Here is a 121,896-nt window from a genome sequence, read left to right on the forward strand (position 1 = left end):
AAGCTAGCCTAGGGCCTTTCTCTCTGAATTACTTGCTTTCAATGTCGAGGGATGAGGATGAGGATGATTTTGAATAGGAGAGCAGTACATCAACTGAGCCTCTCGCCACTACCAAGAAGGCCCTCTGCCTGGTTCCCTGTAACCTCACTTCTTGCAGTTCCCCTCCAACATTTCTCTGATGGAAATAGGGGTGGGAGCATCTTGCGGCTGTTTAAAAACGGCAATAGTAAATACCTCAGAGGGTATGCAAGGCACAGCATTCTTCCAGACATTGGTGAAATGCTTGTTTGTAATAGTAGTAGTTCCCGGAGCTCAAGGATCTCTAACCATCTTGGCTCAAGGTGCGAGAACTGCAGAAAATTCACAATGTATTGCTTATCCAGGGGTCAGCAAACTTTTTCAGTCCACTGTCCCTCAGACCTTGTGGGAGGCCGGACTATATTTTGAAAGAAAAAAAAAATGAACGAATTCCTATGCCCCACAAATAACCCAGAGATGCATTTTAAATAAAAGGACACATTCTACTCATGTAAAAACACGCTGATTCCTGGACTGTCCATGGGCCGGATTTAGAAGGCGATTGGGCCAGATCCGGGCCCCGGGCCTTAGTTTGCCTACCCATGACTTATACAATGCTGGATCCTTTGGGTTTAAAATGTTGTTGTTCTCTCTCTCTCTCTCTCTCTCTCTCTCTCTCTCTCATATGAGAAAGGGTGGGGGAATTAAACAAGCGTTTAATTCTAAATGTGTTTCTCCAAGGCAGAGGCTGGTACCGCCAGTCAAGACCTCAGACAGAGCTTGGCTGCTGGTTCCCATGCAAGCCACGTTAATCCTTCTCCTAGCTGCCTATCTGGGCCTGCGTAATAAAAATATCGAGGCCAGGAAAGGCAAAGGGTAAACTGAAGGGAATGTTGTATGTCAAACAGCATTAAAAAAAACCTATGTATGAGTATGATAATAGGTTTATAAGTTATTTTATCAGACAACTTGCATCAAATTCAATGAATATCCCTTGGCCCCAAGTGTCAGATGCCTGTCAGTCATCCTAGTTCTTGCACTCTTGTTGGCTAGAATCAAGCAGGAGTGTGTTTTATGCTGACTAAGCAACGGGGCAGAATGCTGCCTGCACACTGTTCCTTATCAGAGTACAGACTTAGAGGAAGTCCAGTCCTTCACCACATCCCTTCCCCTCCTGCAAAACGAAATCTTCTACATGTGACTTGTCTATTCCCCCCCCCCCCCACATTCCTTCCCCTCACAAACCAACACAGCCCACCACCAGAACATTGCTGTGCATGATTGTTGCCATGTGCAAGGAAAGGCACTGCTTGCCCTGATACCCAAATTTTTGCAAATTAAAAAACCTGAAAATTCAGGGAAGGAGCCTGTAATCCAAGCATCAGGTTATTCTCTGACTGGGCAGTTTGACAGGAAATATACAAGGGAGAGGAAAGCAGTCCATAGGTTTCGATCGCATAAAATGGTTGCTCACCTTAAGACTCGGGTCCAAATTGCCGCAACAAAGAGTTTGGCACATCTACCCACAGAGATTTGGGGATGATGCTTCTTGAACAGCAGCACACCTTGCCTTGTGGCAAACCTCTTTTGGAACTGGAGGAGAGCTTCCCAAGCAAACATGACTATGGCGATCACACAGGGTCCCCAGACGTTTCACTGTCTATTGATCCCTGTGCCACCACTTTATTTCTCGCTGCCACCACCCAGGCCCTACCTGGTACAATACTGAGTCCAGTCAGGGTTAAATTGGAACATAAACTTCTGTTTATTTATTGCAGTTTAACAAGCGTGTGGTTTCATAAACGGCATCGGTCAATTATAATCATGGGGTGCCTATCCAAACCTATAACTTCCGCTACCTGCTCTCACTCACTAAACCACCTCTCAGATATTTACTTGTCTTCCTAGCTTCTAACTGTTCCTGACTCAGCTTATTTCGCTACACTAACTCAACCTACCCACGACTCTATCCCAATTCACTCCCACTCCAGCCAACCACCCAACTCCCAATGAACTCCCCCCCTTCGTCCCTCCCAGAGCTGGTTTTATAGTCCCTCTGACTCCACCCCCCTGGTTTCTGATTGGGTAACCTGTTTAACTGTTTCACCTCCAGCACTCTCATATGGTAACATCACATAGACCAGGAGTGGTGGTGGAAGCAGTGGCAACAGTGAAGTGACCTCTCTGCCTGGGCAGTGCATATGGAGGTCTTGGGCTGCCCAGACGACAAAACACACACACACACACCCTCAGCCTCACTGATGTGGTCCAAAGGAAGGCAGAGCAAAATGCTAGGCACCAGCTTGGCTGCAGGAGTTGCTGGAAGGAGGCTTCAAGGCACCATTCAGCCACCTTAGGGACCCTTCTCCTGATTTGTGTAGGGTTTACTCCTTAGCCTTTTCTTCTTCTTTTTTTCATTTTTTTAAATTAGTTTTCCAATTTTATAACAAACATAAAAACAAAGCATAACAATATAAAAAAGACAAACATATATCCTGTCAAAATCCCAATTTTGTTATCATTTTTGGATGACTTCCTCGAGTTCCCCTGGCTGAGTTTCCATGTAGCTCATTGTAGCAGCTTTCCAATACTACTTTCAAATAGATTACACTTAGTCAGTAAACATCTTTCATTCTTTTCATATTATCTTCTATCCATAATGTTATACAATTTAACATATTTAACTCCTAGTGGCTAAATTTGGTACTTATAAGTAGTTCTTCTTACGTTATCTTAGAATATTGAACTAAATAGTCCTTGAATTTCTTCCATTCTTCTTGATAGTCCTCCTCTTTCTGTTTGCGGATTCTTCCAGTCAGGTCGGCCAGCTCCAAAAAGTCCATCATCTCCTTAGCCTTTTCTTCAGTGGCAAGGCAGTGGGTAGGGATTCTTCCTCAGGGTTTACTCCTGAAGCCTTTCTCACGAATGAGCAAGGCAGCAGACGTTTAAGATCAGCGTTTTCCTTCTAGCGTACAATAGTGAATGACTTGGGCCCAGGGATACCTTAAGGAACACCATATCTTGTACAAGCCAATTTGTTCACCAAGATCATCAGAGGAAGCACTGTTAGTGGTTTACTATGGTCCAGAAGCAGGACTTGTGTCAACAAGAGAACCAATAAGCTTTTCTTTTAGGTATTATAGGACCAGAGATCCCGAAGGACCAGATGAAACTATTTATGTATGTGACCAAGGCTGTGCAGACTCTCTAAGCCCAGAAATGGAAAACGAAACAATTCCAGCCAAAGAAGAGCGGCAGACAAAATTGATGAACTATGCTGAGATGGCAAAACTTACAGGAAGAATTAGAAACCAGGAAGAGTAGGTTCTTTAATAAATAATGGGGAAAGTTTCTAATTTATTTGAGAAGCAATTGTAAACAATTATATACATTGGTAGGATTGACAGAAAACTTGTAGTAAAAATTGCAGCTATGGATTGACAAAGAATTTATAAAAACAGAGTTATGATAGAGATGCCGAGGGGAAAATCATTACACTAAGATCCACAATGGGGGGAGGGAAGTCAGAAGGGATTATATGTTTATGTATTTAATTAATTTGTTTGTGCAAAATAGAAAATGCAAAAAAAAAAAAAATACATTATTTAAAAAAAGGACTCATGTCAGCGAGAAATCATGCTTTCGATATGGGCCCAGCTCTGTGGAATTTTCTCCTGCAAGAATTAGGTGGACACCATCTCTACTGAGTTTCAGAGATGTGATCCAAACTGTTTTATTTAAGGAGGGCTTTGCATACCTGAATGCTTCTCAGATGATTCACTTAAAAAAAAAAAATGGAGGTTTTGAATTTTGTATACCATTTATTTTACTCATGTCAGCTACTTTTAGATCTACAGGGTGAATAGTGGGATCTAAATTTTTCAACAAGTAAATAAAAACATTGCTGCTAGCAGTTATTTTTCAGCTGCCTGTCTCTGCAACTTCCCTGTGCGGCATATAACTATTAACCTCATATTAACAGCTGTTGGAAACCATTATCCCTTTCTTTGCAGATCTTAGCAGAAAGATAATGACTTGCTCAAAAGCAAATCCAGCCAAGCACAGAATTAAACCCAGGTGTAATGTTGCTGCTGCTGCTGCTGCTGCTGCTGCGTCTACTGTGGCCATTGCTTGCATCAAAGTGATCATCTCTGTTGGGGATCACCCAACACTAAGATTGCTCCAACAACAACAACAATGATTTATTTATACCCCACCCATCTGGCTGGGTTTCCCCAGCCACTCTGGACAGCTTCCAAGAAAATATTAAAAATACAATAAAACATCAAACATTAAAAACTTCTCTAAACAGGGCTGCCTTCAGATGTCTTCTAAAAGTCAGATAGTTGTTTATTTCCTTGACATCTGATAGAAGGGTTTTCCACAGGGAGGGCACCACTACCGAGAAGGCCCTCTGCCTGGTTCCCTGTAACTTTGCTTCTCGCAGTGAGGGAACCGCCAGAAGGCCCTCAGAGCTGGACCCTCAGGCTGAATGATGGGGGTGGAGACGCTCCTTCAGGTATACTGGACCGAGGCCATTTAGGGCTTTAAAGATCAGCACCAACACTTTGAATTGTGCTCGGAAACATACCGGGAGCCAATGTAGGTCTTTCAAGACTGGTGTTATGGTTATGTGGTCTCGGCTGTCTTCCAAGCATTCATCTTGATTCGTTTGCGCAATATTTGTGGGGAGGTTAGGCAATGCCGGCCACTTAATGGGTTTTCATTCTGATTTGTTTGCTGGGAGGTGAGATGCTGTCGCATCAGTGCCTTTTCCCACCCGTTTACCTATCACATAAAAGTTGGGGCGCTTGTGGGCAGGGGCTTGCTTCTTGCACAAGAGCTCAAAACCAACTTTAATTGCATGACCTGAATTTGCCAGTGCTGTATGTGATTAAATCCCACCCGAAAACAGACAGTCTGGAAGTGTCCTAATATGCAGTGAGAAGGTTGGTCCTGTTTTAAGGCATTTCCTGAGCTTGTGTTTTCATAATCCTTCTCTTAAGGAACTGGGAATTGGATGGCTGTGGAGGGTTCCCGTGTGAATGCCTCTCTCTCCCACTAGCTTTGTGAAGCCAAAGGAATTCTTCAAAGGCTGGAAATATTCTCAATATAATAAGATAAAAATACAGCTTATTTTTGTTGTTCTATTTTAACTCTGCAGCTGGCTTTTAAATCAAGTGGAATGTTTCTTTACTTGAGCATACTAGCCAAAATACTACCTTAACATTGAACGAGAATGACCAAAGCACGCTCAAGTCCCAAAATTGGGACTGAAGAGGGGTTGGAATGAGTCTAGATCATCTGTTTTGCCCAGTGGCTGAGTGGCCACTACATGTTCAAGCAACTTGTTCCCAAATGGAAGATTTTAGACAGGTTGGAAATCATCCAGCACAGTGGGGATAGAGAAAGAGGTTTCTATTGCCCTGCCCTGCAACAAAGGTCTCACCATAAGCCATCTTCAGGATTTATAGAAAGAACTATAAGGTAAAGGTAAAGGGACCCCAACCATTAGGTCCAGTCATGTCATGGCCGACTCTGGGGTTCCGGCGCTCATCTTGCTTTATTGGCCGAGGGAGCTGGAGTACAGCTTCCGGGTCATGTGGCCAGCATGACTAAGCTGCTTCTAGAGAACCAGAGCAGTGCACGGAAACACCGTTTACCTTCCCGCCGGAGTGGTACCTATTTATCTACTTGCACTTTGACGTGCTTTCGAACTACTAGGTTGGCAGGAGCTGGGACCAAGCAATGGGAGCTCACCCCGTTGCAGGGATTCGAACCGCCGACCTTCTGATCGGCAAGCCCTAGGCTCTGTGGTTTAACCCACAGCGCCACCCACGTCCCTTGAAGCAACTATGCCTTCCTTTAAAGAGCATATACTTTGCCCACTGGACCAAACCTTCTCTGACCGTTTTAATGAGCCAGAAAGGACATGAGGAAGTGAGGCTGACCTCCCACTTCCAAAAAACCTCTCTACAACTTCAGGCCACACAAAAGGAAAATTATCAATTTCAAAAAGGATCAACAGCTGTCAAAGGTTGCTCCCTAGGACCTGCTATAATCATGGTATCCAAGTCAGATCAGTTGTAGGCAACTTTATCCACAAGTGTTTAGCAAAGCTGTCACAGCAGGTCACGGACTCCTTTTCCAGCAATTTTTCCAGGCTCTTGGTGGTGATAGGCCTTTAACTTCTCAGAACAGCTCCACTGAATGACTCTGTGTGGATGTAATGATGGTGCAAAAATAAGATTTCTTGGCCACTATCATTGTCACAGATTGGACTCGCACACCAGAGCTTTCCACCATGGTTTCTCTTGTTTTCAGCTTTGTCACTAGTATCACCCCATGTTATGTAGTGAACATGGGGCCTTGGGAGCAAATGTGATTACATATAATAAAAGGTAAGTGCATCAGGAGGGCAAACAATAACAGCTTTTGGCCGGCATGTGAAATCAAAATAGATTTTGCTGGGTGTGGGCTTACCTTAAAAGACAAAGATACTGTGGTACCTTGGATTACAGATGCTTCAGGTTACAGACTCCGCTAAGCCAGAAATAATACCTTGGGTTAAGAACTTTACTTCAGGATGAGAACAGAAATCGTGTGGCGGCGGCACGGCAGCAGTGGGAGGCCTCATTAGCTAAAGTGGTACCTCAGGTTAAGAACAGTTTCAGGTTAAGAATGGACCTCCGGAACGAATTAAGTTCTTAACCTGAGGTACCACTGTACTGAAGGTTTTCTTTTCAAACATGAAAAAAAGCCTTGTCATGGATTCAAGTAGCAACTTGGCAGCCCAGGGGTGCTGCCTTTGAAATTTGAGATGGAATGCCGCATTGGAATGAAGCTACGTCATGCTATGCCCAGGAATATTTGGGGGTTGGCAGATGGCTGCTCGCATTGGCCTTCTTTGTCTAGCAGCAGCTAGACTAGTGACTGGGAATGGCCGCCAAGACCATATAACACCGGTCCTGAAAAGCCTACATTGGCTCTCAGTGCGCTTCTGAGCACAATTCAAAGTGTTGGTGCTGATCTTTAAAGCCCTAAACGGCCTCAGCCCAGTATACCTGAAGGAACGTCGCTACCCCCATCACTCAGCCCGGACACTGAGGTCCAGCTCCAAGGGCCTTCTGGTGGTTTCCTCACTGCGAGAAGTGAAACTACAGGGAACCAGGCAGAAGGCCTTCTCGGTAGTGGTGCCCACCCTGTGGAATGCCCTCCCATCAGATGTCAAGGAAATAAACAACTATCTGACTTTTAGAGGACATCTAAAAGAAGGCAGCCTTGTTTAAGGAAGTTTTTAATGTTTGATGCTTGATCCCTTTAGTAGTAGTAGTAATATTCTGCTGGGAGCCGCCCAGAGTGGCTGGGGAAACCCAGCCAGATGGGCGGGGTATAAATAAATGATGATGATGATGATGATAGAGGGCAGAGAAGAGTAACAGGGAGAGTTTCATTGCCAGGATCCCATTGACACAAGAATCTCAAGGAAGAAAATAATTCAGGAAATAATTTCACTCTTTCATCTGGAATGGAGGAATTTTGCCAGCTATGACAGCTAAGCTACCGACTCCAAAGACTGTCCAAAGGCGTCATGATTGGAGGAGCAACTGGCGATGCCTGAGGCGTTGACACGGCACTGAAACAAGTGAACATTACTGAAGACGTTTGGATGAATATTCATGGCGCACCCTTTGCAGCAAGCTACCCTTGCCGAAATATCACGCGCGCCTCGCTTGAACTTTTGCTCGCGGAGAAAAATCTCCAGTTTTGAATGGTTCCTTTGCGGTTCAATCTGTTTGTTTTAGTATTGCGGACACAAACCTCTAAGCGAGCCGTGAAGAGTGGAAGGCCTCTCATGTCAATGTATTCAACTCCAGGGCGTTCGTCGCTACAGGACAAGAGGCAATTAAAAGACCCGGTGGAAAAGGGAAAGGGAACTTAATGGCCAGCTGTCCTTGTGTTTTGGAGTGTGGGTCTGTAGCAACTAATAATAGATGAAGTTTGACATGTTTTTCTTGTGCTTCGACTGGACCTGCTGTGCCATTTAATTCAGCTTGTGTCGGGATACTTGCAGCAAGTGATCCCTTTGTGGCCAATTCTACATGTGACCACATGTAAATGTGTCTCTCTTTTTTAATGGCCCTGTAATCTAGGGCTTTTAAAATTCTCCATCGCTTGAAGGCATACAGCGAGCCGGAGCCACACAAGCTAGTTAGCTCAGTGTGGAGTGCTTGAATTTTCGAGCCTTGTTCAAATTCTTGCCCAGGTTTTCGCCTTCTTTTTCAGCGAATGTAATACAGCGAAGATAAGATCTTTGCACTCAATTAACCCTGCAGGGCCTGCGAGCAAGCCTCATTAAGAAAACAGTCAAACACATTTATATTTAAGTGCCTTATTTATTTGGAATTTAGATCATATTTCTGAAGAAGAGATTTGTGTTCTTCCCATTCATTCTTTTACCAATGCAAAACATAGCTATAAATATAAATGTATAGGGTTCTTCCATTTTTCAATCTATTGAATTATTTGGGGTCAACATTCCCTATAGTCCTTCTTTTGCTTAAGAACAGGACACTCTGTAGTTAAGTGTAAATATTGTTCTTTCATTTCAAATCAGCCCTAATAAAATCCATAAGCTCCACCCCTTTGCTCTCCTCAGGCAGGTTCTCTCCTTTCTGATTTATTTTTTCAAGTGCCTTGAGAATTTTCTGTCAAATATTTTTGACACCTTTAAACATTTATGATGGTAACTAGCAGAGCTGTTTCTCCTGAGCTCAATCCTGCAGGAAGATTCTACATTCACAGTCAATAAAGCCAGCCTGATACATTCTCACACTTTTATACAGCTTGCCTTCTTTAAAAATAAAACTACCCTACACTACACTAAAGGTAAAGGTAAAGGTACACTTGCCCATACGGGCCAGTCTTGACAGACTCTAGGGTTGTGCGCCCATCTCACTCAAGAGGCCGGGGGCCAGCGCTGTCCACAGACACTTCCGGGTCACGTGGCCAGCGTGACAAAGCCGCATCTGGCGAGCCAGTGCAGCCCACGGAAACGCCGTTTACCTTCCCGCCAGTAAGCGGTCCCTATTTATCTACTTGCACCCGGGGGTGCTTTCGAACTGCTAGGTTGGCAGACGCTGGGACCGAGCAATGGGAGCGCACCCCGCCACGGGGATTCGAACCGCCGACCTTTCGATCGGCAAGCCCTAGGCGCTGAGGCTTTTACCCACAGCACCACCCGCATCCCTACACTACACTAAAATAAAATAAAATGGGCTAACAAATAAGACTACCAGCATACTAAGTGGGAAGATTCTATATCTGACTAAAACAGGGTGAGTTGAGTTTCTCAGTGGATTGGCCACCCTCTCATTGTATGCATGTGTACACAAACTCCTAATGCCTCTTAACCTGCTAAATCAGAGATAAGTCTGAAAACAATCTGCCTGCAGCTGATATATTTTTTGAGGACTCTGCAGAGTTAATGTGTTTTGATTTTCAGCCTCAAAATGTGTTTACCTTCCTTTTAAAATAAGCTTGTTTCTGCATGCAATAAGCCACCAGCAGATACTGCTTGTAAGAAGTGCAATTTACTTTGGATATCTTTAATTACCTGTTCTGTTACCTCTGAAATACAGATATTTGCCTTGAATGTCAGGCTGGATCCAACACCTTTTACCTGACGTACTTGGCTAAAGGGACAGTTTTCCCCAACTATCGCTGGTGCCAGGCCACCCATTTCCACATGTCTGCAGCAGGGTTATTTGTTTATTCATTTTTGCTCACCGGCATGAATTGTTTCACGTTTTCCTTCTTCCTACCCTCCCCTCCCTTCCTGCAATTGCACCCTCCATTTTTATTTTATTTTATTTTGCATCCAAAGCCATCGCAACGAGGAAATCCGCACAGGACAGAAGCCTCTCTGTGAGATCAAGTCTCAACGTGATACCCAAATATTTCGCTTGCAAGTCTTGGCGGCCGGACAGTATGTAGCAAAGCAGGGCCAATTTCCCTAGCCCAGGATTAGTCAACAGCATGTCTAGCGTTTCAGAAAATATTTTCCCACATTTGTCCGCCTGCAGTTTGAAAGGTGGAGCTGACAACATAAATGTGCCCTAAGGTGAAAATCCTGATCCATTTCTCTCGGGGATTTTTCAGCCCGTCCATTACATATGCAGATGCTTGCAATCAAGAGATCTCTGTGGGCCCTGGTAATTATTCCCTATACTTTGCCACTAGCAATAAAAATCCCACTTGCCGTAGCTTGTTTGCAGCCCAGCTCTCATTTCCACTGCGGTGGCATTAATTAGCAAAAACTTGTGAAAATGCTCGCAATTTATGAGCTTGGAACAACAACAACAACACTCCACAGCATAGGAAGGGACTCCCTCGTACACAGTCCCCCGACAACTGAAGCCCCCCACAAACAAAACTCTCCAGGCTTCCAGCAATAAGCAGGAAATAATTGGAGCTGGGTGAGGGGCTAATCTCAGTTTCCCATTAGGGGAGCTGCTTCAATGAAGTTCCTATGCAGATGGATGGGAAGCTTCTCAGATAATAAATCAAATCCTCCTGACGGCCAAGTGGCATCACTTGTTTGGGGCCTGGAGAGGTATTGCCTGCCCCCTATTTGAAGGCAGCAAGCCTCAGCCCCCAAGGATGCTGACCGAACTAGTCTTCCGTGAAAGACCGGGAGCTATTACAGCAGCTATAAACTTTCCAGGCACTTTGGATTGCTGTCCTGCTGTGGAGAGAGCACTTTTCATCATCAATGACATCTGCCACCCACATAAAGAATAGAGACAGAGCAGGGTGGGGCGGGGTGGGGGGTGAGAGAAGCAACTCCTGTGAATTTTCTTACATCAGAAGCTAGCTTCGGACTTTGTTTCTAACAGAGCTTTGGGGGGTTCCGTGCCGCAGGCTTCAAAAAAGCTCTACACATTTCCATCCTCCTGTTCCTTTGCTGGGGTTGGGTGTCTGCTACAGATTTGTTTTTTGGCATCGAAAGCAAAACAAAACACATGTCAGCTTCCCGCTTTGCAACTTTGGTCCGTTTTCTTCAGCAACGTTTCCAGCAAGCAGGAACGGCACTTATTTTATTCTAGCAAATATTTATTTTAAGCAAACAGCCCTGCCTTTGCGTACCAGTGTGTGCGTGTGTTTGGATTTTTCTCGCCGTGCCCCTGAGAAAGATCGTATTATGAGTGCGGTGTACAGTTTAAAGCTTGCACATTCTGGTGTGTTTTGCATCAGTGTGAGCTTGCTTATTGAGCCATTTGTTACTGACCCATGCTTCGTCTTAGCATGGGAAAGGGTGTGTGGTTAAGGGCACTATGTGAATATCGCCTCAATCTGAATGCAGTGGTACCTCAGGTTACATACACTTCAGGTTACAGACGCTTCAGGTTACAGACTCTGCTAACCCAGAAATAGTACCTCGGGTTAAGAACTTTGCTTCAGGATGAGAACAGTAATCGTGGTCCGGTGGCGCGGCGGCAGCGGGAGGCCCCATTAGCTAAAGTGGTACCTCAGGTTAAGAACAGTTTCAGGTTAAGAACGGACCTCCAGAATGAATTAAGTTCTTAACCTGAGGTACCACTATAGTTTACATAGTACCGTATTGGCCTGACTATAAGCTGCACCTTTAAAATTCAAGGCTTATTTGCAGGTGCGGCCCACCTCCCAGTACTACCACCCTGAACAGTGGACAGGGGTGGCTGGCGCTCAGTGACCCCTCTCTCAAAGCCAGTGCCAGTGCTCAGCTCCAAATATAAGCCACACTTTAACTTTTCACAGTCGGAATTTGAAAAAAAAAGAGTGTAGCTTATATTCGGGCCAATGTTGTAAAACCAGTACTGTTCACTGTCTTTCTTGCTGAATGTCTTTGGCCAACTCTTAGGCTGCAATTCTGTAACCATTTACCTGGAAGGAATCCCCAGCCAGGGCATAGTGGGAGTGGCACAGGGGCCCATAGCCCCCAGGCACACAATTTTAAGGGGGCATGAACCAGGCACTCCTACGCAGGGATCCCCGTCCCACTCTGCCTACTGTCGGGGGTCTCTGCACCCCAGAGCCTGGCCTTTCTGCCACATCCCTGGCCCCCTCACTGAATGGCTGCTTGGCCAACATCAGGGGGATTTGCCCACCAAGGGCCGGGTCGGCCAGCTGGGAGCAGCTGGCTCCTCCTGCATGGGTGGGCAGGTGGCACAGCACAGCCCTGCTTGACTCCAATGGTGACGGCTGAGCTGGCGCAACAGGGTCTGTGAACCCACTGTGCCCCGCTCCCACCTAGTGAGCAGGTGAGCCTCAGGTGCCGACAAATGCCGCAATGCAGCTGATCCCCAGTGCAACGCTGGATCCAGGGTAGGTGGACCCTTGGCATAGTGCCCTCAATGGGCAGCCACCCCAATACACGCACGTGCCAATGGCGGACCTTGGGCTTTCAAAGTTCAGCAGACCCATTCTTCTTGCCTTCCAGTCTAAATCATTGTTGCTGTGCCCTCTCAGCTTGGTGGCCAGTGTGGGTGAACCAGTTGTGCTCCCCTAAATCCACCTCTGCACATACAGACACACAATGTGGCCACACACACATATATATTATGCCACAATCTATGTTGTTGTTGTTGTTTAGTTGTTTAGTCGTGTCCGACTCTTCGTGACCCCATGGACCAGAGCACGCCAGGCACTCCTGTCTTCCACTGCCTCCCGTAGTTTGGTCAAACTCACGTTAGTAGCTTCAAGAACACTGTCCAACCGTCTCGTCCTCTGTCGTCCCCTTCTCCCTGGGCCCTCAATCTTTCCCAGCATCAGGGTCTTTTCCAGGAAGTCTTCTCTTCTCATGATGTGGCCAAAGTACTGGAGCCTCAGCTTCAGGATCTGTCCTTCCAGTGAGCACTCCGGGCTGATTTCCTTCAGAATGCATAGGTTTGATCTTCTTGCAGTCCATGGGACTCTCAAGAGTCTCCTCTAGCCCATTCTGGGTAAATTGAAATGGGCAGCGACCATGGCTCCTGCTCAAAAGTAGTACCACCACCCTTCCACAGTAAAAGTGGCTGGGAGGATGATAATAAGCTTTCTTCAACACTGGTGATAAGATGGCATCTTCCACCACACCTGAGGGCAGCAGCCTTGCCAAGAGGGCTTAGACCACAGCACCACCCTCTTGGGCTTCCCAATCGGAAGGTTGGCAGTTCGAATCCACGTGACGGAGTGACCTCTCATTGCTCTGTCCCAGCTTCTGCCAACCTAGCAGTTTGAAAGGATGCCAGTCCAATAGATAAATAGATACTGCTGTGGCGGGAAGGTAAACAGTGTTTCCGTGCACTCTGTCTTCCGTCATGGTATCCTGTTGCGCCAGAAGCAGTTTAGTCATGCTGGCCACATGACCCAGAAAGCTGTCTGTGGACAATCGCCAACTCCCTCAACCTGAAAGTGAGATGAGCGCTGCACCCTATAGTCGCCTTTGACTGGACTTAACCATCCAGGGGTCCTTTACCTTTAAGAGGGCACACACAACTCTGTCCTCCAGCATCTTTCCACTGCTGCCTGCCCCCCTATATTTGTTGCCCAAGGCATCTGCCTGAGGCTTCATAATGGTAGGGCTGGCCCTGTCCCAGTTAGGACTGCTCTCCGAGACGATGCTAGCACCAAAAGCTTCAGTGGGCTGGGGTCAATATGGCTTGAAGTGAAGTTGGGAAGAATCAGGCCATGTTCACATGTTTCTGCCAATTAAAATTAATGAGAACCACCTTGGAGTTACAGGACAAGGTCTATGGCTGAAACCTTTGTACACTAATAACCTTGTCAACAGTTCAGGGTGAAATGCAGCTGAACTCAGTTATGCAGAGGCCCTTATTAGCTGGCTTTTCTATTTTCCTCTAAGCAAATTCTCCTTGGGTGCATTTTAACCTTCTATTATTGGTAGTGTCAAAGCAAGAGTAACCTCTTTAGAAAGAGGGGGCAGGCAGTGTATATGATCGCAAGCGTATTGAGGATTCCTTCATATGGAGCCACGATTGTTTCCCTGGAGCTAAGTGACTACAGTCTTACTTTCTCAATGCCTTGTAGTAGTAGCTTCATATATATATATTTATAAAATTTTCTGTTTTACAATTTAAAGTACTCATTTTTACATCCTTAAAATATCAATGGCTTCCCTTCTTCTCTTTCCATGGTTCATTTTACATATAATGAATCCCTGCATATTTTACAGAAACAATACCATTCGGTATTCCATTATCGCATCCATCAAAACTTATGCACACTGTTGAATTTATCTTAATGCTGCCAGCGTTTTCAGCTGTACACTGTTATTTCCCGTATATTCAATCAACGTTTTCCAAGCTTCTCCAAACTTATGTTCTTCTTATTCTGTATGTTAAGTCTGCAAGCTGTCCATATTCTGTCAACTTGAGTTGCCATTATTCTTTGGTTGGGACCTCACTCGTTTTCCATTTTGGGGCCGTAGTCGTAGCTTCAAGAACCTCCATAGACAAGCATTAAAATGATAGGGCTCTTTTCTAGGCCCAGTTCCTCCCAATCCGTATTTCCCCCTCAGTTTCACTTCCTATGCTACTTCCAGTAATTTCAGTATCCATCCATCAATATCATTTTATTCTTCTGAAACACATTAATCTGTGCTCCTGTAGGAGTTCTAGTTTCTTCACGGGTGAGATGTGGTCTAATTTTCTCCATTTTATATCTTTGCAATGTGTCAGTAACTGTCGTGGTCTTGTGGGAATCCCTTGCAGGCAACCATGGAGCCTGGAGAAAAACAGTCCAGTTGTGTATCCACAGCAGTGATCAGAGGAGAAATGATCGCCGGGAAAAGCAAAAAAATGGTGCATCTGCAGCAACACAACCAGACACCTTCATCTGCTGCTGCTGCAACAAAACATGTCTTTCCCATGTTGGTCTCTACACCCACAGGTGCTGCAACCTTCCAACAGTTTGACATCACCCCTTATTATATGTGGTGGTTTTGTATAAAGGTTAAAGCTTATTGTGAAATGATATATAATGAATTGGAAAAGTTGTTTAAAATAACCAGTGGTTTTTTTCTGGGGGTACTCAGAAATTTAAACTTTTGTCCATTTACTGTATTTATTTTCCCTGATTTGAACTATAAAATGGTGATTTTCTTGAGTCAAAATGTGAGTACCCCCAAACATTTGTTTAGAAAAAAACCACTGAAAATAATGTTTGTTTTAAAAAACACACACCCAGAAGCTTTCCTTTAGGGACAGAACTACCCAAACTGTATAGAAATTTATTCGTGTATACGACTACAGTGGCAAGAATGTTACTTGCCCAAAAATGGAAAGAAGAAGGTCCAGCAAAAGAAGAATGGATACAAAAACTTATGGAATATGCAGAAATGGCGAAACTTACCAGAAGAATAAAAAATCAGGTGAGCATTGCTACTTCTCTCCAAATTATCTTCTCTCTTCCTCTCCAAGTGCTGGGTGCTTCCTCCTATCCTTCTTCTGTACAGTGGTACCTCGGGTTAAGAACTTAATTCATTCTGGAGGTCCATTCTTAACATGAAACTGTTCTTAACCTGAGGTACCACTTTAGCTAATGTGGCCTCCTGCTGCTGCTGCACGATTTTTGTTCTCATCCTGAAGCAAAGTTCTTAACCCGAGGTACTATTTCTGGGTTAGCGGAGTCTGTAACCTGAAGTGTCTTTTTTTTATAAAAGAATGGAAATGGTTTGTTGAATATTTACAAGCAAACTGCAAACAGATAAGAACATTGGTAGGATTATTGTAATAACCTGCAGTTTCATAAGAGTATATATTTAAAGTAGATGAATAAATGAGCAAATTAAGTTAATGTGGATATGCAGAAAATATTAAAAATAAATTTAAGGAACTGCAAAAAGAGGGGGAAGAAAGTTAAGTTTTGAAATCTTAAAATGATTTAAAAATTATTGAAATGTATAAAATTGGAAATCATAAATGAAATTAAAAATTAAAGAAACAAAAACACAGTTTGACATCACCCCAAAGGTTTACTCCCCCATTGTCTCCCATGACAGAGAGATGCCAATCAGTAGTAGTAATTGTGTAAGTGACCATTGTAAGTATTACTATTTGACCTTATGGATCAGTATTTTATTCTTTATAGTCTAGTGCTGCAAGTTGCCTTTGTCCATGCAGTTTTCTTGGCAGGGATACTGCAGTGGCTTGCCAGTACCTGCCCCAGGTGGATCACATTTGGTCAAAACTCTCCACTATGACCTGTCCATCTTGGGTGACCCTGCACAGCATAACTCCTCTGAGTTATTCAAGCCCCTTCGCCATGGCAAGGCAGTGATCCATGAACGTGATCCATGAAATGGATCTTCTTGGGAGAAAAGCAATGACAAACCTAGACAGCATTTTAAAAAGCAGAGACATCACCTTGCCAACAAAGGTCCGTATAGTTAAAGCTATGGTTTTCCCAGTAGTGATGTATGGAAGTGAGAACTGGACCATAAAGAAGGCTGATCACCAAAGAATTGATGCTTTTGAATTATGGTGCTGGAGGAGACTCTTGAGAGTCCCATGGACTGCAAGAAGATCAAACCTATCCGTTCTTAAGGAAATCAGCCCTGAGTGCTCACTGGAGGGACAGATTCTGTAGCTGAGGCTCCAATACTTTGGCCACCTCATGAGAAGAGAAGACTCCCTGGAAAAGACCCTGATGTTGGGAAAGATGGAGGGCACAAGGAGAAGGGGACGACAGAGGACGAGATGGTTGGACAGTGTTCTCAAAGCTACCAGCATGAGTTTGACCAAACTGCGGGAGGCAGTGGAAGACAGGAGTGCCTGGCGTGCTCTGGTCCATGGGGTCACGAAGAGTCGGACACGACTAAACAACAACAACAAATTGGTGGGAAAAGGCACTGATGCAACGTCATCTCACCTCCCCACAAATCAGAATGAATACCCAATAAGTGGCTGGCATTGTCTAACCTCCCCCAAAATATTGCGCAAACGAATCAGGATAAATGCTTGGAAGACTAAACAACTAAACAACAAAAGTGCTGCAAGTTACCAGGGTCATTTTGTATTTTAATCCTGTCCTCTAGAGTAGTGGTAGCAAATCTGTGACCCTCCCAAATGCTTGCTAGACTGCAACCCCCCATCAGCCCTGATGATTTTCTATACTGGCTGGAGGATCATAGATCCTTCATCACTGCTTTATAACCTTCCCAGTTCTTTTTGGCTTTATATCATTCCCAAAGGCAGTGAGTATAGTTCCTGTATCTTCACCACATCATCAGGAAGATTATTGGACAGTACTTGAACCAGATGATAACAGATCATTATTTCACAACATTATTCCAGCTTGATCCATTACTACTGTCTGGATTTGAGGTTCAGCTCACAGTGCATTGCAATGCATGTTTCTCAACTTACTAATGGAAATGTCTTGTGGAACTCATTGAAATCAAAATATATTGCAGCTGCTCAATCTTCTTATTCACTAAGACAATCCCATTGTCCCCCCCAAAAAGCTGTAATCTGCTCATAATTACTTGGGAGGTAAAGTAAACATGTTTTAGTCTGATTTTCTCTCAGCATCCTTAGGGATATAAAAATTCCACTACATCCTTGAGAATGCTTGAACGAGCCCCGAGTTTTGTATTTAAACCTACTGGAAGTTCATGCTTAGTTCAGGTTCAGCTGTGTGAGAGAAGAGTCTGCTCACTGGCCGTTCTAAGTGATGATTAACTAAAACATATTTCTGGGTTAAACATTGATTTTTATTCATGTCTCAAATTGCCTTTTAAGTGGCATTGCTGCAACAGAAAAAGAGCACCTATCGCTAGCTTTAGCATTCCCAGAAAAGAATGGCAAGCATGCCAAGCAAATTGGCTCCTATGGTTATTAGAAGCTTTTTAAATAAATTGACAGTATAAATATATTCATTCTATGGTAGGTCTTTGGCTACAAATTTGTGCAACAACAAACAACAGAGCTATTTAAAATGAAAGGAATTATACAAAGGCCTTGACAAAATTTCTTCTTTACATATCAGAGGTGTTCTCTTCCATATATCCTGCCTCCCCTATCCATAATTTTGTTTTTACTATAAAATTATGAATCATGACTGCCACCTACATATTTTCCTCTCTGGTCCATCCTGTTTTAAAATAATATTTTACCAAATGCTTGTGATTCCTCTCCTCAGGCATGCATTAAGGGATACGGTGCGAGAGAAAGCCCAGGGTCTTCGGCTACCTCACCAAACCATGGTTCATGCCAAACCTACTCTAAAACCCAAACTATGGCTTCAGCTCCTAAACAATTTATTTATTTATTTGGTTTTCAGATTAAAGTTTTACAATCACATATCCAACATACAATATAAAAACAAGATTCCAAAGAATCTCCTGGACTTCCCTCCTCTCCTTTGTGGGTCCTATTATTAATCATTTCCTCCTGCATCTTTTAGGATAATCCAAATCTATTACATCTCCATTATATCCAAAATTCACCATTAAACTACTGGTGGTATTCCAATCCTACTAACAATTTCAGCTGTTTGCAATGGTTTTTAAGATAGATTATAAATTTCCCCCATTCCTTATTAAAATTTTGGTCTTGCTGATTTCTGATTCTTCTGGTCATTTTAGCCATTTCGACATAATCCATCAACTTAATCTGCCATTCTTCTCTGGTAGGGACTTTATCTTCTTTCCATCTCTGGGCCAATAACATCCACACAGCCGTGGTCGCATACATAAATAGTCTTTTCTACTCCCTTGGGATTTCGGCACCTAGAATTCCAAAAAGAAAGGCTTTGGAGTTTTTAAGAAAATGTTATTTAAAACATTTTTTTTAACTCATTATATATCATTTCCCAAAGTTCTTTTACTACCTTACATTTCCACCACATATGATGAAAGGTGCCTTTCATCTTGCTTTCTCACATTCCATGACTTCTGGCACTGCTGTCTTCTTACTGCCAGAATTGAAGCAAGGCTGGGAAAATGCTACATGAGAATGTGGTGAGTTGTCAGGTGGAGTCCAGTTTCCCTCACCCATACCCCCCAAAATGTGCTGGAGGAGACTCTTGAGAGTCCCATGGACTGCAAGAAGATCAAACCTATCCATTCGGAAGGAAATCAGCCCTGAGTGCTCACTGGAAGGACAGATCCTGAAGCTGAGGCTCCAATACTTTGGACACTTCATGAGCAGAGAAGTCTCCCTGGAAAAGACCCTGATGTTGGAAAACATTGAGGGCGCAAGGAGAAGGGGACGACAGAGGACGAGATGGTTGGACAGTGTTGTCGAAGCTACCAGCATGAGTTTGACCAAACTGCGGGAGGCAGTGGAAGACAGGAGTGCCTGGCGTGCTGTGGTCCATGGGGTCACGAAGAGTCGGACACGACTAAACAACTGAACAACAACAACAACAAATAGCAATAGCACAGTAGGAATTGCCCTCCCAATGCTGTTAGACCCCAGTTCATACGAGCCCTAGACATCCTGGCCAGTGATCAGGTGTTACGGGATTTGGAATCTTGCAATATTCAGTTGGATGAATAGTTGCATTTTCATTTACAGCATTCTCATCAACCATAGGGTTTTTTAAAAAAATAAAATAAAATGTTATAAGCCTTTTCTCCCCCAAATTTGTTCTGTGTACTAGTATGCTGAAATTGTCTTGCAGGCAATTTATGGCAACTGGTGTTTTGTAACTGCTACTGCAGTCAAGCGCAACTTTTGACCTGTAATACAGCGAGCCGACCGTTTTAAATACAAATCGAGATAGCCAACTTACAGCAATCTCCATTTCTCATTCAAGTCGAGGTTCTCAACAGGCCGCAAATGGACGGCAGATTTGCCAGTATTTCGTTTCTCTCTCCTTCCCTCTAGAAAACCTATAAAGCAACCGTGCAGATTTTGAGATTGATTGGGCTTTGCAACAACGGCCCTTGCGTTTCCCCGCTGTGGGTTTGGTTCCTGGATCCCAATGCTTATGCAATAGAAAAGTCCTCGCCTACAGAATACCTTCTCATTAGAGCCCTAATCTGCTCCTCTGCGTTCTTGTGAGATGGAATTATCCCACTTTAAGAGCATACCTCGGCCGTGAGCAGCAATAAGACCGATAAAAACAGCTTAAGTAATTGGATTGCTATATGGTATTGAGTTTCTGACAACAAACGATATCAATCTCTATTCCGCCGCCGCATCTTTGTTCCTGCAATGAATTCGTTTAGCAATGCACTTGCAGGGAGACAGTCTCTGTAGGGGGGGGGAGAGAGAGGGAGAGGTTGGGGGACACAAAGACAGAGCCATCTGATGAGTACAGAGAAAGCCACTGTGCCCTTCCAAGAAGTTAATTACAGGGAACAAAAGCAGCAGACTATGACTTGTTGATCATTACCATAATCACATTACTACACTCATTGCTCGTTCCCAGCAGCAGTGCGCCTTTTCTTCCTTTTGTTTGACACTTCTGCATGTCATTAATTGCATCGGAGAAGCATGGGGAGTGGGCGAGATTCCTGGTGGGAGAAACCATTGCAAAATATATGTGGGAATCCACTGGGCATTTTAACTAAATCAGTCTCTCTCCCTCCTTCCCCCACCTGTCTCTGCCCACCACACGCCTCCCTCTGCAAAATCGAGAAGAAAATACAGAGGAGCCCTTCGCTTTTACAGCTGGCCGTCATCGTTTTCACTCTTTCTGCCAAGAAAAGGGAGAGATTTATATGGAGAAAGGGAAACACCCATAAAATTGTCAGATCCTTTTATGGCGCAGACTTTCTAGGTTACAATAATAATATATGTAACCTTTGCTTTCATGAGAGCAATGTTCTTCAGAGGCAAGTTCTACCTTCAGCAATGGCAATCTCATGCCAGTAGATCTTTGATAGCTGAGGTGATCTCATGTCAAGAATCCGGTGCTGTCTTCTTTTATTGTTTTTACACTGCTGTACTTCAAAGAAAGGAGCTATGTTTCAGCTATGTTGATGTGGAGATGGTTGGTGCGTTCTTAGTCATATATTTCTACTTTCTTGGAGTGCCCGTGTGTTTCCTTAATCATACGTTTGCCCCACTTGCGGATTAAGCAGGAAGTGGGGTGTGACTTTTCTATGAAAGGGGGAGCTGAACCTCTTTGCTCATTTTTATTTATTAAAGTAATTTCTCACCCGCCCTTCCCCACGAGGTCCCAAGGCAAGTTACAACCATGTAATGCTATGACATTAAAATCCGATGAAACAATTTAAAACAAGCCAAATAATGTACATCAAACAACAGAGGGGGTCCCACATAAAAATGGGAAACATCATAAATGTCAACAGCCAGGTTAAAGAAGTGTGTTTTCGGGAGGGGGCGGGGAGGAAGCCATGTAATGAGGATCCTTGGTGCAACTTCATGGGAAAGGAGTTCCACATTTTGGGAGCTGCCTTCTCTATACCACAACATCTGAGACACTTTTTTCCTCCATATATGGGCTACTTATAGCATTTGAGCCAAGCTGGGAGGGGGGAGTGTCTTAACCAAGGGAATGAGAGGAGGTCAGGTAGAGGAGGGATCAATTCCCCTCACTCATGCTCCCTTTGAATGAAGTAGACATGCGAACGCTATATGTGATTCATCCTTGGAAGTCTCGCGTTCATGCCATAAACAGGCAGAGGGATGAATATTCGTATAAGCTTCACTTACAAAATTCGCAAGCAAAACTTGAGGTGCTCCCACATTATTTCCTCCCACCCTAACAAAGAGGTTGACCAATGGGTTGATCATTTTCTGATCTGAATGATGATTAAAGTGCCCAACATATATAGGAACCAAGAGGAAGCCTTTGTCTAACTACTCTGTAAGTGGCCAGAAAAATGAAGCTGTTAAACGAACGGGGATAAAACAGTTGGATAAAAAATAGTAAGAAACACACGCACATAAAGAGGCAGTAAGAATGGAGGGAAAAGTTGATTCAGTTTCCATTTAAAAGCAAACTCACTTTAGACTTAAAGAAACCAAAGGCGAACTGAAACCCAACCATTCTTGGAAATTTCCACTTCTCTGAATATTGCAGCGCAGTTCTCCAGCTAAACAACATGTAGAAAATTGCATATACTAGGGTAAGGTGTGAATAAAAATGCAAAGATTGGTGGAAACAAGATGCCCAAAATATATTTTATTAGGGGAAATTGCTGTGCAAAAAAAAAAAAAAGGGTACATTTTGCAAAATTGCAACTGAATATAAGCATATTAGGGATGCGGGTGGCGCTATGGTCCAAACCACAGAGCCTAGGGCTTGCCAATCAGAAGCTCAGCAGTTCGAATCCCAACAACGGGATGAGCTCCCATTGCTCAGTCCCTGCTTCTGCCAACCTAGCAGTTCGAAAGCACGTCAAATTGCAAGTAGATAAATAGGTACTGCTCCGGCGGAAGGTAACCGGCATTTCAGTGCGCTGCTCTGGTTCGCCAGAAGCAGCTTAGTCATGTTGGCCACATGACACGGAAGCTGTATGCCAGCTCCCTCGGCCAATAAAACAAGATGAGCGCCGCAACCCCAGAGTAGGCCACGACTGGACCTAACGGTCAGGGGTCCCTCTACCTTTGTAAGCATATTATGTTAGCAGAATTTTTGTACTAAAATGCTGAGAACATTTTTTAAGATTGCAAACTCATGGGGAAACATAATGAACTGAATTCAAGGTGGGGGGGGGAATTAAGAGAATTTGACATATCCGCCCTTCCCTAGGAGGTGCACGGTCTCTTGTACCCTCTGGGTCCCATGGAAAGTTTACACCAGCTGCGACCAGAAATGTGTGGCACTGTCCTGGAGAATGCCCCTGATTCAGAAGATCGATGTGGCATAGACTCTCTGTGTTACTGCCCCGCTTCCCATCCCACCACTTAAAGCTACAGCCACCAGAATTGCTTCCTGGCAGCGTCCATGTGGCTTCTGCAATGTGTAAGCCCATCCATGGTCAGAAGGTTTTAATCACTTGAGCAAGCTTTTGGGTTTGGGCAAGCCATGCTTAACATCCAGTGTTAGCCTGGGTGTCGACAAATCATTCCAAATGAATTGACACCACATGGGAAACCAACACAGAACAATTTATACAGCTCGCTTGGAGAGAAGATGCTGTTCTTGTGTACAGAGCCATTATTCAGTATTTCTGTCCCTTGTCTTTCCCCCCACTCCACTTATTTCTATTCTTCTCATTTTCAACTTTTGCTCTCACGTCCCGTTCAATTTTACAGCTCGGAGTCCACAAACAAAAAGATGGTTGTTCTGGACATACTGGAGACATTCCTGCTCTCTTCAGTATATAAAAAAAGGACTCCCTTGAAGCGATTCATTCACTATCCCTGTCAGAGGATGTCTGGCTGCTGGCACAGATTAATAAGGGCACAGCAAAATATATGAAGGGCAGAAAAATGGATTGCAGGATTTAAAAGACCAAAAAAAACACACACCCTTTCCTTAATGAGACACACTAGAGCTGTTGTCATGACTTTTTCTACAGATGGGGCTGCCTGTGAGAGACCCACAAAATACCTATGCCATTTGTACAAAGTATTGATATTAATTTTATTGTTCTCAGAATCCAGCCAAAGTCAAACAAGTTTAAGTTCCTTTGATCTAAGTTGGGGGATGTTAAAATCCCATCTTAACTCTAGTTTCCTAGAGATGAGTTCTAGGCCTCAAATAATTTACTAGCTCCTATGAGGTCACTATGGGACACGGGTGGCGCTGTGGGTTAAACCACAGAGCCTAGGGCTTGCCGATTGGAAGGTCGGCGGTTCAAATCCCCACAACAGGGTGAGCTCCCTTTGCTCGGTCCCTGCTCCTGCCAACCTAGCAGTTCAAAAGCACGTCAAAGTGCAAGTAGATAAATAGGTACTGCTCTGGTGGGAAGGTACAGTAAACGGCGTTTCCATGCGCTGCTCTGGTTCGCCAGAAGCAGCTTAGTCCTGCTGGCCACATGACCCGGAAGCTATACACCAGCTCCCTTGGCCAATAAAGTGAGATAAGCGCCGCAACCCGAGTCGGCCACGACTGGACCTAATGGTCAGGGGTCCCTTTACCTTTATGAGGTCACTGGTCACATAATCAAGGTTTTGAGAATGACTAGGTATTTGTCTACGTATTATTATTTCTGTAGATCAATGGAGACAATTTCCTTCATTCAATGACTGCAGCACTATAAACCTGCAGTGGAGAAACAACTTAAAATGGCGGAGTGGGCATTTCCAGTTGGAAATCAGTGATCAGGAGAAGGATTGTGTAGAATCTCTTTCTGCACATCAGTTGGTTAGCCCATACTCACGTGTAGTCCCACCTGAAGCCTACTATTTGACATTTGGAAGACATCTGAAGGCAGCCCTGTTTAGGGGAGCTTTTAATGTCTGATGTTTTATCGTGTTTTTAATATTCTGTTAGGGACGCGGGTGGTGCTGTGGGTAAAAGCCTCAGCGCCTAGGGCTTGCCGATCGAAAGGTTGGCAGTTCGAATCCCCGCGGCGGGGTGCGCTCCCATTGCTCGGTCCCAGCGCCTGCCAACCTAGCAGTTCGAAAGCACCCCCGGGTGCAAGTAGATAAATAGGGACCGCTTACTGGCGGGAAGGCAAACGGCGTTTCCGTGTGCTGCGCTGGCTCGCCAGATGCGGCTTTGTCACACTGGCCACGTGACCCGGAAGTGTCTCCGGACAGCGCTGGCCCCCGGCCTCTTGAGTGAGATGGGCGCACAACCCTAGAGTCTGTCAAGACTGGCCTGCAAGGGCAGGGGTACCTTTACCTTTACTAATATTCTGTTGGGAGCTGCCCAGAGTGGCTGGGGAGGCCTGACCAGATGGGCAGGGTATAAGCAATAAATTGTTGTTGTTAGGTAGCCCACAAGCTACCTAAGCATGTAAGCCTGCATGACGCCCAGCCAATCACATCAGGTTTTGTTTGTTATTATGGTATGTATTTTTGTGTTTTTATGTTGTAAACCACCCTGTGATCTTCAAATGCAGTATAGAAATGTTAATCATCATCATCACCATCCCCAAGAAGAAAATAGGCACAGAGCCATTATTTCAAAGGAATGTAATGCACATCTACCTACCTACCTCTCCAAATTCCAGCAAAGGCATTAAACTCTGCTACGGCTTTGCAGAGATCACCTCCTGAATCTTCAGCGAGCTGACCTTCGGTGTAATATGAAGACATGCCCGCTTATAGCATCTCTCCCTTTCCCGCTGGCCTTGTTTGTTGTTGTATGCATTTCTCCATCATTTAGAGTGTCCGCTTTGATGTACATTCCTCCTGGATATTCTGTTTCCTCTTCGACTAATCAAAAGAGAAACCGGTGGGGTTTGGGGGTCGGGAAGGAGGTTTCAAAGGTTCATAAGGCAGAAGCATCTATTTTTAACCAGCGTAAGAATGGCTTATGACAAGCAATTCTGCCTCTCATAGAAAAGAGGAAATCGGAGGGGCCTTTTAACATTCTGGTGCATTGCCTGGCGGATTCAGTCAATTTTTCAGCTGTCGTAAATTGTGCATGAATCTTTGGTTTAAAGCGACTATTGTGTTTTCGTTGAAAAGAAAATGGTTGCTTTTAAGGCAACGTTGTCCATACCTTCGGAGCAGGTGTCCCTGGCCTGGGGCGCTCCAGATATTTTGAACCACACAGCCTGTCCATTGCCCATGCTGCCTGGAGATGATGGCAGTTGTAGTATTGGGGGGGCACCAGTTTGGGGGAGGAAATTAGCTCTAGGGTTACTTAGGGGTGGAGTGGAAATTGCAGTACATTCTGAGAAAGCATTTAAATTTCATAAGGGATGATTTGCATGCAATTCCAGTGGCAGATTGAGCATTAGAGTGTTCATCCAGAATCCCATACATGGGGGGGGGGCGTCAAGCAGAACAATAAAAATACTTAACTAACTGACCAATTGTGCCGCAGATACTCTGTTTTCCACCCCGAACAAAAGTCCAATATAAATTCTGGCTACGCCCATGTGACTGCACAAAGCCTTCAGTTCTATACACAGTGGTGCCTCTGGTTACATACTTAATTTGTTCCGGAGGCCCATTCTTAACCTGAAACTGTTCTTAACCTGAAGCACCACTTTAGCTAATGGGGCCTCCCGCTGCTGCCTGATTTCTGTTCTCATCCTGAAGCAAAGTTCTTAACCCAAGGTATTATTTCTGGGTTGGCAGAGTCTGTAACCTGAAGCGTATGTAACCTGAAGCGTATGTAACCCGAGGTACCACTGTATACTATAGTTTTATATTATTTCTAGTTTGTGGTGCCATCCTCTGTGGCGAAAAATGCCCCCCACCCTAACAAAAAATAAGTACAATATTGTGATGGTGTGTGCAAGCTGTACATTTCAAGCACATCTTCCCCCCCACCACCAAAGAATCCTGTGAACCTTAGTTCACCCCGTACAGAGCTACAATTCCCGGTGCCCTTAACAAACTTCAATTCGCAGGATTCTGTGGCAGAAGCCATGTCCTTCAAATGTATGGTGTGTCTCTTTTTTCTCTAATACAGCACGGAAATGGAAAGACCCTAATCTATGCTAAGAAGACAGTCATCATTTAATCAGGGCCACAGCGCAGACACTGACACGTTTTGGAAAAGGGTTTGGTAAGCAAATGGCATCTTCTTGGCTGTAGCTTAAGCACTCTAGTGCAAAGCTAAAACACTACAATGGTTGTCCGGACAATGACTTCAAAACTTTTTCTAGTATTTAATGCCGTAAAGTCCCACAGGATCTAGGACTAGCCCCTGGCTGACTTAGAGAGGGTTTTCTAGAACCAATATGGTCACCTTTCACAGCATGCGACAGTGAATACAATGCCATACATTCTTGCCCTATGATGCGTTGTGCGTGAGCGCCAGACTCAAAATAGCCTATAGACACAACTCACATATTGATAACAAACAATCTTCAAATGGGAAAGGAAGACAGGCTTTATTTTGCCACATCCTTGGGATGACTCCTTGACTGAGAAACAGGATGCTCTGCATGCGATTCTGGCAGGGAGGGCTATGACTTAGTGATGGCCAAACCTGGCCCGCTGGCTGGTTTGGGACTACAACTCCCATCATCCCTAGCTAACAGGACCAGTGGTCAGGGATGATGGGAACTGTAGTCCCAAAACAGCTGGAGGGCCAAGTATGGCTATCACTGGGCTATGTTCTCCACTCCCTGCATCTGCCTCCTTCCCAAGTGTCGCTAGGTGAAAAAAGGAAGAAGTAGCGACATCATCATCATTAATCTGTGGAATTTCCATGCCTTGAAATAGGCATAGCGTGATTCAATTACTTTCAGGAGGTTTACACGAAAGCTGGAAAAAATGTCCTGCTCCTCATATAAATATTTCTATCATGGTAAGATACATTCGCATTCAGCACTCCCATCTGTTCTCCAAGTGTCGAGAAGCATGAGCAGACAGAGACCATTGTTATGTCAATGAAGGAAGATGGCAGCAGGGTTGTGTGTGTTTTTTTCAAAAAAATAATTAAACGCAGAATGCCTTTGAATGAATGGTACAGCACTAATTCTAAGAGAGAGCTATTCATCTTGAAACTGTGCATTGCCATGGGGGGTGGGGGACCACCTGAAACTCTTGAATAGGCATAAAGAAAGCTTAGCCAACTCTTCCTCATTTCCTCTGTTGAAGAGGATAAAAAAAAATGATAATGTAAAAGCCAATATTTCAATTTAAGATTTTCATTCAGAGTTTAAGAAATGAGATGCAAAGGTTTGTTGCTCCATTCATCCGAGCATCCTCATTCCGTTTTTCAATCTCTCTCACTCTTGCGATTCTTCTCAGTGTGTTTTTCCTTCATTTCCTCTAATCATCTTTGAGTCCTCGTGCTTTCTCTGCATCAGTTGCCATCTATTCCACGGCGTTAAGTTCGATCTCCCCCTTATATGCACTGTCTAAGGTTTTGTTCTGCTTTCAGAATGCCTCATTAGATTATGCCGGTGTGTTCCTGAATACCCATTCCTTCACTGTGTGAAACTCTTCGCTGAGAAGGTACAGGTGGGGTTTTTAACATCCTTATAATTAAAAATAGCAGGGGGCATAAGCAGCTCAAAAGACAATGAGAACTCATAGGCAGGGCCACCAAAATACATCTTGGGGAACATTTTAGGTGACGTTCTTTCATGTGTGGTGGACTTGTAAAAGGGTAAAAAGGTACATTGGGAAATGATCCATAATAAAGTGAAAAAAAATGTTTAAAAGTACTTTCCCAAAAAAACCAGAGTCCTTTCTGTTGGGGATAATTCAGACGGAAATTCCCAGGTGTCAAAAAAGGTTATTTATGTATGCCACTACTGCAGCCCATGTTTTGTTAGCCCAAAATTGGAAAACGAGTGAGGTTCCAACTAAAGAAGAATGGCAACTTAAGTTGACAGAATATGCACAGCTTGCAGACTTAACATATAGAATAAGAGAACAAGAAGAACATATGTTTAGAGAAGATTAGAAATTTTTTATTGAATGTATGGGAAATAACTGTGTTTATTAAAATACAATTTAAAATGCAGCCTCATTTTAATAGTAGCCCATAAATCAAAACCATAAGGGGAGGGAAACATAAGGGTCAGACTGAGTCCAAACCAAAGGCCAGGCGGAACAGCTCTGTCTTGCAGGCCCTGCGGAAAGATGTCAAGTCCCGCAGGGCCCTAGTCTCTTGTGACAGAGCGTTCCACCAAGTCGGGGCCAGTACTGAAAAGGCGCTGGCCCTAGTTGAGTTCAATCTAACCACCTTGCTGCTTGGGACCTCCAAAGTGGGTTTTTTTTTTTTTTGTGGACCTTAAGGTCCTCTGCGGGGCATACCAAGAGAGGCGGTCCCATAGGTATGAGGGTCCTAGGCCGCATAGGACTTTAAAGGTCAAAACCAGCACCTAAAACCTGAGCCAGTGCAGCTGGTAAAGCACTGGATGAATGTGATCCCATGGCAAGGACCCCGTATGGAGCCTCGCCGCGGCGTTCTGCACCCACTGGAGTTTCTGGGTCAGCTTCAAGGGCAGCCCTGCATAGAGCAAGTTACAATAATCAAGCCTGGAGGTGACCGTCGCATGGATCACTGTGTACCACCCAGAACCAAGTTATCATCACCTCGTCCGGTGTCAACGATGCAGGTTACCTTATTGAAAAGCCCGGCAAGCGCTCAGTGTCTTGCCTCTTAATCTCTGTGTGAGAGAGATTCAGAAGCGCTGGTGTTTTCAAAGTGGATTAAGCCCTTCCAAATCTAATAGGTTTCCAATGAGCTGAGCTGGTGCTGCAGCAGCTGCTCTAATTTGAGAATAAAAGAATGCAGGCTTTTGTGGCGAGGGATCCGCTATTGATCAGCCACAAGGTTAGGAGACCAGGAGGGGAGGGGAGTTCTCCCTCTTTTGAAGTGGGGTGTGTGTGTGTGTGTGTGTGTGTGTGTTCAGGCTCATTATCTAGCAACAACAACAAAGGCCATTCCCATCGTACAAGCTGCTCTCTGCAGGATTGCACTTGTTGAAGGTTAATAGCATGCATGCAGTCATCCAAAATCAGAGCCCTCCGCCATTTCTTGCAACGGGCTTCATTGTGGGCTCACAAAACAGAACAGATGGGTCTCCAGAACTTCTGCCGAAGGGATGGACCCCTTAGCCCACCATCTGAGTCCTACCTAGCCTTGTGCCCATTAGCATATCAAATGCACAGATTCCTCAGCACGTGCTACCAATAAATATCCTGGAAGGAGGTGGGAAGGAAGCGACAGATTTGAATTGCAAACAGAAGGGTCTAAACAAGGTTGATGAACTCTTGCAAACCCCCCCCCCCAACTACAACGTAGGCTTAGGCACAATCAAAGAGAGCCAGATGATCTAGCTATTTACTCCTTCCACCTACCACAGGCCAACTGAACCCTGCAATTCCAAAATATGAAATAAAAACATTGGTCATAAGAGTTGCTAAGCTGGCCAGCAATGGGACAGGGTCGGGGGAAAGTAATTGGATTAGTTTGTGTGCCGTTACCAGCAATTTGATTTGCAGAAATTGAGCAAGCGTAGCTTTTCCTTCTCACTCACCTTTGTGGCAGGAGCAGCTTCAGATTCGGAATAGATGTGAGGTTGCTGGGGGAAGACAGAGGAATAAGTCTATATAAGATAGATGGAACGGAAGGAAGGAAGGAAGGGCAGCGATGAAATTAGCTGCCATTCTGGGATATATGAGGGGGATTCGCCTAACGAACTCTGTCAGCAGAAGTCCTGTGCAAGGAGAGATTGTTCCATCTGGCAAGTTGATATGCTTGCGCAGAACATTTGTAATGGCGCAACACTGAATTGCAACCTAAATTTCACACCCAAACTGGTGGAAGAAGATATAAGCTTGGTGTAGCTGCATGTACGAATTTTTGCTTGACAACATCCTGCAAGCTGAACAAAAGTGTAATATTCAGTGTTTTTCTTCTAGAAAAAACGGTTCCGGTACTCACCATGAAGTTGTTAAAGTAAGTGCCACACTTTTAACCAGTGCTTTTCTTCTAGAGAAATAAAAAAAAGTGGCCGGTGCTGAGTACCCCCCCCCCCCCCGAAAAAAAGCACTGGTAAAATTAGAGTTTAGCATCTTATTTTGGGCAGTGAATAAGAAATTGTATGTTTATTTGGTGAAACTCAATACAGTGGTACCTCAGGTTACATACGCTTCGGGTCACAGACTCCGCTAACCCAGAAATAGTGCTTCAGGTTAAGAACTTTGCTTCAGGATGAAAACAGAAATTGTGCTCCGGCGGTGCGGCGGCAGCAGAAGGCCCCATTAGCTAAAGTGGTGCTTCAGATTAAGAACAGTTTCAGGTTAAGAACTAACCTCCGAAACGAATTAAGTACTTAATCAGAGGTACCACTGTAATTTCTAATCTCATGGTGTTACGGTGCTGCTGTGGCTGCTGCAACAACTTCCAGATTTCTTTTCCAGCATTTTATTAAATTTAAATTTTTGTGATTTTAATTTTGAACGAAAACAAGAGAGGAAAATAAACAAGATGCATCACACAATAGGGATAACAAAATTTAAGCAACTTTCCTTATCCTACTTCCATCTGAAGCACGTTCCCTTTTTCACTGAAGCAACTGTGACACTCTTCACAGGCACTGCTGGGTATTTCATCAATTTCGTATTTCGTATTTCAAGTCAAAGATTTCAATTTCAGGTATTTCAAGTCAAAGATGGTCTGGATTGGGTCAGAAGCATCACTGAGAGGATCAAGAAATGTCAGGTCAGTATAGTGCAGTCATGTGCATGTTTATTCACAAGTAATAAGAATATCTTTATTATTATTATTTATACCCTGCCCATCCTGCTGAGTTTCCCCAGCCACTCTGGGCAGCTTATAAGCAATCCCATTGTTTTCAGTGGAATTATCTTAAATGCAAGTCTGGTAGGAGTTGCATATATTGAAAGCTCCGTTCAAATGTAAATATAGCATAATGACAGCAGCTTAAAATATGAAAATACATAAAGTATCTAGCTTTTAATGATACATTATCCTACTTGCAATCTGCTACCTATGTCACAAAATAATTTTATTGCTGTCTTGTAGCAGCCAAGACAAGGGTGACCACACTTTCCATATTAGTCCTAGCAAGCAAAAATTCCATTTTTCGTTAACTAGACCCCCCTGTTTCTTATCCTCTAATAAACAGAGGGGGAAAACTATTCCATACATTTTCCAGAAATGGACTAGCAGGACATATAGTGCAGAATATTTTTGTTACCTCCTCACCACAAACGCAATGACCTGTGTTGCAAATCATGTTACCATATCAAATACAGCAGAAGCCATTTGTCAAAATCTTAACCAAGCTCAAAATTCTCTCCAAGTAGACCCTGGCTGGGACCAGTGAATTGACTACCACATCCCACCCACCAAGAAGGCTGTCAGAAATAGCTTCTTAACCATCCATGTTTTCATCAGCAGAATCGGGATTCAGTATGACCTTAACATATTGGAGAACTGGGCCCAAACTAACAAAATGAGAGACAGATGCAAGCTTCTGCACTTTGACAGGAAGAACCAACTGCACAAATATAAGATGGGGGATGCCTGGTTTGCTAATAGTACCTGTGAATAGGATCATGGGGTCTCAGTAGACCATGAGCTTAACGTGAGTCCACAGTGTGATGTAGCAGCAAAAAAAAAGTTAATGCTATTCTAGGCTGCATCAACAGAAGTACAGTGGTGCCTCGCAAGACGAAAAGAATCCGTTCCGCGAGTCTTTTCGTCTTGCGGTTTTTTCGTCTTGCGAAGCAAGCCCATTAGCGGATTAGCGCTATTAGCCCTATTGGCAGTTTAAGGGCTATTAACGCCTATTAAAGGCTTAAGGGATTAGCGGTTTAGCTGCTAAAATGCTTTTAGCAGCTTAGCGCTTCAGAAAAAGGGGTTTTGGAGCGGAAAAACCCCTCAAAAAATTTTGTCAATTTTCGTCTTGCGAAGCAAGCCCATAGGGAAATTCGTCTTGCGAAGCGCCTCTGAAAACGGAAAACCCTTTCGTCTTGTGGGTTTTCCATCTTGCGAGGCATTCGTCTTGCGGGGCACCACTGTATAATGTCCAGGTCAAGGGAAGTAATAGTCCCACTCTACCTATTCTGTCTTGGTCAGACCACACCTGGAATACTGTGTCCAGTTCTGGGCATCACAATCTAAGAAGAATGTTGACAAAATCTAAGAAGAATGTGTGCAGAGGAAGGCAACCTAGATGAATAAGGGTCTGGAAACCAATTCTTGTAAGTCAGTTATGAGGTATGTTTATCCTGGAAAAGAGGAGAATGAGAGGAAATATGATAGCCACCTTCAATATCTAAAGGACTGTCACATGGAAGATGGCGCAAGCTTGTTTTCTCCTGCTCTAGAGGGTAGAACCCAAAACAATGGATTCAAATTACAGTGGTACCTTGGGTTAAGTACTTAATTCGTTCCGGAAGTCTGTTCTTAACCTGAAACTGTTCTTAACCTGAAGCACCACTTTAACTAATGGGGCCTCCTGCTGCCGCCGCGCCACCAGAGGACAATTTCTGTTCTCATCCTGAAGCAAAGTTCTTAACCCGAAGTACTATTTCTGGGTTAGCGGAGTCTGTAACCTGAAGCGTATGTAACCCGAGGTGCCACTTTATATAGAAATGAGCAAACCAGTCATATTTTAGGCAGCAGGCTAGCAGGCGGGGCCCATTACTTACATCATAGGAGCCTACACAACACAAAACACTGTCTCTGTATGTAGGTTTTATTTCATTTGTTTTTTATCTTATATTTTGGAAATGTACATCCAGTTTTTTTCTTTAAATTTTTTGGGGGGCCCCCAAGAGGTTGGGGCCCTAAGCTATAGCTTGTTTAGCTTATACGTAAATGCGACACTGACAATATAGGTTGATACGGGTTTTCCCTCGGTCAACTCTGAAGATGCTAAATGTTCCTATGACCTGGGAGTGGGGAAGTGGAATCTTAAATAGCAACTGCAGGTCGGACAGAGGGTTTTTCTTTTGCCTGATTTGTGAGAGGGCGCTGACTTATCCTAAAAGCTAAAGATGAAAAAGGCAAAGGTCATCCCAATCTGGGACTGTTCTGGAAAATAGGGGCACTTGGAGGGTCTGGGGTCCCCACAGGCTTTTGGTTGGCTTTTGAGAGAAGTGGATGTTGGATCAAGACTCTTATGTTCTGAATTGGATGAAGCCGCCATGTTGTTGTTGTTTTTCCCCTGGCAGGGCCCAGTAGGCCTTTATTATGAGAGGCAAACACCCAACAGGCACAGTTAGGATTTTCTGCCTGTGGTGCAGATCCTAGCGGAGAAGTAAATGCCAGCCATGCATCTAATCCCTTTACAAGGAGTTAAAGCTACTGTATGTCAAGGTGTGCTTTCATGAGGAACATGATGAGCAAGGCTTCCTTTTTAGTTCAAGAGGCCTCCCTAAGTGCCCTGGGGCCACTTTTATCTCGCTCTTCTGCTGAAACCGATCCCCTTCACTCGAATGAATGTGACGGTGTCAAATATAATGATAGTGCCTTATCCAGCTTCATGGTTGACTGACGTGCATTTCAGAGCAGCACATTCCACCCGAGGAGCCCATTTGCACAGCCGAGTGATCTAAACTTGAAAGCTAATTTCTGTAATTACCAAGTGTGATTGAACTCCGGCAAAAGTTTTCATCGCCCTGCGCGGGATGGGAATTTTGCCTCCATTGCCGCAGCCACCACCTTGCACTTGCGGGGAGGAACTAATTGGAAGGGATTTAACTGGTGGTCCCTGCTCCCCTTAACTACATATTGAACAAATGGGGAAATCAGGATCCGTAATTAGAAAGTCAAATGAATTGTGGAAGCTTTCGCAGGAAGGAAAGGGTGATGTGCCAAACGGGAGAGATCATCAGGGGGTTTGGGCTGGGTGTTCATCAGTATGCGGATGATACCCAGCTCTACCTCTCTTTTAAATCAGAACCAGTGAAGGTGGTGAAGATCCTGTGTGAGTGCCTGGAGGCAGTTGGAGGATGGATGGCGGCTAACCGATTGAGGTTGAATCCTGACAAGACAGAAGTACTGCTTTGGGGGACAGGGGTCGGGCAGGTGTGGGGGACTCTCTGGTTCTGAATGGAGTAGCTGTGCCACTGAAGGACCAGGTGCACGGCCTGGGAGTCATTTTGGACTCACAACTGTGCATGGAGGCACAGGTCAGTTCTGTGTCCAGGGCAGCTGTCTTCCAGCTCCATCTGGTATGCAGGCTAAGACCCTACCTGCCTGCAGACTGTCTCGCCAGAGTGATGCATGCTCTAGTTATCTCCCGCTTGGACTACTGCAACGTGCTCTACGTGGTTCTACCTTTGAAGGTGACCCAGAAACTACAACTAATCCAGAATGCGGCAGCTAGACTGGTGACTGGGAGTGGCTGCCGAAACCATATAACTCCAGTCCTGAAAGACCTACATTGGCTCTCAGTACATTTTCAAACACAATTCAAAGTGTTGGTGCTGACCTTTAAAGCCCTAAACAGCCTCGGCCCAGTATACCTGAAGGAGCGTCTCCACTCCCACCATTCAGCCACGACACTGAGGTCCAGCGCCAAGGGCCTTCTGGCTGTTCCCTCCCTGTGAGAAGTGAGGTTATAGGGAACCAGGCAGAGGGCCTTCTTGGTAGTGGCGCCCACCTTGTGGAACGCCCTCCCATCAGATGTCAAGGAAATAAACAACTACCTGACTTTTAGAAAACATCTGAAGACAGCCCTGTTTAGGGAAGTTTTAAATGTTTGATGTCTTATCATGTTTTTAATATTCTATTGTGAGCCACCCAGAGTGGCTGGGGAAACCCAGCCAGATGGGTGGGGTACAATTCATTCATTCATTCATTCATTCAGTTCACTCTAAACTGTAGAGCCTAAAACATGACACATGCAGCACCTGCCTCATATGAGGATGGCAAGTCCTTTTCTTATGGCTGTGGTGTGGCAAAACTCTCACAAGGGAGTAGAGTTTAGGAGACATCTTCTTTTTTCAAATAGCACAAGATGTCAAAAATGTCTCCTACAGTTTGGTATATTCAAAAACCGAAACTCTGAAGGACGTGCTGAATGGTACTTGCTATGAGCATCACAGAGCTCGTAACTGAATTTCTTTGACACGTTGTGCATAAAATCCAGCTCTGTTTCCCAAGGTTATTGATGGCACAAAACGTGTCTTTTTCAGCGGTGGGCAAGGTAGTAACAATATTCTTTTATGTGCCCAGCAGAGAGGTAGTAGAGATCACTATGTTTTGGTGCTGAATCCAGAGGAGGGCAACCAAAATGGTCAAAGGCCTGGAAACGATGCCTTATGAGGAACGGCTAAGGGAGCTGGGCATGTTTAGCCTGGAGAAGAGGAGGTTAAGGGGTGATATGATAGCCATGTTCAAATATATAAAAGGATGTCACATAGAGGAGGGAGAAAGGTTGTTTTCTGCTGCTCCAGAGAAGCGGAGACAGAGCAATGGATCCAAACTACAAGAAAGAAGATTCCACCTAAACATTAGGAAGAACTTCCTGACAGTAAAAGCTGTTCGACAGTGGAATTTGCTGCCAAGGAGTGTGGTGGAGTCTCCTTCTTTGGAGGTCTTTAAGCAGAGGCTTGACAACCATATGTCAGGAGTGCTCTGATAGTGTTTCCTGCTTGGCAGGGGGTTGGACTCGATGGCCCTTGTGGTCTCTTCCAACTCTATGATTCTATGATTCTAATCAAACAGTTGAAACACTTGTCACTAATGAGAAGAGAGGCGTTGCAAACCATGAGCATAAAGAATGGGCATGGAGGGGATGGGGAATCTGACTCCTCAAAGGAAATCACCACATAAAATCTGACATAGACGACTATATAATAATAATTTATTATTTATACCCCGCCCATCTGGCTGGGTTTCTCCTGCCACTCTGGGTGGCTTGCAGCACATAAAAAATGGTAAAACATTAGACATCCAAAAATTTCCTAATACAGGGTTGCCTTCAGATGTCTTCTAAAAGTCAAATAGTTGTTCCACAGTGCAGGCACCACTACCAAGAAAGCCCTCTGCCTGGTTCCCTGTAACCTTACTTCTCACAATGAGGGAACCGCCAGAATGCCCTCGGCGCTAGATCTCAGTGTCTGCGTAGAACGATGGGGGTGGAGACACTCCTTCAGGTATACTGGACCGAGGCCGTTTAGGGCTTTAAAGGTCAGCACCAACACTTAGAATTGTGCTCGGAAAGGAACCCTTTAACATATACTAACATGTCTGTGCCTTTGCATCCTGAACCACAAAAAAGTCCCCATAACTGTAAAGTACTAGGTGCATATATAGGAAATATTTGTTGCAATAAAGGAGATCTAGGAAATTAAAAACGCAGCATTTGCAATTGCTCAGTGCTGAGGCCAAAAACATAGCTAGCATAGCCACTGGATGAATGGGGCTTGTGGTCCAAAATTTTGGGGGTTCCAAGTTTGTTGTAGGAAAAAAGCTATATCCTTGAGCTTTGGAGTTCCAGGGAGAAAGCGATCAGGAAGTGCTTCGGGAACAAAATGCTAAATGCTATTTTGGAGACTCGCCGGGATCACACCTTCAGTTGTATTAAGAACTTGGACTGAAATGCCTCCAGCAGAAAAAGGATCCTATTTGTGCTGGCTACTGGCTTAAATTAATGCATATGCCAGAGGTTAGGCTCCCAAGGATATGCTTATATGAGCGATTTCAGTCACACTCTTCCAAACTGATTGCTGGATCCCAGAAATTGGCTTCATTTGAGCCAATTACATGGTTTCTCCAGAAGTTATTTTATTGGTACTAAGCTGACAGCTGCCAAATTGAAATGAAAATTGTCCGTGAGATATAGTTGAAGAGAGGGATTTATCTTTATCGGCAAATACTAAAACAGCAGCCTGGTTCTCAATGATAAAATTTACTCTTAGCTGAAGAATTACTTGGGCTGCAAGACTTTTCTTTGGGACTGTGACTAACAGAAAAAGATGACAACAAATACAGTGTTTCTGTAATTCTCAAATCTGGCTGTTTTTCATATTTGTTACTAGTTATTTTCTTCTTATAGGTGTTGGATTACCATTTTTTTTGCATTGTTTACCTCTGTATGCTCCTTTGCATTACTTACCTACAATGGATATCAGTGACGTACCTGTACACAGCAAATAAAATATTTTTTTTCTAAAAATGTATTGTACTCTTGATCTGCATAACAGAATAATTCCAAACCCCTGAACTCGGATTGAAGAATTAGCCACACAAACATACTATCATAGAATCATAGAATTGTAGAGTTGGAAGGGACCCCAAGAGTCATCTAGTCCAACCCTTGCAATGCAGGAATCTCAACTAAAGCATCCATGACAGATGGCCGTCCAGCTTCTGCTTAAAAGCCTCCAAGGAAGGAGAGTCCATCACTTTCTGAGGGAATCGGTTCCACAGTTGAACAGTTCTTACATCAGAAAGTTCTTCCTGATGTTTAGTCAGGATCTCCTTTCTTTACAGTGGTACCTCAGCTCAGTGGCGTAGCGTGGGTTGTCAGCACCCGGGGCAAGGCAAGTAATTTGTGCCCCCTAACCTGGGGCAAGGCAAGTAATTTGCGCCCCCCCCCCCACTGCACTGTCCCTCCCCCAGATAGTCCCTCGCTCTCTCTCCGCACCGCACGCCTGGCACCCTCCCCTCCACAGTGGGCGGCGACCCGGCGGCTCGGATCGGATTCGCACAGCCAGCACTGCAGTGAGAGAGAGTGAGTGAGCCAGGTAGGGGCAGAGAGTTGTGAGTGCGAGCGCGCCCTCCCCCAGATGTTGTGCCCGGTGCGGCCAGGCCTCCCCCCTGCACCCCCACGCTACGCCACTGCCTCGGCTTACATATGCTTCAGGTTACAGATGATTTGTAAGGTTGCGGTTAGGCATTGGTTTTATGAATTGGTTGGTGGAGGGGCATGGATTGGCTGTGCCTGCCCCTCCAATGCTGCTGCTGCTGCAAGGGTATTCCATTAAAGGAATCCAGGGGCTCACCATGCTTTTGTCTGAACCCCTGTCAAGGGGCTAGGGCCACGCAAGAGCCCCTGGGAGCATTTGGGGAGAGGGGAGGGCATGGTTCCCAGCTCCATCTTTCTCCCCAAAATGTTTTCCCTTTCTGACTTTCGCAGGCGTGCGAATGTCAGGCTGTCCCCCGGGAGGAGACAGATAGTCGCAACCAATGCCTAAGCAACCACTCACATTTTTTGTATTTTAATAAAGTTGTGGCCAAAATTATGCCAAAAACCTTAAACAAAAATTCTGGGTGAACTGTGTTTTATTGGGGTGGCTTGGGGACCTCAACGTGCAAATTTGTCTATTGCTGCTTACCTCCATTCTCTGGCACAGCCCCAGGAACCTGAGTCAACTTGATACTATATGATGAAAAAGAAGAAAAACAGCCTAATGTGTATATGTGTCTGAAGTTATCATGATATTCACAGAGCCAGGTTACAGCTATAACCCAAATGACTCACAGAACCTGCAAAGGAAATTACACATTTCCCTAGCGCACAGAAGACTTTTTTATGGCACCTGATTTTCAGAGTGCAGACTTTCTGTCTCTCTCTCTCTCTCTCTCTCTCTCATAAGTCTGAGCTTGATTCCTTTCACATCCTGAACCTCTACGACATCTCTGATTTGGGAACAAGAAAACCTCGGGTGAACCTTTTGCGTTCAAAATACTGCATCATGCCCTATTGGCCGATGACCCATGCAACCTGTTCTAAAATCTAAATCCTCTTAATATGAGCGTTATCTATCCAAAGTAATAGTGCCACTGTATTCTGCTCTGCTCAGACCTCACCTGGAGTACTGTGTCCAGTTCTGGGCACCACAGTTCAAGAAGGACACTGACAAACTGGAACGTGTCCAGAGGAGGGTAACCAAAATGGTCAAAGGCCTGGAAACGATGCCTTATGAGGAACGGCTAAGGGAGCTGGGCATGTTTAGCCTGGAGAAGAGGAGGTTAAGGGGTGATATGACAGCCATGTTCAAATATATAAAAGGATGTCACATAGAGGAGGGAGAAAGGTTGTTTTCTGCTGCTCCAGAGAAGCAGACACGGAGCAATGGATCCAAACTACAAGAAACATTAGGAAGAACTTCCTGACAGTAAGAGCTGTTCGACAGTGGAATTTGCTGCCAAGGAGTGTGGTGGAGTCTCCTTCTTTGGAGGTCTTTAAGCAGAGGCTTGACAACCATATGTCAGGAGTGCTCTGATGGTGTTTCCTGCTTGGCAGGGGGTTGGTCTCGATGGCCCTTGTGGTCTCTTCCAACTCTATGATTCTATGATTCTATGAAGATGAAGACATGCAAGACCTGAAGGGGAGAGAGACTGGAAGCTGAGACCTATTTTGAACATTTAAATTGGATGGACATCATAACCTGGAATACTGGTTTTGAGGGGTTCAGGCCAATTTCCTGATTGCCAAAGCTCATATTGACCTGGTTTGTAACATTAATTTACAGCTGCGTCATAGGAATCGAGCGTCATTTCCATGAATATGCGACTACAGCAGCAAGAATGCTACCTCCCCAAAAATGGAAAGAGGAAGAAATCCCAGCAAAAGAGGAATGGATACAAAAACTTATGGAATATGCAGAAATGGTGAAACTTACTGGAAAAATGTGAAATCAAGATAAACTTTTTATAAAAGAATGGAAATGGTTTATTGAATATTTACAAATAAACTGTAAACAGATCAGAACATTGGCAGGATTATTGTAAGAAGCTGCAGTTTTAAAGTAGATGAACAAATGAGTAAATTAAGTTAATTAGGATATGCAGAAAATATTAAAAATAAATTTAAGGAACCGCAGAAAGAGGAGGAAGGAAGTCGAGTTCTAAAATGTTAAAATGATTGTAAAATTATTGAAATGTATAAAATGGAAAATAATAATAATAATAATAATAATAATAATAATAATAATAATAATAGCATCTCATTAGCCAATGTTATGAAATATGATCCACCGAGGCTCTCAAGTTCACATAAGGATAAATGAAATGTGAGGCACTTCAAATACGGGAAAGGGCTGCAGGCAGGCTGAGTGTAAGGGCCTTCTGAAATTAAAATGCCCATTACTTACCTGGTCTAGGGTACAATTAAAATCTATGCATTAGCCACCTGCCCTCCAGGTGAAAGTGGATGGCAACTCCCATTCTACCAGCCATTCTGTGGCTGATGAGAGCTAAGTCCAGCAATATCTCCAGGGCACCTTGCTGGCTATCCCATCCTAAACTGGTTTCAGACTGCAGCCCCAAATTCACTTTCATAACCACACCCGATTTCACTTCTGGACTTGTCTTAGGAATGTGGCCTCAGGTCTGTGCCCAAATGGCAACCTATTGTTATCGTTTGCTAGTTGAAAACCAGTCAAGTTTGGTGGCAGAGGAGGCAGCTCCGAGGGGCCGAGGTCACTTTGGACCCCCAATGAAGTATTTGAGGGGGCTGCCCCACCCCACATTTGATGGGCATTGCCATTCAAATGGTGTGTGTGCACCATGTCTTGTGACCTATTATATGGGGTAGGGCTAACCTGGGATCCCCCAATATTTTATTCCAGTTGGCACCCCTGTTTGGCAAGCAGAGGAGAGAGAAAGGTACAAACTCCCAGTTTTTCCTCTATTCACCCCATTGTCTTCCTTTGCCACCCCCAATATCGCCATTCTGCCATTGCCTCAAGAGGAGCAAGGGACTACTGCTTTGACCTATATCTCCTTCCTCCCAACCAAGACAGCACCCCCATCCCTCCTGGTCCAAAGGTTGAGCTGTGGAGGCAGGGAATTGAAGCTCACCCGTTGGCGATTCCTGTTACTAAAGGAAGAAGCAGGTTTTTGCCCTCGACTGTACCCTATGTGCAACCTTAGCCTTATAAAACGCGGTGGGCGCCAGGCAACTCCGTGTTGAGTTTGAGTTCTTGGTCACGCCAGAGTGTGACGAGACGTTGGCAAAATGGGGTCAGATGAAACAGTCACCAAGATTAACACTAATGGCCATTAGAAGCAACACAAGTGATATCAGAGCTGTGTCATGTTAGTGTGTTTGAATAGGGACCTATTGCCTTACTTCTTTCATTATCTCTCAGAAAGTCAGAAAGCAGAATTCCTGCAATCCCAGCGAGGTTTACTCAGAAGTTTTACTGCAGGTAAGTGTGCTTAGAAGAGCTAGTTGCACATTGACAACCACTTTTTGCTTATTTATTCACATTCATGCTAAACCCTAAGTCCCCATTTCAATTTTTAGTTGGCAGTTTAAATGACGCCTGTAGCAGTCATAATTTAACAACCCTGCACTCAATTTTTAATGTCCCAGGAAGTGTCAGATATAAGGCAGTATCTCACTTGGCATCTATTCTGTACGGCTTCACTGATTTCACATTAAACCCAGGTTTTAGTGGTTGCAGGGAGAATTGTACCTCTTTTGCTTTTACATAGAATCATAGAATTGTGGAGTTGGAAGGGACCCTGAGGATCATGCTGCTGTCCCATACAGGGATCGAACCTGCAACCTTGGCATTATCAGCACCACGCTGTAACCAACCGAGCTACCAGTGACTCTCTGCATTTTGGGGGGAAGACAACCAAGCTGTCTGTGACAGACTTGGCTTGCTATGTGCAGCATCTTCAAGCTGCATCGGAAGTTATAATTACAATGTTGAGGGATTGTTCTTTCATTTGTGGTGGACCTGTAAAAGGGTAAAAGAGTATTGGGAAATAATCCATAATGAATTGAAAAAAAATGTTTAAAAGCACTTTTCAGGGGGAAAACCCAGACTCCTTTCTGTTGGGGATAATTCAGATGGAAATTCCCAGGTGTCAAAAAAGGTTATTTATGTAAGCCACTACTGCGGCCCATGTTTTGTTAGCCCAAAAATGGAAAATGAGCAAGGTCCCAACTAATGACAACTTAAGCCAGGCTTTCTCAAACTCGGCCCTCCAGATGTTTTGAGACTACAATTCCCATCATCCTTGACCAGTGGTCCTGCTAGCTAGGGATCATGGGAGTTGTAGGCCAAAAACAGGTAGAGGGCCGAATTTGAGGAAGCCTGACTGAAACTGACGAAATATGCACAACTTGTGGACCTAACATATAGAATAAGAGAACAAGAAGAACATACGTTTAGAGAAGATTGGAAAATGTTTATTGAATATATGGGGGAAATTGCGTATACTTGAAAATGTTGGCAGCATTAAGATAAATTCAACAGTGTAAATGGGTTTTGATGGATGTAATAATGGAATACTGAATGGTTTAGTTTTTGTAAAATATGCGGGGATTTATGATATGCAAAATAAACCACGGGAAGAGAAGAAAGGAAGTCCTTGATATTTCAAGGATGTTTAAATGAGTATTCAAAATTGTAAAACAGAAACGATTTCATAGAAGGCAGAATTTCTAAAGCTGCCACTTCTCATGGTTGCACAACAATCATGGGATGTTAATCTGATGTAGGGCTGGAGAAGACCTTTAAAAGCCATCTCTTGAGGGCCCTTTTATAGAGACAATCTGGAATTTGAAGCTTCTCCGTTCGGCAGGATGATGAACGAGCCTTTCCTGGACCTTCTTGCCATCAAGCAATTTAAGGTGCAAGAACTGGCAACCACAATAGAATCCACTCGTTTAAAAGGTAATAAGACCAGGAAAGAATTCATAGAAAGTCTAGCAGGTCAGATACCCTTTTCCCGGGAAGTTCAACCCACTTAACCCTGCATAGTATAAACCTGCATGAAATCCAAAGCTGCCGGCAAAATGAGTGATGTTTACAATCTACCAGGCTCACGCTGCCGTCAATTCCTCCAGTGCTGAAATGAACCTATTTCCTGGGCGAACTATGAAGGATCCTTACTAATGCCAGCAATGTCCCAGCAGTGCTTAGAACCAGAACAAGAAAGATGAGCAAATAAGTAGAACATTAGCAGTGATCCGAAAGCTGCCGGTTGTAATAAACCTTGGGCCATGATGGGTTACCTCTGCCCTTTGGCACACAGGCATAATCTCTGGCTGATCTTTATGGAACGGAATCAAATGGGCCAGAGGTCTTATAGACCACGAAAACCTCGCTGAGCAGCAATGAGATCCTCATTTAGTTCATCCAAGCTAAAACCAGCTGAGGTCAGGAGGAACATGGTAAACATTGACCTGCGACAAAATGCATGTGGACACAGAGGGTTACTTTTTGGGCCAGGTTATGCCATCCTGTTTCTATTCCTCACTGGTTTCCCAGCGCCACTGCCTCCTGGCTCCCAGTGGTCAGTCGGCATTCTGTGCTTACACAGGGACTGTTACCTGGTGACTGACTTTGCTATGGTTTATACGCCTGGTTTAGGAAACGTGTGTAGCCGTCTCCATGTCTCAGACTACAACTCCCATAAGCCCTAACCCATGTTCCTGTCGTAATCTAACACAGAGGTTACCAGAGCATAGACAACCGAAGTTAGGCTATCCCTCTCCAGATAGGAGTTCAGCTGGGCCTTGTCATAGTGGATGGAAGGCAATCTGACCTGAACCTTCAAGAGACAGCAATTGATCGAGAAGGAACCTCAAGCTAAGTACCCACTCTTTAGATGAAGCATAACCCCATCAAGAGCAGGCAACCTCCCATCCACCTGATCTAGGGAACCACTAACTAACCGTGCGTCCAGGATGTCTCAAGGACTACCCGATCCCTTATATCTCAGCCAATCGCTGAGATTTTTGAGGCAATCTCTGTTGCTCAGATGCACAGCTTTCAGAAGCCACACATTCATGGTAGTGGACCAAAAGCCTGTTGAACTGTCTCCCAATGGAGATTAGACAAGCACTCTTCTTGTCCTGAACTTCAAGGGCTATGACTTTCTTCTTCCGGTAGGCATGTTAAGGTGGTGTTTGGTTTTTTGATGAATTTGTACGGTTTCATTGTTCGGTTTTCTGTAAATTGCTTTTGCGTGCACCACTTAGAAATGTGAACTATTAATGTAAAAAAAAAAAAAAAGGACAAAGATGTAAGTAATCTAACCAGACACAACAATATAGTAAGAGTAAATTTTTTGAGGTCTTACAACAAAGGAAGGAAGTCAATATGTGTAAATGTACGTAATGATATGGTTTTTCTTTTTCTTTCTGCAAATGTGTGCTTTTTCGTTTTTGTTTAGTTTCATTTTGTTCCCTTTTTCTGCTTTTTTTTTGTATGTTCCGTTTTGTTTGTTTGTATAGTATTATTTTGGATTCAATGTTTGTAATTTTTGTTATGATTTTGCATTGAAAATAAATAAAGAAAGAAATAAAGAAATGTGAACTATTAAGTAGCATATAAAGGTCTTAAATGAATACTGTACATGGTTATAATTATTATAACACAAGGAGTGTACACGTTACAGGAACTTCACAGTTTACGGGGTTTTTAAAAATTATAATACTGCCACGCATTACCAGAGATCACAGGGCATTCGTTTTTCTGTCCATTTCCGCGTTTCACCGTCATCACAAACTCGTGGGAGATGGTGACTGGGGCTACATCAGCACCATAGATTTAAAGAACTCTTAAACCACTTTTAAATAACATGGCTTGCTCCTCCCCTGAGAATCCTGGGAAGTGTAGTTTGTTAAAGGTGCTGAGGGCTGTTAGGAGACCCTATCCCCCCCCCCCCCCCCCGTGCAGAGCTACAATTCTCAGAATAGTTTCACAATCAATCCCTCTTTGAATGGAATTAAACTACACTTCCCATGATTCTTTTGGAGGATGCCATGACTTGTTAGAGTGGTATAATAGAGGTTTAAAGGTATGGTATAGATGTGGCCTGGAGGGGATGTGGGTGGCACTACCACAGAGCCTAGGGCTTGCCGATCAGAAGGTCGGCGATTCGAATCCCCGCGACGGGGTGAGCTCCCGTTGTTTGGTCCCAGCTCCTGCCCACCTAGCAGTTTGAAAGCACGTCAAAGTGCAAGTAGATAAATAGATACCACTCTGGCGGGAAGGTAAGAAGCAGCTTAGTCATGCTGGCCACATGACCCGGAAGCTGTAAGCCGGCTCCCTCGGCCAGTAAAACGAGATGAGCGCCACAACCCCAGAGTCGTCTACGACTGGAGCTAACGATCAGGGGTACCTTTACCTTTACCTATGGACGTGATCTGGGTTGCAGGTCACGTAGCAGATAGCAAGCTTCACAGGGAATGCCTCTCTGGTCTAGTTCTCATAGAACCATAGAATTGCAGAGTTGGAAGGGCCCAAGAGCGTCATCTAGTCCAACCCCCTGCAATGCAGGAATCTTTGGATTCAAACCCCCAGCCCTGGAATTATGACTCTCATGTCCTACTGACCAGGCTACCCTAGCTGTGTATTCAAGCTGTGTCATTTCAGATTGCAGGTGGGTGCTTAAATGACTACATACCCGCCCGCCCACATCCTTCTTTTAACCCAGCAATGCCTGGGTTACGCTTTCACTGACAGCTAATTTTTTAAAAAATATGGCTACGGAACCCCTCTCGCACCAGTATACCACTGGTACAGCCCAGACTACATCAGCACAAACCAGGTCTGCCTTTCCACCACAGCTCCATCTGGAGAATGGGGATGATTCTATTAGCCTGCTTTACAGGGTCATAGTAAGGATTAACTGAGACATGACACAGTTTGAGCACTTAAAAGGAAGCTTAACTGCTATTACTAATGACTGCAACTCATACGCCAAAAAAATAAAGCATGGCTGACAGGTGCGAACAGGCTTGGATTTGTTCCGATTTAAAGTCTTCTCCTTGCCCAGAATCCTTGTTCTTAAATCATCGTTTGGACGCAGCAGATGTTCTCTCGGAAGTCCCGCGGAAGCCCATCCGACTCACTTCCTAATAAGTGTTATTTAGGGCTACAGATCGAAAGCTGATTGTCACCTACTTAACCAGCCACCACGCTTGGAGCCGCCGCAGAGCAGCGCCCCCTTAGAGGTGCAGTTGCGCAGCAGCTGAACTTTGGGAAACGGGAAAACCAAGCTGCGGAGCAAGCGCAGGCGAATACTGCTACTCAGAAGTAAGCCTGCCTTCAGGCGCTTGATTGTTTGCTTCGGGTTTTTTTTTTATGGGTGTGTGTGTCAGCGCACCACGTTGGTTCAGGTGATCAGTTTCCTGGAGAAGTCTCTCCCGTTGCCAAAAAGGATTTCCTCTCCTGCTGCCTAACCCATCAAATCTTGCCAGATCTCAGGCAGCGAAGCTCTCTGCTGCTGCGCGATCGGCTTGACGGCAGAAGTAACCCTTAACGCACGCCCTTTTCTCCCCAGGGTGACGATTTGTCTCGAGACACTGATTTCCAGCACCCGCCTCCTTTTCCCAGTGTGATTATCTTCCTCTCTCGCATTCACACACACAAACACACGCACAACCTGTCCCAAAGCGATTGCCATCCACTGCGGGCCATGCCATGCCATGCGTCTTATGCACCCAACCCCCGCCAAGTATAAAAAAGGCGCGCAGGAGGGCAACCTTTGAATCATGGCTTTTCAGGTGTGCCCCTCCCCCCGTGTTACTATAGAATCATAGAATCTTAGAGTTAGAAGGGACCCAGGGGTCATCTAGTCTAACCCCCCGCAATGCAGGAATCTTTCCAAATATTGGCTGCATACAACAACGCCACCAAGCACATTCGAAGCTCTCCACCCACAGAAAAAAATTTAAAATTAAAAATAAATTCTGGGCACTATCATTTGGTAAAGGGAATTCTCACTCTGAGGCTGTCAAACTACAGTTCCCAGAACTCCTATGAAGAGGAAAAGATGCTTTAAAGTGTACAGGATCAGGCCCAAGGGAGTTTCCGCTGGGACTCTAAAAGCCATCCTCTCCTCGGTTCTTGGGGTGGCTGATGCATGTGGGGAAAGCACTCCTGATGTGCTCAGAGGCTTGTTCTTACAGTAACAGGTTCGGGAGCAGAGCTTCATAACTTCGGTGTTTTGTGCCTGCGTGTTTTTACTCCATACCGCCCCGCGTATCCTCACAAACACTCAAGGCGAACCTCTTTCCCCTTCCCAAACCCATACAGCTGCTCCCAATGCAGAAAATGGTGTTTGCGCGCATTATTCACTCCGGCAGGCTTTTATCTAAAATGCTGCGCTCACCGATCAGAAGCGCAGGGAGCAAACAAGCCCAAAGCCACGTCGCCCCCGCACCATTTTTAAAGTAGTGCCATCCCTTGTAGAACCCACATAGGTATGTGCGACAGCTATTTAGTGGCAAAGGCATAGGAAGGAAGACCTGTGACTGGTCTGCCTCCCCAAAAAGCTGGGGTGGGGGCGGGGTAGAGCTATTCCACATGATTTCATAGCTTTCCATATAAAATCCTCCACACTAAAAAAAACTAGCACGTCAGGGAAAAGGACTGCAGCCTAGCCGTTTCCCTGACATACTAGCTTTCTGCGTGCAGGGACTCTTACTTTAGTTCGTTGCTCAATCTGGCGGGTCCTCACCTGGACCGCCCAGAGGCAGGCAGGTTGATTGAGAAATATGGAGTTAAGTAGCTCCACAGACCACCTTGAGACTTAACAGTGCGACTCTGCACGTTTGCTCTGAAGTCAAAGAGTCTCCCGTCGAATTCCACAGCCTGAGCACAGCACCGAGGCATTCAGGCTGCGTTTGCCCCTGTGGTTTGGGAGGGAAGCTCCCGAGACGGCTCGATCATGCGACGTTCACGCGTCGTCCAGGTTTTCTCGATACTAAAAGCTGCTGAACTTTGCAATCCTGCGCTAAAGAGCTGTTCCTCCTTGCGAGCGCGTAGTTAAGTTTCTCTTTGCAGCTCTCCCACGTGTGATCGGGGAGCGTGGGACATTTCTGAAGCCTTCCCCCCCAAAAAGTAATCCATTTTCCCTTCCCGTGCCTTGAGAAAGGGGCTCAGCTTGTGTGGCCCCCAGAGGGGGAGGGAGAGAATGAGAAGAGAGAGCGCCCGCTTCCTTACGAAGGAAGAACAACAAAGCGCCTTAAAGACTAGCAGATTTATTGCAACACGAGCGATCGTGCACTAGATCCCACGTTTGGCACATGCATAGGGAATGCTATCCGGGGCTGGCGGATCACCCAGGCACACGATTCCAGCGGCGGGTGGGCCCGGACGGGGGAGGGAGGAGAAGGAACGGACGGGCAACTGAGACCCTCCAAAGCCTTGAAACGCTAATAGGTCCGGGGCGTTTCTGCGCAAAGCCAACTCCCCACTCCTGAAACCTCGGTGCACGCGCCTTTGGGTGGCAGCCAGCTTCTTCCGCGAAGGCTTTCCAAAACACGCCCATCTTAGGAGGGCTGCACACCTGACGGGCACCTCCGCCCTCCCCTCCCGCTTTAATTTATTTATTTTTTATTTTTTAAAAAAAACCTAATTCTTGTCTTCAGCTCAGCAGACACGATCAGCGAAACCAAACGCGCTCTCCCATATTTGCAACAGCGAAGGCTTGCTATTAGCCGTCATGGAACCAGAGCGCAAAGGGATCCGCGAGGGTCATCTAGCGCAACCCCCTGCCACGCAAACCCTCCTATTGGCATCATCATCGCGGAACCTAGAGAGGGGGCAAGGGACACCTCCCTCCAAGGCTATGCAGTCCAACCTCCTCCACCCGAGCGGTTCCCCCATCCCGTCTGAAACCACCCCGGACCCTGCTTAGCTTTGCAAACAGACGCGCGGTTTTCTTGCCGCGCGTCAAGCATTATTAATTCTCCCGCCTCTCTCAAGGCTCCTTGCCCACCTGCTGCGCTTTGCTCCTCACCTCCTGCAACCCTCGCCGCCCCCGTCCCCCCCCCCCGCCCAGCCCTGCCTTCCCAGGGTTGCTCCACCTCTTGTCACCCTTCCAAGGAAAAAAGGCAAGCCTCTCCAGGGACCCGAGGCGGGGCTGCGGCTTGCCCTTCCACCCTCCCCCTTAATGCATATTAATAGCAACGCATGCGCTGCCTGACGTTTGCGCCCCCCCTCCTCCTCCTACTGTAGCCATGGGCTAGCAAGCAGCAGCAGCAGCAAGCAGTCAGTTTAGTGGGGCTTGCAGCACGGGCGATCGGATCCCTCCTCCTCTGGCTTCCTTTTTTTTTCCTTTTGGAGGGGGCTGGTTGCGCGCGTGCAAATAGCCGTGGGCCCCCTCCTTTCTCTCCGGAGGGGTGTCGTCTATGTGCGTGTGGCGGGGGGTGGGGAGGGGGGCTCAGGCCGGGTTATTGTGCTGGCCGGGCTGGAGAGAGAGAGAGGGGTTGGCCGGTGAGCTCTGCAAAAGAGAGAAAAGCGAGCGGGCGAGGGGGGTGGGTGGGGGCGCGCGGAATAACCATCGCTAATAAGAAAGGAAGAAAGGAAGGGTGGGGGTTTTTAAGAGACAGAGGCCAAGGAGAATAAAAGGAGGCTGGGCTGCTTTACATTGAAGATCGGGGCGCTATTGAAAACCTTTTGAGAAGTGGCGTCTTCCACCCGCGCGCGCTTCCACCGGGAGAGCATATATATATATCTGGGAGCCGGGCAGCGGCTGCAAAGAGCGGCAGCGAGCCGAGGAGCGTCTCTGCGCGAAGGGCACTCTGCAAGCAAGAGGCATGCTTGGCTCAAAGGGACCGCAGCTCACGGACTTCTCCTTACGGCTTCTCCTTGCCCTGTTATGCTTGCGAGTCAAGGTACGTTTTTGGGGCAAGGCTCGGGCGTTGCTTCCCGCAGCGCAGCTCCGCGCAGAAGCTCGCTTTTCGCAGGTTTCGGTTTTTGGGGGTTTTTTGTCTCCCAAGGAAAGCTTTCGATTGCAGATCTCCTGCCCGCCTACCCAACCCCCTGCCCCAAGACATTCGCATTGACCGATTTCCCCACCGCCCCCCGTCAGCTGCATTTAAAAAAAATGCTTCTGCTATGCGTTTTTGAATTCGGGGTGATAATTTCTAGGGGGAAGCCAGGTTTCCCCGAGGACTTTCCCTTTCTTCTTCCCCCCTATACCGTCAGCGTTCCATTTCTTTTTTTTCAGAGGGTTTTGCTTTCTGAAAGCCTCGTAGCAAGCGGACTTTTCCGTGATTGTTTTCAGGAGTGCGTCTGACTTGATTAGAGTTATTCGCTTGAGCTGTGCAATGCTTTTTCTGCGCGGTGTTCCCTTGCTTGAAGCTAACGACCCTTTAACTCTTTTTGAGCGCTGAGAGGCAAATAGCGACACGATTTCCCTCTGGGAATTGCCCCTAACATCAGAATTTGGGGGTGGGTAACAGATGGGGGTTCCTGTTCGCTTTTTAACCTGTTGAATCAAGGAGCAATAGAAGCCTCCCCTTTCATTTTTGCTAAACTTGTTAGTGGTTATTTTTTAAAAATATATATATTTATTTACAAGCAACGTGCTAACGCTTCCTTCTCCTCTCTGCTTTCTTTGGGGGAACTTTTTTTTTTTTTAAATGACAAAACAAAACAGGTGACCCTAACATCAGGCCAGTTCGAGTTTGAGATCATATCCATGCAAAATGTCAATGGCGAATTGCAGAATGGGAATTGCTGCGACGGGACCCGAAACCCAGCCGATAAGAAGTGCACCAGAGACGAATGCGATACTTATTTCAAAGTTTGCCTGAAGGAGTATCAGTCGAGGGTTTCCGCTGGGGGCCCTTGCAGCTTTGGGTCCGGATCTACCCCAGTCGTCGGTGGGAATACCTTCAGTTTGAAATACAATCGGAATAACGAAAGGAACCGGATTGTCCTCCCTTTCAGCTTTGCCTGGCCGGTGAGTGACTTGACTTTTCTGAGAGCATCTTCCTTCCTTCTTCCTCGCCATGGGGGCTGGCTGCCTTGCGGTCGCAGGCTTAGAGCCGCGTACATCTCCGTCTGGCTAAGCTGCAACGGAGCTAGATGGAAAACCCTAAGTGAATTGGTGGGTGGGGGAAAAACCTGTGTGTTACATGTATATGCAAGTCATCCCCTGTCCCCAGTGTCCCGTCCCCCCGGAGAATTTAAAAGGTCAGAAGTTCATGCAATTTATTTATTTTATTGCTCCCCCCTCCCAATTAGTTCTCATGCCTAGGTGGAGGCAGGAGGGTCGGGTGGGGGGCGGCAGGCCGTGCGTTGGAGACCCCTTGGTGGAATGCTATGGGGACCCCTCTCGCCCTACCCAGTGGCATCTCTGGTGGGGCCCGTGGGAGCTGCTAACTCTTCCCGGTTGCCAGCTTCCTCAGGAATCCTGTTAGCGTGCTCCCTTCCCCAGCCCAGACACTGGAGAAGCTCTGGGAGCTCAGTCGAGAGGAGAGACATAACTCCCTCTGCCTTATGCCCATGCTGCTGCTGCCACCGCCATCCTTTGCTTGTTTCCCCTTCTCCTATGAGAGCTTTACTGTTTGGCCTGGCGAGGCAAGAGAGCTGGAACCATCTTCCCTTGGCTTGGGTAGCAGTTCCGGACCCTCCACCTGGAAAGAAGGGCGTGCACTTGGGAAAGGCGTTGGTCCTTAATTGGCTGCGAATGACCCAGTCTTCAAATGGGCCGCACTTTCACCAAATGCATTTTTGCTTAAGTCACTACTGAGCTCTTGATAATGCAGAAGGGGCCATGCTGTTTGTCTGTGTCTGCCTGCCAGCACTGTAAAGCAGGAATCTCCCTTCAGGGGCGTAGCTGGACAGCATCCTTTTAAACTCCGGGCCAGACATGTGGAATCCATCTAAGATCCCTCTTTATGGGTGCTGAGCAGGTCCTGGTTGTGTGAATGGGCAGGGAGAGCTTTTGAAAGAACAGCTTTGGGAGCCCTGCCTCCCTCCCTCTTCTTGAAATAGAGGTCTCCTTCTTTATTGGTCTTCTGGAAGAGGTGCAACTGTTGTCTCCCAAATGAATATTCACGCACTAGATTGCATTTTTCTGATTGGCTCGCAAAGGGAGATCTCGGGAGGATTCAGTGGGAGGGACAGCCAAGTCCCTCCTCCCGTTTCTCTCTTGTGATCCCAGCAACTCGGAGCACAACACAAAATGCTAACCATGTGCTCTTGTGCTGCCTCCTATCTGTCTCTGCTGCAATTATCGGTTTCGCGCACACATCCTTCTGAGTCTTTCTTTCTCTTTCTTTCTTTTTCTTTTTTTTAAAAAAAAGATCATTATGATTTAGGGTGAAACTAAGTGCACATATTTAAGAAGATTGCATTACAAAGTACAATAGCGGAGCTCACAAAAGTATTCTCTGTTCGATACTCTGAGCCTTGCTAGTTCGGTTTTGCTTGCAGGGAGATAAAACTGTTATCAAATCTGCCATCAAAGGGATAAAAAAAGCTTCGTGGAAATGTGTGGTATCTGAAGTGCTGCCAATGGCTGTCAACCTTCTCTTAAGAATTCGGCCTCCTTTCTTTCTCTTTTCTCTCTGTGTCTTTGTTGAGGAGCGGGTTCATCCAGGACCCTTTTGGGATAGAGAAATCTTTTCTTGTGTGTGTGTCATGAATCTGATCTCTTCCCCCTCCACCACCAGCCCATAATCCTAAAAGTGACCGGTGCTTCTGTGAAAGCAAGCAGCAGATCTGATCTGCAAACACTGAGGCTGACTTGAGTAAAGATGCAGTCCCTGTGCCCAGAGCCATCCTAGGCGTGTTTACTTGGGAGTAAGTCACACTGAGCAATGGCGCTTGTGCCCCAGTTGAAGTTGCAGCCCTACACCTGGGAGAAACCTCCATCGAGCTCTGTAGGGTTTGCTTCATAAACCATGCATGAGATTAGGCAGCCAGTGCCTCCTCCCTGTACAGCATCTCATCTCTCTCCTTCCCAAAACGTTCCCACCCCCCTCAACACCCGTCTGCTTTTTTATGGCATGTCTGCATATCCGGTGAGTCAGGCATGAGTAAATCCTACAGTGATCTTGTCCTGCCAGGTAATTCCACCAGGTGTTCTTCTCTGGCTGCTACCTATTGATTCACACATAATCTCCTGCCATCTACAGCACTGGGATCCTAACTCTTGTGTGTGTGAGAATGGAATAATACTATAAGCAGCTGTAGGTTAGCAGAAGACTCCTTCAAGGAATCCACTTCCAATAAAAAGCTGCGTTTTGAGTGTGGATTTCTTTCTCACCTTTGTGCACAAAAAAGTCCACCTGGCTGGACCCAAGGTGCTTTTATGATGAAATTCCAAGTTTCCATTAGCTCAGTTGGTTTGATCTGCCTCCTGCTTTCTTCCTCAAGGTTCTCATGGCATCTTTTGTTCGTTGTTTTGTGGTAGGAATGACACATTCCAGATCCGATACAAGCATATGTTCCAAGCTGTGTTATCTCCAAAGGCAACCCTGAGCTCCCTAGCTAAGCAGTCACTGCTGAGACTTGGGTTAATTCTCTATTCTGGTCTCCTTTCAACTGAGGATGAGCCAGTTGGTCCTCGGCTTTTTCTTGTTTGGTGCAAACTGAGCAGTCCCCTTGGAAGCTGTTAGGAGCTGGTGTTAATTTCAGAGTTGCCTCCTAAAATAGTTGGCAATTGGCAAAAAAAAAAAAAAAATCTGGCTAGCTGTTAACTTTTCAAGCCTTTGTGATTTTGGAGAAGGCTCTCCTTTTAAAATAAATACAGGCCCACATTTAAAAAGGGCCCCACATCTTTTCTTTGCCAGGAAGTGTTATCCACATGCTTTCTGTCAAGAAATAGTTCTAAAACATTGCTTTGTGAGTGAAAAGCTCTTTGGGTCTCTTCCTTCTACATACCCTGTAATCCATACAGGATAGAATCTATACTTACTCAAGTAAATCAAAACGTGTGTGTGTGTGTGTGTGTGTGTGTGTATATATATATATATATATAGTGTAGATTCTAACCTGCATGGTTTCTGCTCCATTTAACATACACACAGTTAACTACGTACATGTGTAATTAAATGAAGTAGAGGCTAGGATTTAGAGTTTTGTTATTAAAACTTTTCCCCTGCCCAGCCTAGGTTTTTATGTAACCCTCGTGAGTAATGGCTGTGGCGATGGAGGGCTGTAAATTTCCTTCTTTTTTTTTTAAAGAGGTTGGAGGTTTGAATAGGTTGCTAGGAAACGGGGCAGCGAACCAGCATGAAGGAAAGAAAGGAGAGCCATCATCCACAAGGCTGCACCTGCACCAACTGCTAAAATGATACAGAAAAATGCGATCACATATTTTTGAAAGAAGCGTGACCTGCCCTTTAGCCAATGGATATTTGTGGAGTACGCCTTTGTGTGTGTGTGTGTGTTTCCCATAAGGAGGCCTGCTCCACACACCTCAGGAAACCCCTTGTTTTATTGCTGGTTCAAGCATTGGCATGCCTTTGTTTAAAGCCCTCTCCCACACAATGCCAATGGCTTAATCTATGATCTGTTTTGATACCCTGAAATGCTTTCCAGTGGGTGACTTTCTTTGTTTCACTTAAGTCAGCCTCCATTATTCATTAAATAGGACGGTGAGAATTTCGTGTTTTCTCTCTTCGTAAGACATTCCCCCCCCCCCTGTGTTCAGGCAAGCCGGGAACATTGTATAGGTCAGAGCTGGCATTTTTTCCAATGCATATTCAAAATTCGACACCCCCCCCTCCAAAAACCCCCACGTTTACATGGTGACCTTGCAGTTTGCAAATATAAGACACCTTATTTGTTTATTTATGAGTCACGTTTATTGGCTGCCTACTGAGGTGCTAAAAGATCTTAAGTGCTTTGTTGCAAATGGTTGTTGTTGTTTTTTTTAATACAAGTTTTGAATCTCCTGGTTGTGTGCTTTACACCCCTGGGCTGGAAAAGTGCTAGCAGCAGCAGCAGCAGCCAGCTCTTCAACTAAACCATACTCCCGTTCCAAAGATGTTTTCTGGCTCGCTGCTAAGGCTGACTTTTGTTCTAAGATCTGCTGTTGAGGAAAAACAAAAAAAAACCAAAAAACCTTGCTGAGTTATGCCAGGCTTTTTCTTTGTAGACAGCCCTTCCCCAAAGGCCTTTTGTCTGGATCTATCAAAGGGTCTCTGACCCGAGGAGGCGAAAAAATGCTATCAGATTATCTTTGAGCCTATGAGAGGACTTCAACTTTCCAAAAGTGAAATCTGTGACAACAAACAAAGAATTAGAGGAAACTTGCATTTGGTAGAAGGACTGAGTGCATCATGGGAACAGAACGTGAAATGTATGGTATTTTTAATGAGAGAGAGAGATGGGGACTGCAGTGGAGCAGATAATGGTTTGCATTAAGTGTTTGAAAAGTAACCAATTCTCCCAGCCTTGGGTTGCAGCCCGTTGGGTGAGGCTGGTATTCTGAAGTCGAGTGCATATACTTCAAGCAATCGGACTTTGACAATATTTTTACATCCATTGCTATGAGCTTGCATTGGAATATGTGAGTCTTGTAAGTTGACTCCTTTCTCAGATCCTTCCGCAGCAAAAGCAGATTGTGCCAATCCTAAACGTGCTTATTGGGAGCAAAGTTCTACTTTGTTCAGCAGGGCTTGCTCCCTTGCAAGTGTGCGTTTAGGATTGCGGCCTAAGTGTACCTAACTCTGCGTAGGATCCGCCTCTTAGCTTGGGAGCAGCTTCCAAGTAACTTTCTTGAATTACTGTGTTTTATTCTTGGAGAAACGAGGCCAGGCTGTGATTCTGTTAACTTTAAAAAGAGTCAATTCCAGGGGACGTTTCTGTTTGATCAGGCAGAAGTCCCATAAATCTTCTCGTTCCTGATTGCTCCAGTGGTGACTCACCGTCTTAGTAAAATAAAGCCATGCATTTTTAGACTTGCTGCTTTGTTCCATGACCAGGATAACACTCGCCATGCCAGAGGTTTTTATTTCCCCAAAGAAGGTGCTTATCTGTGCTCTTGCGAGTGAATGGATCGAGGAGCCGGGACGTTTATTTGGGAATAGATCTAGGCCAAGCTGCAGTGCAGGGATCTTAATAGTGTGCCCCAGAAGGGCACGGCATTCCCTGAAAGGGTTAAAGGGGCTCAAGTGAATTGGGACATTGTCCCTTCCAACTCAGCTCTTCTCCAGGTAAATGAGTTTGGAGAAGGGGGCAAAAAAACATCTTGTTCAGGCTTGCTGGATGCAAACCTGACTCTCTGCTTGACTGACTGCTAGGTATTCTGTCTATTAACCTTGTCACCTTGTTGTAACTGGTGCGTTTAATTATCAAAAGCGATGCTTTAAACAGGTAGGGAGGCTAAATGCTGAGAATAGCGGGTAATCTCATTGCTGCTGAGGGGTTTAAACTGCCCACTGACATCCTGGCCTGCTTGCAGCGCTTTCTCCGGCCGGCGAGGGGGATGGGAGCGAAGCTTCTGGAGGAGAAGGCTGTCTGGCAATGGGATAAGGGGAGATGGTATTTCCGGGGGTTTTTTAACAGTGATCTGCTATTGAGCCCCTTTGCAACTAGGGGCTTCTTTGCAAGAACTGATGAAAAACGAGGCACCCCAATTCCTTCTTAAAATTAAAGCCTTTCCCCCCCGGGGAAAAAGACCCCACCCTCTTCCTTTTTGTTCGAAACATACCAGTTTGGTCATAGTAATTGTAGTCCGACCACCCAGACGGAGGCAGTGGTGGCTAATATTAACCAATGACAATAATGTGGCCATCCTGACTGCAGGCAGGATTACAGAGCATAATGGGGCCCGTCCAAAAATAATGCTGGGACAGGGCAAGCAACAGGAAGCAGCAGTAGACTCGGCGTAGCTTGGCTCCCGGACAAACCATGGACTTGCTTTGCACAATGGCTGCTTCAGCACATCATGCGTTTGCAGGATAGTCATTATTCCAGCAAGCTTGCCAGGACACTCATCGGCTCGCATTATGAGAGGCAGCAAGCATGCGCGCACAAAAATAATGCTTAGGAAAAGTGGAGTCCTCTTTCTCCGGTTTCAGAGAGTGCTTGGTCCTAAGGGCAAGGGGTTGGTGAAGGGAAAGACTCTCTTCTGAAGTGGGGAAGGGAAAGGCACACTTAAGTTGCTCTCTTTCTTGGTCGACATGAAGCACCATAAGGATCCATTCTTTAAATAACAGTGGTACCTTGGTTCTTAATCGGAATCTGTTCCAAAACCAAAGCGTTCCAAAACCAAGGTGCGCTTTCCCATAGACAGTAATGCAAAACAGATTAATCTGTTCCAGACTTTTAAAAACAACCCCTAAAACAGCAATTTAACATGAAATTTACTATCTAACAAGACCATTGATCCATAAAATGAAAGCAATAATCAATGTAAAAAGGTAAAGGTACTCCTGACCATTAGGTCCAGTCATGGCCAACTCTGGGGTTGCGGCGCTCATCTCGCTTTATTGGCCAAGGGAGCCAGCGTACAGCTTCTGGATCATGTGGCCAGCATGACTAAGCCACTTATGGTGAACCAGAGTAGTGCACGGAAACGCCGTTTACCTTCCCGCCAGAGTGGTACCTATTTATCTACTTGCACTTAGATGTGCTTTCGAACTGCTAGGTTGGCAGGAGCAGGGACTGAGCAACGGGAGCTCACCCTGTTGCGGGGATTCGAACCGCCGACCTTCTGGTTGGCAAGTCGTAGGCTCTGTGGTTTAACCCTCAGCACCACCCACGTCCCTAATAATCAATGTACTGTACTATAAAATGAATAAGATACTATTGTAGATGATAAAAAATATTCTTTTTTCTTACCTGCATTGATCATAGTCATTGTTTGGATGAGGGGCTTTTATCCATTTCTGCAGTCACACAATCAATCAGTTAGTTGCTGAGCTGGGTTCCACACAGTCACAAAAACAAATGAACCAAAAAAAGCCTCTAAAACAAAAACCGTAAAATAAATAGCAAAAACAAAAGCGCAAAACTTAATCCCTTCCCGAAGTCCATTTGGCTTCCGAAATGCTCGATAACCAAGGCTCAGCTTCTGATTGGTGCAGGCGACCCAGAAACAATAGCCAACAGCCGCATCAGACGTTCGGCTTCTGAGAATCGTTCAAAAACCGGAACACTTCCGGGTTTTCAGCGTTTGAGAACCAAGGTACTACTGTATTGCTTTCCCCCCAAAGGTCTTGCCTGTGTTCCTTCCTTATCCCCAATTGCTGCCTTGGCGGTGCAATTCCTCAAGTTCTGTGTACTTGCCTCTCTTGGTGGGTGTCATGTGAGCTGGGAACGGACACGCATTGCTGGGGGTTGGGCTCGATGACCTTCGGGGCCCCTTCCGACTCAGCAGTTGTGTAATGCCATAGGGCAAAGTGTTCAGCAGTTTGTGTGCTTTCTTTCCTTGTTCTCCAGGCCCGAGGGACCTGGAGGATTGGTTTTAACCAAATGTCTTCACCTTGGCACTATGTGAAGCTGAGCGAGAACTGGTCCAAACACAGGCTGTTCTGGGTTGAGGGCAATGGGATGAGAATCTGAAGCTGCCTTGCAGCCAGATTTCCATTGGGATCTTCTGATCCCAATGGATCAGAAGCAGGGGGTTGTGGATGCAGGAAAGAAAGCCTTCAGAGCTTCTTTTCCCTCTGTCTTTTCCAGGTTATTACCGTATTTTTTGCTCTATAAGACTCACTTTTTCCCTCCTAAAAAGTAAGGGGAAATGTGTGTGCGTCTTATGGAGCGAATGCAGGCTGCGCAGCTATCCCAGAAGCCAGAACAGCAAGAGGGATTGCTGCTTTCACTGTGCAGCGATCCCTCTTGCTGTTCTGGCTTCTGAAATTCAGAATAATTTTTTTCTTGTTTTCCTCCTCCAAAAACTAGATGCGTCTTGTGGTCTGGTGCGTCTTATAGAGTGAAAAATACGGTATGTTCAAGTAGTCCTCCACGTGGGGCAGTAGCGCAACAGGTTTCAACCCACTAGTTCGCTTTTTTGTCCCCGAACGAGGAAACGAATACTCTTGTGATTTGGCACACGGCCCTAAACTAGGCACGAAGCAGAAGGATTGGCTAGGACCGCAATTAACCCTTTCGGCTTGTCCTTTGCCGGAGATGTGTTCAAGGTCAAAAGAGGCACTCTGTATTGTCCTTGTCAGGGAACGGGCTTCTGCACATGTCTCTCCTACTTCCTTCCGTCCTGTGAGAACAGGTGTGCAAGATGCACTCGAACAAAAACCTTGTAACAGTAGTCAACCTATGGGTAGCTTGCCTCCACCCAAGGAGTTTGGGCAAATCCATTTTTGGCCCCTTAAGATTCCTTCTGGGTTTTGGGTCTCCTTCAATGTTCTCTCTCAAAATAGAGGCCCAAACTGGATATCAATAGCATGGTTTCTAACCGCATAGGGTTTGTTTGTTTTTTTAAATTAAATATGGGGCACAGCACCCCCACCACCCCATTTTAATTGGGGCTACACTGAATCAGGAGGTCTTCAGCCCTGATCCCAACATATACACAGAGAGCACTTCTATGAAGCTTGGGATGGGGTCAAAGTTCTCATTGGCCCAATGGGAGATTTTTTCCTTAGGGGTCAGAAATCTGTGCCCCTCCCTCACTCTGTCCAGGTTGTTGGACTCCATCTTCCATCGGCACAAGCCAGCATGGCCAGGGGTCTGTTGTGATGGGAGTTCTTGTACTCCAGCAACGCCCAGAAGATTGCCCATCCATGATCTCAGCCTTATAGGGGAGGATCCTCATTGAGGTTGTGGCTGGGGGAGGAAGGGTTAAAACTCCCCATGTGGTGTGGCCCTGTGGAAATGCCCCCTCCCCACGAATAATGGACATGCTGAGCTGTTAAAGTGATACCTGGCTTGGTCCAGAGGTGGGACCAGGAAGGGAAAAATTAGTCTCCATGCCTGACCTTGCTCCTTCTCCCAAGGTTGGGGGAGAGGGTGCCTGGTGCACAGAGCGGACGTGTGTTTGCATATAACACACTTATGCTCTAAAACAACAACAACAACAACAACAACAACAACAACAACAACACCCTCCTGTACTCTTTTTCGGTCAAGAAGCCCAATTTAAAGAGTGCAAAATGTTGTCTCCGCTGGAAAGCGGTTTTGGGGAGTGCATTCCTGATTGCAGATTGCTTTAGCTGGTTATTCAGGGTCCCATCTGCATGATACCTGCAAAACAGGGTCGCGTCGTAAACGGTCACGACTTGCCCCAAAGCATCCTGGGAACTGTTGCTTCCTGAGGGGGCTGAAGTCTGTCCAGAGACCCCTATTCTCCTTGCAGAGCTGTGGTTCCCAGCACTCCCTGCAGATGAGAGATCGATCCTTAAATCCCGATAGGAATTCTCGATCCGTGAAGGGAATGGGAGTCTCCTTACAACTCTCGGCATCCGTAGCAAAACCATAGAGAACCACTTTTAGGATTTTTTGGGGGTAGTCATGCTGGTTGGTGTCTGATGGGAGCTGGAGTTTGGCAAGCTGGAGAGGTTGAAGAGAACTAGGAAGGCTGCAAGGTGGCATAAAAAGGTAAAGGGACCCCTGACCATTAGGTCCAGTCTTGACCGACTTTGGAGTTGCGGCACTCATCTCTCTTATTGGCCGAGGGAGCCGGCATACAGCTTCCGGGTCATGTGGCCAGCATGACTAAGCCGCTTCTGGCGAACCAGAGCAGCACACGGAAATGCTGTTTACCTTCCCGCCGGAGTGATACCTATTTATCTACTTGCACTTTGACATGCTTTCGAATTGCTAGGTTGGCAGGAGCAGGACCGAGCAACAGGAGCTCACCCCGTCGTGGGGATTCGAACCGCCGACCTTCTGATCGGCAAGCCCTAGGCTCTGTGGTTTAACCCACAGCGCCACCCGCGTTCCGCAAGGTGGGATACGAAACCCTTTAAATACAGGCGAACCTCGGGAGCTGAATGCCTTTGAACTTGAATGTTTCAGCTCCGAACTATAGAAACCCGGAAGTGATTGTTCCAGTTTTTGAACAATTTTTGGAAGCTAAACTTCCTTTGTGGCTTCTGCGGCTCCTGATTGGCTGCAGGATTCTCTTAAGCCAATCGGAAGCTGCGCCTTGGTTTTCGAACTGTTCCGGGAGTCAAACGGACTCCTGGAACGGATTAAATTTGAAAACCAAGGTACGGCTGTATAGGGATTTCTTGCTGCAGTGAGTGTTGCAGCAGAATGCATTGTTCTGAGGCACTTTTCAATGCTTGGTCCCAAGTCGTGGGAGAGCCGATCTGGCTGAGAGCTAGTAAATCCAGACTTGCCGCATGTTGATGCTGCGTCACCCAGCGTGAGCCAGACCTGAACTCGGGACCTTCAGATAAAATCTGAGTCACAAAGTACAGTAAGGCATTCTGGCTCTTTGCTGAGGGGAAACAAAACAAGGGTGAGGTGCGTGGGAATGCGAACCACAGTCAGCGAGAGTTGGAGTCGAATCCTTTCTTTTCCCAGGCTTGTGGAATGCAGTTTGGGCCACAGAGATCTCTTTACCAGTTGCGGAAAGGGGGAATGCTGCAAAATGGCTTGAGAAGGGAGATTTTGGGTTTGAGCAGGTGCACTGAACTTGTTTCTAGTGGGGAGTCCTAAAGCCTTTCAATTGGATTGGAATTCTGGTGCAACTGAGTATATGCATGGATCAATATAGTCTTTTGTTTTCAAATGGGACCCAACTTAATATTGTTTCTAACATTTTGGGCAGGAACCAGGGGCACCCTTTTCTGAAATGCATCCACAATCACTTGGCCAGAATTTGCATGTCCTCTTAAATTTCTGCCTCTTTAGGTTTGCCTAGGTTTGGCATGGCCAATGATCAGGAATTATAGGAGTTGTAGTCCAAGCACATCTGTAGATTCACAGATCTTCCCCACTCCTGGCCTGGGGCCTGAAAGTTCTCACCTGTAATCTGATCACCTGCTTAGCATAATCCTTCCCTTTTCCCCACACTTGGGAGTGTGTGGTTAGCTACCAACAATGCCCGTGAAAACCCAATGAGGATATCAGTGTGTGGGAGAGACTAGGATTGTGTCGTTAAAAAAAACCAAAAACCTGTTACCACTTTAACAGCCATACTTTGCTCTTTTAAAGGAGATCTTATCAGTAGTTTTTTGTTTCAGTTTTGTGCTGGACTCCATTAGTCCTGCTCTGCTGTGGCCAGCTTTTACATCTGAGATGGGGAACCTGTGTTCCTCCAGATTCTTCTAAACTACAAGTTCCATCATGTCAGCTCATTTGCCATGCTAGCTGGGGCTGCTGGGCATTGGAGTCCAATGACATATGGAGGACCACAGACTAGTTGTCTCATTCCTATGCTGCCCCTGTATTGCTGTGCCCAGCATTAATAATAATAATAATAATAATAATAATAATAATAATAATAATAATAATAATAATATTTGTACCCCGCCCATTTGGCTGTGTTGCCACTCTGCGTGGCTTCCAACAGACAACAACAACAATTATATAAATAATTGTAACAATCAGATCCTATATAAAAAGTCACAATAACTTTAAAAGGAACAACTTCAATCAAATAAAGCAATATTCAACAATCCATTGGAATCCAATAGCAAACAGCAACAGAAGTGCAGCTTCTTCTGTGATTTTCACCATTGTCTTTTTCCGTGCATCTTGTCCTGGCACAAGGACACATTTTGCATCACATTTTGAATTCGCAACACAGGTCCAGGTCTGCTGGTGATATGGGGCTGCGGTGATGTGGTCTGGTGCTGGTGGTGGTTTGGCAGAGTTGCGGCAGAAGCAGGCAAGGGGAGGGCGGTGCTACTTGCATCATGAGCCGTTATCATAGCAAAGAAGGGCAGCTTTGTCACTGTGCAGTTCATCTGGAGGCTGTTGCTTCTTGATCCAGGTAAACCTGCCCTGCCATGAAAGGGATGCAGAGAGGATTGGAGAAACAGGTCCCTCAACAGATTTTGTCACCCGTTCCTTAACCAATATGTGCGCGAAGGCAGCAGCTCTTGGCTGTCATTAGGTTGCTCCGTCTCTGCTACTGGTGTGAGCTCATATGCAACACCCCCCCCTCCAAGCATTGGAAATTCACCAGGCGCATTTTGCACCTGGCTCTTGGAACCAAGCGAAGATGCTCAGCTGTCAGGATGGTACCTGATGTCTCCACCATCTCAAGGTCTTTGCCTGAGGATCCTAGGATCTGGCCTGTTTTCACGCACAAGCTGCGCTTCCTATAAAGTTCTGTCCGTTGTATTTTATCTGTGCAATCGGAATGAATTTCGGGAAGCAGAAAGTCGTATTCAAAAAAACGCGACTTTTGAGCCTTCTGGCCCCAAATGGCAACTAGGCTTTCTGTTTTGGTGACTGTAACTCTGGTTTAGGGACGCGGGTGGCGCTGTGGGTTAAACCACAGAGCCTAGGGCTTGCCGATCAGAAGGTCGGCGGTTCGAATCCCCGCGACGGGGTGAGCTCCCGTTGCTCGGTCCCTGCTCCTGCCAACCTAGCAGTTCAAAAGCACGTCGAAGTGCAAGTAGATAAATAGGTACCACTCCAGCGGGAAGGTAAACGATGTTTCCATGCACTGCTCTGGTTCGCCAGAAGTGGCTTAGTCATGCTGGCCACATGACCCGGAAGCTGTACGCCGGCTCCCTTGGCCAGTAAAGCGAGATGAGCGCCGCAACTCCAGAGTCGGCGACAACTGGGCCTAATGATCAGGGGTCCCTTTACCCTTTACCTTTACCTAACTCTGGTTTAAGGAGCCTTTTGCTACCCAGATTGCATATCTGGGATCTGCTGCCCTGTGGATCCTGCAGCCTGAGGTGGTCACCTGGCTCTGACTGGGTTGCTCCATCCATGCTCATGTGTATGAGCTCCAGATGGAAAGCAACAAGTTGGAGAGAAAGATTCTCCGAGATCTAGTCTGCTATGTGGAAGTTATTTTTGTTGGTGGTTCTTTTGACCATTTGCAGCCTAAAGTGGTGCAGCTTAGACAGAGGTTGGCATATCTTTTGGGATTGTCATATCAAGATATACATGGGCACCCTTTGCATGCACAGACAGTGAAAGGATAGGGGCACTTGTGGCCCTCTGGGGGTTGTTGGACTCTGGTCAGCCCCAGCCAGCATGACCAATGGGATGATGGGAGATGTTGCCCAGTAACACCAGGAGGGCCACATGATGGTGAGCTGCTTTGAACTCGAAGGTCGTTGTCGGAAAGACGGGGTACATAATTAAATTTAATCAGATAGAAAAGCAAGTTCCCCACCCATGGTTTTGCAGCATGCAGAAACAAACCGGTGCAGATGTAACCATCCATTGCATGAACTCCTTGATGCCACAGGGGTTGTTGCTAGTGTTAGAAACTTGGGTATAAAAGCTAGGGGCCAAATGGCTTCTTAGCCCAAGGGCACAGTCCCCAAAATGGAATACAGTGGTACCTCGGGTTACATACTCTTCAGGTTACATACGCTTCAGGTTACAGACTCCGCTAACCCAGAAATAGTGCTTCAGGTTAAGAAATTTGCTTCAGGATGAGAACAGAAATCATGCAGCAGTGGCGTGGCAGCAGTAGGAGGCCCCGTTAGCTAAAGTGGTGCTTCAGGTTAAGAACAGTTTCAGGTTAAGAATGGACCTCCGGAACGAATTAAGTACTTAACCCGAGGTACCACTGTATCTAGTGGTCATTTTTTGGGTAAGACAGCTCCAAAGTCTTATTTTTCCAGAGATCGCCTGACTGTGATTGATTGCTGGTTCAGATGACAACCTTGAGCTCGGTTAAGAGCTCTGAGAACTTAAAGAAGAAAAGCCACTTCAACCTGGAACAGTCCATATGTGTGTGTGTGTGTGTGTGTGTGTGTGTGTACTGTTCCAGGATCAAGTGGGAGATATAGATATAGATATAGATATAGATATAGATAGGCCTATTCTGACCTCTTTTTCTGAATATGGGTGACTGCTACTCAGGTTGCACAGAAAAAGCAATTTGGTTCCGGAAATTCATTCTGATTGTGCAGATAAAATATAACTGGTAGAATTCTGCAGGATGGGGTATTGGTGTGTGAAAACAGTCCAGATCCAATGATCCCTAGGTGTGCACCTCCAGGTGGTGGAAATGTCAGGTGGCACCCAAGCAGCTTCACTTGGTCACACCAGTTGATAGCTGGATGCCAAATGCGCCTGGCTAATTTTGAACACTGATGGTTGCTGCATGGCCAGCGGTCAGGGGTCTTATGGATTAAGGTCCATCAGATTCTGGAGAGTCACCTGCTCCCCATCCCTGGTCTTCATTGTGCGTCAAGTTTGATGACATGACACACGTGCATTTTTGGTGCCGGGCAAAGCACAGAGGTCTGGTCTCTCGCACTAAAATGTTCCCATAACCTAAACTTCAAGGTAGGCTGTTTTCTTTTGTTGAGCCCTCTTAGATTCTTTCATTAGCCTCCTGCCTTCTGGTTCCCAGTTTTACTAGCTAATTGGGTGTCCCTCTGTCTCCTAGCTCAGTGTCGACTCGTTGCCTAGTAGCTTGGTTTGATGGGATAAGATTCAGGATGTGGAATTCTTGTGCCTGACTGGTGTATTTATTCAAAGATGTGCAAGGGTCAGACATGGCATGGGAAAAATTAAGCCTCTGTGCCGTATGCATGCATTCCTCGGCTATCTTAATTGCTGATCTCTAGAGTGGGGATTGATGTACACCTCTTAACCCTCTATCATCTCTGAGGTGCATGGCTTTGAAAGCAAGGAGGTTGTATTTGGGTGCTAGCAGAATTCCCCCCCCCCCCCAGGAACAGAACCTAAAACGCAAATCTTTGAATTGTGGAAGGGACTGGTCTACAAGAACAGGAGAACTTGCTGTGTAAAAAATTGTGTTTTTTTCACTCTTTTGCTTACTGCTACAAGTTTCTGAGTGGACACACTCTGAATTTGAGCTGAAATTAATGACTATCGGACCTTTCCCGATATCGTTGAGGGTGGACACTCACTGCTAGAGTAGAAGTGATTACTGTTGTTGTCTAGTGAAGTAGACCATGGTTCACAAATGCCACAAATTTGGCAGACCTTTGAGGTGTCTCGAGACTCTGTTTCAGTGCAGAAAATGACTTTCTTGAGTGTGTGTTTGTCGGCTGGTTGTTTTATTTCAAAACAAAAAAAACACACCCCAAAACAAATTTGCAAAGGGCCATATTGGAATGTGGCAACGCCAGGTATGAAGTAACAGTAGCACTTTCAGCAAAAATATTCTGCTTTTCTTCCCTCCCCATCTGCCCGGGGTGGGGCAGGCCAGTAAACAATACTAAGAATGAGCAGGAACTGTTGCTATGCCTTAAAACAGAACATCTTCCCAAACGATTATGCAAGGCTGCAGTGAAAACATCCTCTTAACTGAAGGTAGCAGGAGTGACCATAATTGGCTCTTTGTTTTTTGGTGTGGTATGCTTCCAACTTGCTCTAACATGTTTTGGCTCTGTGCATTGACTCAGGAGGAGTGTTGCTGCAATTAATCCAAGGCGGAAGGCTGCCTTGACAGATAGAACTGCCTCCAAGTTGAGCTGAATGTATATTTATGTTCTGGCTCTGGCATCTTGTGCTCTCTCTCTCTCTCTGTGTGTGTGTGTGTGTGTGTGTGTGTGTACACTTGATGGAAGGAGGGTCCTCGAGCTTTAAAAAACGTCTGTATGTTGCGCAGGGAGAAAGCCCTGTACAGTACGCAGCGCTAATGAAATATGAATGCAATAATAAATAACGATAATAAAAAAAAGTTTAGCCACTCATTGCAAGATGGGGCACATGTCTCTACTTGCCCAACTTTTGCTTACTTTTCCAAGCATTTTCCCACAGTTATCAGTGAACGAAATGGAATCCTCGTCTGCTTTCAATATGAAACATATTTAGGCTGCAATCCAACACTGTCTATTTAAAAAGCAAGCTAGACTCCCCCCCTCCCCCCCCCCATTCAGAGGCTGCATGCTGAGCTAAGTCGTGAGAAATGAATTTGCTTTTGAATTCTTTTCGCTCTCTCTCTCTCTTTTTTTTAAAGTCAGCGTTATGCCTTACACCTTGCAGTTGTTTACTTTTCTTTCAGGGAAGCTGTTTGTCTCTGCAGAAAACCTAATTCCCTTCTCGCCACTCTTGCAAATGGATTGATAGCCAGTGCTAACAATGTCATTAGTCAGAAGGCAAACTTTAAGCTTATGAGTCACAACTTTCTTTTCTGCTGCCTGAGTTAGAGTCTTAAGTGTAATTTCCCTTTCGCCCACGTCCCACGAAGCTAAGGTGACTGAACACTGACACCTGGTCACCGGAATATTTTGGCACGCTCCCAATGTGTAGGCTTGTGGAATTGTCCGGCTGAGAAACCAAGCTTGTTCATTGTGTGTGTCTAAATTTCTATCCCTTGTGGTCATTGTAAAAACTTCAGATTTTCCAACCACAACAACTTCAATCTTTGCATGACTACAGGACTCTTGGTATTTCTCTCTCTCTCCTTTTCTTTCTTTCTTTCTTTTTAAAAAGACCATTTAAAACACAGACGACCACTCCAGATGTGTCAGGGGAAGGATAGTGACTGAAAGCGCCACACACCGGTTACATTTTAATGTGCAGAAAGATGAACCAGGGGCTGCCTTGGCATCGTACACCTGCGTGTCCCACAATTCTCACCAACATATTACAGCATGTTGTAGCTTGCTGTCTTGTAAAATACATCACTTAAGACTTGTAGCATTTGATGGTAGGCTTCGTAGAAAACATCCCTGTCCCTGAATTATCGCGGGTTGATGTCTGTGTGTCCTTCCCCCTTCTTGCCGCTCCCCATGCCACCCTTTTAAATGAAGTTTTCTGAACTTGTGGGATGGAAGGAGGAGGGACACATGAAGAAAGTGTGATTAACTCTTGAAGATTTCTTTCTCTTTCTCTGCTCAAGGCTAGGGATAAAAGCTGCTTTGGTTTAGTTAGCATCCTTCCTGCCTGAATATGTTTGGCTTGTGTACATCCCAAGTGCGCAGGTGGCAGTTAGCCTTTTTTATTTCTTCCCTCTTACTCCAAAGAGGTTTAGGGTTGGGTTGTGAAGTCCCCCACCCCTTTCCTTTTTCTTTTTAAGACTGCTTTATGCAGTTCTCTCCCTCCTCCTCCCTTCCCTTCCTAGATTCACCCGTCCTTTCCTTTAGTTACCTGATACTTGTGGGAGCAGCGATGGCTTTGCCACAGACAAAGCGTTCAAAGAGGTGCTGAAAAGCAGGGTCTCTAGAGATTACGGTTCTGAACCTTGACAGTTACAATCCTTAGCAACCTGGCTTTGGGCAGGCAGAATGGGGAAATGTTGGGATCTTGCAAAAAAAAAAAAAAAAAAAAGTTTTAAACCCCCCCCCTTTTTAAAAAAATAAATCCTCCTCCTTTGGGGGCCACTTTCCTTCCTTTACAGCGTGCTTAAGAAACCACAGCGACATCTCAGCTGTGCAAGGCCTCCAACGGTGGATGCAGAACTTCCTGGTTAAGAATGTGAGATGCATTAGCGATGACAAAGATAAAGAGACCTTTCACCTTAAATTGCTCCAGTCAGTCTGGATAAGGTAGCTTAGTCAGACTGGATAAGGTAGTTTAAGCAGCTGCAAGAGGATCACATTTGTCTCGGCTGTAATCTATTGCCTATTTATGTTTAGAGGAGCACATGATTGTCAGGAAAATGTGTGCAGAGTCGTTTCTCCAAAGCACGCTCTAATAAAAAGATGGCAGTGGCTCCAGTAAGCCTCATTACCATTATTTCTATTTTTTGATACTAACATGGCGTCTTTTGCTGTCTTTACAGAGATCTTACACGTTGCTCGTTGAAGCCTGGGATTACAGTAACGACAGTGTTAGTAAGTATGCACATGGCCTTTTTGTGTGTGTGTCTCCTCCGTTTACCACCGAGCTGTCTAAAAGCAAGCAGCAAGGACAGCTTAAATAGAGGAATGGGCTGGATCTTTGCAGAGATTCTGGGTCGGAAGAAGTATGCACTGATCCTTTATGGGAAGGGGCAAATGGAAGGGTATGAACCAGCCCCCTCAGATGTGGGAGCCTCCTGGTGTTTTGTAGTTCAAAACATCTAGACAGTTCCAGGTTGGAGGCTGGTGTGGAGCTTGTCTGTTTCAGCCTGAATTCCGTGCAGGAGACAAGCTTAAAAAGGGACCCCTGACCATTAAGTCCAGTCACAGACGACTCTGGGGTTGTGGAGCTCATCTCGCTTTATTGGCCGAGGGACCCGGCGTACAGCTTCCAGGTCATGTGGCCAGCATGACTAAGCCGCTTCTGGCGAAAAAGAGCAGCGCACGGAAACGCTGTTTGCCTTCCCGCCAGAGTGGTACCTATTTATCTACTTGCACTTTGACGTGCTTTCAAACTGCTAGGTTGGCAGGAGCAGGGACCGAGCAACGGGAGCTCACCCAGTCGCGGGGATTTGAACCACCGAACTTCTGATTGGCAAACCCTAGAAGACAAACTTAAATTCCCCTAATTCCAGGGTAAGCTTCACTTGAGATGATCTGCACACAGCGAGGGTTGCCCAGTAAAATGGCAGCTGCCTGAGCCTCTGAGCCGAAAAGACCCATCTGTTTGGAGAAGCAATCTCCATGCTATGTTAGAATCCACCAGTAGACCATGGGTTGGTTGGTGCATTTCCAGTAGCGGGTATTAGGATGATGGCGGGGAATGTCCCCCAGAAAATCGCAAGTGTTCTGTGCTTCCGAGTCAAGCTGAAATCCACAGATCTCCATGCAAGTGGAAGTTCTTTGGTGTGTTGTGGTAAAGGTGACTGAAAACAATGCTATTCAGCCTCCAGAGAGGCCGGGGTAGTCTTCCAACAACATCTCAGTTTGACATCAGCAACAATGGCACTACTTCAGTCATTTCTGTGCATGAGATTATGAGCAGTCCGCCCTGCCATTTCTCAGAAGGCTGCAAAATCGTGTGGAAATAAACAGGTTTTGCAGTGGACTCGTAGGTGCAGTCGATTCAGAATTTCTCACAAACAAGTGTGCTTTATAAAAACCCTGATTCAAAGAAACCATTCTGCAGAATCCTTTTCATCTTTAAGTAAAGCTTTAAAATTTGGTTCATGTGGTTGTCTCTGCTGTCCCTTTTCCACGACTCAAGGGGCATTCAAACTAGTGCCCCCCAGATCTTGCTGGATTCACACTCACATTCACCCTATGTTTGCGACCCATGTGCTCCACAAACATCCTACAGCCCCTTCATGCAGTTTTGTTGTGCGAGCACCAATTTACAGATGACCTTTTGGCGGCTCCCAAAGCATACCCCAATCACGAACGTTGCGCGATTCCCATGTAGCGAAAGAAACGGACAGTGGGAATGGCACCGTGTCGAGATGGGTTTGGCTAAACTGCCATCGAAACTTGTTGCTTAATGGGCGTTTGATTAGATCCCTTTTCCCATAGAGATACTTTGGATCCCTTGTGAGTTGAATGTTTTGGCTCCTGAACGCCACAAACCAACCCAGAAGTGATACGATATCTTTATTGTCATTGTCCCTTGCGGAACAATGAAATTGTAAAACTACATAAAAACTACATAAAACTACCACAAAACTACATAAAAACTACATAAAACATTCAAACCCCCCTAAAAAACTCTAAAACCCCATTTTAAAATACACTATACTACAGAGACCGCTTATGCTGCGTTTAAACCAGAATTGCATTAGCGTAGAAACTGTTTTTCAGGCGGCGAGTCCTGGCCTTTATAACCCTATACCTTCTTCCAGAAGGCAGAAGCTGAAAGAGATTATTTCCGGGGTGCGTACTATCATGTGCTATCTCTGCAGCTTTCTTATGGCACCTGGCAGCATAGATTTGATCTAAGGTGGGAAGAGTGCACCCAATAATTCTCTCTGCAGTCTTTACAACCCTGGATAGCATTGTTTTTCCCCTGGCCGTGCAGCTCCCAAACCACACGCACAGACCATAAGTTAGTACGCTCTCCACAGTGCAATGGTAGAATGCCATTCTACCAGTGTTCCGGTGAGTGTTCCGGTTTGCGAACATTCTTTGGAAACTGAACTTCTGATTGGCTGCAGGAGCTTCCTTCAACCAATTGGAAGCTGCTCCTTGGTTTCCAAATGTTTTGGAAGTCAGACGGACTTCCGGAACGCATTCTGTTCGACGTCTGAGGTACCACTGTATTGGTTGCATCTGTAGCTGCCCTTGCTTTTCAGAGGTAAATGAGAGTTTGCGGTACTTTCTCCAGATGTGCCCCAGCCTCATCTCTTACTGCTGACACTGCAACTGCCTGGCGTCTTAAAAGGCTGCTTGCTATTTGCATCCTGGCCTATGCTCAGAAGTTGACAGTTTTCTCAGTCTTGCTGTTGCCCTTCTTAAACCATAAATATTCGACGGTATTATCTGTCGTGACTGTTTGCACCAAGTTGGGCGGAAGGTTCTACTTGGGTTTCCCCTGTCGAGGCTAAAAGTATTCCAACTTTTTCAGGCTTTGCATACAAAAATGGCTCCACGGCTAGGATACAGGCAGGCCAAGTGACATGGCCAAAATACGTACTTCAATTGCACAGAATAGTTTTCCTAACATATATGAAGTGCTTAGAGTAATTGTGCTTGACTTTAAGAGAATCCTGTAAATCTGGTGTTGCTACTATTCACATATCGCAGATGTGAATCATTTTATAGGGAAGAAAACTCAAATGATGTGCTCATTGTAAAACTCTTCTCTCCTATCCATGCAATCTTGGTCATTCTCTTCCCCAAATCATTGTGCAAAATTATCTTCCAGGGAAAGCTGTCTTAACACCACCTGTCCAAATGGGTCTTGTTAGAGGCAGCTTATTAAGGTATCGCCATAAAGATAAAAACAAAACAAAAGACGTTGTTATGGTACTGCAAAAAGAGTCAACCAAAAACTTTGGTTCCAGAATGAAGTGCATCTTACAATGGACACTAGTGAGATTGGATGATGGATTGCACACAGATATACATGCTTATGTTAACCTCAAATGGAAAACAGGAGAAATCTTTTACAGGTGTTTCTGCATTGACCCCTGTGAGGAAATGCCTGCGTCTGAAAGACGCTGTTGTTTGCCGGAGGATCCCAGTCCTTTTCATTCAGAGCCTTTACTATCTCTCCTTTGAATAGATCTCATCTTTATTTCATGAAACCGAAATTTCCAAAGCTTCACAATGAGCCCTTTATTTTGCCTTAACATTCTGGAGGCAAAAGATGTCCTCCAACCAAAATGTCAAAATGCATTTTCTGAACCAGAAATGTTTGACCCAGTTCAGATGTGGCCCTGCATATGTTTGCAATTTAAACTTGCAATAGATTGAGCATTGTATATTTTAAAGGGATCACACTAGAGATCCCTTACAATGAAGAACGCCTCCTCTCTCTTTTTGTTTTGTCTCTTCTTTACTACTGGCAAACATTTACCAGAATTTGCTGGTGAATAGAGTACAATTTTTCTGCTTTTTGCTCTTTTAAAATAATAATAAGATAGTTCAATTTCTAGAGCATTTTACAGATGCCTAGTGTGCTCTGATTTGCAACGAGTTCTTTGCCCCTTCCTGAAAGTGATTAACTTGGATAACCTTTTTTTTTTTAATTGCAAACCTCAAACTTGGCTAGTTAAAGAATCGCAGAACTGTAGGGTTGTAGGAAGGGCCCACAAGAGTCATTTAGTTCAACCCCCTGCAATGTAGGAATCTTTTCCCCAACTTGAGGCTTGAAACCATGGCCCTGTGATTAAGAGCCTCATGCTCTACTGACTGAGCTATTCCAAGTGAGATGGTGAACACCAGTCTCCTAAACCAAATCCATAGGAACAGCTGGAAATAGTTAAGGGTGTGTCTTGAGGATGGGGGTCCTGTGGCCCTCCCAGATGTTTTGGAACAACAATGCCTATTTTACCTGACCATGGGCCATGTTGCCTGGGGCTGTTCAGAACTGGAGTCCAGTAATATCCGAAGAGCTGCAGACTCTCCATGTAGCCTGTCTGTCTAGTCTTGCTTCCTGTTTACAGCAGCATCCGGCCAGTTACTTCCGGGAAGCCCTCACGCAGGCATGAAGTCGACAGCCGTCCCCAAGCAAAGATGCCCTCTTATTCAAAAAGGCCAGAAAGATCTGTTATTGCTGGGTTAGCCAACGAGAATGCATCTCTGTGTGCCATTGCTGTGGTTTTCAGCTGTGCCATCCTTGTCCTTTGAGAACGTAACTGGACCACTGCTGCTCAGATGTCAGTGGCCCAGAGATGGAAAGAAGAAGAGAAGAATTGCAGATTAAGTTGATGGACTATGCCGAATTGGCAAAAACAACCAGAAGAATAAGAAACTGGGATGACCAAAATTTTAATAAGGAATGGGGGGAATGCATAATTTACCTTAAAAAGCATTGTAAACAATTAAAATCATTAGTAGGATTGGAATAAGACTTGTAGTTCAATGTTGAATTTTGGGTATAATGGAGATTTAAAAGATTTGGATTAATAGAAAAGATACAGGAGGAAAAGGTTAATATAAGGACCCACAAAAGAGAGGAGGGAAGTTCAAGAGATTGCTTGGAATTCTCTTTTCATGTAGGTGGTTAGATAATGGATTGTAAATTTCTACAATCTGAAAAGCTAAATTATAAAGAAAAAAGAGAACGTAACCGGACGTAGGGTGGACCACCCTGTTAAGAACGGTACACAAATATGTGTGTTTATCGGTTTGGGGGCTGAGGTGAGGCAATAATAAATAACCATTAATGGATGAGAGCTTGGGAGGGCTTTCTTCAGATGCTTTCTGGCCTTCGTCTTCAAGCAGAAACTGCTGGATGTGCTCGCAAAGTTTGGTTGAAGTCTTGCCTTTCCTGATGCTATCTTCTGGCATCATCATCAGCGCCAACTCCTCTGGCCCTTGGCAGCTGTTCTTAGCTGACCAGGGCAGTGGTCATTGGTCGTCTGCTGGTAAGCAGCATGACCAGAGAACTTCCTGCAGTGTTTTACTTGTTGCTGCTATGTCTGAGAAGCCATTCTGAAGATGGGACTCGTCTGAAGAAATAACTCCAAGCTCTCTTGTTCTGCCTTCTGATTCTGTAGCATAGGGGAAAATGTGTTGTCAGGATTTCTCCATAAATTGAAGTCAAGGCACTATATCCTGAAGATTCGTAGGTTTTTAGTGTGATGCATTGGTTTGTCCTCTGTAAGAGCAGAACTTTCAGGAGTCGGTACGTTTGTTCTCCATCTTGAGGTGTCTGCTTGGAAGAACAGGAATGTTGTGATGCAGTCGAGTGCCATATTGAACTTGGGCAGCATGTTAGATGCAGGTGTGTGCAGACCCGCGTATCTGAAACCTGTTGTGAGGGTACGGTGCACAGCGATCCCTCTTGCTCTTCTGGCTTCGGGGATGGCCACGGAAAGCCTCTTGAGTGCAGTGGGAGCGCTCCTCCCTCTTCACTCAAGAGGCTTTGCGTTGCTTTCTTGTTTCTTGTTTTCCTCCTCTAAAAACTAGGTGTGTGTTCTGGTCGGGTGCGTCTTATAGAGCAAAAAATACGGTACCCATTTCACAACTGAGAGACTACAGTGGTACCTCGGGTTACAGACGCTTCAGGTTACAGACTCCGCTAACCCAGGAATAGCACCTCAGGTTAAGAACTTTGCTTCAGGATGAGAACAGAAATCACACAGTGGCGGTGTGGCGGCATCGGGATGCCCCATTAGCTAAAGTGGTACCTCAGGTTACGAACAGTTTCAGGTTAAGAACGGACCTCCAGAACGAATTAAGTTCTTAACCTGAGGTACCACTGTATTCTTAAAACTTACACATGCATGCTATGAGGGGAAAGAGCTTCTAAGCTACCAGAGTCCCAGGACAGCTTTTTTAAAAAACAAAACAAATTGACCACCCAAGAGGTTTTCAAGTGCTGGAAGGGGGCTGTGGGGGAGCATTTGCTTAGCTTGCCGAATGATCCAAGTTCAATCTGTAGCATCCACAGGGATATTTTGAAGGACTTTGAATAGCCAGCCTGGAGAAGGCTGCTCTCTGAGGCCTGAAAGAGCTTCTGCCTTCCAGGGGAGGCGATATCAGGCTACGCTGGACCAATGATTGTGACTCTGTGTATTATCTAAATTGGCTTCCTGTGTTTCACCTCCTCCACAGTGGCAGCCGGTCTCATTAACTGCATTATCTTATTCGGCCTCCCTCCCCTCACCCCCGCCAGTTCGCCAGTAGCTCCTCCTAAAAGCCTGACACGACTCACCTAGTTTGTTCATTCATATATTGGATTTATTTATATCCACCTTCCCTCCAAAGTAGCACACGTCGTTTTTCTCCCCATTTACCTTCCCTGCAACCCTGTGAAGTAGGTTTTAGGCCAATGGGCTAGTGAGTTTCCTGGCTGAATAGGGATTTTGAACCCTGGTCTCTCGGCTCTAACCAGTGTACCACACTGCACTGAGTTGCATGAACTTGCTCCCTGTTAACACCCAGTCTTCCAGCACAGTGGAGCTGAAATTTACCGTGCAAGCCTTGCTGTGGTTTCTGTGATTCTTGCACAGGCTATGCAGGGTTTGCAAAGCCAAGCCAAAAGCGTATTCCTGGGAATGTGAATCCTTCCCCCGCCCCCTTCATTCAGTTCCTAATTGCTGCAGTTCCTCCTTTTTTACCCCTTTGATTCAAATCATATGATTCCTGTGTGCGGAGCAATGAGAACTGTAAGGATCGCTTTCTCTCCAAGCTGGCTGACTTGACTCTTTGCACTGTCTGCCGCCATGGGATTGCTAGTCCTTAACCTTCCATCCTTGTGGCCCGGTAATGGCAGGTTTGTACAACTCTGAACTAATTTCCTTTTGGTTTCGTGCACGCTGCCAAGCGGGGAGAGGGAGCGAGGAATATGTGGAAAATCCTACCAAAGCTGCTTACGAGAGTGTCCTTGGTGGTTGTTGCTGCTTCCCCCTGTGTGGTTGCTAATAACTGGCCAGTAATGCCACATCCCAGGAGTCACTTTTCTCTGTGACGCCGCATGATCCCACTTAGCTTTCCCTGGATAGAGAATTGTGCGAAGAAGCATCAGTGTGAACTGGCCCGTATGAGTGTGGACGTGGGTGGCGCTGTGCTCTAAACCACTGAGCCTCTTGGGCTTGCCAATCAGAAGGTCAGCAGTTCGAATCCCCATGGCGGAGTGAGCTCCCGTTGCTCTGTCCCAGCTCCTGCCATCCTAGCAGTTTGAAAGCACGCCTGTGCAAGTAGATCAATAGGTACCACTGCGGCAGGAAGGTAAACGGCATTTCGGTGCATTCTGGTTTCTGCCATTGCGCCAGAAGCAGTTTAATCATGCTGGCCACATGACCCGGAAAGCTGTCTGTGGACAAACGCCGGCTCCCTTAGCCTGAAAGCGAGATGCGCGCCGCAACCCCATAGTCGCCTTTAATTGGGCTTAATCGTCCAGGGGTCCTTTACCTTTTTACCTTTGCTAATGAGAATGCTGAGTCAGGCCATTGGTTCCGCCTAGATCAGTATTGTCAGCACTGGCTGGAAGCATCTCTCCGGTTCAGACAAGGGATTCTCCCTGTGCTACCGGGAGATGGCAAGGATTGAATGCAGGAACATCGGGGCTCTCTGGCCCTACCCCAAAAGAGTCAGCCGTGGCCTTTAGTTGACAGCAGGAGCTGGAACACAAGGCCTGGTGCTGGCTGAAAATGCATAGTACTTATTTCATGCTGGGTTTGCAAATAGCCTGTGACTGGCGCTAATTTGAGAGTGGGGGGACCATTTATGTCTTGCATGGTGATTTGCACCAGCATACAGATCCTTTCCCTGGAACCTGGAAGGCAAGCAAGACAAATGATTTCATATATTGTTGTTGTTGTAAACCGATGGAATTTATTTTGAAGGCTGGCATAGAAGTACCTTAAGTAAAAGAGTGTCCTATCCCCAATGATCCTTCTTTGAAAAGTGGGTGTTTAGTGTCTATTCGCCTTTTTCTCTCCCATACCCTCCAACATTTCTCCGATGAAAATAGGGACGTCCTAAGGAAAAGCGGGAGGGACGCGGGTGGTGCTGTGGGTTAAACCATAGAGCCTAAGACTTGCAGATCAGAAGGTCGGCGGTTCTAATCCCCACGACGGGGTGAACTCTCATTGCTCAGTCCCTGCTCCTGCCAACCTAGCAGTTTGAAAGCATGTCAAAGTGCAAGTAGATAAATAGGTACCACTCCAGTGGGAAGGTAAACAGCGTTTCCGTGTGCTGCTCTGGTTCGCCAGAAGCGGCGTGGTCCTGCTGGCCACATGACCTGGAAGCTGTACGCCGGTTCCCTCGGCCAATAAAGCCAGATGAGCGCCGCAACCCCAGAATCGGCCACGACTGGACCTAATGGTCAGGGGTCCCTTTACCTTTAAGGAAAAGCGGGAGATATCGGAAACTGGGATAGCTTCTGAAAATCTGGGGCTGCCCCTGGAAAATAGAGACACTTTGAGGCTCTGCTCTCCCCCATTGCCCTGCTTCTTGAAACAGAGGTTGTCTCTGTGGTGGTTTACGTTTAAAAGGCCCTGGGTTCAGGTCCTGCTGCTGAAACCTCGTCCTATTGAAAGGTTCTCAGCTAGCCAAGCTGGGCATAGCTGTCAACTTTTCCCTTTTTTAAGAAGGAAATTCACTTATTCCGAATAGGATTCCTCACATGAAAAGGGAAAAGTTGACAGCTATGAAGCTGGGAATGATCCTGGCTTTGGGATGCTGGAAAGCCACCACAGTCTTGTGGAGTAGAAAACACAGTAAACAAGAATAACAGCCCTAGTCCTTCTGAGTCAGGGGGTAAACTTGACTTCATGGGCATTCCTCATTTTGTTTAATATTTTGGATACTGCCCTGCTGCCACCTTACTAATACCTAAGCAGTGTTGAAGCTAGCATGGATGCTTTCCCCCTCTTATATTTCCCTTCTCCCTCCTCCCTTAGTCTACAGAGGCAGCTCTTGGCTGTTTTATGATAGATTTTCAGTCTGCAGTCAAGCAGGTTGTAAGGTGCTGTCAGATCATTGAAGTCTCGAGGCCGGGCTAGCTAGCGAAATACCACAGATATGTACCAGGTCCCAGGCACGTGTGAAATATTAGGGTTTTTGCTGATCTGTTGCGTAGCTGTTTCAGGTTTTCTTGAAAAGTCTGGGAGGCTGTCCTATAACCAAAGAGTCTTTGAAGGAGATTCCAGGGGAACCTTTGCTTCTTTGTCCAGAGCGATAACAAGAATTTTGAGCCCTGGCTACTAAGACTAAAAAAGAGGGGGTAATTTAACACGACTGCTTGCTTTTCGCAGAGGGTGGGGGCAGAGAAAACCTGAAAACCAGGTGAACTTCTGAAAGTGGAGTGCCAATGTCACCGCTTGGCTCAGAAGGGAAAGTGTTTCCAGCTTATACCTGCCTGGCAGGAAATCTCTAGCATGAATCTTGCCCAGAGCAAATAGGGTTTTGCAACACTTCTACTGTAGTTGGCCTGAGGGCGTTTATAAGTCAGATGTGAAACGATATCTTGCAGATGGGTGAATAATCAGAACAAAGTTCAGGGCATTTGCAAGCAGAGAGTTTTGCATTCTTGTTGTTGCAGAGTACAGCCTCTCCTGCCTTTTGCCTTCCTCTGGTTGTGAAGAGGCCATTTTTCTCTTGGGCTTTGCATTGGTGCTCTGGCTTCGAGGTTTCACAGCGAGCATTTCTTGGCATCTTAGAGTAGGGCTGGGCAATACCTGGTTTTTGACATTGCGATATATCACCAGCCAAACACCGCGATACAACAATATATTGTGATGTCCGAAATAAGGATGGAGTTATGTAGAGGCATTGAGTGGCTGACTTCACATTTTTACCCACGTTGAGATTTTTGTATGGCGCACGCAATATATTGCCAGGTCAAAAATTATGAAACTGATATCACGATATGTACTTCAAACTGGTTTTGGACAATATATCGCCCACCCCATATGAGACAGCCACAACCAGCCTCTGTGGATACAGTTCAGGGCTAAATAGACTTGAGAAATATGGACCACTTATAAATGCCATCTCCAACTCCGCAAAAGATACCATCAATGGTGTCTCCGAAAAATTTCCACACATCACTTGGGAAGACAGGCGAACTGATGCCAGTGTACCGGAAGAAGCAAAGATCACCAGTGTCAAAGCAATGATTCTTCAACATCAGCTTTGTTGGACTTGTCATTTTCGGATGCCTGATTATCGTCTTCCAAAGCATTACTTTATTCCGAACTCAAGAATGGAAAGCGTAATGCTGGTGGTCAACAAAAGAGGTTTAAAGACTGTCTCAAGGCAAATCTAAAAAAATGTAGTATAAACACTGACAACTTGGAAACACTGGCCTGAGAGCACTCCAATTGGAGAACAGCCTTTACCAAAGGTGTCATGGGCTTTGAAGACGCTCAAACTCAGGACGAAAGGGAGAAATGTACTAAGAGGAAGGCACGCTTGGCAAATCCATACCGTGATCAATTCCTGCCCGGAAACCTATGTCCCCACTGTGGAAGAACATGTGGATCCAGAATTGGTCTCCACAGTCACTTACGGACTCACTGTTAAAACTGTGTTCATGGAAGACAATCTTACTCAGCTACAAGCGATCGCCAAAGAAGAAGATAAGGGCAGCTTCCTATGTGCTTACGGCTTCAGTATGTGTGCGCATAATGGGAATTGGCATAGCTAGTAAAAGGAAAAAAAAAAGGAAGTATGTTTAAAAAGATGAAACGTTTAATATCCTCCACTCATTAGATTGTTATGCCTTCAGGCAGGGCCTGCATCTTACTTTGATAGCGGTGCCTAAATCTTCAAGACAGATGATAATGTGGAGTTTAAATATTAATAAGTGCTATCCCACAGTCAGATTAATCTTGTGTAAATAGTCCTCGTAGTGGTTTTGGCGATGTTGGGTAAATGAGGCAACGCTTAGTGTTTGCCCATCTGCATAAACACTCACCAGCTGGCAACAGTTTCAGTTGCTGCCGTGTGCAGAAACCATGCAAGGTGTGTGCATGTGTGTGCTTGTTGCACAGGGTTCTGGATCCCTATTTTGTGTAGAAGAAAATGTATGTACGGTTGTACCTTGGAAGTCGAATGGAATCGGTTCCAGAAGTCCATTCGACTTCCAAAACGTTTTGAAACCAAAGTGCGGCTTCTGATTGGCTGCAGGAAGCTCCTGCAGCTAACCGGAAGCCACAGAGGCCCCCTTGGACTTTCCGGTTCCAAAGTACGTTCGCAAACCGGAACACTCACTTCCGGGTTTGCGGTGTTCAGGAGCCAAAACGTCTGAGTACCAAGGGGTTTGGGATCCAAGGTACGACTGTACTAGCATCCATGAGGGGACAAGTGTGTGAATCAGCCCTGAGCTTTGAAGGAAAATCATCTCTCCAGGCTTCTCAGCTGTGTTGCACTTTGGTGGGGATACAGTGGTGCCTCGCAAGACAAAATTAATTCGTTCCGCGAGTTTTTTCGTCTTGCGAAGCACCACGGTGGGGAGGGGTGGGGAGAAGCAGGGCAGCTGCCGCAGCCGGTCCTTGGACTCACCCGCGCCTTGTGGAAACCGCGCGACTCGGCTGCTGGAGGGCGGAGGGGCTCAGGAGCGCGACTCCGGCTGCAACGGCTCCTGAGGGGAGCGCGCGAGGGCGGTGGACAGCGGCGCGCGGCAGCCAGAAGGTTGGAAGGTCGGCCGGAAGGTGGGAGGGAGCCGGAGGAGCCGTCAGCAGGAAGGTGGGAGGGAGCCGGAGGAGCGGGGAAGCGAGCGTGCGACCGTCGCCATGACAGGAGAGGCAGGGCTGTTCCGTCTAGTGAAGCAAGCCCTTAGAAAAATCCGTCTTGCAAAGCACCTCAGAAAACGAAAAACCCTTTCGTCTAGCGGGTTTTTCGTCTTCTGAGGCATTCGTCTTGCGGGGTACCACTGTATTTCTGTGTATCCTGGTTTAACCTCGCTGATTCTTCCTCCTTTTTTGGGGTTCCATTCATATGAAAAGGAGCGCCGCAACAGGCTGCTCTTTCCCTTCTGATTTCTGTTTTCTTTCTCCCTTAAGACGCCGATAGCATCATCGAAAAGGCATCTCACTCTGGGATGATCAACCCGAGCCGCCAGTGGCAGATATTGAAGCAGAATGCAGGTGTGGCTCACTTTGAATACCAGATCCGGGTCACTTGCGACGAGCACTACTATGGCTTTGGCTGCAACAAGTTTTGCCGGCCGAGAGATGACTTTTTTGGGCACTACACCTGCGATCAGAACGGCAACAAAACGTGCTTGGAAGGCTGGATGGGTCTGGACTGTGACAAAGGTTTGTGATGCCCATGTTACATTCCCTGGGTATTGTGTGGCGCTAGAAGTCAGGGAGCACCAAAGATAATTTCCGTTCCCCTTAATTCCAGGCAAGCTGAGGGCAAACAGGTCAGCTATTTAACCAAGAGTCCCGCACCATCCAAAGCAAAGTTGGAGGGTTTTTATGCATGATAATGGGTCTTGCAACCTCAATTTAGTGCAGTGTTTCTCAAACTTGGGTCTCTGGCTTTTGTTGGACTACAGCTCCCATCATTCCTAGCTAGCAGGACCAGTGGTCAGGGATGATGGGAGTTGTAGTCCAAAAACAGCTGGAGACCCCAGGTTCAAGGAAAACTGATTTCGCGGCTCAATATAACAGAGGTTTTTGAATGGTGGAGACTGAGATGGAAGTATTCAGAGTTGTGCTTGAGGAATCCGTCTTCTACTGAGTCAGGCAATTGGTCCATGTAGCTTAGTAGTCATCTACTTGCTGCCAGTCAAAATTGGAAACAAGATGCAGGTAAGAATGGAGGCCCAGCAGTAGAACTCCCATCATCCCTGGCCATGCAGCAGGGGCTGATGGGATCTGTAGTCCCAACAGTAACCCTAGGGCCACAAATTTTCCATCCCTGATATAAGGCAGCTTCATAAGTCCACACACATGACAGTAAATCAGATACATTTCATAGTATGAAGAAGCAAGGTTTCTTCTTCTCTGATGGTGAAGCTTCAAGAGAAAGGTGCTTGCTCAAGAGAAAGGTTCTTTTTAGGTTACGAGCCTGCATCCTAAATAATACTCAGCTGTGGGGCTGTGCCTTTTCACTTTCAAACGCAAATCGGTTTGCAATGATGAGAAGTAGGGGTGGATCTGTGGTAGAACATTTTGGCTCTTTTGAAAGGGAATGGATTCTCTTCCTGAGGAAACGTGGAGACATATAATGTATATGTTGGAAAGAGAGTGTTTCGCACACCACGGCAGGCTTTTGAAAGCGGGACTTAAATTTCTGCTCCAGGGATGATGGAGTTGCTGTCATGAGGCATTACCTACCCTAGTTTCTCTTCCAATAGACTTGATCCAAGGGACTGGTTTAAACCTTGGATTTGGTAGGATTACAGTACTAGCGGGAGATTAAAACGTTCCCACGAGGGGCGAGAGTCCAGGGAAAGGTTCTCTTGTGCTGTTCGGGGAGGGGGGACCCAAAACACACCCTTCTAATCTCCCCCCCCCTTCTTCTCTCCGCAGCCATCTGTCGTCAGGGTTGCAGCCCCAAACACGGTTCTTGCAAAATTCCCGGAGAGTGCAGGTAAACCAAACAAATCTTCCTTTGGCTAAGCAATCGTAACTTTTCAAATTAAACATGGGGCTGTCTAGCCGGGGGGAGGGAGGGAGGAAGAAACTAACGCCACCCCTTCTTCCCGCTGCATTATGAAATGTTTAATTGAGTGTTCTCCATTCCCGGCGTCAGTGAGGTGAAATGTTTCCCTCACTCGAAATACCCAGCGATCTGTCTGTGTCGGGCATGGAGGCGAGAGGACGAATGCATTTGTGGATGTTTCGCAATGAGCTGCGGCCGAAATTCTTCGCAAACATTTTTTCCCCCGTGTGCAAAATCTGCTGATCGAGGCATTTTCCTCTATAGTGTGTTTTTAATTACATTACTTGCTTTCACCCCTCCCTCCCTCCTCCCTCCCCATTCCCTCAACTTTGTCCCCCATCAATAGGCAAAAGTTGAGCATTCTTTAGAATAGGATTAATGCAGCTCTTGGTTCCTCTGGTCTTGGGAGCCAGACTTGGGAGTGATGAGAGGTTAATAGCTTGGATGGAATCTTGTCCGTAGATACCGATGAAGGCAGAGTCTTTTGCCGTCGTCTTTTGAAGTCTCTTCTGTTTTGGCCAGCAGACAAGGAGAACGGGAGGGAGGGAGAGGCAGAGCTTGCATATAGCCAGACAGTATAAGGGATCCAGCTAGAAAGCCAAGAATCTCATTTGCATGTATTTCTAATAATCGGTTTTCCCTTTCGTATCCAGGTAGGGTTTCTGGATGATGTTGGGGTTATGTAATCCTTGTTTGTATAAGCCACTGCTTTGTTTTTGTTTTTTAAGGCCAGCATAATTATCTTCTTAATTAACCTTCTTAGCTCATGCAGCCTGCTATGGTGTCGCAGATCCCACAGGGTAGAATTTAATTCCCAGGGGTTGGTTTCCCCACTTTGCTGGACACAGAACTGGACACAGATACGTGGGCTGTCACCAAACCGGGCCAAGCTTCTCCAGTCCTTTGAGCCCAGTTCCTGCGTCTGCTTCCTCTCCTGCGTCCTGCGACGCTGAGATCCGCAGACCCAGAGTGGTGAATCCACCCTGTGTCATACGATGAAATACAAAGCCTTAAATGGGGAAGGTTTAGGGGCGGTGGGTGTGGCGTAGCGTGGGGGGTGCAGGGGGGGCCGGCCGCACCGGGCGCAACATCTGGGGGTTAGGGTTAGGGGGAGCAAATCCACGGGTTAGGGGGCGCAAATCCACGAGTTAGGGGGCACAAATTACTTGCCTTGCCCCGGGTGCTGACAACCCACACTACGCCACTGGGCGGTGGATGTGGGAAGGAGGGAGTTGTCCAGCCCTAGGAGTGATGCAGATCAGTAAATAGGAATAAAAAACAAGGTACAGTGGTATCTCAGGTTACATACGCTTCAGGTTACATACGCTTCAGGTTACAGACTCCGCTAACCCAGAAATAGTACCTCGGGTTAAGAACTTTGCTTCAGAATGAGAATAGAAATCATGCTCCGGCGGTGCGGCAGCAGCAGGAGGCCCCATTAGCTAAAGTGGTGCTTCAGGTTAAGAACAGTTTCAGGTTAAGAACAGACCTCCGGAATGAATTAAGTACGTAACCAGAGGTACCACTGTATCTACAGAGCTTATTGGAGAGCAAGAGAGAGAGAGAGAGAATAATGAACAACAGCTGGCATCTGGAGCGCATAGCTCCTAGAAGGGGATGTGCCATAAATGTTGGTGAGCGGGTGCAAGAGGGAACAGTGCCCCCCAAGTGCTCTGGCCAGAGAGGGGAAATCTGCAGCAGCTGTGAGCATGCTACCCACCTTGGCAGTTGTGGTGAAAACCTGTTACGTCTGCGGTTTTCAACCTTTTTTGGGTCCATGGCTCCCTTAACCAACAACAGTAGTACCTCGGGTTACATACGCTTCAGGTTACATACGCTTCAGGTTACAGACTCCACTAACCCAGAAATAGTACCTCGGGTTAAGAACTTTGCTTCAGGATGAGAACAGAAATTGCATGGCAGCGGCGCAGCAGCAGCGGGAGACCCCATTAGCTAAAGTGATGCTTCAGGTTAAGAACGGACCTCTGGAACGAATTAAGTACTTAACCCGAGGTACCACTGTACATTCTTTCTGTGGCACCCCTGTGGGGCTCACCCCTTGCCTGCAGAGCTGGTAGCCCCTTGCCCCTTTTTCAAACACCCTCCCTTGTGGAGTATTCCTTCAGCCTCCTCTCCTCTCCCTCTCCTTGGGAGTCCTCTGGGCAGCTGCCGCCGCCACCCCTGGTCTCTGAACTGCCCCGCCTGCCTCAAAGAGCGGTGCCTCCTCACACTGCCCCACAGGGGCCAGGGAAGCACCCCACCCCCCGACTAGCCCCAGAGGCACTATTCACCTGGGATGCTTGTAGCCAGGGCTGCGGCAACAAACAGCCATCAGGGTATCAGAGGAGGGAGGGGGGAAGAAGAAGAAGAGTTTGGAATTGATATCCCGCTTTGTCACTACGCGAAGGAGTCTCAAAGCGGCTAACATTCTCCTTTCCCTTCCTCCCCCACAACAAACACTCTGTGAGGTGAGTGGGGCTGAGAGACTTCAGAGAAGTGTGACTAGCCCAAAGCCACCCAGCAGCTGCATGTGGAGGAGCGGAGATGCGAACCCGGTTCACCAGATTACGAGCCTATCGCTCTTAACCACCACACAGAAGGACAGAGGCCATTGTTGCCAGCAGCACCCCTGACTGTCATTCACGGTACCCCAGGATGCCACGGCACACTGGTTGAAAGCCACTGTGTTATGTGCCTTGGTTGTGCATGCTACTGCAGGCTTTGATTCTGTCCGGAAGGAACGCTTGTGAATCTATGCAGTATTTGGGGTGGCACGCCTCCTTTTGCCAGTGTCTGAGCGCTTGCCTGCATGGGCGAGGGGGTGCTTGCCCTGTGATGCTGCCGCTCCTCGTGGCTGGATGTGATGGTTCGAACGTTTTGAGCAGCAGCTCAGGCAAGACGCAATATTCGTATATAGCAGAGGGGGTCTTGAAGAGACATCGTTGTGGCAATCATGTGCCGCAGTGCTTGTGTCCCCATCCCTGGAGTTGTGGTTGTGTCAGCGTCACAGCTTGGTAGCACAGCATCTCCTTGGTCTTGGGTTCATTCCCCAGCTTCTCCGGGTATCGCTGGGAGAGGATTCCCTGTCTAAAGTTCTGGAGGATTCCCTGTCTAAAGTTCTGGAGAGAGTCAGGGTAGACGGTGACCCAAGCCCACCCAGAATTGGCTGCATCACAGGGGTTGGACTTACATGACCTTTCGCCCGCCTACAATTCTATGAGCTAACTGGAACAATGCTCTAACTTGTGTATATGTTCGAATATGGTGTTGGTTGGTTGTCTGCAGGCCTATGGGGACTAATGTTCTTAAGCAACAACAACAACAACAACAACAATCTATTATTTATACCCTGCTCATCTGGCTGGACTTCCCCAGCCACTCTGGGCTGCTTCCAAGAAAACACTAAAATACAATAACGTATTAAACATTAAAAGCTTCCCTAAACAGGGCTGCCTTCAGATGTCTTCTAAAAGTTTGGTAGTTATTTTTCTCTTGGACATCTGGTGGGAGGGCGTTCCACAGGGTGGGCGCCACTACTGAGAAGGCCCTCTGCCTGGTTCCCTGTAACTTGGCTTCTCGCAGCGAGGGAACCGCCAGAAGGCCCTTGGCGCTGGACCTCAGTGTGTGTGTATGTGTGTGTATTTCATGCAAAAAGCCTTTTCCCCATAGTCCCCAGCCCGTCCTGGTAGCATTCAGTCTTGTGAGTGTGCCGCACCCAAAGCCAGATTTCTGTAGCCCCATGCCCTGTCACCCAAATTACGGTCTTCGCTTGGGTTCAAACACTGGTGGCAATGCATACAGATTTTTGATTTCCCTCTCCCAGCTGCGGAGATCAGGCAATTTTCATGCGCCGGTTCTGGGCTGGCAGAAAGCTGGTTTGTCCATGGTTCCCTGTAGCATAGGAGACTTCTTGAGGCAGCCTCCCCATCTTGTGCCACACTCGGACAGCCCTGCCTCGTTTCAGCCACTCCCCTGGCATATCCCTGCTGCGCTTGTGGCACTCTGCCCAAATCCAAATGACACCTCAGGCGACAGAGCTCAGGTTACGTGCTTTGAAATGGAGCATGTTTGGGGCACGCATGTTGTGTGCGCAACTCGAGCACGCCAAAGGAGATGAGATCCGCTTGAACCCTTACGACGTGCTATTCCAAAATGGGGGATTTGCTTTGCCCCTCCGCCCTGCAAACTTGTTAAGGCCTGCTTCCTTTTCAGCCCTTGAGAACATACATGAATCACTCCTAGATAAGGGCGATGCAAAAATCTGACCAGCCCTGATAACAGAAGAGAGGCTTGTGGGTTTGTGTATGTGTGTGTTGTGTGTTTCGGTCGGGCTGCAGTGTTTTGTTCGCCCCCATTTTTGTCTGGGCCGGAGACCAGCTTGCTGCCTGAGCTGGAGCCAGAGCTCCCAGAGATTTGTGCTTCTGTCATCCATCTGAAAGTGCCTTATGGGGTTTGCCCACATTCCTCGCTAGCCAGAACAACAGGCTTTGTTTCCAGAGTTCAAGCCTTCCTCTGTCTCTCACCTCCCACTCTCTGCCCAGACATGCTCTAGTGCCCTTATTTACTTAAGGTGCAATTTTCCCACACTTCCTTTGCAAAGTTCTCCAGCGATGTTGCTGTCCTTCCTGATACCCCAGCCTCAATTATATTCTTGGACTCAGAGAGAAGCAAGATTATAACTCTTTTTCCATTAAGTTTGGGGCGGGGGGTCAGGGAATGAGTCACAGTCTCTTTAATGTTGCAAATGCGATCGTTTAAAAATAAGAATTTCCAAAAACTGGCTAGATCTGAAACAAGAACGCATAGAAGAGTCTGACTCCCTCCCCACCCCTGCCCCAAATTTCATTTTGGAAGCCACTCGCAGAAGAAGAAGATGGTCTGATTTTAAAAAATATGAAGCCCTGTATGTGAGCCAGGCTTCTCCGCATGAGAATGCAATTGTGTTATGTTGTTAACGCAGAAAGACTTAATAAATGCTTCGGGCTAAAATTAGTACTGCTTTGTTTGTTTTTTTGCTTTCGTTCTTAAATTGGCTGGCGTTTGCTTCTTTGGAACAGATCTGTCAAGATGGGCTGTGCCTAGCATTTAAAAGTAGAATTTTTTTGGGGGGGGGGTTGGAGTTTGGAGACCCTGTAAAGCAGCGGTGTCCAAATTATTTTCAAAGAGGGCCAGATATGATGAAGTGAACATGCCTGAGGGCCGGCTAAAGTTGATAAGCTTTTTTAAGGATTTTATCCCAAAGTTGTTGAGCTGTTTTTAGGATTTGGCCCCCGGGCTGGACTTTGAACATGGCTGCTGTAAAGAAATGATTTCTCCTCCATCTCTGAGCAGGGTGTACTGCGGAGACTACTGACTCTCTGCTTGTCCACACTTCTGTTTAATGCTTGCAGAGTTCAGGCTGAGAAAAGAATCTATGATTTTTGCATCCTTTGTGACTTCCATATAAAAAAAAGGGGGGGGGGTCGTTCCCCTTTGCTCTGTCTTGCCCACAGAGATGACACTGCCAATTGGGCTTCCAATAGATAGATTTTAATATTTCTCTTTTATTGAATATATCCAGAGGCTTTGAACTGCTTGCTCTCTCTCGCTCTCTCCCCTGTTCTGTAAAATTAATTAGGGGAGTGGCTTGCTGTCTGAGGTTTTTAGATGGAGAGTTAAAAGTCGCTGCAAGCAATTAGCCCTTGGAAAGATCCCTATCGCTTTTCCCATGACAAGGATTTGCTGGGCAGAGTTTTTGAAAACCGAAAGCCCAACTGGCTTGGATGGAAAGGTTTATTTTAATAAGTTAGGGCCAGCTTAGCAAGTAATTGCCGGTGATCACTTCTTCCCAGGTCTCAGTAATGAAGTGAACTTTGCAGTTAACCCACAATTTCATGCTTTCAACCTTTCTTGTCTGTTCCCCACCCTCACCCTCCCCTTCATATTCTCCGCTTCAAATAAAAATGGCAGTGTCTCAGTGTGGAATGTATTTAAACTGGAGATTTTCCTTAATGCCCTGTGTTTGCGTTCGAGGAGGGGAGCTTTTCGGATAACAGATTACATCTCTTGCTTTGTTACACCAGCCTGGCTTCTTGAGCTTAAAGTAATACGTTCAGAACATAAACACAGGCACTTGAGCCAAACCTTGGATGAAAATCGCTTTGGATCTGGGTTCGCTAGGTTGAAATTATCTGGTGGAGGAAAAAAATGTCAGATGAATATAGATATTCTTTAAGCACATAACTGATTTATTATGTATGCAGCTATATGTTATCAAAGTGGAAACATCAGTGGACTTTTAACTATCTTCTGACTGCTGCCAGATTAATATCTCTCTTGAAAGAAGATGCTTCCTGTCTTCCTAATTTGAACATGTGATTCTCCCCCCCCCCCCAAAAAAAACCCCCCAAGCAAACTGAGTTGCGGTCCAAGAGGAAATTCTCCAGTAACTTTGCTGTTCTATATTGGTTGGCTTGTTTTTCTTTCCGCTCAAGTATCCTTAAGCCCTTATATTCATGAGAATCCTTGGGAGAATCCTCATTCTTCCTCTCTCCTCTCCTCCCCACCCGTTTTATTAATTCATTTGTCAAACCCCAGGGATTGATCTATAGTGTGCCTGCACCCATTCTGCCTTCCCTCCCATTTGTGTGAGTTTCAGAACAGTATTGTCTTCCATGGCACCACACTGGGACTCCCAGAACAGTTATTCTTTTCTGAGAATAGGCTGTGTCTTGAGAAGGGGAAAAAAAACTTGGTTTGTTTACAAGAAACCACCAAATACTCCTTTTTCTTTTTGAGCAGGGAGTGGGGGAGGCTTCTCTTTAAATCTTAAAATATAAATAAGGATTTGTACATGGGTGCCACTAGCTCAGAGATGGAAGTCCCTACCAGGGAGGAATGGCAAATTAAACTGTTGGACTATGCCGAAATAACAAAACTGACCGGAAAGCTCAGGAACCAAGAAGACCAAAACTTTTTAGCAAAGGATGGGGAAAAAATTATAATTTATCTTGGAGACCACTGTAAGCAGATGAAAACATTGGCAGGGTTGCAGTAGCGCTTGCAATGTAGCAAGTACTATGGAGACAATGGAGTTTGTTGGAAAAGATGCAGTAGAAATAGTTTAAAAATAGGAACCATGGAAGGGAGGTGACAAGTCCAGAGATTTGGAGGAATCTGTAACTGTGGGTGTGTATGGTTGTATTGTTGTAATTTTATACTTGTAAAATCAAGTACAGTGGTACCTTGGGTTACATACGCTTCCGGTTACATACGCTTCAGGTTACAGACTCCGCTAACCCAGAAATAGTGCTTCAGGTTAAGAACTTTGCTTCAGGATAAGAACAGAAATCGGGCTCCAGCGGCAGCAGGAGGCCCCATTAGCTAAAGTGGTGCTTCAGGTTAAGAACAGTTTCAGGTTAAGAACGGACCTCCGGAACGAATTAAATACTTAACCTGAAGTACCACTGTAATTCCCCCCAAATAAATAAATGAATAAATAAGGATTTGTAGGCCTGTTTCTTTCTTTTCGAGCGACTAATTCCCCTCTCCCTTTCTTTCTTTGAAGGTGTCAGTACGGTTGGCAAGGTCAGTACTGTGACAAGTGCATTCCTCACCCGGGCTGTGTCCATGGAACTTGCAACGAACCGTGGCAATGCCTCTGCGAAACCAACTGGGGTGGCCAGTTCTGCAATAAAGGTACACTCTCAAGGCGGCTTTGAAATGCTAGTTAAACACGATGGAGGTTGGGGGAGGCAGCGAAGGGGGGGGGAGCTGCGGGTCAAGGATGCACCGCCGGGGGGGGGGCACACCCTCTCCTTTTGTAACGCCGGCCTCTGGCTCGGTTGTGGGGCGGCGGTCGAAGCGCTCCGCAAACCCCCACCCGGAAGACAGCTCCTTTCTCATTTTTCCGGACGGTCCCTTGCAGATCTCAACTATTGCGGAACTCACCCGCCTTGCTTGAACGGGGGAACGTGCAGCAACACCGGACCGGACAAGTACCAGTGTTCCTGCCCAGAGGGTTACTCAGGACAGAACTGTGAAATTGGTAAGGATCTCTGCAATCGGTTGGTTTGGCTGTTTTTGGGGCTGCGAGCCCTGGGCTGTGCTGGTCAGGAGAGAGCGAAAATCGGGAAGCGAGCAGTAGCGAGGACATCCTTGGGATTGAATTGTTGTATCTGGCCAAGTGCATTTTGGAGAGAGGGAGAATAGGTTGGAGTTACAGCTGGCACACATAGTTCTGCCGCTGAGCTATGGTCCTCCCCGAGTTCAGGTCTTCGGATATGTCTTTGGTTCTGCCAGCAATATCTGGCATGTACGAGTTTACTTTGCTCGAGAAAGGTTTGCATTGTGACTTGTGGGCATCCCCAAAGTGTCCTGCCTCGGGTATGTTTTATCTTTGTTTGGTAGGGGATTATACAGTCGCCCATAGGGACACAGGTGGCACTGTGGGTTAAACCACAGAACCTAGGACTTGCCGATCAGAAGGTCGGTGGTTCGAATCCCCGCGATTGGGTGAGCTCCTGTTGCTCGGTCCCTGCTCCTGCCAACCTAGCAGTTCGAAAGCACACCAGTCCAAGTAGATAAATAGATAACGCTCCGGCGGGAAGGTAAACGGCGTTTCCGTGCGCTGCTCTGGTTCACCAGAAGTGGCTTAGTCATGCTGGCCACATGACCCTCAGCCAATAAAGCGAGATGAGCGCTGTAACCCCAGAGTCGGTCACAACTGGACCTAATGTTCAAGGGTCCCTTTACCTTTAATACAGTCGCCATGAGATGAGGCAACTCTGCCTTAAGCAAGTATGAGCTACTTGCTTGGAAAGGGAGACAGCGGCCTGCAGATGGCTCAGCCCTCAAATAGATGCTTTTCCCATCTAAACCTAGCCGCTGTCGGGGGTTTTGGGCACTGTGTTCCCCACCGGCTCAGAGCCCAAGAGATGGGGGGGACAGGGAAAGTAGGACAGGTAATTTTTTAAAAATGAGGTTGTCCGTGTCACCGGCATTGGCCAAGCTGAAGAGGATTCTGTTCTTGCTGCAGCGGAACATGCCTGCCTTTCGGATCCTTGCCACAACGGAGGAAGCTGCCTCGAAACCTCGACGGGATTTGAGTGTGTCTGTGCTCCAGGCTGGGGGGCACCAACCTGCACACTCAGTAAGTGGACAAGAATTTCCCAGCTTAGTAGAAGCTTTGAACCTTGCCAAACCCAAACTGCTGTGCTGGCTTTTCTCAGTGGTTTCTAATGGTCCGATGAAATTCTGCCTGGGCTTGTAATACGCTGCAGCTTTCTGCTCTCTCCTTGAAATTTGCACGCTGGGCCTCCAGATCTTTGACAATTCCAGTTCGCTATCCCAAATGTCTTGCCCCTCAAATCTGGAAGTCTGAATGGTCCTTTGTGAACGTCCACAAATGGATATTTTACGAGGACAGCCTTGCCGGGCTAGTCGTCTTTCTTTGAGGGCAAGGGCAAAAATGGCTTCGCTGGAATCTTTTCTCGAAAGCAGCGTTTCCCAAACTTGGGTCTCCAGCTGTTTTTGCACTTCAACTCCCACCATCCCTAGCTAGCGGGACCAGTGGTCAGGGATGATGGGAATTGTAGTCCCAAAACAACGGAAGACCCAAGTTTGGGAAATACTGCTTTAAAGGCTGCTCAGTTGTGAAAGTGCTGTCTGTCTGCGCATGAACGTATTTCAGATGATCAAAATGTGTAAGCATTGCCGGAGCTGCAACTGCAGGGTGGGTTGGGGAGGAGAATGAAAAGCGGGAGCCATGGTTTCATATTGGATAGGGCTAGGGAAACTTTCCCCCCTGCCTAAGTACTGCAGGCCCTTGTGGGTAATCTCCTCGGAGTTGGAACATCAGAGGTGGCTTGCTCTTCTGCATTCTCTACAGCGTTTGCGCCACTTTTCTGACTATAGCAATGGCTTTGGGCCTGTGCCTAGTGTGGCTTGCCAGTCTGGCTGCTCTTGATGATGCTGAGATACGTATACTAAAGCGAAATCTCTCTCGGTAGATATCGACGACTGCTCCCCAAACCCCTGCGGCCATGGAGGGACCTGCCAGGATCTGGTCGATGGGTTTAAATGTATTTGCCCGCCTCAGTGGACTGGCAAAACGTGTCAGATTGGTAAGTATTGGACCGTAGATTTATGGAAGGGGAAATAAGGAATTGGAGAACTTGCTCCAGATTTAGGGACACCTGTCGCTTCGTGCTGAGGAACGTTTGCGACCTTGACATTATTCAGGCTCAGCCCGTGCTTTTGAAGCCATTGGGGACGCTTCCGCTGGGAGTGGAATACCTGGGATCTTTTAAAGAATGACAGAGATGTCTGTTCCTCTCTCTCCCTTTCAGCACATGGGATTCTAATTGACATTATTAACATTTGCTGTAAACAGTATAAAGGGTAAATGGTGTAATGCCTGTTCCAGCGTGTTTCAAATGTGTGATCTTGAGCATATGAGGCATGGGAGTCTCTGGGTTTCTTCTTGCCTTTCTGTGTCTAAATCGCAGCAATCTTCTCTATTGCTCTTAATAATAACCGTGATTTTATTGTTTCTACCCTGCCCATTTGACTGGGTTGTCCCAGCCATTCTGGGCGGATTTTGTATGGGGACAATAGCCAAATGTTCCTGTGTGACATCTGTAGAGCCTCCCACAATTTTCTTTCCCTCATCCCGATGGTCCCCAAAGCAGCATTTGTGCGGAGAACCCAGTTCATGAACCTGGTCTTTCCATGACTGCAGTTTCCTCCCGTAAGCTGTTTTGGTGACTATGATGGCCTGGCCCCATGGCTTTACTTCTCTATTCTCCCCAAAAGCTGCTATAACAGGAGACACTGGATGTATGTCAGTGGAGTGGCTGCGTAGCATAATACAACAAGATTGTGTTTGTTGAGAGCTGGATGCATGTGCAAAGAAACTTGTGAAGAACCTTAGCCGAATCTTGTACAGACCTTCTGATTGAGGACCATGTCCTCAGCTACCGGCCATCAACTTTTAGACTGCAGAGTCATTTCTGCAGCAATCCTTTGCCACTCATGCGAGCCTCTGTTATTTAATTTGGAAATGTCACACGTCTGGTGAAAGGGACCGCGATCCACAAAGGCTTACGCCACAAGTTTAGGTCACAGCTGAGGTTTAAGTTGCTCTCAAACTGCAGCCGTACCTTGGAAGCCGAACGGAATCCATTTTGGAAGTTTGTTCAACTTCCAAAACCTTCGGAAGCCAAAGTGCGGCTTCTGATTGGCTGCAGGAAGCTCCTGCAGCCAATCGGAAGCCCCGTCCGACGTTTGGGTTCTAAAGAACCGGAACACTCACTTTGACGTTTGACCCGCAAAGCATTTGGGATCCAAGGTACCACATGTACTTCCATGCCTTCCCCAGCCAGAAGTATCCTGGGAGCTGTAGCTTAAGGGTGCTGGGAATTGTAGCTCTCCTAACAACTTTCGGCACCCTTAGCAAACTGCTGTTCTCAGGATTCTTTGGGGAGCAGGGGGGAAGCCCTGACTCTTGGAGTTGGTGTAAGAGTGCTTTGAACGTAGGGTGTGGATCTGAAATAAGTCGTTTAAAGATTCCACAAGGATCTTTGCTGCAGCAGAGCTTATCCGCCTGGAGACTTATCTTTGCAGGATCTGCTGTGATGAGTGTTCCTATGACTCCTGCTGACATTTCTTCTTCTTAAGACAGGGTGTCCTTTTGCTGCCTCTCCCACCTCTCCCCCCCCCCCAACCTCCCTGTCAGCCTGGTGGGAAAGCATTCTCCTCCCTCTGTTCACATTAACTCCTTCAGAATTTGCAGCTGCATTCTGAGCTGTGGATGATCTCATGAAGAATGAGCTGTCTGCATTCTTCATCCAACAGTATTAATCCCAATGACTGGGGATGATGCTCTGTCATTTTGAAACTCTCCAACTCCCTTGCCTCCCTTTCTCTCTCCCTCCCACCCTCTTTCCCCCCCACCCCCTTTGTATTTTTTTTTTTAAATTAAAAAAAGTTGCTCTTAATTAAGGCCAAGGACTCCGTGATTGCCAACGCACCATAGTTGGGGAAATAAAATCTGGAAGTCCCCCAGTACTTCTGCCTTCCCTCCGTCTTTTTTTAAAGTCTTGCTAATCCACTCCTGCGAGCTTAAAAACCGAAAAGGAACTCTTTTGTCTTCCAGCGAACTGCGTTTGCTGTGAAAACGAGAGAGCGTGGTCTGTGTCTCTCCCTTTGACAGCACCCCCCACTCCTCTCTTCTCTTTTCAGATGCCAACGAATGCGAGGGCAAACCTTGTCTGAATGCCAATTCCTGCAGGAACTTGATTGGCAACTACTATTGCAACTGTGTCCCTGGCTGGACTGGCCAGAATTGTGATATAAGTAGGCATCTTTTCCTCTGTATCCCCGATACTGCTGGTTTTTTTGCTTGGGTTTCTTGCAGGCAAGAGGTGACCTGTGTTCTGAGTTTTGAGGCTCAGCTTTTGGCAATAGCCAGCAAAGGGTGGTGGTCAGCAGCCGATGTTTTTAGAAAGGGAGTAGTTCGTCTGGCATGAATAAGAGGCCCTTTTCTCAAACCCATTAGTCCACGACACCGGCTATATGCCGATAAGGTGGCTTGAAACAATGATGTGAAGTTTTCCACTTAACTCCACTGTAAGAATGGCTCGGGGTTCCCACCCATTATCCTGGCCTTATCCGGAGGAAAGCATGCAGGAAGCTGGACAAAGGGATTTATCTAGCCTAGAGTTTCGAAGCCCGCTTGAATTCTTTCTCGTGCCTTTCCTATGCGCGCTGCCTTTCTAAAGGCTCACCTACTCCCATATGTGATTGATGCTATTTTCTGACTTGCAGATATTGACGACTGCATTGGACAATGTCAGAACGGAGGCACTTGCAGGGTAAGTTGCAGATCAGTTGCGGAGAGCAATGGCTGCGAATCGCAGCGACGAGAACGCTGTTGGACTTGCCTCTTGCTTGCAGGCTTCCCATGGGCACCCACGGGTGGCCACTGCAAGAACAGGGTGCTGGGTGGGCCAGTAGCCTGAATCAACAAGGCTCGTCTTAATGTAGTTAAACGGGAAGGGACCAAGTTTTAAGTCTTCCATTCACTTATTATGCAGGAGCATATTGATCTCATCAGGACTTGACTCTCGCTAGAAATGTATATGATTTGATCCAAGAAATGGATTGGGTTTCAATGTACGTTTTCAACAGAAATCAGTACTGCAGAATAGGGATCAGCCATATTCTATCGGCCTTGCATCTGATCCATGTTGCTTTTGAATGTGTTTGCCCAGAAACCCACCCCATCACGTCTTCTGTGTTTAATCTGCTGGTCTGCGCGCTTGAAAATCCTGGTTGAAAGTTCGCCTTTAAAATACACATTTCGAAATGAACAGGTTTCCCCCCCCCCCCCACCCGTCGGAATGCACATTTTAAAAATGGTTTCTGCGCTGAGAACTACAGCAAAGAACTGTGACGTGTAAAAATTGACAGTTGAGATTGGGAGTTGCGGATTGGGTCGGTCTGAATCATGGATGTAGACAGGATTGGGGGGGCAGAAGCTCAGCTGTGTATTTTATTGATTTGTATTGATTTAGGCGGGGGCAGCCCCCCCCCAGCTACGCCCATGGTCTGCATTGAAATGCATAGATGATCGGATTTCTTGAGCACTCCTATAGCAGAGAACCAATTCTAATATCGTGGCACTGATTCCACCCTGAATAAGCTTCTGGGACTTGAGAGCGAGGAGACATGGAGGTTTCACAATCTGATCCCTTGAAGGTTTTAAAACAAACATGAGTGTGTATTTGAGACTCAACAGGGACAGTGTAGGCTCTTCAAAGGCTTACCAGAGGTGTGGCCTTCCTCGCAGTGTCATAGGATGATCTCTTAAATTATTTTACACAATGCAAAGTGAAAATAGGACTATATCAATTGATATTGTCAAATCATTGTTTTCCCCCCATTTGGAATACTGTGAATTACTATCTTCCGTTATTAATTTGCATCCCCCTTACCTGCCAGAATGGCTTTATTTTCTTCCATCTTTCCTCGGGGGGGGGGGGGGGAGGATACTCCCCTCCCCTTTTTATTCTCCCAACAATTTTGTGAGGTTGGCTAGGCTGAGAGGAAAGCGACTTTCTCATGGCTATCCACTGAGCCTCGTGGAAGGTCAAAGTAGGTGTAATAGGAATAGCCGTGTTTATTGCTCACACGCAAAGTGTGTGTTGGGGTGTGTGTGTCTTGTTTTGAACACTGAGAGATGCACCAAGTTAGGGGACCAAAACTACCCCAGCTTTTTACCAAGATGAGATTGTTTGATCTCCTTTTCCCCCTAGCACCACTGAAAATCACATGAAATGGCCAGGGAGAAAAATGGCTAGAAGCCAGAGAGTAGTAGGAGAATAGACCTGGGGCAGGGGATACCTCTCCCCCTGCCCTTTCGCTGTAAAAATCAGTTGTGTTGTCCCCCTTTGCTTTATGTTTGAATGGGGCCGATAACCTGGACCACTGTGCTTTGACTTGTCTAATTCTGGGCTCAGTTCTGCAACCAATACTCTCTCATTCTGGACTCCAGCTGAGGGTTCAAATCTAAATCCGCCCCCCCCCCCACTGGCAAATCTATGTCTCTATTCAGTATCCTATGCACATGTAGAACAAAACCATTTTTTTGTGTGTGTATCCGTTGAATGCTTCTGATGGGCCAAGCGAATTGTTTTGCTATTTTTTTCTTTTTTTATAAATATTTTTATTGAGTTTTACATAACCAATTTGAATTCAAACATCATCGTTTAAGATCCCCTGAATCCTTTGACTTCCCTCTGCTCCTTTTTTCAACTGCCTCCCTTATTTTCTCTATTTTTAAAAACAAATGACCCATTATTACCATAGTTCTTCATATATTACAAGCATTACTCAAATCCTGCCAAAGTTTTTAGTTGTTTACAGTGCTCTCTTAAGTACATTGTAAATTTTCCCCATTCCTCCTTAAAGTTCTTCTCTTCCTGGTTTCTGGTTTTCCCGGTCAGTTTCGCCATTTCGGCTTAGTCCATCATCTTCATCAGCCATTCGTCACTGTTCGGAACTTTATCGTCTTTCCTTCCCTGGGCCAGTGGTATTTGTGCTGCTGTCGTCGCGTCCATAAATACTCGTTTCTGCTCCTTCAGAACCTTGCGGACTGTTTTTCTTTATTTCCTTCCTCTCTGTGCCCTTTTTCAGGACTTGGTTAATGGTTATCGATGCTCCTGCCCACTTGGCTACGCAGGGGATCACTGTGAGAGAGACATCGATGAATGTGCAAGCAACCCTTGTTTGAATGGGGGCCACTGCCAAGATGAAATCAATGGATTCCAGTGTCTCTGCCCTGCTGGATTCTCTGGAAATGTCTGTCAGGTGAGGGCTGCTGAAACGCAAGCTCCAGATAAGAGCCCCAAAGCTTCGACCGCTGTCCTGAATACCGGTATTCACCAAGTAGCGCTATGGACCCCTCTCCAGGGCTCTGTAAAGTACACTGAAAATTTGCAGTGCATGTTTTCCAAGTTATTACAAATCAGCCCAAATTATTTAAATTTAATACAATTTCCTAAAACAATCAGGTTCCCCGCTCCTGTTGCAAACATATGTCCATTACTTCCTTCCTCTTTAATCTCCTCTTAATCCTTCTCTTGATGTTAGTCCATTCTCACAGTTGACATTTATAGTTTCCTTACATACAGCACCTCTGTTGTTTTTCATGAAGATAAAATCCATTTCACGTGTGTACTCTTTCATAAACTTTCTCAGAACTGGTGCGTTGAGAAAGTTAACTGCCATTAAAAATTGCAGTAACTCTTGCATGCTAGACCTTTGCCCCCTCCTTGATAAACTTTTCGTTTGAGTGCAGTTGGCAAGTGTTGTTTTGTATGCTGTACACAAGCAATCGGGGGTGATGGAATCATAATAATAATAATAAAAAAGGTCAGATTCCGTAGCTGCTTCCTGCTTGCGGCAGTGTGAAGGATAATGATAATGAGCCCTTTGTCTTAAGGCAACCTCTTTTTTCCCTGCCTCCCCTTTTCCTCCTAGTTGGACATAGATTATTGCGAGCCCAACCCTTGCCAGAACGGGGCGCAGTGCTTCAATTACGAAAACGACTACTTCTGCAGCAACTGCCCCGAAGATTATGAGGGAAAGAACTGCTCGCACCTCAAGGATCACTGCCGCTCGACTCCTTGCGAAGGTAGGCGTTGCATCTGGCCGGTCCGCTACGTTGCGGCCTGCTATTTTTCCAGGGAGGTTGGCGGAATGTGATGCTTTGCTTTCTAAAGGTCTTGAGTTCGATTCCTGACGCTTTCCGTCAGGACTGGGAAAACGCCTTTTTTTTGACATCCTGGAGAGAACTGGCATCTACTGGGCAAATGGCAGAGGTGAGGAACCTTTGCCCCTTGGGTGTTTCCACACTACAAATCCCATCAGCCAGTTTTCAAGGATGATGGGAGTTGTTGTCTAGCGGCACCTGGAAGGCCAAGGGTCCCACTATAAGGCAAGGGTGTGGGGAACCTCAGGTGGGTGGCCCTCTTGTAAGGATTTCACCTGGCTTGACTCTGTCCTTGATCTGTGATCGTACCCTGCATGGTGGGTGCCCACCTGCAGCCACCAAGAAGTGTGGTTGGCGCTGTGGTCTAAACCACTGAGCCTCTTGGGCTTTTGCCTATCATAAGGTTGGCGGTTTGAATCCCTGTGACGGAGTGAGCTCCCGTTGCTCTGTCCCAGCTCCTGCCAGCCTAGCAGTTCGAAAGCACGCCAGTGCAAGTAGATAAATAGGTACCACTGCAACAGGAAGGTGCTCTGGTTTCCGTCACGGTGTTCTGTGGACAAACGCTGGCTCCCTTGCCCTGAAAGCAAGATGAGCGCCACAACCCCATAGTCTCCATTGACCGGACTTAACAGTCCAGGGGTCCGTTACCTTTTCTTTCCTACAGCCACCTTTGGGTATGTGGCCCCTGAAACACTGTCCACAAGGGGTGGTGGCTTCAAAGACCATTTTCCAACTCTGTTTTGGGGCCTCTTTTTTTAACTACCATATTCCTAGCTCTGTAGTACAGAAGGCAAAAACAGCGGAGTGTTGGCTTTCGGGGGTGGGGTGGGCGTGGCAGGGAGTAATTCTGCAGCACTATATGTTGCCCTTGTTAGGCCAAGGCTTATATGCGTGGCTCAGAATGGGACTTTCACGTGTGCCTCAGCTGTGTCATCATGGTGTATTGTGGTTCCTTGCTACAAGTCGCTCTGGCCCTGAGGCTTTTGGGTACAGTGGTACCTCGGGTTAAGAACTTAATTTGTTCCGGAGGTCCCTTCTTAACCTGAAACTGTTCTTAACCTGAAGCACCACTTTAGCTAATGGGGCCTCCCGCTGCCACCGCACGATTTCTGTTCTCATCCTGAAGCAAAGTTCTTAACCCAAGGTACTATTTCTGAGTTAGCGGAGTCTGTAACCTGAAGCATCTGTAACCTGAGGTACCACTGTACTAGAAAAAGGCTTGCATTAGACCTCAGGTGGCTAACCTCAGCCCCCTGCCCCATCAATTTTTCCTAGACCTTTCAAGACCCCCACAAATTTTAACAGTTCAGATGGGGGCGGGGAAGTAAACACAGCTGGGGGGGGGGGTAGGTGCGGAAGTTTAAACCTCCCTGCCTAGCCCACAGGACAAGACAATCTCGCCCCCCACCCCAATCACCATATTAATAATTTGAGTTAGGAGGAGCTAATCTCCATGGCTTAGCTGAGAGGGGCAGTTGCATATCAGTGTATCCTATACTTGCATGTGGGAGTGGGGTGCCCCCTGCCGCTGGGATGTGGCTCCCATTGGCGAAGAAATCTGGCCCCCACTGTTTTATAGGGCCTGCTTGTTTTAAGAGAAAGCCCTTGACCCGCAGTAGGCCGCGGACGGCTTGGGTCTTTCGAGAGCTCATGTTGGGTCCGTGTCTCCTTCCCCCTGCAGTCATTGACAGTTGCACGGTTGCCGTGGCGTCCAACAGCACCCCGGAAGGCGTCCGCTACATCTCTTCCAATGTCTGCGGTCCCCACGGGAAGTGCAAGAGCCAGGCGGGAGGCAAGTTCACGTGCGAATGCAGCAAAGGCTTCACCGGCACCTACTGCCACGAAAGTAAGTTTCTCCTCGCCCTGCTTTTGTGGTCAACCCGGCTCTCCCTTTCTCTGCAGTCTCCTGTGTAAATGCCTTGCACGCCGCAGCTTGTTTGGCAATGGGAGCCAGGGGTTGGCTGCAGTCACCAAGGTCCCTTTGGGACTTTTGCTCCAAGTTCGTTCCTTCCTCCTTGGTGGGCCAGTCGATGCTAGTATTCCCTTGGCCTCAAGGAAGCTTGTTTTAAGAGGCTCCTAGCCTTGAACATAAGGGACGCGGGTGGCGCTGTGGGGTAAACCACAGAGCCTAGGACTTGCCGATCAGAGGCTGGCGGTTCGAATCCCCGCGACGGAGTGAGCTCCCGTTGCTCTGTCTCTACCCCTGACAACCTAGCAGTTCGAAATCACGTCAAAGTGCAAGTAGATAAATAGGTACTGCTCTGACGGGAAGGTAAACGGCGTTTCCTTGCGCTGCTCTGCTTCGCCAGAAGCAGCTTAGTCATGCTGGCCACATGACCCGGAAGCTGTCTGTGGACAAACGCCGGCTCCCTCGGCCAATAAAGCGAGATGAGCGCTGCAACCCTAGAGTCGGTCGCGACTGGACCTAATGGTCAGGGTGCCTTTACCTTTACCTTTAGCCTTGAGCGTGAACCTTGGGTTTTTGGTTTTTTTAAATAAATGCCAACTTTATAAACATACAAAAGGCCTCTGGCAGTAGATGGCAAATTTTACGCTGGGGGGTTTTTATGAGCCGTCTTAAAGGAATGTTTTCAAAGCTTTTAAGGTACGGAGAGTTGGCTTGCTTTTTTTAGGAGCCTTCTCCTTTCGCTTGTCTTTTTTTTTTGTACTGGGTTGCAGTTTGGGTCCAGACGGAGCAAGCTCTGGGTTCAATGGTTAACCCACCTCCTGCATCCAGCCCCAGTTTTCTGAACTTCCTTTTTTGCGCTTCATCTCTTTTAATTTTGTTGCAGACATCAACGATTGCGAGAGCAACCCGTGTAAGAATGGCGGCACGTGTATTGACGGCATCAATTCCTACAAATGCATTTGCAGCGATGGATGGGAAGGCACATTTTGCGAAGCCAGTAAGCGGATCTTTGTTTCTCTACTGGAAGGGAGGTGGTTGAGGGATGGAGACTCTGTCGTTCCTCGTGCCGACACTTTTCACATCCTCTGTCTGGACTGCAATCCTGAAAAGATCTTCTTAAGTGTGGTGTAGTGGTTAAGAGCGGTAGTCACGTAATCTGGGGAACCGGGTTCGCGTCTCCGCTCCTCCGCATGCAGCTGCTGGGTGACCTTGGGCCAGTCACGCTTCTCTGAAGTCTCTCAGCCCCACTCACCTCACAGAGTGTTTGTTGTGGGGGAGGAAGGGAAAGGAGAATGTTAGCCGCTTTGAGACCCCTGAAGGGGAGTGAAAGGCGGGATATCAAATCCAAGCTCTTCTTCTTCTTCTTCTTAAGGAGCAGTGGATGTTTTTTGTTCTTAAAAGAAAGATGCTACCCTATTATTTAATTATTCATTTCATTTTGATACTGCTTTGTTTTTAAGAAAAAAATCTCAAAAGTCATTTACAACGTAGTAAAACTTCAGATAAAACGATTCAGAATAAAACATGGCTAATAATTTTTATTCATTTTCAATTACAATAATCCAATAATAGCCTCATTATATCAATGCCAAATTACAACGCAGTTTCAATATCAATCATTTGAATACCAAATTTCATAATTTAGGTGGTCCCCACGTGCTAGAATTGATGATTTTATTATTTCCTTTATTTCTGCATTCCAAAATCTTATTGATTTCAGTTACATTCCAGTCACAATAGTAATCCCTTATACAGCAGCTGCAATATTTATAACTTCCATTCGTATTGACACATTTAATGATTTATAAGTCCACAATGATTTATAAGTATACTTCACTTGAATAATAAAACATTGCTGAAGAAAGTCAAATATCAAGCATACACTCAAAGCATCCTACTTAACAAGAAACTAAAATATTATTTCAAAAGATTTCAAAATGAAATATTACAAAGGAGGTTAACTGCAGAATGCGTGTTCAGTACAGCAAAGTGAACCAAGAAAACCTTGAACATTGAAAGCAATGCTAATTATTAAATGCACATTTAAAACAGCATAATTAGCAAGAGAATTAAATGTTATCATGAGCAAAGAACATATCTGCTGCTGTTGCTGCCAGTCGTGCCAATGCTGGTTCATGGCGTCTGGCTTCTGTGGAAGGTCAGACTCAGTGACCTGGGTCTGCACTAAGAGACAGCCAAGATGGTCTCTGGCCTCCTTAGCGGCCTCAGCTTTTGTAGCTGGAGTCAATCAGGGTGCTGCCCTCCCAGGCTAGGTGGAAAGAGGCCTGCCAGGCAGGGAACAGCTATTCTAGAACTCGCAGCCAAGATGGCACCCTCTCCATCTCTGCCTGGATTTTGGTTCTTGATTTGGGCCAACAGACAGCCACCTTGCTGAGTTTCTGCTACATATGCAGCACCATAAGCTACAGAAATGTTGCATTCCTCTTGGGCTTGCCAGTCGGAAGGTTGGCGGTTCGAATCCCCGCGACGGAGTGAGCTCTCGTTACTCTGTCCCAGCTCCTGCCACAACCTAGCAGTTCGAAGGCACGCTAGTGCAAGTAGATAAATAGGTACGACTGCAGCGGGAAGGTAAACGGTGTTTCCGTGCTCTCTGGTTTCCGTCACGGTGTTTGGTTGCGCCAGAAGTGGTTTACTCATGCTAGCCAGAAAGCTGTCTGTGGACAAACCCTCAGCCCAAAAGTGAGATAAGCGCCGCAACCCCATAGTTGTCTTTGACTGGACTTAACCATCCAGGGTCTTTTACCTTTTAACTTTACCTGTATTCCAGTGGTGATGCACAAGCTCATCTTAGAATTGGCAAACCACACTTTTTCTTTAGTAAAAATCAAAACAGCTACTGTTCTGTTCTAAATTGCTCCCCAAGCGGGAGAAAGTTTCTGTATGTCAGATTCCTTTTTTGACTCGACTAAATGTTTTGTGGGTTGCCAGTCTGCTTGCGTGTAACGTGCTCGGCACAATATGCTTTCCTTGCCACGGTTCATGGAACCATTTGATCTACTTAAATGAACTGGCTGGCTCCTTTGACTCTGGAGTTAAGTGACTCTGGAGTTGCTTAAGCTATATTTTTGCCTTGTTAAAACTGGAGAAGTTTTGAAAAGTTGAAAAATATGTACGTTTAGGGATGACACATGTGATGAAACCTTGGCTGCCAGTAATTTGAATTCAGAAGGGAATGGGTCACTTAAACTAGAGTGGTCTTTTTGCCAACCCAGGTACTGCTGAATAAAGGGCTTGAATGTTTTATATCCATGTATTTTCCTTTATAAAGACAGAACATCTCATTGCTTCTGTCTTGGCATCGTAGAACAGCCTCCCCCAACTTTGTGCCTTTGAGATGTTGGGACTCCAGTTCCCATCAGCCCCAGCCAGCATGGGCAGTGGTTGAGGACGATGGGTGTTGTAGTCCAACAATTTCTTGAGTCCAAACATCTCCCAGCCCTGGTTTATGAGGCTTCTGTCAGTAGAAACCTTTACTGTAAGGCTTTCTCTTGCTGTCATTTAGTTTTGAGATGATGACTAGCTTCTAATCCAAACACAGAGTTTCCCATCTCTGAAATATCTCCCTTTTCCTCTGCGCTGCTTTGAGAAGGCAGAGGGGGGGCTGAACTGCTAGCCTTTGGCCTTGACACAGAATCATTATGTAATAAGGCCTCATTTGCTTTCAGCTTAACTGTTATATTTGCTTCGAGGGAGCCAGAGTGGTGTGTGTTGGCAAGGGAGGTTGAAAGTGAGCGGTGGGGTATGGTGCAGAATAAACATGATAACGTCAGCGGTGGCATTAAGGCGCTTAATCCAGACTTGGGGATGGGAGGCCAAAAGGAGGGCTGCGACATGCCTGAGGATAAAAAGCAAGCTCCTTTGCCACAACCCTTCTTTTTTCTCCCTTTAACTCCCTCCTCTTCCTTCCAGATATCAACGACTGCAGCAAAAACCCCTGCCACAACGGAGGAACTTGCCGAGACTTGGTGAACGATTTCTTCTGCGAGTGCAAAAATGGCTGGAAAGGGAAAACCTGCCACTCGCGTGAGTCTTTTTTTTTGGGGGGGGGGGGAGATACCCTAAATCGGTGCCACCACTAAAGTTCGACAGTGCCTAGTTTGGTCTATGAATGGGGCCGGCTTATTATAATAGCCTCATTGGCCGATCGTTGCTGTGAACCATAAACTGGCTCACGGTGAAAAGGGAGCCTCTCCACTCGCTCCCATGTCTCACTCCTCCCCTAATGGGAACAACAAACCACAACGCTTGGCTTACCTTGATGTCGGAACCTGAGATTGTGGTTTTGTCCCCTTCCCCATAAACAAATTGCGACCAGCAAGCCAAGATTTGTACTTGGCTCGGCGATCGTGCTTCGTTGGGGAGAAGCAAACCACAGTCTTGGGTTTGGGACATCGCGAGGAGCCAAGCTTTGTGGTTTGTTTCCTTGCGCCGGGCAGGGGAGCGAAGCCGGAGTCATTGTTTACAGCAAGCCGTGGTTCGTGGCTGACTGCGTTGTGCAATGAAGTGTCATTTTTCCCGTCCCCCAAAGTACATTGAGTTGTTTTTTTTAAAAAAAGAATCAGATCAGGAGGTCGAAACTAGATGTGTTATAGGCACACATGCCAAAGCTCTTCCTTAAGATTAATCTCTTTATTTCCTGGGTGCCAAACATGGACAGATAAACCGGGGGAATGTCAAAGCTCAAGGTCTCTGTACCTCCTGTCGATCAAACGGCCATTCCCAAGAACCAATTCTTGAATGCACATACATGTAGTACGGTTGGCGTTCACGTTCTAAGACCATGAGCTGGGAAGGGTAAAAGAGTATTGGGAAATGGTACATGATGAATTGGGGGGGGGGGAGTTCAAAAGTACTTTCCCCCCAAAAATCCAGAGTCCTTTCTGTTGGGGATAACTCAGACTGAAATTCCCAGGGGTCAAAAAAGGGTATTTATGTATGCAACAACTGTGATCTGTGTTTTGTTAGCCCAAAAATGGGAAACGAGCAAGGTCCCAACCAATGAAGAATGGCAACTTAAGTTGACGGAATATGCACAACTTGCAGATTTAACATATAGAATAAAAGAACAAGAAGAACATACGTCTAGAGAAGATAGGAAAACATTTATTGAATATAGGGAAAATAATTGTGTACAGCTGAAAACGCTGGTAGCATTGAGATAACTTCAACAGTGTAAATAAGTTTTGATGGATGTAATAACGGAATACCAAATGGTATAGTTTCTGTAAAATATGAAGGGATTTATGATATGTAAAATGAACCATGGAAAGAGAAGAGGGGAAGTCATTGATACCTTAAGGATGTGAAAATGAGTACTTTAAATGTTATAAAAGTTACATATATAAGACCATGAGCTGGAAGGTGGGATGCAATAACTCTCAGGGAAACGGGCGAGCTGTTTCTGCAATGATTTCCTGGAGAGCCTGTCTGCCCTGAGCCCGTTCCACATACGGCTTGAGGGGGAGTGTGTTTTGCTTCTAACTAATCCTGCTTTTCCATTTGAACGCCTGCAGGTGACAGTCAGTGTGACGAAGCCACATGCAACAACGGAGGGACCTGCTATGACGAGGGAGATGCCTTCAAGTGCATGTGTCCTGCAGGATGGGAAGGAGCCACCTGCAATATCGGTTAGTAAATGGTCGTGGGCTCTGCTCATCATAATGTATTTCGACAGGGTCCTCTGGGTGTGACTGCGGCCCTCTGGGTGTGACTGGACTCCCATTCCCTGTCCTGGCTGACCAGTGACCGTACTAGCTGGGGGCTGGCGGGTGTCGGGAGTTCAGCAGCATTATTTCTTTGTAACATTTGTACACGGCCTCGGCCCAGTATACCTGAAGGAGCGTCTCCACCCCCATCATTCGGCCTGGACACCGAGGTCCAGCTCCGAGGGCCTTCTGGCGGTTCCCTCACTGCGAGAAGTGAGGTTACAGGGAACCAGGCAGAGGGCCTTCTCGGTGGTGGCGCCTGCCCTGTGGAACACCCTCCCATCAGATGTTGAGGAAATAAACAACTCTCTGAATTTTAGAAGACATCTGAAGGGAGCCATGTTTAGGGAAGTTTTTAATGTCTGATGTTTTACTGTATTTTTGATGTTTTGTTGGAAGCTGCCCAGAGTGGCTGGGGAAACCCAGCCGGATGGGCGGGGTATAAATAAATAAATTATTATTATTATTATTATTATTATTATTATATTTATTATTATTTATTTAATTACACCGCCCTTCCTCCGTACAGGGCAATTCACATTCAGAGGGCAATTCTCACATTCTCAGGGCAATTCACATTCAGAGGGCCAGAGGTTCGGCATCCCTGATTTAAAACCCTGTGCGGTTTTTGAGAACTTTGCCAGAAACTCTGTTTTGCTTCTTCTTTTTCCAGCAAGGAACAGCAGCTGCCTCCCAAACCCTTGTCATAATGGCGGGACTTGTGTTGTCAGTGGAGATTCCTTCACGTGTGTGTGCAAAGAGGGCTGGGAAGGACCCACTTGCACTCAGAGTAAGCGCTCTCTCTCTCTCTTTCCCCCGCTCTCATATACCCAAACTCTTTCTGAAGTGGCGGTGGCTGACAATGAGAAAACTGGCTCATCTCGTTGCCCTCGGGGATTTGAGATTAAAACCAGAAGGGGGAAGCCGTTTGATGTGGGGCGTTCGCATCACCTGAATCATTGGGCTTTAATGACATTGTGGGACTGGAGCTTTGACCTGGGCCTGAGAAAGTTGCAAATTAGATAAATGGAGACAGATGTTTTCATGTTCACACTGCCGCTTCCCTTCAACCCACCCACCACCCTGGAAAAAAACATTAACTCTGGTTCGTTCTCATCTGTTCCTTGGTTGCAGCAGCCTGGCCACTTTGGAATCTGTTGGTGTTTCTTTCTGACAATACTTTGCAAAGAATCCCATGTGCATTTGTTTAGTGTGTGGGTTTTAGCAATTTAGTTCAAACCTGTTTTGGAAGGGGACACCTGTAGACAGTGTTTTTTCTGGGGAGGGGGACGCATACCCCTAAACATTTTGCGACTCTGTTTGGCCTCATTGAGGGGCAGTATTTCAATACGAGTAGGAAAATGAGAGTTCCTCTAAACTTATTTTTTCTTAAGAAAAAAAGCACTGCCTGTAGAAATCCAGAGTGCTAATTGTGCATCTTTGTCTCTTACCTCTTTACAGATACCAATGATTGCAGTCCTCATCCATGGTAAGCAGATGGGCCTGGGAATGAATTGCACTTTTATTTGCATATGCCCACCCTGATCAATCTTTCCTTAGAAAGACCCCTTTTGATTTTGCCTTGAGGGACCTCTGGGTGGAAACCGGGGTGGAAGTGTTAACAAACAATAAAACAAAAGTTGGTCTTAACACTAAAGACCCAACCTCCCGTCTATTCCATATTTCAATTTCGTATTACTTTTTGCCAATACACACTTTTATCGTAATTAAACTTTTTCTTAATATATCTTAATTCTTATATCTGTCTTACAACTATTACTGAAGTTCCTCAAAAGTAGTTTAAACTACTATATTTATATTTCGAATATTCTTTGAAAACCTCCCGTTTTGAAACAAATTCCTGGTTTGATTTATTCTTAATTTTTTTCTGATAAACCATCTAATTCGGCATATTCTGTCAGCTTTTGGATCCAGTCTTGTATAGAGGGAATTTCATTACTCTTCCATTTAGCCGCGATAAGAACTCCTTAAAAGCTGCTTTTAAATGATCTAAAGGATGGAAGTTGAAGGCTGCCCATAGAAATAAATGGGGGAATCCATGATTTTAATGGAGCTGGGATTTGGCCTCAGTGTGTCTGCTCCCACCCCCAGCACCCTAGAAACATCCCCAGTGGACACTGATCATTTTCATTGGACCCAGAATAGGGGACCTCTTGGATAGGGGAACCAGGTGAGGGGAAAGGACTGGAGTGGCCAGAAGCTTAAATACAGAAGCAGTCCATGCTGCAACATTTTGTCGCAGGTCCCATTGGTGCAACAGTATTCTCTCCTACTTTAAAATCAAAACTGGCCGGTGTTGCTTAAGTTACAATTGTGTAAGCTGCTTTTTGCTAAAGGGCTTAAAGAACATGCACTTGTGAAAGTGAGAGAGCGTCGGCTAAGCAAAGTTCTTTCTCATTCTCCCCAAACAGCTATAATAGTGGGACGTGTGTGGATGGAGACAATTGGTACCGTTGCGAATGCGCTCCAGGCTTTGCAGGTCCCGACTGCAGGATAAGTATGTGTTTGCAATCCTTCAGCTCTTAACTTTGGCCTAAAGTTACATTAGAACAAGAGGTGCAATATATGCTGTTGTTTTTGCTAAATTGCGGTTTGCACATATGGCCCTTTCTGGGTCGCTTGGCAAGAGACTCCAGTGGCAGTTCCTTTAATCAAATATAATGTCCCTGAGAGATCTGTGCCCCTGTTCGCAGGAGAAAATGAGTCACGCTAAAAGTCTCCTGAAAAAGAGTAGAGTAAGTTGGTTCTAATTTGCCCAGAGTCCCGTGGGTTCTGGTGACCGCTAGCAATCTGTGAATTGGAAGCCTCAAGTGTCAAGAAGAGCATGGGTAGGCAAACTAAGGCCCAGGGGCCGGATCCAGCCCAATCACCTTCTAAATCCGGCCCATGAACAGTCTGGGAATCAGCGTGTTTTTACATGAGTAGAATGTGCCCTTTTATTTAAAACGCATCTCTGGGTTATTTGTGGGGCATAGGAATTCATTCATTTTTAATTCCCCCCCCCCCAAAAAAAAATATAGGTCAGGCTCCCCACAAGGTCTGAGGGACAGTGAAAAAGTTTGCTGACCCCTGTCGATGCATTTCACGGGGCTTCAAAGCCCCCCTTAGACTGGGCCCTTTCAGAGCTCCTGTGATGAGGAATTCTCCCCAATAAAAAACATTTCCTAAATTAGTAGCAGAGGGGGTTTTTTGCCTGCAGAACTAGAGGTTGCGTACGTGTTAAAAGCAAGAGGCCAGCTCAGGATTTAAAAAGAAATGCAAAAGTCCAACAAGATAACAAGAAATAGTTTATGCCAATAATGCAAATTGGACATGGAGGCCACATTGGAAGGGCATTTTTGTTGAGTGGAGAAAATGGCTGGCAGGTCCCAGGTCCTGGAATCAACCCCTTTAGCTTCTCTAGTAGTGTTAGAAACTCAGATATATAAGCTAGGCTCCAAATAGCTGCTTAAACCAAGGTTGCAGTTGCCAAAGTGAAATGTCTGGGGATCAAGGTGGCTCTAAAGTCTTATTTTTCAAATGAAGGACTGGCTGTGATTGATTGATCAGTTACACATCTGGTTAGTTCAGATGACAACCTTCAGTGGTTCTCAACCTGTGGGTCTCCAGATGTTGTTGGACTACAACCCCCATCATCCCTGGCCACTGGTCATGCTGGCTAGGCATGATAGGAGTTGTAGTCCAACAACATCTGGGGACCCACAGGTTGAGAAACATGGAGCTAGATTAAGAACTTAGAGAACTTCTTTAAGTTCTCACCTGATCCAGGGACAGTCTACATATATATTGGCCTACTCCTGCCTCTTTTTCTGAATGGTGACCATTTATAACGTAGGAATATTCTACACAACCCATGAGCAGGTCAGTGGGAAGGGGGTAGGTGAAGACAATAACAACAAGCGACTAACGTTGTTCGCTGCTCCTGCTCTGGCTGCACAGAAAAAGCCTGAAATTCATTTCAGTTGTGCAGATAAATATAACCGGTAGAATTCTATAGGATGTGTTGCTAGTGTGTGGAAAAAGTCAACATCTGAGGATTCCCTGGCATGCACCTCCAGATGGTGGAAACGTTAGGTGCCATCCTGGTCCCCGGGCATGTTGGTTGCAAATGTGCAAAATGCGCACTTGACTCTAGCTAAGACAAGATTTCTTGGCAAGAAACCCCCGGGAGCTAGCCCTGGTACTGTAAAATGCAGCTTTGTAGTTTAGCATATGAGCTTTGCTGAAAACTATTAAGTAACTGCTTGTGTCCTGATTTTCCTTTAAAATCTTCTTTAAAATTTTGAGCAACGTTCGCAGCTTTACAACTCTTCATTTGTAATGAAGGGGGTTGATCTATGCAGCCCATATTAATTAATTACACCATCGTTATTCCTACTAATCTTCTTTCCGCCCTCTGCCTTGCCAGATATCAACGAATGCCAGTCCTCGCCCTGTGCTTTTGGAGCAACATGTGTCGATGAAATCAACGGGTACCGTTGTATCTGCCCAGCCGGCCGCATTGGCCCCAGATGCCAAGAAGGTATTGGATATATATATAGTAGTCCGTCGCTTGTAAAGTAAAACAAAGCTGCCTTTCCTTCCCAGTAGTTAATATGGATGAGCAAAGAATTCCAGAACCTCTATCTGTGTGTTCGCGATTGAACAGGGAGGAGAAGGAATGGGAAGAGGGAGGAGGGAAGCATTGCTAAAGTACTGGAGCGAAAGCTTGGGTGGGGACCCTGTGGCCCTCCAGATGTTTGGTGGACCACAACTCCCTTCATCCCTGACCATCACCCATCCTGAACGTTGGTGCTGATGGGATTTTGGAGTCCCAGTATTATTTGGAGGACCACCCCTAAGACGGAGAATTCAGTGTTATGTTGGAGGGGATGCCAGGAAACCGGGACTTACGTTCACATGTGGTGGGGGTGTAAATATATTAAAAAAATTCTGGCAAAGGGTGTTTAAGGAGATAACAGAAATCACCGGGTTCAAGCTGACCAAAAGTCCAGCGATAGCATTGTTATTAATTTACGATGGGGTGGAAGGTACACTGGCTTTCAAGGACTTGCTCACAACTTTATTGACAGCTGTGCGAGTTATAGCTAAGAAGTAGAAGGGGAAGCAGAATATAAAATGGAAAAGTGGTATAAAGAGGTGTGGGATATAGCTATTAATGTAAATTAACATGTGCCATTAAGGTAAGATGGGGAATATGCAGGAGAAATGATTTTGAGGAGATATGGAAGGTGTTTGCAGAATTTGTACTGTTAAAACGGAAAGGGGTCAAACTATCGCAAGAGGCATTGAAATTTTGGGAGGTTGGATAGTTACAATGGAATGGTCTTGGTGGCGGGGTGCACAGTTTTATTCTTTTTTATTTATGATTATTACGTTGTCAAAATAAAATAATATTAATAATAATGATAATAATAATAGAAATACCGAAAAAAGCAGCTTGTTGAAAAAAAATTCTACATATGCACACATCTGTTTAAAAATCAAACCCAATACTCGGGTTCCTTTACTTAAAGTATCTCATAATTCATAAAACGTTGAGTCTAAGGCATCTCTGTGAGTTAATCCCTGAACAGTTTTCCCTCTCAGTTTCAGGAAGGCCTTGCATCGGCAGTGGGCACATTATTCCAGATGGAACTAAATGGGACGACGAGTGTAATAGCTGTCAGTGTGTGAACGGAAAAGTCACATGCTCTAAGGTACTGTCCTGGGACTCCTGGCTGCCTCGTTCTGCCTCCTTTTCCATGTGTTCCAAGTGTCCGGCTGCCAACTGAATTGTCTTTTCCGTTCTAGGTCTGGTGTGGTCCGAAGCCTTGCTTGATAAGCGCCAAAGGTCACAGCGAGTGTCCCACAGGCCATACCTGCCACCCTGTCAAAGAGGACCACTGCTTCGTAGGTCCCTGCGACAACATAGGCGAATGCTGGCCTTCCAATCAGCAGCCCGTGAAAAGCACGTGCAACTCCGATGCTTACTATCAGGACAACTGTGCCAACATCACTTTCACCTTCAATAAAAAGATGATGACTCCAGTAAGTTGGCCTCGAAAAGAGCAGCTACACAAATGCCTTTGCAAGCAATTCCAAAGCATAAACTGACAGGGCAGCTGTCTACCAGCTCCTTCTGGTACGCAGGCTGAGACCCTACCTGCCCGCGGACTGTCTCGCCAGAGTGATGCATGCCTAAGTTATCTTCCGCTTGGACTACTGCCATGCGCTCTACATGGGGCTACCTTTGAAGGTGACCCGGAAACTACAACTAATCCAGAATGCGGCAGCTAGTCTGGTGACTGGGAGTGGCTGCCAGGACCATATAACACTGGTCCTGAAAGACCTACATTGGCTCCCAGTACGTTTCCGAGCACAATTCAAAGTGTTGGTGCTGACCTTTAAAGCCCTAAATGGCCTCGGCCCAGTATACCTGAAGGGAGTGTCTCCACCCCCATCGTTCAGCCTAGACACTGAGGTCCAGCTCCAAGGGCCTTCTGGCAGTTCCCTCCCTGTGAGAAATGAGGTTACAGGGAACCAGGCAGAGGGCCTTCTCGGTAGTGGTGCCCACCCTGTGGAACGCCCTCCCATTAGACGTCAAGGAAATACAACCTATATACAACCTTCTAGGATGCTCCATGGGGAGGACCAGAGGTAGAAAAATGGGAGCAGCAGCAGATGTGACTCTTAGCTTTGGACATCAGGTTTACATTCGAACCACGGGAAAGTTGGAAGGCCACTCTTGTTCTAAACCCAGGCGAGCAAGAGGCAGTGCCATAGATCAGTGATATATTTCAGCCAGGCAAAAGCACTTGAGAGTGTGGAACGAGGCCAGTACAGTGGTACCTCGGGTTACATACGCTTCAGGTTACATACGCTTCAGGTTACAGACTCCGCTAACCCAGAAATAGTGCTTCAGGTTAAGAACTTTGCTTTAGGATGAGAACAGAAATTGTGCAGTGGTGGCACAAGGGCAGCAGGAGGCCCCATTAGCTAAAGTGATGCTTCAGGTTAAGAACAGTTTCAGGTTAAGTACCTCCGGAACGAATTAAGTACTTAACCTGAGGTACCACTGTATGGGATATGCAGCCTGGGGAAAGTCTCAAGGCCTTGATGGGCCTCATTCAGCCCTGAAGTCCCCTCACCCCCGAGGTTTAAAAAAGCCATCTACCACAGAAACTACTGTAGCACACCCTTCCCTCCCGTTCCTCTAGGCTACCGGTATACCTTGCTGTATTCTGGCATCCACCCTTTGGCCCAAGGAGTTTGACTTGCTCACAGCAACTTGGTTGAGCAAGGGATTGAACTTTTTAAATTTTATATTCTTTATTGAAAAATAAAAAGTACAAGTGCACAGAGGGAGACCTGAAGAAACGAGAAATAGTACCTGTGTGGAAAACAAAAAGACAGGGATGCGGGTGGCAAGGGATTAAAGTTGGCTTTCCCAAAGCCAAGCCTAACTAGCTACCGGGGGCTACCTCACATTTGACATGTAATAAAGGCGTGCATTTAGAAAAGTATGAACGCTAAAAACATGTCCCGTCCAGGTGTACTCATCAGGGAGTTGAGATCAGTCTGAAGCTCCCTATGGAGTCCATACTTGGACGACGCCATATGCAGAGTCACCGTCAGCAGATCTCCAGGATTTTAAATTGGGGGGGGGGGTCTCTACCTGGAAAAGCTAGCAACTGAACCAGGGACCTTCTAGATGCAAAATATGTGTTCTACCACCGAGCAATGGCCCTTCCCTGGGCAATGACCTTTATTCCTTGCTAGTGACCCAATTGGCAATTGTGGATATTATGGCTTCTGCTATAATGTAGATCAGGAATAGGGAACTTTGTAGTTGAACAACCTTTGGAGGGACCCAACTCTCGTCATCACTGACGTTTACATTCCCGCTGGTAAGCGGTACCTATTTATCTACTTGCACCCGGGGGTGCTTTCGAACTGCTAGGTTGGCAGGCGCTGGGACCGAACGACGGGAGCGCACCCCGCCGCGGGGATTCGAACCACCGACTATGCGATCGGCAAGTCCTAGGCGCTGAGGTTTTACCCACAGCGCCACCCGACCCGTGGAGTTGTAGCCAGGCACAAATGGCAATGAGAGAAGTGCCACTGATTTATGTTCTTGCCATGTGTCCTCTTCTGTCAAAAGTACTCACGTTCCGTGTTTGCTCTTTTCCCACAGGGCCTTACAACTGAGCATATCTGTAACGAGCTGAGGAATCTAAGTATCTTGAAGAACGTATCTGTCGAATACTCCATCTACATCACGTGTGAACCGTCACACTTGGCACACGATGAAATCCACGTTGCGATTGTAAGTCTGATGGTTGGCATGCCTGCCTTATCTCTCTAAACGTTGAGACTCATTGCTCTGTCTCAGTGGGAAAGAGTGGATTCTCTGTTTAACTACTATTTAATTGGATATTGCCCATAGACATAAATACATGTGATATAAACAATAAAACGGCAAATGCAACAATTCAATTCTGAAAGCAATGACAAAATACAACCGACACGTACAAACAAAGCAAGTGGCAGCAAGAAAGTAAGGTGTTGTGCATTAAAATGAGCATCAGTGAATCTTGGATTCACACATTTGGAAGATTTGGGGAGTGAATTGTTATTATTAATTAAATTTGTGTACCGCCCTATACTTGCAGGTCTAAGGCGGTTCACAACATAAAATCACAGTATAAAAACACACACACAAATCCAAGGACAACTCAATAATCTGCCCCCCCCTTCCCAAAACATTTTAAAAGCATATTGGATGTCAATTGCCTGGCGCCTAAAGGTGTATAATGAAGGCACCAGGCAAATCTCCCTGGAGAAAGCATTGCACAAATTGGGAGCCACTGCAGAAAAGGCCCTGTTCTTGTGCTGCCACCCTCCGGACCCCCCCCCCCCCATGGAGGAGGCACACAAAGAAGGGCCTCAGAAGATGGTGTCAGGGTAGGTTCATATGGAAAGAGACGGTATTGTGGTCCTCAGCCATCAAAATGAATGTGCCATCAGAACCTGAATAATTTGGGGGGGGGGGTTATTCCAGGATCATAGCACCAGCACAAAGAAGATCCTGTCTTGAGCTCACTCATCAAATCTTCCAAGATAGCACCAAGAACAAGACAGCCAATGCTGGTTTTAATCCCCAAGCAAGCCTATTGGAGTCTAGCTTCCCTCCCAAAGGATGTTTTGAAAGGGATGGCGTTCTGCACAATTCACTGGTTTGTCATTGGCACTGGGTAATAACTTGATGCATGTCCTGTACTTATAGAAGCCAGTGTTCCCCATATTTTGATGTTAGACCAGAGTCTCCATGTTTGTTTGGTCCTCTTGTGAGCATTGGGTTAGAGATTCTTCTTCTTCACGTTGTCTCTAATACGCAATCTTATTCTTTCACGTAGTCTGCCGAAGACATCCAGGAGGAAGAGAACCCGATAAAAGAAATAACAGACAAAATTATTGATCTGGTGAGCAAGCGTGATGGGAATAGCACGCTTATCGCAGCAGTTGCAGAAGTCCGCGTACAGAGGCGACCAATTAAAAGCAAAACAGGTAAATTTTTTAAAAGAGGGGACTGCATTTTCTCATGCGTTGGTTGAGGTCTGGCAGTAGGAATGGAAATTGCAAGTGGATAAGAAGCCGTTTCATTCATAGCCTGCTTCCAGACTTCCCGGCAGGGCTTATTCTTATGCAAGTTTGCTTTTTGGCACAAATTCTAACATATCTCAAGTTTGCCGTAAAATAACTTTTATTCATTGCTAGACACAACCTCCAAATACTGGATAGTGCTCATTTGAGCTTTAACAAATGGCTTGAACTGACGTTTGATGCTCTATTGTGTTTTTAAAACAAGAACAATAAACATTAAAAAGCTTCCCTATACAGGGCTGCCTTCAGATGTCTTCTAAAGGTTATATAGTTACTTATCTCCTTGACAGGGACGCGGGTGGCGCTGTGGGTAAAAGCCTCAGCGACTAGGGCTTGCCGATCAAAAGGTCGGCGGTTCGAATCCCCGCAGCGGGGTGCGCTCCCGTTGTTTGGTCCCAGCGCCTGCCAACCTAGCAGTTCGAAAGCACTCCCGGGTGCAAGTAGATAAATAGGGACCGCTTATTAGCGGGAAGGTAAACGGCGTTTCCGTGTACGGCTCTGGCTCACCAGAGCAGCGATGTCACGCTGGCCACGTGACTCGGAAGTGTCTGCGGACAGCGCTGGCCCCCGGCCTCTTGAGTTAGATGGGCGCACAACCCTAGAGTCTGTCAAGACTTGCCCGTATGGGCAGGGGTACCTTTTATCTCCTTGACACCTGACGGGAGGGCGTTCCACAGGGCGGGTACCACTGATGAGAAGGTTCCCAGTAGCGTCACTTCTCGCAGGCAGGAAACCACCAGAAGGTCCTCAGTGCTGGATCTCAGCATCCAGGCTGAATGATGGGGGTGGAGATTCTCCTTCAGGTATATGGGGCAGAGGACATTTAGGGCTTTAAAGCTCAGCACCAACACTTTGAATTATGCTCAGAAACTTACTGGGAGCCAATGTAGGTCTTCCAGAAGCAGTGCTAATGTTCTGTTGAGAGCCGCCCAGAGTAGCTGGAGCTACCCAGTCAGATGGGTGGTATATAAATATTATTAGGTAAAATATTATTATTGTAGGGATGCGGGTGGCGCTGTGGTCTAGACCACCGTGCCTCTTGGGGTTGCCAATCAGAAGGTCGGCGGTTCAAATCCCCGCAATGGGAGTGAGCTCCCATTGCTCTGTCCCAGCTCTTGCCAATCTAGCAGTTTGAAAGCACACCAGTGCAAGTAGATAAATAGGTACTGCTGCGGCGGGAAGGTAAACAGTATTTCCATGCGCTTTGGCTTCTGTCACGGTGTTTTGTTGGGCCAGAAGTGTTTTAGTCCTGCTGGCCACATGACCCGGAAAGCTGTCTGTGGACAAACGCTGGCTCCCTCAACCTGAAAGCGATAAGAGCACCGCAACCCCATAGCCGCCTTTGACTGGATGTTACCCTCTGGGGTCCTTTACCGTTTTCTACCTTTATTATTATTATTATTATCATTATCTGGGTCCTTCTGCACGCAAAGCAGATGCCCTAAAGGTAAAGGAACCCCTGACCATTAGGTCCAGTCGTGACCGACTCTGGGGTTGCGGCGCTCATCTCGCTTTTATTGACCGAGGGAGCCGGCGTACAGCTTCCGGGTCATGTGGCCAGCATGACAAAGCCGCTTCTGGCGAACCAGAGCAGCGCATGCAAACGCCGTTTACCTTCCCGCCGGAGCAGTATCTATTTATCTACTTGCATTTTGACGTGCTTTCAAACTGCTAGGTTGGCAGAAGCAGGGACCGAGCAACAGGAGCTCACCCCATCACGGGGATTCGACCACCTACCTTGTGATCGGCAAGTCCTAGGCTCTGTGGTTTAACCCACAGCACCACCCGCGTCCCTACCACTGAGCTATCTGTGCCAAATAGTGATGGTGGGTTTGTTGACGAAAGTCACCCTTGCTAGTGTGGTGTAGTGGTTAAGAGCGGTAGACTCGTAATCTGGTGAACTGGGTTCGCATCTCTGTTCCTCCGCATAGCTGCTGGGTGACCTTGGGCTAGTCACACTTCTCTGAAGTCTCTCAGCCCCACTCACCTCACAGAGTGTTTGTTGTGGGGGAGGAAGGGAAAGGAGAATGTTAGCCACTTTGCAACTCCTTCGGGTAGTGATAAAGCGGGATATCAAATCCAAACTCTTCTTCTTCCAGATTTCTTGGTCCCACTGCTGAGCTCCGTTCTGACCGTGGCTTGGATCTGCTGTCTGGTCACGGCCTTTTACTGGTGTATCCGCAAGCGCCGGAAGCAGAGCGCGCACACACACACGCCGTCGGACGACAACACCACCAACAACGTCCGGGAGCAGCTGAACCAGATCAAGAACCCGATCGAGAAGCACGGCGCCAACGCCATCCCCATCAAGGACTACGAGAACAAGAACTCCAAGATTGCCAAAATAAGGACACACAACTCCGAGGTGGAAGAAGACGACATGGACAAGCACCAGCAGAAGGGCCGCTTCGCCAAGCAGGCGACCTACACACTGGTCGACAGAGACGAAAAGCCCCCCAACGGCACGCCAGCAAAGCACCCGAACTGGACAAACAAGCAGGACAACCGGGACTTGGAAAGCGCGCAGAGCTTGAACCGCATGGAGTACATTGTATAGCAGGCAGCCGGGTGCTGCCTCCTAATCCATACTTACCAGTTCGAGTCAACTCGGAGCTTGTAGTTCTCAAAGCGGTTGTGTAATATTTTGAGTCTAAGGCTATTATTTGCTTAGAATCCCTGTGTTAATTTAAGTTTTGACAAGCTGGCTTACACTGGCAGTGATAGTTGCTGTGGTTGGCTGGAATACCAAGCGCTGCATTCCACATCTATGCAAAACTAGTCGAAAGTGCCCCCCCCTCCGTCAAATCAGCCGCCGCTGATGCATCTCCTGGCAAGGTTTCATCAAGGTATCATGTAGCCTTTTATTATGTAGCCTTCCCTCCCCTAGCAAAGAATTCCTTCCTTCCTTCCTTCCTTCCTTCCTTCCTTCCTTCCTTCCTTTCTCTCTCTCTCTCTCTCTCTCTCTCTCTCTCTTTTTCTCTCGATGTCACGATTTATACAGTCCCTGTGGGGAGGGAAGGAGATAAATTTTATTTATTTATTGAAATTAGAGTTCTTTTGTATATTGGTTTTATGATGACGTACAACTAGTTCTGTATTTGAAAGTGCCTTTGCAGCTCGGAACCACAGCAACTATCGAGAGAAAAAAGTAAAAAAGTTTATTATTTATTTTTTTTAATTGTATTTTTTTGTGGGGAGGGCAAGTGGGAGGGATTGGGGGGGGGGACTTCTTGTCAGCAGTTGCTGGTAAAAAAAATGAAGAATTGAGAGGAAATGTGTCAAAAGTAGAAGTTTGTATAGTTATGTAAATAATTCCTTTTTTTATTAATCACTGTGTATATTTGATTTATTAACTTAATAATCAAGAGCCTTAAATATCATTCCTTTTTTTTTATTTATATGTATGTGTTTAGAGTTGAAGGTGTTTTTCCCACCCCCATAGCATTTGTAAGCTTATGGCTTCTTTATCTTTTTAAAAATCTTTTTATTCTACCCCCCACCCCTTTGTTACATGTTTGCCTACATGCCAAAATTTAAGGTGTTCTGAAAATCAGTTTGTTTTTAAAGGATAGAGAAGGCTTTTGAGGCCTTGAAACTGGCTTTCTGTACGATGTTGAGTGCGCGTTTTGTCTTTATTCTTTGAGAACACCTTTGATAGTATCACTTTAAGAATATTTGTTAAGTACCAGCTGAGGCAGTTTAGAATTAGATTAGAATTTTATTTTAATTCCCCCCCTCCTGGCTGCTTTAGAAGTTGGGGCATGGGGGAGGAGGGAGGGGGAAAGAGGAGGGCAGGCAGATCATCTGCCGCGAAGCAGTTTAAGGGAACACAACTGAGCGATAACCTTCTGTAGATGAACGTGTGACCGGTTGCATGTAATTAAAGGAAAAAAATATCGAATTAGCGTGTGGAGTTGGAAACACCGAAATCTTATTTTGTAAACTCTTGATTTCCCCCACCCCCACCCACCAGCAGAGATAGGTGGTGCTGAACCACTTGTAGGGTTTTTTTTTAAACTTTTCTTTGTAATCTACTGCATGTAGAAAGTATTCCGATAAGCTAGTTGTTGAATACTTGAACAGTAGAGTGTCCAGTTAAGATCACTGTGTAGATTTGCCATAGATTACACTGCCCGCCTTAAGGAGTGAGGAAATCAAAGTGCTATTACAAAAAGTTGGAAGATCAAAAAATCAAAATTGCAAAAAAACAACAACAACAAAAAGGCTTAAAACTTAGTAATCTCGCTGGGTAAACCACCGGGATCACGAGGATCTCTTGTATGGTAATATTAGTGTTACACGGACATGAAAATACATCTCTGATGTGTTTATTCCTGGCAATAAATCTTGAAAAATATTTATTAAATTTTTTTGTATAAAAACAGCGTGAAGATTGAGCTTCATTGAGATACTTCCAATGTGAATGTCTTCCACCCCCACACCCAACAATAGCTATGCTATAAAGGTAAAGGAACCCCTGACCATTAGGTCCAGTCGTGGCCGACCCTGGGGTTGCAGCGCTCATCTTGCTTTATTGGCCGAGGGAGCCAGCGTACAGCTTCCGGGTCATGTGGCCAGCATGACTTCGCCGCTTCTGGCGAACCAGAGGACCACACGGAAACACCGTTTACCTTCCCGCTGCAGCAGTACCTATTTATCTACTTGCATTTTGATGGGCTTTCGAACTGCTAGGTTGGCAGGAGCAGGGACTGAGCAACGGGAGCTCACCCCGTCACAGGGATTTGAACTGCTAGCCTTCTGATCAGCAAGTCCTAGGCTCTGTGGTTTAACCCATAGCGCCACCCGCGTCCCAGAGCTACGCTATAGGAGTAAGCAATATAAAGCTGTTCGCCTCCAGCTCCTACCATGGGGCAACCCAGTGGTTTCATTGGGGTAAACTCAGTGGACCACATAATGTAGATGTTAGGATTTCCACCGCCTACCCCAGGTCTAGAAGGAGACTGAGATCGAGAGGATGATCGCTGAGATCGAGAGGATGACTCAATGGATGTGTATTCAAGACCAGTTTTTGAAAGCACTGGTGGCTAAAGCCCTTTTCCAAATCTGGTTTTGTGGGCTCTCTGAATCCTGCCTCCAACTAGCTTGTGTGGGTGATGGATGCAAGTGGAACGGCCTTATTTATCTCAACGGTCTTTGGCCTGGTTCCTTTTATGCTTCAACAGCTCTGTCTCACCTTCTTGCATCGTGGAGCTCAAGATGGTGGTTGCAAGGTGGCCCAGGCACTGAGCAGAGGTGCTCAGTTTCAGTGGCATTGGGGTATCCCATACCTTCTAATCATGCCCTTGGATCGTCTCTCAAGGCTATTCTGTAAGGTTTCTTCAAGAAAGCCTTGAACCCAGAATCCTTTTCTCCAGCAAAATGCTTATTATCATGGTAGGAAGTGAGCAGGAACTTGCCCTTCTGAAATCTGTACCTTCACTCAGAAGCTCTGGATTAATTGGGTATCTTTGAGCAAAACACACCGCAGGGGAAAAAGCCGCTCTTGGTAGCTTCATCCTTC

At 46.1% G+C, this 121,896-nt stretch overlaps 1 protein-coding gene and 1 long non-coding RNA gene across 5 annotated transcripts; both read left to right on the forward strand.

Annotated features, from left to right (window-relative positions):
* Nucleotides 1-32,703: 32,703 nt before the first annotated feature.
* Nucleotides 32,704-44,912, forward strand: LOC310673577. Of its 4 annotated transcripts, XR_014509129.1 has the most exons (5): nt 32,709-32,763; nt 41,613-41,657; nt 42,965-43,139; nt 43,966-44,466; nt 44,795-44,912. It is a non-coding gene; the product is annotated as an uncharacterized lncRNA (long non-coding RNA). The 4 variants fall into 4 exon arrangements; XR_014509128.1 differs by lacking the exon at nt 42,965-43,139 and having other exon boundaries at nt 32,704-32,763; XR_014509131.1 differs by lacking the exon at nt 32,709-32,763 and having other exon boundaries at nt 41,600-41,657.
* A 4,514-nt stretch (nt 44,913-49,426) lies between these two features.
* Nucleotides 49,427-120,757, forward strand: JAG1 (jagged canonical Notch ligand 1). The gene is made up of 26 exons (XM_083431907.1): nt 49,427-50,098; nt 50,866-51,171; nt 68,977-69,028; nt 81,208-81,462; nt 82,687-82,747; nt 90,366-90,496; nt 90,726-90,845; nt 91,836-91,949; nt 92,809-92,922; nt 95,042-95,155; nt 95,627-95,673; nt 97,997-98,170; nt 98,843-98,996; nt 100,756-100,920; nt 101,867-101,980; nt 104,914-105,027; nt 106,518-106,631; nt 107,383-107,499; nt 108,171-108,198; nt 109,142-109,227; nt 111,139-111,252; nt 112,320-112,429; nt 112,524-112,760; nt 114,907-115,038; nt 116,129-116,279; nt 118,475-120,757. Exons 1-26 carry the CDS (start codon nt 50,021-50,023, stop codon nt 118,930-118,932), a joined length of 3,660 nt encoding a protein of 1,219 aa, XP_083288033.1. The 5' UTR covers nt 49,427-50,020; the 3' UTR covers nt 118,933-120,757.
* Nucleotides 120,758-121,896: the final 1,139 nt, after the last annotated feature.

The sequence above is a fragment of the Podarcis tiliguerta genome (assembly GCF_965153285.1).
Source record: "Podarcis tiliguerta genome assembly, chromosome: 3".
NCBI classification, from domain to species: domain Eukaryota; kingdom Metazoa; phylum Chordata; class Lepidosauria; order Squamata; family Lacertidae; genus Podarcis; species Podarcis tiliguerta.

What these genes read in the sequence shown, in the direction of transcription:
- JAG1 (XM_083431907.1), top strand. Translation starts at nt 50,021, where the DNA reads ATGCTTGGCTCAAAGGGACCGCAGCTCACGGACTTCTCCTTACGGCTT. An exon ending in TTACAGTAACGACAGTGTTA is followed by an intron (nt 69,029 to 81,207) that starts GTAAGTATGCAC and finishes TTCTCCCTTAAG; the next exon opens with ACGCCGATAGCATCATCGAA. An exon ending in ATAAAAAGATGATGACTCCA is followed by an intron (nt 112,761 to 114,906) that starts GTAAGTTGGCCT and finishes CTTTTCCCACAG; the next exon opens with GGCCTTACAACTGAGCATAT.